Below are 144,179 nucleotides of genomic sequence, written 5' to 3'. Positions count from 1 at the left end.
CCCCCATCGAATTCCCTCCAGACGGTTCCTTCCTCACTGAGAACCCTCCCCCCCCTTCTTTGTAAAATTGCTTGTGGACGATTCACCCTCAAAAATTGCCCTTAGCATTTTTTCATTGGAATAAGACTTTAATCTATAATCGGTTTCTCGGTCACTCCAGAAATGCCCCCTTCCGTTGAAACTTTTTCCCCGACAACAAAACGCGCAGAAAAAATCCCCAGATAATTCCTCTGGAACATCTCCGAATAAAAAATTTGGCAAAGAGAATGTAAGAAAATTAAAAAGAATTTCGTATAGTAATTCTGTCAATAACCCCAGTGTAACATTTCCCCTAGAATATTCACTCATCAGAAATTTCCGTCCCAAAGGAAAATTCTCTCCTTATAAATCCACCCCAAGCACAACCCCCACCCCCTCCCATCCCAAAAAAAGTTTATTTGTTTACTATATGTTACTATATATATATATATATATATATATATATATATATATATATATATATATATATATATATATATATATATGTTGTATGTGTATATGCTTATTTGTTTACATTGTTTACTATATGTAAACAATGGGCAAAGTTAACAACTTGCATCCCTTCTCCTGGGGACTGTGGTGGGTGATTTGACACCTAAATACATAGTTATTAGATTTTTTGACTATGCTGAACAAAATCGCTATCACAATATTTCGATCTGCTGACTTTGGGAAAAAAAGTGAGCGTGAAAGGGGGCCTAGTTACCCTCCGATTTTTTGGTCACTTAAAAAGGGCACAAAAACTTTTGGTTTCCGTTCGAATGAGCCCTATCACAATATTTTAGGACCACTGGGTCGATACGATCACCCCTAGGAAGAAAAAACAAACAAATCAAAACGCATCCGTTATCTTTCTTCTGGCAGAAAAAAAAATACAAAATTCCATATTTTTACATATGGGAGCTTTAAATCTTTACCATAGGGTTATCTGATATGCTGAATCTGATGGTATGATTTTTATTAGGATCCTATGACTTTGAAGGGTGTTTTCCCACTTTTTCAAAAATAAGGCAAATATTCTCAGGCTCGTAACTTTTGATGGGTAACACTAAACTTGATGAAATTTATATATTTGAAATCAGCATAAAAATCGATCAAATTTGAGTGTGCCACCTTTTAATTGGATTCCTTGGATCTTATTGAATGCCACAGCGAATCTATTATCTATTATTTCAACTATTATGCAAGGGATCTGAAACGCCACAGCTATTTCGTTTCTACCATATTTCTACTTCTCTTGATGAATAACGAAGAAAACGAGCGTCCAGCGACTTGCGAAGTTTTTAACTCCTGAATAGGCCCGAATCTTGTAAATTCAAGCTGGGATTTGAGTAAGATTGATGAAAACATTAAGGCTTGCGGTCAACATTGGTCGCACCGGCGGCGCACCGCCGATATCTCATCGCCGGTTTCACGGCAAAATTATTGGCGGCGCGCCGGTGGCGCGCCAGTACTGCTATTTTTGGCCCCGCCACCACCGGTCTTCCCTTATCGGCACCGCGCCGTGGTCTAGTCAAAACTATAAACGCAAAAACTTGCATAATTTATATAGGAATAAAACCGGTTACTAAAAATGCAAAGACAATTGTGTTTTTGTGACTAAAAACAGTTTAGTTTAAAATTGACTATAAAAAGTATATTCAAAATGAGTAAAATAAACTTAGTTCTCTATATCTTCTTCCGGAAGATTAGTTTGAGTAAAAATGTGGTTTTTGTTGGAGATGAACGAGGAAGTCGAGGTACAAGGTGGAAAATTGGCTATAGAAAAGTGAATTTGCCCGATGGCTATGTAGTGCAGTATTGGCAAAACGCAAGGAAATTTTGGAGATATAGGGGACTTTACCCTAATTGAAGATTATTCTTAGACACCTTGTTGGGACATACTCTATTGTGTCCGATAATTCCTTGCAGATTCTACGAAGCCAAGTAGGACAAGCGTGCTCAAGGGTTGGGCGTACGAATGAGAGGAAAACTCGTAAACATTTAAAACATTTCTAAAATAATCTCTAAAACAATTTCAAAATATTTGAAAAATGATTCTTAAATTTTTTAAGGAATTGAAGGAAGGAGAACGGGTATTGGGCCGTTTTAAAATATCATTAATACGGTAATGCCATTTTAAGTCCCTTGAATTAAATTTTAAACGCCCATAAATTCCACAATACTAGTCGATGTTTAAAGGGGAGAGGGCAACTGAAATAAAGGGGATTTCTAAACTTAATTGTGAAAAATCTTGACTCCTAACGATTGTCTGTTATGTTATTAGCAACTACTTCTTCTGATATGAGTGTCAGGATATCTTTTGAGCTAATTATTTTTATTTTATTACACGTCTCGAAGACAGTTAGATCATCGAAAAATTTTCATCTATCCTAGAAATAAATACCAAGGCTGGTTATCGTTGCAAAGAATAAAATTGGGCTTAACTGGGCTCCATAGGTCATACTAGTAAAAATTGGGAAGGGTTAGTATATATATTAAGGCATTTGACTACTTGTGTTCTATTGGCGAGGGATGACGTAATTATTCCTTTTAAATAGGTTTTAGCTTGAACTCTACTGCTATATTGATGAGCCAGGTAATAGGTTTTTTATGTTTGTTACATACCATGTTCAAAAGTTGAGCAAGATAGCGGCCGGTGAAAATGGAACGTAAGTTTCCGAATTGTCTAAGGTCAAAACTTGAGATTGTCTTTACTTTCAACCACTCAACTAAAAAGCTATCATGTGATTTAGATAAAACGAGAGTAGACTAAGTATAACAAGTTGTACTCTTTCATAATCTTGCTTGTTACCTTTCTTTTTCACAGGAGTACTAATAAAACCAAATTTCCAATAATTTGGTAACTTGCCAGTAGAGGTAATGTCATTAAAGAGTAAGGACAAAGGTTTTGAAATATTGTCATTAAAGAGTTCATTAGTTCAATTGGGAAGTAGAGTTGACAGTAGCTGCACCTTTGCATGTTCATAGTTGTTGTCTCCACGTCTAAGGGCAAAATAACAGGAACGTTACAAAGAGTAGCTAGAGAAAGAAGAGAGGGAGGCTTTGTAGTATGGAGGAAAAGAATTTGTTTAGATCATTGACTGTATTTAAGGGCTCTTTTCAGAGATGGAAATCAATATTATTTTTCCAAAAACATTTTTTTTCTGTTACACCATTGTTTTGAAACAAAAAATTGACCTAATATTTGCAATATGAAGAAACGAACTTATTTATTTCTTCATTTTTATCACAGTTTATATAATTATCCGGTAAGTTTACCGCAGATGATTTCTGGCTCTTCATTCTCGGTGCGAACAAAAAGCTCCTCCCACTTATTTCTGCACTTATTGTCCACTTATTGGTTGAGCCGGCCAAGTGGTGTTGTCAGTACTTGTTCCGTAGGTGATTATTCTTTGTCTACCCGTGAAAAGATCTAATGCCGCTTATGTTTATATCTGCATAAACGTTATCTGGAGCACTCGCACCTTGGTCCGGGTTTTTATAATGGGTGAGATAGGGAAAGATCATACTGGATAATTATTTAAACTGTGATTTTTATATAGTCTACGCAGCGTGTTATATTAAGATGTTTTACCATGTTTAAGTAGATTCTTTTCAATTTTAATAAATTTTTTGAATTGACCGTTAATTCAAGGTATGTCATTTGAACAATTTTTTTCACAATACTCAATCATTAATTATAATTAAGCAGTAAGGCTTTTTAGTTAATGTTATTCGTATTAATTGGATTTCAGGGCCTTGGATCAAGACCGGTTTATGTCACCAGACATTGAAAATGTTGCAAAGCTTCTGAAAGAAAATAAAGTTTGGATGGCTGTAAAGGATCTACTTCAAATATCGGAAAAAATCCCAGTAAGTCCTTCTTAGTCACACTGTCTCTTGTTATAGCTTTCTTACTGTCTCCTTAAGTTGAATCAATCTTCAGATTCTACGTTAATGAGATCTTGCCGTATTTGTCCGTCCTAGCCGTCCTAGCCTTTGTCTGTTTGTCTGGGTTGATGTTTGCTTATCCCGTTCCTGTCTTTCTCTGTCTGTATATCTTAATCTATGTACTTTCATGTGTCTCTCACTCCTTTTGATTTTGTGTTTGGGCGGGTGTTTGGTTGTCCCACTGCCTGTCCTTCTCGGTTTGTAGGTCTGAATCTAAGTATTTATATGTGGTTCACAAACCCTTGTCCTGAGTGCTGTAGGGGGATTGTCATCATCAAAGACGTAATTTCCAGAACTTAAAACTACTTTGAATAAAATGGCTATCTCAAAATTTTGATTGGATGTGTTTTTACGGAAAGGGTGGGCGCGAGAGGGGGTTTAGTTGCCCTCCAATCGCTCTCGACTATTACAAAGAGCACTAGTCCTTTCAATTTCTAATCGAATTAGCCCTTTTTGAAGTTTCTACGACAACGCTTTCTATAAAAACTTGATATGCCCCCGGGGCATAACTTACAACCCTTGCCCTGAGGACTCTGGGGGAGTGTCCTCCTCAAAAACATAATTTCTATATGAAAATCAACTACGCTGAACAAAAATGGCTATCTCAAAATTTTGATTGGATGTGTTTTGGGAATTGGTGGGCGTGGAAGGGGTGTTATTTGCCTTCCAATCACTTTCGACTATTGAAAAGGGCACAAGCCACTCCAATTTCCAATTGAATGAGCCCTTTTCGAAGTTTCTACGACAACTTCTTCGATAGGAAATGCCCTGGTGTAAAGGAAAAAAAATAATAAATAATACATTGTGCCAACATCGTTTTATATCCCCCCAGGGCATAACTAAAAACCCTTGCCCTGAGGGCTGTGAGGGAATGTCCTCCTCAAAAACATATTTTATATCTAGAAATCAACTATGCTGAACAAAATGGCTATCTCAAAATTTTTCTTGGATGTGTTTTGGGATTTTTTTTTTAGGGGGGGTGCTAGTTGCCCTCCAATCACTTTCAAATTTTAAAAAGGGCACAAGACACTCTAATTTTCAATCGAATGAGCCCTTTTTGAAGTTTCTACGACAACTTTTTCGATATGAAGTGCCGTGGTATGAAAAAAAAAACAAAAAATGAAAAAAAATAATACATTGTGCCAAAATTGCTCTCTACTTAGGGCAGCGCCATTGCGCTGTCTATGATTAATTTTGTCATAAGCAGTACAGTCACAACTAATTTATGTATGAATAGGCTCATGAGCCATGTAAATTTTTTTCGTTTTCCCTTGTTCTTGCAGTTATCTTTTTAACAGAATAACGGCTTCTTTCGACCTTCTTAGAAGAAAAACTACTTCCAAGTAATACAGACTTCTAGGATACATGTGGCCACAAAATTGTTCTTGCAGATTTGGGGGTGGAAGGGGATAAAGTATAATAACAAATTCACACTTTCAATGGTGTTCCTCAATGGAGTCTTACAAGATTTCACAGTTGCTAGGAATTTTTTATGTAATAGGTGAAGGGGGGGTGACACATTCCTATAGTGGCCTGTAAAAGTGCCCGATATTATGGGTTCATTAAGAGTATATTCTAACGAGCAATGTCTTTTGCAGATGGTTTCAAGGCCAGATTCACCAACTGCTGCATCGCTTCAAGAGCCGATGTCACCTTCTACTGTTGTTGAGAACACAATTCTCTTCAGTCGTCAAGACTCCGATGATTCTGATAATAGTCCCCATAAAAAGAGACATTGCTCCAACCATGGCAAAGACATGTCATCTAACTAACATGTTTTGTTATTATTTTATTTGTATATTTGTTGGTATTGGTGCGTGATAAGGAACGCTTTGATGTATTTTAACCAGTTTAAAATATTAAACAGTGAACCAGTCATTGATAAATTATAATGCAGAAAATTATTTTGCGAAAACATCATTCAAGATTTGAAATAGGATGTTTCCTTAAAGACTGCAAATCTTTAACAGTATTTTTGTTGTTCCTTCAAAGGTTCTCCTAAAAAAAATCATAATTAGAAAAAGTGTTTTTTCTCTTTTTTAATTAACAACAAACTAGGAAATATGAATTTTTTGGAAATCTTTGTCAATTAGTTCTTCATAACCAGCTTCAATCTCATATGTTTTGTAACCAAGTGGAAAATAAAGTATTTTTAACTCACACAATAATATATATGGTAAAAAATTACCATGGGAAATTCAGTTTCCAACAAAAAAGACAGTTATGAAGTTTTTGGTGGTAGCGGGTGCAAAATTAAAAAAAGAAACGTAGGTGAAAAATCCGCGAATAATCATCTAAGTAATAATGACACAAAACAATTTACGAAGGTGTGGCTTTCTTTTAGAGGTTTAGTTGTCTTTGGAAATCGTCACATTGTTAATGTTGGAGTTTCAGCGGTGAGAATCGTTGTAAAACTCAATTTATTAGTTTTACTTATGTATTTTCACATTTCAATGTTGCAATGACCAAAATGTAGCACAGCCCTAAACTACATAACTTTAAAATAAAAAAAAAGGAAATCTTAGAAGTCACGGTTTTCAGGTAAAAATACATCTAAGATAGGCATATGAGCCAAAAAATGTTTTTATTTTGATTTCATGGTGCCTTAGGGCTATACGACGAATTCTCCTTGCCATCTTTGGCTAATTGGGATTACTAACTCATAAGGATTCTCTAGTTTACCAACAATTTTTACTAAAGAGGTATTTTTTGGCTTTAGCAGCTAGCAGTAGACTGAAGGTAAATGACAGAACAATATTTAGAGTAGCAGTGGAACGTTTTGATCAACTCAAAAACTTTGATATCCTCATATTGAAGTATAATGGTGTCTAATTACTTTTAAAGTACGCCTTGGGAGTGCTTGGCGTATTAGATGCCTATTATACCCGCTATCATTTTTCCCATTTTCATAACTAGGTCTTTAATATGTGATCAACCTTCATTTTGATGGAATCAACATACATCATTGATGGAAAAGCTCTCATTCGAAGCTGATTCAGGAGCTTCGGAAAACTTTTGTCACTGTTTCAAAATTACCTAAAAGATTGACCCAAAAACAATTTGATAACATTCTATCTTAGTGAGCTCCTGGAAATTAGGAAGACGTCTAAGAATACTAAAAAAAAAGCCTGTTGACAATCCTGTTACTAGATGCTTTGACCCGAGATGGAATTGCGCTTGAAAAACCAGATATAAATATATATATATATATATATATATATATATATATATATATATATATATATATATATATATATATATATATATATATATATATATATATATATATATATATATATATATATATATATATATATATATATATATATATATATATATATATATATATATATATATATATATATGTGTGTGTGTGTGTGTATATATATATATATATATATATATATATATATATATATATATATATATATATATATATATATATATATATATATATATATATATATATATATATATATATATATATATATATATATATATATATATATATATATATATATATATATATATATATATATATATATATATATATATATATATATATATATATATATATATATATATATATATATATATATATATATATCTTTAAATTGGTAATTGGTTCCAGATACCAATAAAAGATACATCTGGAAATGTCTTCATTTGTTCCAGAATGGTCTCTTTCAGTGACCTCTGGGATTTGATTATGGAAACATTGAAATACTTTTTGTATGTAATTTTTATTAACTTGACTAGTATGCATGTATTTCATAGGTTTGACCTAACATAGGGTTACCATATAGATCTTATGGTAGAGGCGCCACCGTGCTGGGTAAAAAATTTAAAGCCTCGAAACCCGTTAAGGCCGGTGGTATTCTTCTGATGAGTCCTAAATGGAAGGTTTTACTTGGAAATATTTTGCTAGATTTAAGGTGCTTTTGCTGGTAATTTTACAACGACTTACATTTATTGATGACAACTTTGCATGGATTTGGACTTTTCTATTTGGTTGATGGTTTGGGTATACTGTTTGGTCCTAGGTAGTTGGATGGATGTGTAAGGTTAGAGCCTCGTTCAAGTGCACATTTGTCTCAATTGCTGGATTAGGACGACAGTTTTTTTTTGTTTTTTTTTTTTTTTTTTTTTTTTTTTTTGCCAAGTAATTACCTCTTAAACATAATATATATATATATATATATATATATATATATATATATATATATATATATATATATATATGAAACACATTATATAGATCTCTTATATATAGATACTTAAAGAAATATCTAAAGCTCAATCTATCTAAGGCTATTTTCACTTAGGAGTCATTATTATGAGTTTCCACTCCTTCTGGCTAATATCATGGCACTTTTCTTTATTTCATGGCAGTTTCAAATAGTTCATTAGGATCACTTCTATCAAGATGTTACATGCCCTTGAAAGATAAAGTACAGAAAAAGGTTTGGATAATTTAATAAATAAAGAGAAAACCCCAAAGAAAGAAAATAAATTAATCATAGACAATTTCAGTTCAGGGAAAATATTTTAAAGGAGGAGGGAGTAAAAGCCTTAGCTTGTCTAAAAATTAGGAGTTTGTCTTCCTTCTTACTATAGTGATGTAGATGTTATGAGTCAATTGAATTTCTTGTTATTGTTGTGGAGATTGGTTTCGTGCAACAAAGCTAGTTTAAAAATTTAAAGGAGGGAAATGGAACCTCTCTTTATGAGCTACTGGGCTAGGGAAACTAACATCAGAGAATTGACAGGTGTGTTTATTTTCTATATATGATGTGCGGTTATTCGAATTCAATATAATATGGTTTAGTATTGATTTTCACTATTCACTATCGTACAAAAATTAAGATGAAGAAATAAACATCTAATCTGGCATGTTTATAATTGGAAAATGATGAAACGATTGTAATCGTAGATTCTCAGTTTGACTACAGACTTCTTCCTGGAAGTTTCATTTGAGTAGCACCAAGACGTTGAAAGCATAAGCTGTTGGGCCCATGGTCACATATGCTTGTGGACCCTTGCACAGCCTATTTTTCTACTTTAATAATTTGCTGCAGTCAGGATTGCTTGATAAAGGCCTGGCAGTATAAAAAACTGGAATGACGTTCATTGACCATTGAATAGAGTCTCCTTTTAGTTTTACAATTTCAAAATGACAAGTTCTCCAACCCTTCCAAATACGTGTTTGTCTCGAAAGAATTTAAAAAAAAAATTTGTTCTTCTGATTTTAACAAAACTTCAAAATTCTTCACAATAGTTCCACTGGGTGTCAATGTACCAGTGCCAACGTGATTTCTATGATTTATATACTCCTTGGAAGCCAGATTGCCTTAAAAAATGGTTTCAATCTGGCGAACAGGAAAGAACTCTACTGGTGTTAAACTAGGGCTATAGGTTAAGAAGTTTATGGCAAAGCTACAATCCATATCTGGGCCAGATGGTATTTCACACAGAAGGCAATTTAGGTCGAAGTGGTGTTTAGCTGTAGCATACATCGGTCAGTAATCTTTCGTCATCTCTTCTTGACATTTAGGTGCAATCGCGCAAGGACATCTTTGTAGAAAGCAGCTTTGATTGTTTATCCTTGAACCACGAAGTTTCTGTGCACCACCCCAAAGTTGTCAAAACAGACAATGAGCATTATATTCACCTATGGCGTTACCTTTCTTGCCTTTTTGGGGCGTGGAGACTCCTTGACTTGTGGGTGGAATAACCGCATCTAGTACACATAGGACACTTAGACCAATTTATGGCTTGATGGAAATCTAATGGCAACTGAAGCACCGGCGAGGCACAAACACAAAATCCTGCACAGGAAGTTTCCAATATCCGATTACAATAGACAGACTTAGAAACTGGTCCTTGCCCGACATTGACTTGACGTATGTTTTTAACATTTAGGATGAGATACACTGACTATTTTTGCAGCATTTCGGAATTAACTGTTTCAAGCCGTCTTTGTCTCAAGAGGTCAAAATATTTTCCACTACCGCTATGAACAAGAGTGACTTTACTTTTGCGAAGATATTGGTTTTCAGTTTTGAGATTGTCTTAGCAATTTGATCAGCAGTAGCTTATTGGGCACAGAACGAACTTCCATTCTTTCTGATCATGCCATACCTCAATTATTTCACCGGTAAATTCCTTACAGGCATTGTAAATGAAGGATTTTTGATCGACTGAATTTTAAGTTTCCGTAAAGCAGTTTATCTGGACAACTGGATAGGATGGGTGGAGAGCAGGAAAAACTGAAGCTAGATGTCAGGAAGCAGGGCATGTGAACTGTGAGTCTTTGAATCCATCAAGTTTACGCAACTTTTCAGTTATTTTACAAGTCACCGTAGCAGTAATAGTACCAGTGATACTAAAAGTTACACATGGCAAAAAAATAGAAAAATTCCATAATAGCTTTCTTATCTTTGGCCACCGTAATTAGGATTCTATACTTTTCGAATTTATTCTCATCATCAAATGGGAGAGTAGCGGGATTGTTATGCTAAACTCGAAGAATAAAGTCTTTTCTAATGTAATTACCGCATCATAACCGTAGAGTCTGGCTAATAACCGTACAATACTCTCCTCTCGTATTCCAGCTGTCAACTTCCGCAAAATAAAATTTGGAGCAGATTCCTTAATTAGGTTCGGATTGACCACTTCGTAGTGTAATACACAAATGCAGTATCCAGTATTCATGACCACTAAATAGCAAAATAAATACCAATAATTTACCGTCGCCAGCAAATCACGCAAGCAAATCCTAAATCACAGTCGAGGTAAAATTTATATTCTGGCTGATCTAATCTCCGGTTAATATTAGCAACACCACATTATAGCTCTTAAGTCATAATCAGGGCTCGAGTTCAAATGGGCTGCGAGTTCAAATCTCAATGAAACTCTAATTGCTACAAAATATTAACAATGATTTCAAGTAATTCCAGATTTTACTTTTTTACGACTTTACTTCTGCTCATTGTGAGCTTTAATGCTGCCGTTTCCTTTCTTGGATTTTGTTGGAAAGTGTTTCTTAAAACTGTCAGGGGTTAGACGCAAAAAGCCTGTAGTTTGCCGTAAATGTAAAAATGTAAACTGATGAAAAATTATTAATTATTCGGCAAGCTATAATCCTTCAGTCAGAAGAAATCTACACTCACTTGATGCTCAATAATTACTATGATTGTCATATTAGTTTGATTAGTGGAATAGCTCGAAGCAGTTGTTCTTACACAAACTGAAGGAACTCTTTTTTCAGTCTGATACGGGTCCTGTACATGGGCGTAGGGAGGGAGGCAGCTGATCCCCCCCCCTAGACCTTCAAATTTACATTAGATATGGCTGAAAAAGCAGATGGTTGGAAAAGCAGTTGATAAAAGGCCCTCCATCACAGTATCCACTGCCCCCCCCCCTAGATAATATGCTGCCTACGCCCATGGCCCTGTATATATTAGATCCCTTCCAACCTTGGACTCGCCTGACTGTTTGACTGTAGTCAAGTCAACTATGGTCAACTATCATAGTCTGCAGTAATTGTTTGTGCATTTTCGTCCACACAGTTCGTGTCTGTTGTTTTTGGCTAATTTAGAATTGTGGATATAGGCCAAATCTTTTTGTAATAGGGCAGACATGATGAAAAGATAGCAAATTTTAAAATCTTGTCGCATGACTTTTCAGTTTTGGAAATGTCTATGAAAGATCTGGCTGTACAAGCAACAAATGACGACGCTACAATATGCAAAGCCTGTGCAGTGAACCTTGGCTATTGGAAAGATGATTTTCTTCAATACTTTATCAAAGGAAAAGTTAGCCGTAAAAGTCCAGAGATAAATCGAGGCTACTATGCAAGAGTCAGGGCAGTGTACCTTGCTGCCAAGCAGTTTGTAAAGGTGAAAAATTGGTAAATATCTAATGAATTTCAGCCCCCCCCCCTATAGCCTATATGCCAATTTAGGGTAGGCCTATATATTTCTACAACCTAATCTAACCCTGAGTTGGCATATATAGGGGGGGCTGAAATCCATTTCCAATAGAAATGCTAATTATATTTGTGATCAGCATAAAAAAGGCATCAAATAGTGTATTCACTTTAGTCCTAACTCAATAATATGGTTTGGTAAAAATTTACCAAAAATTTAGGGGTAAAATTTCTGGATAAAAGGATTTTTGCTATCTTAAAAAGGAGCTGAGCTAGGTAAACAAAACTTTCCAGGAATGAGTCCAGAGCTGCAGTGATGTCACAGAAGGTCTGAAGTAACTAGGCTACCTTTAACCCTTTTCCCTTCAAATGTCACTGCTTTTACAACTTTGGGTAATAGGTAAATTTAATCATGAGGTAGAAATTCAGTAAAACAAGGAATAAATCATTTGACAACTTATTCAATGATTTTTCATTTGGCTACATAATTGCCACTAGCCTACCCTTATAGTTTAATATTATCCTCCTCTCCCCTGCTAATGAGGCTAGATATTGCCCTAGGGTGTCCATAAAAGTTTCTGGTAAATACAGAATTTTTTTTTTACTCCTTAGCTTGGTAGAATATGAATACTATTCATCTCTTTATGCTCTTCTCAAATAGCCCATTTTAATTACTTCCTTTTTAAATTTTATCTTGACTCCTTAAAGAGACACCCTGTTCATTGGCCAGTAGAAAATGGTTACCAAAACTTCTTCATAACAATCACAAATACTTGCTAGCCTAATAACAATAATGAAAGGGTAAATATTGAGCAGTCTAACCTACAAATATTGTGGATGTATCACTTGATGCTTTTTTATGCTCTGTCTTAATGTAATAAATGTTTTTGGTGCAAATTTTATTTTAAGCCCTTTACAAACCCTCAAAGACAATACCTCTTTTTCTTTTTTAGGTATGCTTTATATACTTCTGTTAGCATCACTCTTTTTAAAACCAGTTTACCTATAAATTGAATCAATAGTGACAAAATCAAGAATCAAAAAACACATAGGGAATGTTGACCCATAATATGGGCTATATGTATTTGAGTAAGCTTAGGTTAAAATTTAATTTGCACCAAAAGAAATTATAATATTCCAGAAAAGCATAAAAAAAGGCATCAAGTATTATATTCACTTTTTTGTAGGTCAGAGATGTGGACTGCTCAAATAATAATAATAATGTGGAATGCTCAATAAAAGTGCATGCCTTTGCTTAACACAATTCCCTCCCCCTGATGTATAAATGTATAGTCCCTATAAATATTCAACTTACTTAAATAGCATGACTTTTCTTCCTGCTTTTTACTTTATTATTTCACTGTGAATGCTAATCCTACAAGATGAAAAGGAGGCCATGCTCAGTCCCTTTAACAAGCCTCATCAGGAAGAGGAAATCAATGGCCCCTCTTCTGCTGGGCTGTCCCAAAAGAGGAAGGCAAAATTCTGAAGGCCATGCTCTGCTGTAAAAGTTGACTCTTTTGCCCATTGGCCTAAAAAAACAACAACTTCAAAACAGGTGCAAAAGTGCCCCATTCATTATGAAAGCCCACTTCAGCTGCACCAAATACAAGGTCCCGTTATACCAGGAGGAAGCCAGAAACTGCTTTGTAAAATTTCACATTCTTAAATAAGAACGTAAAATGATATAAGAATGTATTTAATAAGATAAGAACATATTTGGTAATCTTGGTTTCTCACTGATTTCTATAGATATAACATTTGAATACATAAATAATGTCATTTTGTCCCTAGCCACATACATTCAAAATCAGGCACAACGAGAGATGTAAAAATTCTGAGACAAAATACTGTATCATCTTGGGATGTCAGAAGTCATAAAAACAGTAGTTGCATAATTTTTACCCTCTCCCATAAAATACATGATTGAAAGTGTTATTCCTATAATGCATGTTTTCTCTAGTCCCCTCCTCATCTTTTGTGCAAAACGTTCTCTGATACCCACCCCAGGTTCACATCTGCATAAATCCATAATTTTTATATGTTAAGTGTTATGATATGTATTGTATGTTATATGGTGAGAATTATATGTATTGATACTCATCTCCAAAGATATCTCTACATCATGGATGGGGATAGGGATAAATTCATCCATAAAATCTATCAATACTGGAAAAGTTTTGGCTTGGGGAAATGAGTTAAATTTTGTTTAGACCTCGTTTATAGTCATGTCTATAAAGCTGTATCTTTCATCTGTTATCACAATATGCGCTTCAAGGATAGAATTTTAAAATCCTTGGGCTTGTTATTTTTTTGTAAAAAAAAAAAATGGATGAATCAGATAGGTACGTTTATAAATTTCATGTGATCCTCCAACTAAGGTAGGTTATCTGTTTTGATTTTATTGAGTTTTTTTTCATGCTATTTCAGAAGTTTGAAAAGAAATGCCAAATTGTCAGTTTTGGCTGTGGTTTTGACACACTTTTTTGGAGGCTGAAGAGTGAAGGATGGGAACCAATAAGCTATGTTGAAGTTGATTTTATTGACATTGTAAGGAAAAAGATTTCAGTGCTTAAAAAGTGTCCAGTGTTAATGTCACCGCTTATGGCCTCAGGTACCTCATTTTTATTTTTGTTTTCAAATATTTAGTGTCTTGTATAAATGCACTTAAGCTTTATTTATTGTTAAACATTTGTGCTTGTACTGCAGGCCTTGTAGCTCAATTGACTAGTTGATCATAGATTGCATATGGTTATGGTTGTTATTCTAGTCTTTCTTGGGTTAGGTTAAAAATTTGAGTAACTATGATGCAAAACTGTTTTCATTCCTAATATCATGCAATCTTTGTGATTTCTAGGAAATATCCTGATAAACTAAACTTTTTAACCATGACAATGTGTTACTAGTACTAACAAAGTACCCTTTAAAACATAAATAGAGAAACCATACAACATAACCTTTGATATAAATACTACTAACACTACTACTACTACTAACAACTCACCACAGCACCAAGCCGCCTGAGGCCAACAGAGCTATGCACACTCATTTTCCATCCCAATCTATTCAAAGCCTCCCTCTACATCCTCCCAGGCAGTTCCCATTTCCTTTAAATCTTTTTTTATGACATCCTCCCACCCTAGAGGAGGATGGTCTGCTTTCCATTTAGCCCTAGATGGTTGGCCAAAAAGGACTGTCTTCGACAATCTGTCATTCTTCATCTGCAGAATGTGCTCTAGCCATCTCGCCAACAAAAAGGACATAAAATTTCACTCTTTTCTGAAAATTACACCATCACACCAGAAATTCTTGACAGCTCTTGATGATGGCTGCCCCTGGGAGTTGATTCTGAGGCTTGCAAAATGGTTCTAACCTTCCATATTGCCTTAAGAACAACATACATGAACTTGGCTATGTGCTACTGATATGACTACTACTAACAACTCACCACAGCACCAAACCGCCTGAGGCCAACATAGCTGCGCATGCTCCTCCTCCATCCCAGTCTCTTCAAAGCCTCCCTTTTGAAACCCTCCTAGGAAGTTTTCATTTCCTTTAAATCTTTCTTTATGATGTCCTCCTACCCCAGATGAGTAAATCCTGCTTTCTGTTTAGCCTTAGACGGTTGGCTGAAAAGGGCAATATTTGGCAATCTTTCATCCTTCATCCACACAATATGCCCTAGCCATCTCAACCTTTCTTTCATTATAGCCCTAGAAAGCGGGATTGAACCACATTTTTTGTACAGCCTATTGTTTGAAATAGGTCAGTCAGCTGGGTACCCAGAACAATCTGTAGGCAATTTCTCTGGAAAACATCTAGCAAATCTTCTTCCACTTCTTGGAGCGCCTATGCTTCAGAGCCATATTTGATCACTGTAATCACTGTAGCTTCTAATATCCTAATCTTCGTTTGCAGACTTATCTTCCTATTCTTCTAAACTTTTTTTTAACTGTGAAAAAAACAACCTGAACGATGGCTATTCTACTTTTAAGACCTTCACAGCTCCTACCATCTTTACTAATAATACTACCAAGGTAAGTGAAGCTGCCCTCCTGATCAATCTTTTTGTTACCCAATGTCACCTTTTCATCCTCACTTATTCCTAGCCTTAGTGACTTAGTCTTCTTAACATTAATTTTCAAGCCTATTCTAGAACCCTGAACTCACAAAACCTCTAAAAGTTCATGCATTTTGCTCACACTTTCATCTAGGATGCTTAAATCATCAGCATTATCTAAGTCCAAAAGAGTTTTTCCACCCCATTTGATTCTGTGGTCTCCAATTGCCTTTCCTATGCTGCTTAGGACAAAGTCCATCAAAGTTATTCATATAAATGGGAATAAAATACAACCCTGCTTAACTCCTGATTTAATACAAAACCAGCTGCTAGCCTCATTTCCTATCGTAACTGCAGCAGTGTTATTCTTGCACATAGCACTAATCATTTTAATGTATTTGTCTGGTATACTGTACAAGGATGAGACCTTTGCTAAAGCTCTTCTATCAACAGAATCGAACGCTTACTTATAATTTATAAAACTGTGGACCATAGGTATTTCACAACTCGGGCACTTCACAATTATTAACCTAAGAGTGAAAATTCGGTCGACAGATTCTTTGCTTTTTTTAAAACCACACTGTTCTTCTCTTAAAACTTTGTCTACAGCATCTCTCAGTCTAAAAAGAATCATATTACTAAGTAATTTTCTACCTACAGTGATCTGACTAATACCTCGATAATTACCACACTCACTCTTGTCACCTTTCTTATAAAGTGGCTTAATTAAGGTTTTCCTAAAATCGCTAGGTACTTCCCCTTTTTCAAAAATCATATTCATAATCTTCAGAAACTTATTTCTAGTCACCATATTTAAGAAACTCATTTACCACACTATTAGCACCCTGTGCCTTATTATTTTTTTATTCTTTTAGTTTTGTCACTAGTCCTTCCTCACAAAATACATCTTCCTTCACATCCACGGTGTCACAAACTTTTTCATTTTTTTCTATATCTTTTCCTGCAATTCTATCTTGGTTTAGCAAATTCTCGAAATATTCTGCTCATTGCTCTTTAACTCTTTCTTTATCACTAATTGAGGCCCCATTCCTATCTTTAACTGGAACAAGTTTGGATTGACTACTCCCTCTAAATTTATTCACATGCCAGTGCAATATTTTAATTTTGCTGTCTAGCTGCATCTTCCAGATCCTCGGCAATTCTATCCATGGCCTCCACTTCACACCTCCTTAGTCCATATTTTAATGCTTTCTCCACTTTATTTACATCCCTTTTGTTTTCATATGGTCTTACACTCAGATAAATCTTGTACAAGCCCCTTCTCTTCGCTATTAAGCATAAAGATTTTTGACTAATATTCTTAGCTGTAGTCCTAACTTTCTTCCCTAAGATGCCTTCAGCAACTTCCCAAACTGTTTTTCTAAAATTATTCCAACCACCTCCCCCATGCCACTCAGCTTGTCCCCGAGTGGTGATAGGGGAACGCCCTACAAATATGTAGGGTACCTCTATTGGAGGCACGGACCAAGGCAGGACCTTGTTCCTGGGGGTCCATAATAGAAACTGGGGCACCCTCGCCCGGGGCCATGAATACAGGTGGAGGAGGAAGAAGGCCCCTCAAATGTGCACTCAACAGGGCCCACCGGTGTGTTCACACGTCCCGTGAGTTACAAACCTTCCAGTAGTGGGTTAAATTGCATGGTGATGCAGAACACCATCGTGGGACGATCCTCTATAGGAGGACAACTGCGGCAGGGCGTAAGATCCAGATCTATGGACAACAGCCTCTGCAAAGGGCTGCCTTGGGCCTTTCAGAGTACCTACAGGACTGGGGACCTTGCGGTCCAACTCTATTCCTGGTTGAGGAGTGGCACCCCTCAAGGAAACTATAGCTTAGTAAATGACACAGCATTTGCACATGATTCTGATTAATGAATAATTCTTCTGAGGTTGGTCTGTTTTGACGGGCATTTTTGGGCTGAAAAACCTCTTCCCAGCTGATTTACCTACTATGGGTTGCCTCCCCGTAAGAGTATAGTATTTGTAGGCATGAATGTATAATGAGTCGGGGGAATAGGCTTGAGACTGTCTGTGCAGAGTTTCGACTCTTGTTGATAGAAGAGCCTCGCCAAGGGCTGAAAACCATATTGTGACCAAGATGGGCCCAGGATTGCACAAAGCCTCCATTCATACTGGAGGTCCCAGGGACTTCTTGCTGCCCGGTTCTATGCCGGCTTAAGCGCTTCGGTGTGGACTTGAGAAGATATGTTGGTCCCCGTCCTGCACTGGTATCCGGGGTCATTGCTTTTCCTAAGGCCAAAATAATTTTAATGATTTAAAGAATATGAAAATTGGGACTTGGAATGTTACGACGTTAAAAAATGACTATCGTATCAACATTTTGACTGAAGAATTCAGATGATTTGAACTGGACTTATTAGGAGTTTCATAAACTCATATCCCAGGGGTAGGAAGCATGAAATTAGATGATATAAAATTTGTTTACTCAGGCAGGAAGGATGGGATATATAGGCTGGGAGTAGGGTTCGTAATGAATAAGGAAGCGGCTAAGCCTTGTTTAGGCTGGGAAGGTATTAATAATCGAATAGTGATTGCTCTTTTTATGACTGAAAAGTTCAGGGTATCAGTTATTGTAGTATATGCCCCTGTCAAACCGAATTACGGGGATACTAGTGACTCAGATGAATTTTACTTACAGTTACAGGAACAAATAGACAGGGGTCCCAGTTGGAAATATGGTATTTTTATTAGGAGATTTTAACGCCCAGGTTGGTAGAAATAGGGGTAGATGGTATCCTAGCCTAGGTAAATTTGGTGCAGGAAAAGGAAACAGTAATGGATACAGACTTTTGCAATTTTGTAGGTATAACAATCTAGTTATAACCAATATGGGTGTTTGGTCACAAAATAGCCAATAATTTAACATGGTATTCGCGTGATGGTAAGACAGCAAACCTTATTGATTATTTTATTGTAAACCGAAGACTGGCTGGATCAATGCAAGATACTATGGTATATAGGAGTGCTGTTATTGATGCTAAAATTAAGATCACCATCTAGTAGTGTCTAGGGTTAATTTAAAGCTGAAATTCTGGAAGGGTAGCTACCTCCCGAGAAGTTATAATGTCGGTAGAGTCAAGGATGATAATTTGAGAGAAACTTTCCAGGAACAGTTTAAAATTTGACAATGTGGAAGATGGATGGAATAATTTTAGAAAAACAATTTGTAAAGTTGCTGATGGTGTTTTAGGGAAGAAAGTTATGACTGCAGCTAGGAATATTAGTGAAAAATCTTTATGTTTAATGGAGAGGTAAAGGGGCTTGTACAAGAATTATCTGATTGATAGATCATATGAAAACAAAAGGAATGTAAAGAAAGTGGAGAAAACATTAGAATATGAGCTTAGGAGTTCATATTATTTAGATTCTAAGTGAAAATGACTAATCTTGGAATTTGGATGAAAGATAAGCTTTTTATAATTTAGTGTTGAATTTCATACAGAAAAATCTCAGTGAAGTTCCGCCCAGGCGAGTTGGCATCTATGCCCAACCAAATGGTATTGCCGATATTATTGCAGCTTTTGAAAGATGCGAATTTGAAGATATAGATGTGACGGATTTTGTGATAAGGAACGCGAGTGAAATCTAAGTAATTCCTGCTTCGGCATATTCCATGCTTAGTAATAAGGTAAACGCCTGTTTTAATGACTTATGCGGTTTGTCAGAAAAGCTTCAAACCCAGCCGCCATTCCCCTCTGCCGCTCCCCCTTCAGTTAAAGATAAATCTACGTATGCAGTAATTGTGGGGAACGTTCCTACCGATTTAAGTGATCCCGGTTTGTATACTCAAAAACCTTTTGAATATACATCCGGAAGTGAAAAGATACAAGAACCGTGCAAAGTTTTGGTTGCGACTGTGGAACGCATGCGATCGACCCTCTTCCGGTGCTGCGTTTACAGTCAAGCAAAAACCGAAGAAAGAATACAAATCCTGTTGACGTAATGCAAGACTCAATGCGTCGGACGCTCCAAATAGTAAAATGACCTGGAATAGAGTTATCAATAGCAGTAAGTGTACTCCCCCAGCTCAGTCGAAATTAAACCTTTTGAATTTTGTGTACCATTATATTGACATATTTTCCGTATTCAACCAGTATGTTCAGAAACATTTTTCCAATCTACTTAGTTTGGTCCTGCCAGTCTTTCTTTGTCAACATAGAGCTCTTGTGATAAGTATGAGGGATTTATATCGCGCGCTGAAGAAAGTAAAAAGATCAGATTTTACTGGTTGTGATGGCCTATGTTTTAGGAATTTCGCTTATGATTGCCAATTATGGTTGAACCACCTGCAGTTATTATTTCAGATTTATATAGCTCAATCTCTGTTTCCTGATAGTTTTCTTTCCGGTAGTGTCACGCCTATACTTAAACGAGGTGAAGATCCAGATTCTTGCTCGAATTACAAACCGATTACTGTACCTTGCTTTATGAATAAGATTTTTGAGTATATTCTTTTGCCTGAAATAATTTCTAAGTGCGATTTTTCTTCTTTTCAATCATGGTGTAAAGAAGGGGTTGGCTGCCCCCAAGCACGTCATGTGCTCAGCCAGTCGTCAAAGAGAGGTTTTACTCAAAAGCGTTCATTGTATTGCTGCACAGTAGACATTTCTGGGGCCTTTGATAATGTTCTTCACGCCCAGGCCTTGTACTCCCTTGCCTGTTCCGGAGTTAATTATTTAATTATTTCTATATTGCGATATTGGTATGATAATTCTTATGTGCGTATTAAGTGGATGTCACATATTTCTGATTCAGTAGCTGTAAGGAAAGGCGTTAGACAGGGAGGTGTATTATCTCCTTATATATTTAAATGTGTCTTCGCTACTTTTTTAAAACATATATCTCCTACTGTGTTTTTTCGTGATACCGGTTTAAGTTATATTGTATATGCCGACGATGTCCTTCAAGTTAGGTTTTCTCGTCCAGGGTTGGCTCATAATTTCCATAAGCTGTCTTCTCTACTTAGTGATACTGGCCTATCTGTTAATGTGGTAAAGTGTGAGTTTATGTGCTTTAATAGTAGAACTTCTGTATCTCCACTAAAACTTGGTTCAATTTCATTACCTTGTTTGGATAATATTAAGTGGCTTGGTATATCGTTTTGCCCGTCTATTTCTGAAACTTGCTCCGAGTTGGTTACTAATGCATTAAAAAATATTCGTGTGTCGTGTGATAAGATATCTCCAAACAGAGGGTGCTATAACCGTAAAGGTCTAGCTCGGCTTTATAATAGTTTTTGCTCTCCAGGAGTAAATTTCCTATCTGGATTCCACCACCTGCTGAGAAAAAAAGATATATGGAGCCTTAGAAGTGGTTACTTTTGATACTGTTAATATCTGGTGTATTTACCCGGGCGTTTCAGAAATAGAAATATTGTATCCCGTTATGGTGTCATCGATGCTTGCGCGCAACTGGTCAGTGTGGCTTCTAAATTGATTACGATTACTTGTAATGTTGTTTCTCTCACCGACCCCCTACTTTGCTTTTTTCATCGTCATATCCGTTAAATTGTATTTTGTTGTTTTTCGTTTGTTTTCGTATTGATGTTGTTATTTTTTTCTTTTATATTTACTCCGCAGTGGCACTTCTAATGTTCGTTTGTTGGTTATAAATAAGTTATTATTATTATTATTAATGTGTAATCTCTATTATTTCCAAAAAACTCTCCTGTATATGACTTGTTAGTTGTTATTTGTCTCTTAAATACACATTGACATAATTTCAACTTTAGATGATGAAATATGTTCAGATGGTAAATCGCTCCATTCAGGTTTGTATCATCTAGTAGCTGCCGATCTGCGACACGTTGATCAAGTCTCAAGAGAGATGGCTGGGTGCAAACTTTCCAGCTCACTGCCAACACTGTTCATTGCTGAATGTGTTTTAGTCTATTTAAAACCTGCCGAATCTCTTCCTTTGCTGAAGTTTTTGGCAGGAATGTTTGAAACATGTATGTTTTTAAACTATGAACAAGTAAGTAAAAATTGCTCTTTGAATTTGTCCGAAAGTATTAACCTAAGAGGTTTGGGACCAAAGTGTTTTTGTATACTTATAAGACAGCGTTTCCAAACTTCTTAATGTCTTTTTCACTATACCCGACATATTATTCTGTAAAATCATGATGCCTTCCTGGGATAACGGAAACATTTATCATTCTCAGAATATTAAGGAGATTTAAAACCATAAAGAACCAGTCTATCATGTCCATTATAAACTTTATTAGTTTGTGTGGCCAAACTATTTAGAATTGATTGGGCGATAATGCCATTACCTATAGAGCTTGTATAAGCGATCCGAATAAACGGCAGAAAACTAAAATCTGACATCTACTTTCCCTAAAATCTTAGAAAAACCTTGTAACTTCTCTTGTTTTGTGCTGGAGATAATTATATCTAGTTTTAGGTAAATTTATAGTATTAGAAAGTGTAAATTTAGCTTTTTTCGATCAAACGAAGCAGAATTTTCTTTTTAAAATTCAGGAAAGGGTTGTCCTTAATAACGTTCTAGTATACCGGCTAGGAAAATGCCCAAAATCACCTCCAAAGAAATGCCATTTGATCTATTTGACAGCTCTTCAAATTTTCTGTGGTGCAACCCGCTTCGATTGAAGATTTTGCCAACAGAACTTAATTATCTTTTCAATCAAATTTCATAATCAAATCAGAAATTCTCAATAGGTTTCAATAATAAGTAATCCTATAAGAGAATTTGCTAATGGACTCTTTGCCTTTGAGACAGTCAGCTGACGTTGAGGCTCACAAAATGATATTTAAAGTATCAAATCCTCTTAACAGTTGATCTGGAGGATGCCTAATCGACCAAAAACGTGACGTAATCATCCTTGGATTATCCTTCTGAGAAATCAATTTACCTTTGGGTTTTACCACCTTTGGTATCACCACCACCTTTTACCACATTTGATGGAGTGTTGGAAACCACTGGTCTAACCAGTTGATTTTTAACATTTTAGATATTTTCTTTAAATCTTTGCATTGTTTGGGTCTTCATTTTTAATGAGGTGGCAGGTTGCTTATATTGCAGCAAGTTAAAAATTTAATGCTACTTTCCTTGTTATTATTATACCATCTGTAATTCAATTTGACTATAAACAAAGTACTATACTTACACATAGGAGGTAAGATATAGGCATCGGGCATTACCGAGAAAATTATGAAAATGTTTAACTGCCTAGATTTGGGTTTCAATCCGCCCTGTAGCCATAGTGTGCTCGCATTAAAATTATTCTGAATGGGGAGAGTTTGCATGCATGCACACAATAATTAGTGTGTGTAATAGATTGTTGCTTAGATTTTTCCTGTATGGTTTTGATTGTTCATTGTTTAAATTTAATATTTTCAGATATAAGGTTTTGATTTTCATTATTTAAGTTTAATATGCCATTTATTCAAATAGTCAATTCATTCAATTGCTCAGGTTTTTCCCGTAAGGTTTTGATTGTTCATTGTTTAAGTTCATTATGTTCAGATAATTGAAGCCTATGAATTCTATGTTCTAAATTCTATGTTGAATGACCAAAGAAAAAGTTTCTTCCTCTTCTCTTATTGCAGGCTACATGTTTAAATTTGCCTGCTGATAAGGAGAGAAGCACAGACAACATACTCTTATTTTTTATCAAACCTTCATCTTTGTTTATTTATTTTGTATTTTCTTTTTGTATATGACGTTTATTATGGCTGATACTCTTCTAGAGTCAAGAAATCAAGTTCTCATTGGATGCCATGTATTTATGATACACAATTTCCCAAAGATATCTTATTGAAATATTTATTTCTAAAAATCTTTAGCTTAAATTTCATTAAAGACAGAATTGATTTTAACTTTCTGCAAAGTTATTAGCAATAGAGCCACAATTAAGTGTGCTTGTCATGTAGTCTGTCACACTTTAACTCCTCATTCATCTTGTTCTCTTATAAATAACTATCTTCATAATGGAATAATTAAGAAGCAAATGCAACGTTTACTTGTTAAAAAAATGATTTTCGCTTCTTTATTTTTAGACAAGCTAAAATATTTGTTGAAATCCAGATGATAAAAACGATAAAATTCGGCTTTATGCCAATGTAGTATGAATTGATAAAAAGAATGTCTTTTAATCCTCCAAATAAAAGGAATTCGGTTTTTACAATAATTTTACCTTCAATCTTCAAAATAGCAGGTGAGAAACTTTCAATAAATCATTTCATTCATACTAAACTTCAAAAACTTACTTTCGTAAATATGGGTTCTTATTCTCCTGTTTATATATTCTCTCTTTCTGTATATCCCTCTGCCTCTCTCTATCTCTCCCCATTTTACTTCTCCACTAAAGCTGTTTTATAAAGACTCTGTTTTGCTTTGTATTTGTTGAACAAAGGTTTAAGCTCTGAATTGGACTCGAATTATTCAGATTTGAAGCTTGCAAGTTCAAACTTTTTTGGTAATTCAATTCTAATTGTTTTCAAGATACATACTTAAAAAACTAATATAATAAATGACATAAAAAGAAAGAAAGAACAAATGAATTCTAAACCTAATGCAAATGTTAAAAAAATCTATTTACCACTGAAAAACCAAAAGAGCAAAAAAGGGAAATAATTTGTCATTTTCTTTATAAATATAGTCTGAGAAACCATCTACTAGATCATATGCAGTTGGTTTTGTCAGTCATAATTATTTTGTAGAAAAGGGTAAAAATGATTGTAGAGAGGTGCTAAAATAACTTTCTTGGGACAAACTCTGCTGGGAATTCGTTTCATATGGAAACTAATCGGCGAGAAAAATATAGGTCTTCTGTAGTTGCATTATGGTCGGAACCAACTTTTTTTTTATATCAACGTCTCTATTATGACTGGCACCACCGCTGGCACCACTATTACGACATGGTTAGCTCGTGAGCCACCACTGTTTGTACTGGATTCCTTGGGGCTACCAGCTATCTGATCTCTAATGCCACAGTGCTACCACTGCCGATGTCGCTAGAATATAGTAACGCGATCGAGCGGTTAAAAAGTTTCTACAATTTTTTTTACACACTGGGTTGCAACCAGTATTTGTGGGAAACGTGTACTGTCTTCTCGAGGGCCAAACTATTGGGCCCAGGGTTCCACATTCTGTGTCATATCTGGAAACTCCCTAACTATCTCTTTAGACGGTAAACGGACCCTCCTGGCGATATATTAACGATGACACTTCTCGAAAACTCTTTTCCTACCCTGCCTGGGTTCGGAGAAAAATAATCTCACACGGTTGGTGAAAATAAAGCACTTTTATTCCTCTAAGTGTAAACTACCGACAAAATATGAAACTCTGAATTCTATAACGTAGACTTCACAGTCTAGAAACGAACTAACTCAAAATCATTATATTTACACAAAGAATCCTGGTGTAGGGGTGGACCCTAAATTGACCCAGGCCAATCCTATAAATCAGAGCTTCAAAACCAAAACTTACAGTTATCTATAAATGGCCAAGCCCAGACAGACAGGAATACATTTTAACCCGAAAGTTTACTTATTGTGACACCTCTGACTTAGCAATGCGAATTTAGCTTGTCCTTTGAAATTATGCTTTAAGCAAATGTAATTAAAAAAAGGAAATCGAGTGATTTATCTGAAAAATAAAAGAAAAGAGAAATGGGGGTAAAACCCCAACAGTCCAACAATTTTCAAGTGATAACCATGAGTGTCTTATTAGAAATTTGACTATATATTTTTATCTTCTTTCTTATTAGATTAATATGGGTGATCGATTCGGCCAGGTTATGCTTGAAAATTTAGAGGTAAGGGGATGTCCACTTGCTGGAGTAGAAGCATGCATGACAAAAGAAACCCACAAAAGAAGGTAAATTTGCTTCTATTTCCTCTCGATTGTCTTATCTAAGTGAATTTAAAACAAGACGTTATAAAAAACGATATTGAATCTTTTAAAGTTGATTTTGTCGTTTAAAGCAATGTGTAATGGAACTATACTGTATGTAAAATTATGTTTGAAATCAAGAGCATTATGCCTCCCATATATTATCACTTGTTTGTGGCCACTTCCTATGTAAGCCGAGATCGTAGAAACTACAATTCCTAGTGACCTTTTTACGGGCTGAAAGTAGTTGGAGGGCGACCAGTCCCCCTTACTTGTCCTTTTTTTTAAAACTGCGATCACTTTCGTAACCCCCATGATATTGGATCAAAATCTGAGATAGCCATTTTGTTCAGAATTTTCAAAAGGTCTAAAAAATGTGTTTCTAGGGTCGACATGACTCTCCGCAGCCCTAGTGGCAGTGACCCTAAATTATTTAACTTAAAAATAGTTCACAGAGAAGTTGGCCAAGATTTCTCGTTGTTACCCACAAGTATACTTCCGAAACGACACATGCACTTGAGTAATGCAAAAGTCGTTATGGGCACCTGAGTTTTCAAAATATATTATTTGACTTGACAGACTTGACACTTTAAAATCTTGGGTGGGGACCAAGCAAACCTGGAATTCGACTTTGGGGAGATGGTTGATGTAAATCGAAAGACGCTGTGTGTATCCAATTTACCAAAGTAGAGTATCTGAATATCTATGGAATGGCTTTGGAGACTCTTTCAGGGAATGTTGAGCAAGGGGGGGGGGGTCAAGCTTTGTACCGGGGGAGTGAGGCTGCTTACAAAGTTTAGTCTTCGATCCGCCTAAACATTTTTGCGCTGTATATTCCTGTGGGACTGGGAACTTATTCACGGTTTCTTAGCGAGGTAAATCGAAGAACTGTGTTTCGTAAGGTTATGAAAGGATTGTAACCGAAATATCTCAGAAGCGGCTTGGGGCTTTGAGTTTAAACTTTCTCGGATGGGGGACCTTCAGTTTTTGGGTATAGGGAAATCTATTCAAGATGAAGTAGTGAGGTAATTTGAAAACCAGTTATCAAAATAGAATTCCCGGAATATCTTGTGAACAGCTTGGGGTTTTAATCTGGAGTTTTTAGGGGATGTTTATGAACCAAGTGGACCTCGGATTTTGACACAGGGGAGGGAGCAGAGATAAAAAAAAGACACTATGAGTACAGCTTCTCAAAATAGCACATTTCTAATGTCTCGAAACAGCCAATGGGATCGAAATGAAACTTTCAGATTGTTAGGAGGAGGGGTTGCATGACTACATATTTTGTATTTAGGGGAAGGAGATGAAGGGACAAAATACTTTTTTCCGGTCCTCCTTAAAGCTTTTGCAGTGTAAGCCCACGAGGAACTTGGAATATATCCATGGTACAAAAGTAATTAAAGTTGCGAGCTGAATCACGAGACACTGTGTGTAACCGGGTTATCAAAATAGTATATTTGCAATATTTCGGGTTAGGACTAAATTTAAAACTTCTAGGCAGTGTTTGGCCGGCAATTAAACCCCGAATTTTGTCCTGGAAAGGGGTTGAGGGGGGGGGGAGTAGGATTGTTTTGTTTCCAATTTATCTTAGAATTCTTTGCACTAAATCCCCCCTATAGAACTTATCTAATTTTTATTGCTTTTATACATAAAAAGATGGCATGTATATCCAAGCTATCAAAATTTCGTCTGTGCAATATCTCCTGAGCGGCAAGAGGGGTCTATTTGAAAATTTCAGGGAGTGTTGAAGAGGCAAAATGGACCACGAATTTTAATTTACAGGATGGACAGACAGATTAGGAAGAGAGCTAACAATTTTGTTTTTCCAATTCCTCTACACTGTTTTTGCTAGGAGGCCCTGTGGAACTTAGTATAAAGTCGCCGGGTAAATCAAAAGACCCTACATGAGGCTAGTTTATTGATTGAGTGTATCAATAATACCTTGAGAACAGCTAGGGGAACTAAGTTGAAACTTTAAGGGAGTTTTAGGGTGGGATAAGGGGACTTAGAATTTTATAAAAATTATATCTTACCCGAAAATGGGCACAAAACCTTTTTAATGATCGACTCGTGTGTTTTTTTTTTTTAGCCTAGACTAAAATACGTTGTTGGATTAAGATAATTTTGATGATCCGTTGCCAAAAGATCAAAAGATTTGTGACGCCATAAAGAGGACCATAAATTTAATTTCTTCGCTTGGCTCGAAAGTTATATTCTCAAGTTCTTAGGTTAGGTGGGCCATGCAGGAGAAAAAATTGAAAATGACTATGTTGCTCTTCACTTTTCTTTCAATATTTTTTGAACTTTTTAAAGTAATTAACACCATTCAAATAGTCTCAACGACTTCATTGACAAGCATCAATTAAAATTGCAGTTTTCTATAAATTTTGATGTATTGTTAGCGTGGATTAAGTATTGTTCTTCCGGCTGTTCATTATTTTACTCTTTTAACATTCGTTCAGGTTTTCAAATAGTAAGAATGACCTAGTTGAACACCTGACATAGTTGAATAAATAAATCTTAAAATGAATCAATATTAAATTGGATATTCTTGTCAAACTTAGAAATTAATTTCTGTTCGTTTTTGATTGCCATAGTTTTTTATTGGTTAATATATTGAATATTTTTTCAATTTTCACGTTTTTGGCTCAAGAATTAAGATATTCGATTCTAATTTGTTAGTTCTAACTAGCGTCTTCAATATTCCTTCAATATCTTCTATTCTAACTACAATATTCCCCTCAACATTCCCTGAAAGTTTCAAATAAATGCCATTAGCTGTTCTCGAGATATTGCAGATACACCCTTCTGATAGAGTGTAACACCTACCTCAATAATACCTGGAAGTTTCAGGTTAATATCCTTAATAAACAGCTCCTGAGGTATTTCACCTATTGCACACATCATTTTATATAGATGGAAGTACATAGTATCTTTTGATTTAGTTCAGCATCCCCTTAAAGTGTTAACTAAATACTATTAGGTGATCCTGATGCATTGCACCTACGCCCTTTTGAGCACCGGGATGCCCACAGTTTCTTATTCATTAAGTTCAATATTTTCCTTAAAATTTTAAGAATGTTTTAACTTAATACCCTTCACACTTCCTGAGATATTGCAGAAGTGTTGTTTACAAGCCTTTTCGTCAACATTTGGCAAATTGCCTAATTCACAATCTATACGTCGAAAGCAGTAGGAAGCTTGGTATCTACGGAGGTATAGTTAGTACATCTTTTGACTATATTGAACATTTGCTTCTTTTTTTGCAATTTTCGCTTGGTGCTGGCACGGGGGCATCTAAATACGGTAAGTGGGGTAGAGGGTTGCTACCCTCCGGTCACTTTTGAACATTTCCTTGAGCATGTCCTGAAAGTTTCGGATTAATGCACTGACCTATCCCTGAGATGCTGCTGATACCACCTTTTGACAACCAGTGTGCAGGTATTGTTTTGATTTTGTTTAATACCCTCTCAGAAATTCATGCAAGTAATCGCAAGTAAAAGTAGTCACAGTCAAAGGAGTTGCAGTCACTGTCTCGAGTAGTCGCAGTCTTATTTGTAATCGCAGAAGCAGTTACCCTGAAAGTTTCAAATTAATACCCTTACCCTAAGATATTGTAGGTTCGCCTTTTTGGTGACTTGGATGCAAGTAGTGTCTTTTGACTTAGCTCAACTGACCCTTCAACATTCATTGAAAATTCACCTTAATACCCTTAGCTTTTTTGGAAATACCCAAGATCCAACTGTTTCCTCCTTTCCCAATGATAATCCTACATGTAAAAAATGGACGAATTGAAACATCTAAGTTCTTTGCCCGGGGGCTATGGGGTGTGGCATCCCTGGAGGCATAATTGTTAGACCTAGTGACTGTTTTGAATAAAATAACTTTTTAAAATCTCTATCAGTGTTAAGGGCGCATCTAAAAGGGCAAGGGGGGGGGGGGGGCCGGGTTGCTCCTTGGTCATGTTTCAACATTTACATTAATATGCCTTTACAAGTTTCAACTTTATATCTTTAGGCGTTCCTTAGATATTGCTGTTGCATCCTTTTGACAGCCCTCCTGCATATAGTGTTTTGATATTGTTCGACCTCCCCCTCAATCTTTTCTGAAAGTTTTGCCTTAGCACCCATAGCCTTTTTGGAGACTCGGGATCCAATATGCTCCCTTTTCCCAATAATCAACTTAATATATAAACAACTGGCAACTTAAATTACTTACAACACTGACCCCAGGAGATGAAGAGGGGGGGGGGAGGTCGTCATCCGCATACGCACACTTATTTGAGTTTTGACTGTTTTGAAAAAGATGGCTATTCAAATTTTGGATCAGGTCTTGTTTGGGGGGCGGGCAGCTAAAAAGGGTCTGGGAGAAGTGGTTGCCCTCCGACCACTTTTCAACACCCCCTTCAATATGCCTTGAAAGTTTAAACTTACTACCCTCAGCCGTTCTTGAGATACTGCAGATATACCTTTTCTATAAACAGGATACATGTAGTGTTTTTTGGTTTAGTTTTACATGCCCCTCAATATTCCCTGAAGTTTCATTTTAGTGCCCTTAGCCTTTTCAAACACACCCAGAATCAAATATTCCCCCTTTTCTTAATGATAAATCCTGCACGTAAAGAAGGGCTAATTGCATAATTTACAATCCTTATCCTGGAGCTATGGAGGTCATTGCATTCTCGGAAGCATAGCTACTAGACCCTTTGACTATTTTGAACACAATCGCTTTTTCAAAATTTTCACCAATGTTTAGGCGGGGGGGGGGCATCTAGAAAGGACAATGAGAAGGGGGGCTGGTTACCGTTCAATCACTCTTCAACATCCTTCTCAACATACCCTAAAAGTTTCAACATAATACCCTCGGCCTTTTCTTAGATATTGCTGATACTTCCGTTTAACAACCAGGATGCACACATTGTGTTTTGATTGTGTTCAGCATCCCTCTCAAACGTTATGGGGGTTTAAGGTCATCCCCGTGGGCATAGCTATTTGACCTTTAGACTATTTTGAACAAGGTAGGTATTTCAAAAATTTGGTGGAATGTTTTGGAGGGGGGAAGCTAATAAGGGTTTGAGAGGGGTGTTGGCAGCTCTTCAACCACTTTCCAACATCTTCATCAACATGTTCTGACAGTTTCAACTTTATACACACAGCTGTTCCTAAGATATTGCAAATCCACCTTTTGATAAACTGGATGCATGCAGCGCCTTTTGGTTTGTTTAACATACCCCTCAACGTTCTCCAAAGTTTCACCTTAATACCCGTAGCCTTTTCGGATACACCCAGTTTCAAATATTTCACCTTTTCCTAACGTTCAATTCTACATGAAAACAACGGACAAATTGCATAATTTACAGTCCTTGCCCCGTTGCTGTAGGAGACATGGCATCCCTGGAGGCATAGTTATTAGTCCTTGACTCGTTTAAACAAAATGACGACTTCAAAATTTTGATCAGTGATGCGTAGAAACCTAAAAAGGGCAAGGATGAAAGGCTGGTTTCCTTCCAATTACTCTTCAACATCCCCTCAACATACCTGGAAAGTTTGAACTTGATACCCTCAATCGTTTCTTAGATATTACTGAAAATCCATTTTGACAACCAGCAAGTACAAAGTGTCTTGATTATGTTTGACATCTCTCTCAACATTTCCTTAAAGTTCCACCTTAATACCCTAAGCCTTTTTTTAGATCCAGGATCAAATTTGCCCTATATTCCCAATAAAAAACTTTATGTATTAACGATGGACAAAATGCATAATTTTCAGCCCTTGCCCCGAGGGCTATGGGAATTTTTGTCAACCCCGGAGTTATGGTTATTGGTTCTCTGGACTATTTTGAACAAAATGGGAAACTCAAAATTTTGATCGGATGTATCTGATCGGATTTTGATCGGATGTAGTCTTATAAACCTTTGAGTAGAAAGAAAAGATATTTTACAACGACTTTTTTTCTGGAGTAAGAATTGCGTGTAAAGTAAGCATTCCATGTAAAGTAAGCATTTCGTGGCACCTGTTTTCACATCTTGTGTTGGTGGGGGTGCAGATTGTTTGGAAGGTTATAATCACAATTTTTGTATCAATTTTTCATAAAAATTTTGTATTATAAAATTAGGAGTGTTTTGACACGTAATCAATAAGAATTCCAAATAGGGATAGGTCCTTTTATTAGACAGTGAAACGAAAATATAAAACAATGACTCTAAATATTTAGATGTCACAGTCGGTCATCATAATCAGTAGAGTAACTCTACTGATGATGATGACCGGCTGTTTTATATTTTCGTTTCACTATCTAATAAAAGGACTTATCCCTATTTGGAATTCTTACTGATTTCGTCATAGAAAAGGCAGTGTGGTCATGGAGAATAATAGTGACACGTAATAAGCTGAAATAGTTAGACATGGTTACATTTTTTGTCACATACTGAATATGACATGAAGCTTACATTGTGTGCCTCTAAAATTCACTTTTGGTAAAAATTTACTTTACCAATTGAGCTCGCTGCAGTTGCGATCTGTAGTTCGTAGTTTTACTATAAACAAGTGTTTTGCACATCTGGATTCGTAATTTCTGTAATCTCCCGAGTTGGTAGTTAGACACAATATGCGACAGGTAATATCTATGGAAAAGGCTTCTTCGGAAATTTTTTATTATGTAATTTTATTTTGAGTGACATGTTCAAACTTCATAAAACGTCTTGATTTGAAGTCAGTGTAAAAAAATGAAGCTTTATGACTATTTAGGGAAGAAGTACATTTCACTGTTGGGCCAAAAGAAATTCGATAGCATATGGACTGAATAACTTCTTTACTGAATAACTTCTTGAAATAGCTTATTTTTTTACAGCCTTGGGAGCATAGATCTACGGAGTCTAAAACTGTAACTGTATCAATATACATAGCTTACTGTAAACGGTTAGGGACTAATTATAACTACAATCGTGTCACTTATGTGAGAGTTTAACATTCATTTAACTCTGAACATTTTGTAGTGGTGCCAATAAAAGTCCCTAGCTCTTTCATCAAATGAATAACAGAATAAAATAATAAGAAAAACTAAACTATTTAAAGGTGTTTATTTTTAAGTTTTAAAGCAGACTCTATCTACAATTAACTACATTAGTAAGATTCCTTTTGCTATTCTTAAGTAAAATTATTAGTTTAAACAAAAATACCAATTAAAGATACAAACCAAGATACATCACGTTAGGCCCCTGGCCCTAATGGTTTATCAGATAATGTAGTCAGTAGATATGACCCTAAAGCTAGTGTCACCCACCCCTGCTGCCACCTACAACTTTTTTACATAATTTATGTCTGTTTGTTGTCAGTGAGAATGAAAAAACAGGAATTTCGTCACATTTATGGATGTTTTCTTGGATGGTTATGTGTGTGGGTCAATTTATTTGATGTTTTTCATGGATGTCAACAGCAGTTTATGTCTTTTTTATGGTTTTTGTCAGTGAGAATGAAAAAACGGGAACTCTCTAACATTGATCGACGTTTTCATGGATCGTTATGTGTATTTGTCAAGTTATTTGATGTTTTCAGGTATGTCAACAGCAATTTATGTCTGTTTTATGTTTTTTTTAAGTGAGACTGAAAAAAAAGTAACCTTGTCACATTTATGTATGTTTTTATGGTTTTTGTCAGTGAGAATGAAAAAACAGGAACTTTCTCAGATTTATGTCTGTTTGTTGTCAGTGAGAATGAAAAAACAGGAACTTTCTCCCATTTATGTCTGTTTGTTGTCAGTGACAATGAAAAAACAGGAATTTTCTCACATTGATGGATGTTTTCTTGGATGGTTATGTATGGTGGACAATTTACTTGATGTTTTTCAAAGATGTCAACAGTAATTTATGTCTGTTTTACGGTGTTTGTCATCGAGAATTTGAAAAAAAGGAATTATCTCACTTTTATGGATGTTTTTATGGTTTTTGTCAGTGAGAATGAAAAGACAGTAACTTTCTCACATTTATGTCTGTTTTATGGTTTTTGTCAGTGAGAATGGAAAAACAGGAACTTTCTCACTTTGATGGATTATTGAGTCTAATGGGGACAGGTCAATGACACTTCCTTCAAGGTCTCTTTCTCCAGGTGTGTTTTTGGCCAAGTGCCCGCTAGGGGAGAATGTTATGATCCAGAAATAGGAAATAGATTGTTTCTGGGGAAGCTAATTAATTTCTGACAGATGACGTCAAGTTAATTAATGTCTTTGGAGTTCGACCAGAATTGTTTACGAGGCAAAGTTTAGATCACACATGACAGATGATGTCCTGATTGATTGATTGACATGAAAGGGGAATTAATTTGTTGTTTCTAAGGGGAATTGTTTCCGAGCGAATGTTTTGATCTTAGCGATGAAGTGATTAGCGCGCGAAAGGGTTTCTTTGTAATTTCAATTGTGAAAGCACAGGGATGCCAAAACAAAAGGAACTCGCTGAAATTACGTTTAGGGATTATTTGGGCGATACCGTTTTAGCCATTTTAGGGAATTATTTCGGCGAAACAGTTAGAGACATTTTAAAAGATGATTTTAGAAAAGGTTTTAGAAGAAAATTTGAGGGTAAAACTCTGTGGTCGTTATAATACACAAGTTGTATTTTAACAGTGTCGTGAGGTCCCCTACCCCAACCCCAACGGGTTCCGATCCCCCTACCCCAACCCCAAAGGGTTTCAATCCCCCTACCCCAATCCCGAAGGAAACTCCCCAGTCCGCAATCCTATCTCCAGCTCGCCAAGGGCCCCTGGAACCCCCAAGGCCCTCCCCCCGTCCCCAAACGTCCCTCGGACCCCCAAAGGCCCTCCTACGGTCCTCAAAGGTCTCCCACGCTCCCAGTGGGCCCCTCGACCCCCACAGGCCATCCCCGGGCCCCAAAGGCCCTCCCCGCCTTCCCACAGGTCCCTCGGGCTCCAAAGGGACCCCCCCACCCTCAAGAGCCCCCCGATCCCCCAAACCCCGCTCGGGTCCCCAAAGAGTCTCAATCCCCATTTTGTTAATACTTTTTTGTGCATTTGAGACACAGAAGGGTCCCCACATTTCAAAAAGGCTTTATTATATTTTTTCAGAACAAGTTTTTTTCTTAATGTCCTTCCTAAACCAATTTTACAAGTTGAAGTACTCATCTTTTCCCCCACAACTTTACTATAATGCTTTTTGAATTATCCAATAACAAACAATACTTTTCAAAGGCATTTCAGAACAAGTTTTTTTCTTAAGGTCCTACCTAAACCCCATTTTACAAGTTTAATTAGTTATCTTTTCCCTGCAACTTTACTTTACGACTCTTTTGCACACCCAAACATCAAGTAATACTTTCCAAAAGGCTTTATTATATCTTTTCAGTACAAGTTATTTTCTTAATAACCTTCTTAAACCAATTTTACAAATTATAAATTTTTCCTTAGTAGAAGAAAAAGCTATATCATAGTTGCGAATATTTTCTCGGAAGATAAGCAGTTCTATTTCAATTTTAAATTTTATCAATGAAGTTAAGAAAAGTTAAAGTTCTCTTCTGAATTTTCTCAATGAAAAAGAAATTAGTTATTAATCAATTCTATTTTTTCCAAATAATATAAAAATTTTTCACTTCGGATCAAATTTTTCTCAAAGAGATGAAAAAAATTTAAATACTGTTCCTAATTTTTCACGGAAGATATAAAAGTTCAAGTTCTCTTCTGAATTTTACCAAAGAACACACTCCAATTGTAATTTCTCCAGAGAAAATAAAAATCTTCCACTTCATTTTTAAGTTCACCAAAGACATAAAGAAATTTAAATTTCTATTCTAAATTTTTCTGTAGTAAGGAGAAAAAGCTCGAGCATATTTGTGAATGTTTTCCCGGAAAAAAAAAAGTTCTAGTTCAATTTCTAATTTTATCAAGGATGTGAAGAAAAGATCAAGTTCTATTCTGAATTTTTTTAATGAAAAAGAAATTAGTTATTGATCATTTCTATTTTTACAAATAATATAAATATTTTCCAACTTTAAAATGGGCACACAAAAAAAAACTTAAACACACACACACACAAAAACTCACACACACACACACACACACACACACAAACAAAATTACACACACACACACACAAACTAACACACACACACACACACACAAAAACTAACACACACACACAAAAACTTACACGCACACAAAAACTTACACACACACACACAAAAACTTACACACACACAAAAAAACTTACACAAAAAAAAACTTACACACACACAAAAACTTACACACACAAAAACTTATCATGAGCGCTCATGATAAGCCAACGTAATCTAACCTAACTTAAACGTGGAGAAACCTAACTTCTAACCTAACCTGACCTAGCCTAACCTATGGTTTTGGTATTTCTTTGCAATATTGTGTAATTTTGTGGTCATGCTAGTTTAGACTAAACTTCAACTTTAGGGGGGATTTCAAGAGCAAGGGTTGAGGCGGTGGGCAGCCCCACTCCTAAAGACTTTTCTTTCTAGTCTTGCATATCATAGTTAAAAACCATAGTTTTCACGCCCCCTCCTGTGAATTGGTCACTATCCACTTTAATTTCCAATCAAATGAGCCCTTTTCAAAGTTTCTGTGACGACTCCTTCTATACGAAGTGCCCTGGCTATGAAGAAAAAACCAAAAACAACATATTGTGCCCACATCGTTCTTTACTTAGGTAGCACTAGCGCTTCGGCATGCAGGTTTTCAAACGAAAATATTTAAATATGATGAAAATACGTTCCTAGAAATTTCGTGTTTGGGGGGGGGGATTTTAAAATCCTCTGGAAAATTTGAGTTTGGGGGCAGGGGGTGTGGGGATTTCAAACGCGAGGGTTGAGGCGGAAGGGGAGGGGGCAACTCCTAAAGACTTTTCTTTCTAGTCTTGCATATCATAGTTAAGAACAAGGATCTTCACGCCCCCTCGTGTGAATTTCCCACTATATACTTTAATTTTCAATAAAATGAGCCCTTTTTAAAGTTTTTGTGATAAGTCTTTGACTACACTGTTCCCTGACTATGAAGAAAAAACAAAAAACAATATATTCTGTGCACATAGTTCTTTACTTAGGTAGCACTAGTGCTTCGGCAGGCATGTTTTCCAACTAAAATATTTACATCTGATGAAGATCCGTTCCGAGAAATATGGTGTTGGGGGGGAGGGATTTTAAAATCCTCTGGAAAATTTGAGTTTTGGGGGCAGGAGGTGTGTTGATTTCAAAGGCGAGGGTTGAGGCGGAAGGGGAGGGGCAACTCCTAAAGACTTTTCTTTCTAGTCTTGCATATCATAGTTAAAAACCATAGTTTTCATGCCCCCTCCTGTGAATTGGACATTAGCCACTTTAATTTCCAATCAAATTAGCCCTTTTCAAAGTTTCTGTGACGAGTCCTTCTATACGAAGTGCCCTGGCTATGAAGAAAAAACCAAAAACAACATATTGTGCCCACATCGTTCTTTAATTAAGTAGCACTAGCGCTTCGGCATATGATTGGTTGCAATTCCCTTTTTTTCTTATTTTTATGTGTTTCTGTTCTATTCTGGTTTTAATCTGCATTGAACGTGCCTCGTTTGTCGCAATTAGACTATATGATGTAAGAAATATTGTTTTGAATCCGTTCCCCGTGAGTGATGTGGTAATTCCCGCGAGTGTTAAGTGATAGATAGAAAGGCAATTATTGTTCTAAGAGCGTGACCTAGTACGATTTTCGCAAATAGATAACCGTTAGGTCAGTATATTTCAGGGTTTTGTAGTTTTAGAAATCAGTATAAGCTGAAATATAGAACAATATATAAAAATAATGGATAGTTCTTCAAACGTACGCTCTCCAATGTTTGATGTAAGTTTAAATAATATGACCTATTAGTGTGTTTTCCAACCAGAAATATGTAAAATTCGAAGAACTATGTTCCCTTGAATAGGAAGGATTGGCTAAAAGGGAATTGTCAGTGAAAACTCACAAATTTATCCCTTAATATGACTTTTCGGTGTTTTTTCCAAAGGAAAATAGTCAAAATACGATTAAAATATGTCCCCCCCAGAAATTTTGAGTTTGGGGGGGGGGGATTTTAAATTGCTATTATATTGCTTTTTTTTGTGTGCATGTTGTGTCTCTAAAATGTGAATTCAGCCCTTCTGGGTCTGTGGTATCTAGTACGTCCACACAGAATTTGCTTTTTATTCCAATGCAACATCAACGGTTAGCTGTACGAGAAAGTTTTTGAAGGAAAAGACCACCGGTCCTACAAATTACATATCATAATCAAGTTTATTATGCTTGAAAAGTCTAAAGACTAGAAAGAATGTTTGCTGTTCGAATCGATCCGGTACTCGAAACGAGTTAAACTGATAAGTGAGGGTCTATTCAAACGGATATTTATGGCATGATTTGAAAAAATGGTAAAACATAAAATTAAAAAATAATTTTTCAGTTGTAAGTAAGATGCAACACTAAAACTTCTCGCTCTTTGAGCATAAGTTTGACTTTTATTCCCAATCCAATGTGAACGACTCCTCACTCCTGAAAATGTAAGATTGTTCACTTAGAATAAAACCTTGAAAATATGTTCGCCCAGAAATTTTTGAGTTTGGGGGGGGGTGGATTTTAAACGACTATTATATTTGCTTTTTTTTCTTTGCGCACTTTTTAACTCTAAAATGTGAATTCTTTCATTTGTTTAATTTAGTGCTAAATATCAAATCTCTCCAAGGCTGAGTTGATTATGTTTCAAGTATGTATGCAAGGAATTGTTAAAATTAGAAATGATTATCAAGTTATCATGTTTCAGAGGTAGTTGCAATGTAGTAAATGGCGAACAGTAGTTCATCTGCGTTTGAGCTTTTGGTTTTCAATAGTTATTAGTGAAGGGTTGCAATGTCATATTCTAGTTTCTTAGGCTAAATATCTTCGCAGTTGACCTTTACCCCCTATTTTCCGAGGGGTGTTGACAAACTGACGGCATTGTGACACTTTGTTGATGGTTAATCGGTGTTCTCGTTGACAGTTTTCGGTTGATTATCATCATTTTCATTAATACCACTTAATGATTTTTTGTGTTCTCGCAAGAAAAATACCTCGCCTTTTTAAGATACTTAGCCGTAGTTAGTTGAAACTGTGCATAAATATCGTAATTTTTGTCTAATTGTGTGTGTGTGTTTGTAATTTTTTGTGTGTGTGTTATTTTTTGTGTGTGTGTAAATTTTTGTGTGTGTGTAAGTTTTTGTGTGTGTATGTTTTTTTTTGTGTGTGTGTGTGTGTGTGTGTGTGTGTGTGTGTGAGTTTTTGTGTGTGTGTGTAAGTTTTTGTGTGTGTGTAAGTTTTTGTGTGTGTGGGTAAATTTTTGTGTGTGTCTGTAAATTTTTGTGTGTGTGTAAGTTTTTGTGTGTGTGTAAGTTTTTTTGTGTGTGTAAGTTTTTGTGTGTGTGTGTTCTGATTTTTGTGTTCTCGCGAGAAAATGGCTCGCCTTTAACATACTTAGCCGTAGTTAGTTGAAACTGCGCATAAATATCATAATTTTTAGTCTAATTGCGTGGCTACTAAAGGAACAATGAGCAATTTTTTCTGTAGGCTAAATATCTTCGCAGTTGACCTTTACCCCCCTATTTTCAGAGGGGTGTTGACACACTGACGGCATTGTGACACTTTGGTGATGGTTAATCGGAGTTCACGTTGAGGGTTTTTGGTTGATGTATCATCATTTTAATTAATACCGCTGAATGATTTGTTTGTGTTCTCGCTAGAAAAATACCTCGCCTTTTAAGAAACTAGTTAGTTGAAAGAGTGCATAAATTTCGTAATTTTTAGTCTAATTGTGTGGCTACTAAAGGAACAATGAGCATTTTTTCTGATTTTTTTTATTTTCGCAAGAAAATAGCTAGCCTTTAACATACTTAGCCGTTGTGTGTGTAAGTTTTTGTTTGTGTGTAAATTTGTGTGTGTGTGTGTGTGTGTAAGTTTTTGTGTTTGTGTGTGTGTGTAAGTTTGTTGTGTGTGTGGGTAAGTTTGTGTGTGTGTGTAAGTTTTTGTGTGTGTGCGTAAGTGTTTCTGTGTTTGTAATTTTTTTGTGTGTGTGTGTAAGTTTTTGTGTGTGTGTAAGTTTTTGTGTGTGTGTGTAAATTTTTTTGTGTGTGTAAGTTTTTGTGTGAGTGTAAGTTTTGTGTGTGTGTAAGTTTTTGTGTGTGTGTGTTCTGATTTTTGTGTTCTCGCAAGAAAATGGCTCGCCTTTAACATACTTAGCCGTAGTTAGTTGAATCTGTGCATAAATATCGTAATTTTAGTCTAAGTGTGTGGCTACAATAGGAACACTGAGCATTTTTTTCTGATTTTTTGTGTTTTCGCTAGAAAATAGTTAGCCTTTAACATGCTTAGCAGTCATTTGTATATGTTTTTGTTTGTGTGTAAGTTTTTTTTTGTGAGTGTGTGTGTAAATTTGTGTGTGTGTGTGTGTGTGTAAGTTTTTGTGTGTGTGTGTAATTTTGTGTGTGTGTGTTATTTTTTTTGTGTGTGTAATTTTATTTGTGTGTGTGCTTATTTTATGTGGTTTTTAGTTTTTGTGTGTGTGTGTAAGTTTTTGTGTGTGGGTGTAAGTTTTTGTGTGTATTAAATTTTTTGTTTTTGTGTAAGTTTTTGTGTGTGTGTGTAAGTTTTTGTGTGTGTGTAAGTTTTTGTGTGTATGTTAGTTTTTGTGTGTGGGTGTTAGTTTTTTTGTGTGTGTGTAAGTTTTTGTGTTTGTGTTAGTTTTTGCGTGTGTGTGTTAGTTTTTGTGTGTGTGTGTATTTTTTTTTGTGTGTGTTTAAGTTTTTGTGTGTGTGTGTAAGTTTTTGTGTGTGTGTAAGTTTTTGTGTGTGTGTATGTGTGTGTGTGTAAGTTTTTTTTTGTGGGTGTAAGTTTTTGTGTGTGTGTGTAATTTTTTTGTGTGTGTTAGTTTTTTTGTCTGTGTAAGTTTTTGTGTGTGTAAATTTTTGTGTGTGTGTGTGTAAGTTTTTTTTTGCGTGTGTAAGTTTTTATGTGTGTAAGTTTTTTTTTGTGTTTAAGTTCTTTTTTGTGTAAGTTTTTTTTTGTTTGTTTTATTTTTTGTGTGTGTGTGTAAGTTTTTGTGTGTGTGTAAGTTTTTGCGTGTGTGTGTAAGTTTTTTTTTTTGTGTGTGTGTGTGTGTGTGTGTGAGTTTTTGTGTGTGTGTGTGTGTAAGTTTGTGTGTGTGTGTGTGTGTGTGTAAGTTTGTGTGTGTGTGTGTGTTTAATTTTTTGTGTGTGCCAATTTTAAAGTTGGAAAATATTTATATTATTTGGAAAAATAAAAATGATCAATAACTAATTTCTTTTTCATTGAAAAAATTCAGAATATAAGTTGAACTTTTCTTCACTTCGTTGAGAAAATTAAAAATTGAAGTAGAACTTTTTATCTTCTCGGAAAATATTCACAAGTATGCTATAGCTTTTTCTATCTACTACGGAAAAATTTAGAATAGAACTTTAAATTTCTGTATGTCTTTGGTGAACTTAAAACTGAAGTTTAAGATTTTTATTTTCTCTGGAGAAATTACAATTGGAGTGTGTTCTTTGGTAAAATTCAGAAGAGAACTTAAACTTTTCTATCTTCCGTGAAAAATTAGGAACAGTATTTAAATTTTTTTCATCTCTGAGAAAAATTTGATCCGAAGTGAAAAATTTTTATATTATTCGGAAAAAATAGAATTGATTAATAACTAATTTCTTTTTCATTGAGAAAATTCAGAAGAGAACTTTAACTTTTCTTAACTTCATTGATAAAATTTCAAATTGAAATAGAACTACTTATCTTCCGAGAAAATATTCGCAACTATGATATAGCTTTTTCTTCTACTAAGGAAAAATTTAGAATTAGTAAAATTGGTTTAAGAAGGATATTAAGAAAAGAACTTGTACTGAAAAGATATAATAAAGCCTTTTGGAAAGTATTGCTTGATGTTTGGGTGTGTAAAAAAGTCGTAAAGTAAAGTTGTGGGGAAAAGATAAGTACTTCAACTTGTAAAATGGGCTTAGGAAGGAGCTTAAGAAAAAAACTTGTTCTGAAATGCCTTTGAAAAGTATTGTATGTTATTGGGTAATTCAAAAAGCCTTATAGTAAAGTTGTGGGGGAAAAGATAACTACTTCAAGTTGTAAAATTGGTTTATGAAGGACATTAAGAAAAAAACTTGTCCTGAAAAAATATAATAGAGCCTTTTGAAATGTGGGGACCCTTCTGTGTCTCAAATGCACAAAAAAAGTATTAACAAAATGGGGATTGGGGCTCTTTGGGGACCTGAGAGGGCTTTTGGGGATCCGGGGGCCGTTGAGGGCTGGGTGGTCCTTTGGGCGCCGGGGGGACATTTGGGTACGGGGGGAGGGCCTTGGCCCGGGGCGGGCGGTTGGGGGTCCGGGGGCCCATTGGGAGCCTGGGGGACCTTTGAGGACCGGAGGCGGGCCTTTGGGGGTCAGGTGGACCTTTGGGGACCGAGTGAGGGCCTTTGGGGGTCCGGTGGACCTTTGGGAGCTTGGGGGACCTTTGAGGACCGGGGGCTTCCTTCGGGGTTGTGGTAGGGGGATTGGCACCCTTTGGGGTTGGGGTAGGGGGATCGCAACCCTTTGGGGTTGGGGTAGGGGACCTCACGACACTGTTAAAATACAACTTGTGTATTATAACGACCACAGAGTTTTGCCCTCAAATTTTCTTCTAAAACCTTTTCTAAAATCATCTTTTAAAATGTCTCTAACTGTTTCGCCGAAATAATTCCCTAAAATGGCTAAAACGGTATCGCCCAAATAATCCCTAAACGTAATTTCAGCGAGTTCCTTTTGTTTTGGCATCCCTGTGCTTTCACATTTGGAATTACAAAGAAACCCTTTCGCGCGCTAATCACTTCATCGCTAAGATCAAAACATTCGCTCGGAAACAATTCCCCTTAGAAACAACTAATTAATTCCCCTTTCTTGTCAGTCAATCAATCATGACATCATCTGTCATGTGTGATCTAAACTTTGCCTCGGAAACAATTCTGGTCGAACTCAAAAGACATTAATTAACTTGACGTCATCTGTCAGACATTAATTAGCTTCCCCGGAAACAATCTATTTCCTATTGCTGGATCATAACATTCTCCCCTAGCGGGCACTTGGCCAAAAACACACCTGGAGAAAGAGACCTTGAAGGAAGTGTCATTGACCTGTCCCCATTAAACTCAATAATCCATCAAAGTGAGAAAATTCCTGTTTTTTCATTCTCACTGACAAAAACCATAAAACAGAAATAAATGTGAGAAAGTTCCTGTCTTTTCATTCTCACTGACGAAAACCATAAAAACATTCATAAAAGTGAGAAAGTTCCTGTTTTCAAATTCTCACTGACAAACACCATAAAACAGACATAAATTACTGTTGACATCCATGAAAAACATCAAATAAATTGTCCAACACACATAACCATCCAAGAAAACATCCATCAATGTGAGAAAATTCCTGTTTTTCCATTGTCACTGACAACAAACAGACATAAATGGGAGAAAGTTCCTGTTTCTTCATTCTCACTGACAACAAACAGACATAAATCTGAGAAAGTTCCTGTTTTTTCATTCTCACTGACAAAAACCATAAAAACATCCATAAAAGTGAGAAAGTTCCTGTTTTTTCATTCTCACTGACAACAAACAGACATAAATTACTGTTGACATCCATGAAAAACATCAAATAAATTGACCCACACAAAACCATCCAAGAAAACATTCATCAAAGTAACAAAATTCCTATTTTTCTATTCTCACTGACAACAACCATAAAACAGACATGAATTACTGTTGACATTCATGAAAACATAAAATAAATTGACCCACACACAAACCCATCCATGAAAACATCCATCAATGTGAGGAAGTTCCTGTTTTTTCATTCTCACTGACAACAAACAGACATAAATTATGTAAAAAAGTTGTAGGTGGCAGCAGGGGTGGGTGACACGAGCTTTAGGGTCATCTCTACTGTAGTCAAATAGATGTCATTTAAAATGTCGGTGAACGCTCTTTAAGCTCGTTTCTTTTCTTTTTCCTTTGCTCCGCGGGAATCTTTTTTTCTTATTGTTTCGAATAAGCTACTTAATAAAGGTGCAAAGAATTCACACCCCGACTGTGTCTCATCCGTAGTCCAGACAGCTTTTTCTTGTCTTTTGGATGATGTTATAATGACAGATTCATTTATTGAAGTCAGCTGTTTACCGCATGTCATGATGGGCCCTGGATTAGTGAGAATGTCAAAGGTCACAGCTATCTTAGAGGTTAGCAAGATCTTTTCCTCTTTTTTTCAGTTTATTTTGTACTTTTGAAGAAATAGTAAGTCTTTCCAGATTTATTGCGTCCATACATTTTTCCTAGCCTAGGCCCAGGTTATGTGAGTTTTAATTGCAATTTTGTTGTGGAAGGATTGATCTCCTAAATTGAGAAGGTTAGTTCTTATTCAGAGGGGATATCTCGAAGTACAGCTTTATAGGTCAAGCCGACTTTGAGCAAATAGAAATTCCCGTTTGGTTGTACCTATAAGGTACCTCGTCCCCAACCAAGCCCCAAGTGTGGCAGCCTGAAATGGCGATTGAGCAAGATTCCATGGATGAGGTTTTGCCGCCAAAGTTTATTTTTTTTTTGGGGGGGGGGATAAGGAAATAACCCACGTGTCGTAATCGGTATAGGTTATTTCTCATTATGAGTGGAGTGTAAGCCCCAGCAATACAGTTGCCCCCTCCAACTTTTTAACACATCATGTAATCTGAAGTTAGATTTAAAAAAAAACTTGTAAGAAGTTTTGGAAATGGGAATCTTACTCAGCCTGAATGTGCACATTCAATAGCTAAACAATAATTAACTTCCCTTCTGTCAAAAGCCGTACGATAATAGCCTCATTTCAAAAACAAAGTTTAAAAAATTCACAAGAAACGACGGGTTGAACCCGGTCTATTTCGTTCTTATTCTTATCGCTAAATGTATAAATAAGGCAGTAAAGTTAATCCTTTTTAAACCTGACATCTATTTGAACCCAAATGAAGTTTGTATTACAAACTGACGAACTAAAATTATGAAAGATCACAAATATCGCAACCTGAATTGGGCTGTGAACCAGTGAAGACTTCGTGGTAAGCTTATTTACTCCGCAATAGAGAATTCTTTTTCATCACCGCATGAGTCGTCTGGCCATTTGTCGGAATTGTGGTTATTTGGTGATTAAATGGTAGTCAATAACCAAAACTAAAATGGATGGATTTATGTAGCAAAAATAACATAGGAATAACCTTGTTTGCACGAGTTGCACAATTACTGGAAAGGAATAAGAAGTAACGACTATATTGTTTCCATGGGCGCCCATTAGCTGAATTCCATGGGGGACTTACCTGGTCTAATTGGTACTTTTAATGCTATATAATAGAAATCTCAGAACAAAAATAAAAAAATAAGGCAGCATCATTCAGCCAGGAGGGGCGCCCCCTCCTGCCCCCCCCCCCTTATGGGTGCCCATGATTGTGTCACCTTAGCTTATACACGGAATAAATGGCATCGTTTTTTAAGTAGGGACGATTAAGTTTTAGAAAGTTTTTACTTGTCTTTTTTTACGTTTGTCTGAATAAGGATTACGCCTAATGGTGAATTCCTTTATTAATCACTGCAGACAGTTCTGAGAATTTTACATTTTATAGTATCAAATGCTGCACTAATCTTAGTTTTGCATTATTTTTCAAAAATTATTAGTAGAGGAATACACCACTAGGCTGACATCTACTTGTAGATTTGGATTGAAAAACTACACATGGAAATTGAAATATTTTTAGGTTTGAAGAAGCTGAATGGGATAAAGCCAATGTATGGACAATGGATGAGGTGTACCATTTATTCGCCACCTCTGAACGCCGTGAAATGGAAAAGATCGAATTTTTTGATGAAATTGAACTCCTTACTCAATTGCTCGAGCATTATTGCATTACAATTGCTTGGAAAGATCCCAGAAATATTGGACTAGAAAACTTAGTTCAGTTTTGTGCATCAATATAATGTTTCGATTTTCATTTTATTTTTTTCTTTGTTTCTGAATAGACTCCGATAAATGTTTTAAACACTTAGTTGTTCATTTTATGGCCTTTATACTTATATCTGCTCCCATGAGGAGGGGGGATTGAGGTAAATCCTTTGGATAAAAGTTAATTCCCTGAAAATTAGGGCCTAAAACACTGTTGTTCATGTTTTTGACCCCCCTTCCGCTTTTCCTGATAAAATGACAGAGCAAGGGGTGTAATGCCTGGGCGGGTTTTGTGGAAATGGTATCTAACCAACCGGTAACACAATCACCTATGTTTATTCAGGCACATACGCGTAATTTATTTTCTTTTTACAGCCTATATAAACGACTGTCTTATCTAACAAGTTTGTGTGCAGTCGCTTAAAAAGTCTTATTTTTTCTAGCTTAATCCAAAAAGGTAAAAAAAATTTATTTTAGTTCTGCGTTCATTACATAATGCTTTTTTACACTTTGATTTATCTTTTATCTTTGGAAACAAAAGTTAGGTATTAATGCTTTTATTAATTTACGACTGTATTGTAATGATGTTAGTCTTAATCTTAATATAGTCTTTTCCCAAGTTTAAGTTAAAGTTTTGGATGTTGTAAGGAAAATGATATCTGTTTCTATGCTTCTTTAAATTCAATTTAATTACTATGTTAAAATTTGAACAATTCTAGAGGGTTTTTGGAACAATGCTGGCTTCAAACATAGGCGTAATTTCTGCATTTCGATTGGGTGGCGGGGGGGGGAGGGTGTTAAGAGGGGACCTATGTCTGGGGGCAACCCTCCAGGGGAAAAGAGAGTTTTCGGGGGAGGGCCTCAGGAAATCTTTTGAAAATCACAAGCCTGTTGTCTGAAAACATGTTTTGGGAAATTATTTCATGACGGGTATCGAACACCGCACAGAGAAGGTGGCAACCGCTCTGTCAACCTATCTTTTGACAGATGCTGGCTAACACGCGGAAGGGGTACCGTCTAGGATTGAGGACCAGACGGTTAAACATGTTCACGTGAATTGTAGGGAAATTGATGACAATAGTAATGGAAATCTTTCATCTACGCCATCCGTGGCAAGCAATGCACTGGAGGCTCAGGTGACCCCGGTGAAAAGTCAGTAAGCCAGTCCGCTATTTGAACGACACCAATCCCCCAGTATGGGGTGCTGGAAATTTTGCTCAACGAAGTTATTAACAACAATAGCATTTGTTGCTGGAGAGTCCAAGCGTCACGACACATGGCCTATCTAAAATGAGAGCATATGAAACTGTCAAAAATGAACTTGTCTTTACCCCTGATGGACAGGATCTCTTTCACTTCCCTAATCCCGGTTCAGACGATGGTGTGGGTCAACCTTGTGTAGGACTGCTCCTGAATAGCAGAAACACAATCAACTTCCTAGAATGGCAAACTATCTGCTCGTGATTGGGTGTTGCCTGTTTTAAGAGCAAATTATTCAACATCACTATTATTGTCACATATGCTCCCACGACAATCCCTGAAGGATTCGTAATAGACGAGCTCTTTGATAAGCCAACAGATCTGTTTATATCCATACCAAGGCGTGACCTTTTGATCATTGAAGGCGTTTTCAACGGCTACGTCGATAGCCGTGAAGCCAACAGTGAAGGACTTGTAGGCAAATTTAAGCCCAATAATAAATACTAGCGAGGGAGAATTAGTTTGCGAAATAGTTTGCTCAACTTCACAACCTAATCAGTCAATAACCTGTTCAAGCACTGCGCGAAATTACCTGGAAGTTCAGAGAGGGAAGAAACACAGTCTCAAATCGACTTTATTCCAACATTTTAATATATGGGCGTTACAGAAGCTCTATAATGAATCGTAGAACCTTTAGAGGCGCTAACATTTGCTCCGAAATTGGGTCCGACCACTCACTAGTGATGTCTATCCTAGCCCTCAAACTAGCAGCTTGAATAAGAGTTACTCCCTCCCAAAAGTATAATGTAGGACGCCTCGAAGATAAAAAAAAAAATCCTGCAATGATTCCGCTTAAAGCTTTTTAATCGGCTCAGCATCCTGACTCTTACTCCTGGCTCTGGGTCAGTGAGGAATAGTCGAAATAAAGGAAAAAGATGTGTTGCAGGTTATTCCCAGAACTGGCAAAGCAGTCAGGATCGGAAGCTCACATTCTTACAAGGTTTACTTCGATACCCGCGCTGATTTAGACTCCTTGCTCAAACACGGAGCCAACATTGATATCGAAGAACTTCCTGTTGACGAATACCAGTTCTTTCCAAGAAGATGCTCCTCTTGTCACGCTGAAGGCCATCATGCGGCCAATTGTAATAACGTCGCCATTTGTGGTCGCTTTGGAGCAACTGACCATGCGTCCAGCAAATTCAATTCATGCACCGGTGCTATTTTTCGTGTTGTATGTAAGAAAAATGGTCACACATGCTACAATGCAAATTGTCCCGCCGCTAAACAAAGCTGATCTCTGCTAGGCCTTCACTTAGACCGAGCAACCCCCGACATAACTTAGTCTGATATCTTGGAATATCAATGGGAACTTTATAAACCGCTCCACATTCCTCCTTGATTTTCTTCGCGAGTTTGACATAATATGCCTGCAAGAGCATTTTACTATGGATCTAGGCGTAGAGTTGTTGAATCTTTTACCTTGTCATAATGTATATTCTATGCCTGCGAAGCAAACAAAAGATTGTTGTCGTCCTCCAGGAGGATTAATAATGTACGTTTGATCAAACTAGGCTCTGATTCTTGGATTCCGAGGATTACTACCTCACTGTTAGAGTCAACAACATGGCCATAAATAAATGTCTTTCTTCTCACTGATTACCGGGTCGACAAATCGGAAAGTTGCTTAGCAATTAGAGTCTCTAAACTTTCTAAATGCTAGGGAAAAGCTCGTCTGGGCAAGCTTAATTGTATTAAAGTAGGTTACTCCAACTGCGACCTGGAATGCGACGACCGCGTAGCGCCAAGTCGTAGAAGCGTTTGATTCGCTTTTAAGGGTGAGGATCTATGCGTGAGAGCAAAAAATGATAAATATTCGTACATTCATAACTCTGGAAGCACGTCCAACTTGGACCATGTTGTAGCAAGCCAATTTGTCGAAATTTCTTTTGTGCTTGATATAAAAATAATAATAATATACTACAATAAAAAGCCTTTCGCCTCTAAAAGTTTACATTAACTAAAAAAGTTGTCAATACGACTCTTGAAAGAGTTGGTAGAGTCAGCCATAACACTTTCTTGGGGGAGGTTGTTCCATTCCTTGACTACTCAGTTTGAGAAGGCCCATCTTCCAACTTCTTTATTGAAAGTGTTCTGTTTTAGCTTAAAGTTGTGTCCTCGTAATTTATTAGTGTTAAAGAAGAATATTTCCTCTGGTCCAATGTTATTGTAGTATTTGTGACATATCTTGAAAGTTTCAATAAGATCCCATCGGAGGAGTCTATAGGAGGTGGAAGGAAGTGACAGCTTTTCCAATTGATCACAGTAATAGAGGTCTCTTAGTTTTGTTGTAAGTTGTGTTGCTCTTCGCTGAATCTTCTCAAGTGCATCAATGGTTTTTAAGGTGTCGTGTGACCATATTTTATGTGACCATTTTTTTTATTTATTTTTTTTTTCAGGGAAGATTTTATTTTCCCTGAATTTTATACCGGGGGAATTTGCCAGAATTCTTATAGAAAATTCTTCTTATATCTTGTTTTTTCTTTGCCAACTCAATTTTATAGATAAGTTTATTGTCTTTATATGAGGAGGGAGCCCCCCTCATATGAGTAGTAATTTCTGTTTGTTTTAAGTTTTGATTCTACTCCTTACTTTCGCGTTTTACGAGCATTAAATAAAAAAAACAAGTTTTTTTAACTGAAAGTAAGGAGCGACATTAAAACTTAAAACGAACAGAAATTATTCCGTATATGAAAGGGGCTGTCCCCTCCTCAACGCCTCGCTCTTTACGCTAAAGTTTTTTATTGTTTTAAAAAATAGAGTTGTGAGAAAGAGGCTTGCCTGCCAGAAAACTCGTGATCCAGCCAAGAGCTTTGCCCGCAATCCAAGGTTTCTCAACTTATGAAGGAGCTTTGAATGAAAAACTTTATCGAAGGCTTTACTAAGATCAAGGCATATTGTGTCGACTTTTGTGTCTTTTTCGAGGTTTAGTCTCTTTTAGTCTCCAGGTGTCTGTAACTAGAAGTAGTTAGGATTCAGCTGACCTATGTCTTAAGAATCCAAACTGCCTTTTGTTGATTAACTTTTCGGTTAGAAGGTATTCTAGTAATATGTCTGCTATGATAGACTCGAGGATTTTTCAAGTGATGCACGTAAGACTTATGGGCCTGTAGTAGATTGGGTTTTGTTTTTTACCTTTCTTGAAGATTGGGGTTTTAATTGCTGTTTTTCAGATAATGGGAAGTTTTCACGTATAGATGTCATAAAGATGGATAAGGGTCTTGTGACTTGTGCTGCGAGTTCTTTAAGAATGCGAGGGGTTATGCCGTCTGGGCCTTCAGATTTATTTGTGTTTAGCTTTTTGAGTTTTTGGTTGATGGACTCTTCATCGAAATCTACCACTGAGAAGCCAATATTTTTTTCATCTATTTGTGCTGCATCACTTCTATCCTCAGATTGTGGTGTGAAAACTAATGCTAAATGGTACTTAAATAGATTGGCTTTTTAAATGGGGTCCAATGTTTTTCCAAATAAAGGATCTATTAGAGCTGGGATGCTAGGTCGGTCATGTCGCTTGGAACTTACATAATCCAGAAACCGTGGGATTTTCTTTGTATTTTTGGTGACTTGTTTTCCTCTTTGAGCTTGAAAATAACGTGTTAGTTTTCTTACTTTATTTTTGAAGTGTCAGAATAGTTTATAGTCTTCGTCGGCATGAGTTGTGACGAACTTATAGATAATAATTTTACGTCCAACCATTTCCCACTCAAGTTTAAAGCGTATATCCCGCAGACTCTGTTACCACAAGGTACGGACGGTGCCCAGTCGTGTAAAATGTGGATAAGTTAGCGGATTGGGGTTAACGTTCAAGAATTTAATGAGTCGTGTCATGTAATCTTGGATAAAATCCGTGTGCCCTATGATCTACTTTGTAAGTTTGCTTGTGCAGACTCAGTTGATAAGCGAGTGAAGCTAAATGTATATTTAGCCGAGTTGATCCATTCCTTGTGTATTGCCAAATTTGTGGCTGTTCCTATTAAGTGTATTAAAAGTGGGACGGAAATTATCGGATTGTCAAAGAACCCAGCACTTTGCGAAGCACGTGAAAAGGCAAAATTTTGGTTGAAAATTTGGACAGACTGTGGTTCTCCTAGGTCTGGTATTGTGAATCAGATAAGACTGCAGACTAAAAAACAGTTCGCGAAGGAGCTTGCCAATCATAGGAGCTCCATTCAGTCAGTTTATTCCGATAAAGTTCTTAGTAATCCCAATGAGCTTTAGAACGGTGGTAAAATCACAGTGTAATAGCCTTGTTAATATACCGGATTGTGACATCGCTGAATCAACTTGGGTCGAATATAATGAGAACTTGTTCTCAGCCCCTGAAAAGTGCCTAGCGGATTGTTATAAGTTTGAGTTAGATTCTTATTTAGCTAATTCGTCTGATTCGGATGCTGTGGTTTCTATAGAGTGTGTAATGAATGTTATTAATCACCTTAAGAAAAAGAAATCCAGATTTTCAGATAATATTTCCACGAGACAAGATTTCCGCGTCAAAAAACGTCTATCACAAGCCCCGGAGGACCGAATTCGGAATTCGGAGTGATAAAACCAAAAAATGAAAAATAATAAAAAAAGCACAACAACTAAAAAAAACTGGCAAACCAATGCCAAAAATGACAATATCAAAAAGGCAAAACCATTCATTAGTAAAAACAATTAGGCGGCAAAATGTCAGAAACTGAAAAAGGTAAAAACTAAAACAGAGTGAAATAAAATTAGCGTTAAAAGGTTTAAAAGATAACATATAAAAAGGGGGAGGAAATAAAAAAAATTGAACGAAACATAAAACTTGGGTATCACCAGTACCACAAAAAGAAAAAGAAAAAAAAAGGGAAACTAGCGGTTTATTTTATCATAATGAAGGGTACAAAGGTTTTTTCATACCTGGAGCAACGAATAGGGGACAAGATAGGAACGGGTTCAGAAACAGCACGTGGCAGGCGGTGTCTGGATGGGGAGTGTCTTCTGGGGAAAATATTTTCCGTGCGAGGGTTTATTATTGCATTTCTTATTTTGCAAAACGGAGGCACAACGTTCCTCTGCTCAAGCGTTTCCAGCTTGGCTTTTTTTCAGAAGGAGCGAGTATGGTACCTTCTTTAAAAATTATTCTCATGGCTCTTTTTTGAATGGATTCAATTTTTCTGATTCATCACGGGAGATGCCATGATGCCAAACTGGACAACCATATTCAAGATGTGAGCGGACAAAGGAAGTATAGATCCTTATGGAATGGGATGGGGGGACATTAAATTTATTCAAGAGCCTAAGGAGAGACTATGGACAATATCTTTAACGTGAATATCCCACCCTTAATTAGAGGAAATTGTTACTCCAAGTAATTTAAAAGAAGACACAGAATTATCAGGGGGTATAGGGTTGAGGAAAAGGGGTGAGGTTTTGAGAAAACATATTGGCATTATCATAGATTTAGAGGGGTTTACTCTCATGTCTAAGTCTGCAGCTTCATCTGTAACATCATTGAGGATGCTCAAGGGGTGGCTTGCTAAGTTTCTGTAGCAGGTTTCAGCAACCGTTAGGTCATCCACAAATTTCCATCTGTCGGGAAATTCCTTATTGAGGCTATTTATCATAACAGAAAACAGGAGGGGACCTAGGAGAGTATCTTGGGGTACTCCATTGTGGACAGGGAGGGGACTGGAATAATGATTCCCATATTTGACTACTTGTGATCTATTTGATAAAAAGGAGGCAACATGGGCGTAGGGAAGGGGGGGGGGCCGGGGAGGGTGGCTGCCCCCCTAGAACTGCACATTTACGCTAGACATTAACGAGAACTTTTCGTATGTTGAAATTTTTGTTGGATGTTACCTGGTAGATGGTAATAAAAGCTGGAAACAGACAGAAATTTCCAAATATCGTTCGTGATATCAACATTTACGTTTCGATCTTCAATATTGATTTTCGGCCCGATATATAGATAGGAGACCGGCCCACGATCGGCTGATTTTGACTTGTTTAATTCTCTATGAGTTGATTCAAGCGATAAGAAGTTGCTGAGCATGCCAAAGCAAAAGTAACTCATTCAATACCATCCTTGAAAAAGACAATTAGAAATACTCCGCCATTTTTCCACCTGGATGCCTCTCTATCCAGGTGGTCAAGAATGCCAAACCTGGGCCACCCTGGTACTGGTTCGGCCGTCTCTGGCTTATGTTCGGCCACCTGACAAAAGAACAGAAAAGTGGTCAGGGGAACATTAAAACTTGTTTTTCGGCTTTAAAATTAAGAAAGAATATGGTCAGTATAAAAAACTACAATATGAATTTCAGTAAGGCTTAAAAAAAACTAAGAGTATTAATTCCTAATTATACATTGACTGATCAACACCAAAAGTAAGTCGCTCCACTAATTTTGGTGTTCTACCTGTCAGTGGTGGTAGTCTTATTTCAACTTCTTTCTTTAAGACAATATCCATCTCGTCAGTTAGCGCAAAGTCTCTTGCTCCAGTCTCTTTCCAAAAGTGGACCTTAAGTTCTCCAGTTGCTACTTTTTGAAATGTCTTGTTTCAAATGTCTTGCCGTCTGAACATCTGTTTATATAGGCCTCTCTCCAGGTGGTTAAAGAAAGCTCCTACACTGTGACGGTTGAAAGCACTTAGGTCTAGACTTTTTAGAGGGATATTCAGCTTCTTAACTTTTTTTATGTAGTCTTGCAGCATTCCTTTATGGACAGCCATGGCATTTCTAGATAATCCAACTGACTTCTTGTGGAATAAGACAGAAAAAACTGCTGTTTTATTTTATTCTGGATCACAGTCACCTTCCTTTCTTTTCTCTTCTGTTTTACTTTTAACCATTTTATCTTGAATGAAATTTAATAGGAAAGAATAGAACTTCAGTTTACCTACTGTTCTGACAGGATTAATCAACGCCAGAATTAACACAGTTTTGGGTTTTAAGCTTGCCTTCAACCTTTAAATATGCTGTTTACACAGCCTTTACAAGCATAGCCAACTTTTGGACACCTTGGTACGGCTTGCGGAATTTACCCCAGGTATTGTGGCCGAACATGGGAGTTTGCTATCCCGCAGGATGAAAAAATACTAACAGCAAACTGGTGAAGATGGCACGTCTCGGAAGCTGCCAAAAACAGGCAAATGGTAAGAGAATACAATGTGACTTTACAATGCGAGTTTTCTAGTATTCGTAATCAGGCGTAGGCTTTCAGACAAAATTGAACAAGATTCCAGAATTAATCACCTTAAAACCTGATCCAATCTGATATTTTTGGTAAAAGTATTAATTAAGGTCAGACATTTTAAAAACATACGCTGCCATCTGTCAGATCTTTTATAATACACCAGAAGCCCCATAGGTTCTTATATTGAACTGTTTGCTTCGGCTAAGCGTGGGCCAGCCTCCCCTATACCAATTTTGATATTTAATTTTGCCCAACTGTAAACTTTTGAATTGAATTCTTAGAAGAAGGTGTTATCTAACCATAATGTGATTTGTATCAAATCGCTTTTGTGGTGATTATGTTTTCTGGAAATTGGAAGTTGGATAGTGGGTCTCTTATATTATACTGTTGCAGGAAATGGAAAATGTTAAAGGCCGAGTTTTAGCGAAATATAGAATGACTAGTTTCTAAAGAACTATATTCAAAGGACCTCGGGAAGTATTAGTAAGACCCCTCTCCCCTCCATCACCAAAGCGGCTGCCTCCCTCTAAACAAGATGCTGCCTACGTCCATGGGAGGCAACCATTTTAACCAGGAAAGAATCAATATTAAAATCAGTTATAATTTCCTCAACTAAAATATTGTGGTTAACAAGGTCAAAAGCTTTTTGAAGGTCAATGGAAATTAAATTTAGACAGCAATTAGGGTTTTCGAGAATTTTCCCAATTGAGCCAATAAGAACAACAATGTAATGGGAAGAAGTGGATTTGATGTTCCCGAATTGTCTCAGGTCAATGAGGGGTAGGAGTTTTTCCTGTAGCCAGTCTGCAAGGAATTCTTGATATAGTTTAGACGATATAGGGGTGAGTGAAATAGGACGAACACCTTCAAAAGTAGGTTTTCCGTCTTTCTTTTTCAAGGGGGTTATGAAACCTTGTTTCCAAATTTGTGGATATTGGCCAGACTCAATAATTTCATTGAAAATAACAGGCAAGGGCTTTGAAAGGAAATCACTGTAAGCACTAATTAGAGGAAAAGGGATATCTAAAGGGCAGCCACTTGTTTTTCATAGTTTCTCGATTATTCTTTCGATCTCAGATGGAGATATGGAGGGGGAAAGTAGGTTCATCAGTAGGTAATTGATAAGACAATACCGGAAGGCTCTGGACGATGGAAGTAAGGAGCTTGTTAAATTAGCAGTATCTTCTGGGGATTCAGATAGGTTGAAATCAAGCTGGTCTGGACTCCTACCTCACAACTTCTTTGTCTCACAATACCACTTTTTTGGTTTATTGGTAAACAATTCTTTGGCCTTATTCTTGTAGTGGGATCGGGCAGATTTATGTATTTCCTTTTTAATTGCTTTTCTTAATATATTTGCTTCACCCAGTTTACCATTTCTAAAAAGATTAGATTTTTTTCTAATTAGTGCTTTTATGGGTTGATTGATGAATGGTTCGTTACTGGAGCACTTTTTAAATATTTTTTATGAGAAAGAAAGTAGATATTTATTGTTTAGCTTTTTGTGAAAGGAAGTGATTTTTTGATCCAGATCATACAAATTATAAATATCAGACCAATCCTCAGCACTCAGCCACGTTTCAAAAGAAAGAAGGCCAGCATTTTGAAGGGAGTGGTAAGAGCCATAGTTTACTTAGAATGAGTGCTTAAAATTAGAATAGGGGGCAGGAGGAGGGAAAAATGATAACTCCCACCCGATGGGGTAAAGTGGAGGGGAGACTGTAAAAATTATTCAGATTAATTAGAACGACATCAAGAGAGTTATTTCCCCTAATTGTTAGTATTTCAACTATTTGTTTAACCCTTAGGGAGGACCAAATTGAATTCATCTTAAGTTCATTGGCCTCACTAACCAGAAAAAGTCCGGCATTTGGGTACCTAGAGATAACAAAGTCAGCGCTGGTATGTAACTGCTGGAGAAATTTGCGTTTTGCATCAATGTTTTGGTTTGGCGAGTAATAAAATACAGCTATTGCAATGATATTATAGGGACGGGGAAGTACTTTAGGTCTAATACTTAGCCAAAGGATTTCATCATACTCGGATAAATTAGGAACAGGAATAAGTTTTGGGAAAAGAATGCATTTAGTAAAAAACATGACATTACCTCCCTTTTCCCAAGTGGGTGATCCAAAGGACGGAGCTTAATAAATTCTGAAAAATTTGACAAAGGAAAAATTTGAAAAGGACCTTTGGTCTTGAGACTGAACTTCTGTAACAGCTATAACGTCAATTTGATTTAATTCTTATAGCACCTTGAGTTTGTCAAAATTAAGGCTTTCGACGTTAGTGAATAAAAACTTTCGAAATTTAAAGCGACTGGGGAAACGTGAATGTCATTGAGTTTCAGTCATTCTTGGGGTGGGTTTTAATTTTGGGCTGTGAGATGATGCGGATAATGATACGGATTTTTGTGAGATGATGCGGATTTTTTGGGGAAGACTATTTATTACAGGAAAATTTTCGCATGCAGGATCATTCAATCTAGAGTCACATTTTTTGGGTACCCACGGGGAATAAAGTGCGAGGGATGGGGGAAACAAGGCCGTATCCAGGGGGGGGGGGGGTTACCCGGTTTGAACCCCATCCCGAAATTCTTGACCGAGTTCAAAATTAGTCGAAAATCAGTAAAAATTACTAAAATTAGTCGAAAACCGAGTAAAAAATTAGTAACCCCCCCCCCTCCGAACCAAAATCCTGGATCCGCTCTTTCTGGGGAAAGGTTTCCTGGTTATAGGAGAAGAAGTCCAATTGGGAGTGTTCTTTATAGGGGGGTACGGTAAGGCAAGATGATGCTGGGAAAGGGGAGTAAGGTGGAGGGTGTCTGAGAGGGGAGGGGTCAGGTTTATCTCGGCACATGACGGAAGGAAGCCAGAACCTGTTATCAAATTCTTGGACGCACGGAGAGGATTTATGTCTGTGGGGTGCGGATTTTTGGGAGGGATGTGAGTAAGGGGAGATTTGGGGATAGTCCGAATTGCGTAACTTGACCTGAAGGGTTGGATCGGCCGGGCAGTGTACGTACCTGGGACGGAGGAAACTTTCGAAGGATGGATTCCTGGAGTCTATTGCTCTGCATTGGGTATGCAGGGGGTAAGACTGGAAGTCGACTGGAAAATGACCCAGGGGAGGAGGGGTTGCGAATGTTTTTGGTGTTGCCCTAGAAAAGGTTGGATTTTAAACTTACCCTCTGAGACTGGTGATACATGAGCAAAACGACACGATTTGTAAATACAAGCTAAAGCAGGACAAAGCTTAACATGATCAAAGCTGCACTTATCGGACATACAAATACCTAAAATAAAATTACGACAAATATGTAAAAACTTGCACTGTTTGCGAAGCTTACAACGACCATGATTAAAATGGTTACATATCACATGTTTTTCCCTGCTTATTCTTGCGTTTTTCTTTCATTTCACTTTTTACAAATTTCTCAAAAACAATTACTATGTCATCATCATCATATGAATTAGCATGAACTTTGTTATTCCTTAAAATAACAGTGTTGTCATCACCTTTTAATTTTTTCATACAGCCGGAAGCCATCGTATATTCAGGAACTTGTTCCGTTCCCATAGTAATTGAAGGTAAGTCGAAAATTGAAGGATTATTCCAATGACAAATATGTAGTCAATTATTCCCTCATCATATTACGCTCTTATTTCAAATGATTTTCCTCACCGAAATAGTTCCGTCATCTTTTTGCATTGGTGTTTTAACCACGGTCCCTAAGAAAGGTAAACCTCCCGGGGGATGTTTGTCTTTTTGGCCGATCACGGTTTCAACAACTTTCTGTAAAATATTTGAGCTTTTGATAGTTAATGAGGTCTGAAATAAGTGTTATAGTCCGGACTCACAGCTTGGATTCCAGCCGCGTCTAGGTTGTCGCCATGTGTTGTCCGCCGTAGTATCTGTTCTCATTAATGCTGAGAAAACTGAAGAGTCTTTCTCTCGTGGCGTACGATGTTCAATGTGCCTTCGACTCTTTGATTCATGATGTGTTGATGTTGGATACGAGAAAGCGTGGTGTAAAAAAGGAACCCTTCTTCCTTTAAAGGATATGTATGTAAAGCTGAAAGCCGGCCTTAAGCTCCTGCATCAGCATTCGGGAATTGAAATAAAAATAATCCTTTTGTCCTGGTTAAAAAAGAACTCGTCAAGGGGCTATAACTTCACCTACCGCTTTTAATAACACTATAATCCGAGGGCAAGAGGGATGTAAAACAACTGGTGTCCTGCAATGATGTTTCGTTAATATAATTTGCAGACGATATATTTAATTAAGTCGCACGGTTTTGGGTATAGAGGAAAACTTTATTGTCTTCCAGAATTTTTATAAGCATCTCGGATTAGAGTTTAACGCAGAAAAATCAGAAATCCTGCTTTTTAATTGAGAATCAGTCCCCGATGGTTCCACGATTGCTCTTGGAAATGCCAACGTTAAGCCAGTCCATTTCATTACATATTTTGGCCTTCCTATCGGTTCGACTCTAAAAACAACCCGCCGATTGTTTATCACGCATCTACCGAAGCGGATTGGTTTTGCATGTAGTAAAATTGTTTCAAATAAGTTTAGGTTCAACAGACAAGCTTTAACTCGTCTTTCTAATGGAATTATCCTCCCTCATTTTTTGTATTTGATTCCTTTTTGGAGAATTAATCCCGAATGCGATTAACATAAACTTCGATCTGTTTTCTTTAGTTACGCTAAATTTCTGCTTCGTCTCCAACTTTGGCCCCGAAATTCTTTTCTTATTAAGAAACATAATATAACAGACCCAACTTTAGCCATCCTTAATCAGATTTCAAAGTTTAATAATACTATTAAAAGCCATCCGTGGTTTGAAATCCTCCGCCAGCAGAACTCGGTGTGTTTGTGTTTTCGCCATAGTTTAACCAGTCTTTTCGTGCTTGTAAATATTGATTACGGATACTTTGTGTCTAGACCTACACTTCTTTTTCTTGTATTTTAATGTAATCCGTCTCTTTTGTTTGCTTTTGACGGGTAATAAAATAATATTATATTATTATTATTATTATTACTATTATTATTATTATTATTATTATTATTATTATTATTTTTATTATTATTATTATTATTTTATTATTATTATTATTATTATTATTATTATTATTATTATTATTATTATTATTATTATTATTATTATTATTATTATTATTATATGAGAGTGTACACCTAATAGTAAGCAAGATGAAAGTATATAGTTGAACGTATCCTTATTTATGTTGCGAATTTCCTAGAAGAAAACATGAAACAGTCTTTTCAAAACTTATCAGAAACCTGACGATTTGTTTTTGGAGTTAAAAAAAAAAAAATAAAATTAAAGAAACAAGCAAAACTCTTAACAATTATTAAAATTGTCTTTTGTAAAAAATGCATTTTTGAGTCATTCGGGATAATTTTCGGTTTTAATGTTTCGTTTTCTAAGCATTTGTAAATCGAAAAGAAAGACAGCTTTTCCTAGAACGTAGAACTGGGAAATAAGGCTGAAATTAGTTTAGGCTTATCTGACCCTAATAGATTTTGGTGGATGGTATTAGTTCAGTTTGGTAAAAAGAACTTTTATTGATTGGCGAAATTCTTTGGTGTCAGAAAAGTCGAAATCGAGCCCTATAGCTGAGCTGGACATTGAAAGTGGATCGAAACTCAGCACCAATGGGCAAATTGATGGTCAACCGAAGCATGATACATTTTTAAAAATAGTTTTCCCAGTGTAACAGCCTTTTCAATAAAATTTTGGTGCGCAAGAAGTCTCTCCTGAAATTTCTTGTGTTTGTGGCCAATATCAAGTTTGCCACAAGATCAAGAAGTGCTGTACATTTCGCCCCTAAGTCTTGTAATGTCCTATCTTATCAAGAGTTTAGGAAATATATTAAAATCTGTTGTAATTAGTGTTTCGTCAAAGTGTTTTTTTTTTCAGTTTTCGGTGATTAAGTAACGAAGTAACATCGAGTAAGGAGCGATATTTTCAACAGAAACCATAACTCTAAAAATAGGAATTTGACAACAATGGATACATCAAGATCATCTGCTTTTCATGCTGACTGCAAATACTTAAAATTCGTCAAGCAAAAACCCATCAAAAGCCATTAGCACCAGAGCATTCGAATGATTTCATAAATAGGGAGAAAAACCACATCATGCGAGGTGGGGGTTCAACTGAAACTATGGCAATAAATTCAACATGCCTGAGAACTCTGTACCAGATTTTTCATCCCTCTATGCCCGAAATCTTTAATTTTCCCCAACAAAGATGCGTGTTTATTTATTATTATTATTATGTTTTGTAGTACTTCTTTCTTCGCCATGTGTATTGGAAAAATAGCCCAGGCTTATCTTGTAGGCCTTGAACCATATCATGTTGAAAAAAGAGCTAGTTTTTCAAATGAAAGAAAAGAGCAATATTAAAAGTTCAAACTAACATAAATTATTCTTTGTATAAGCAGAGCCCTTATATCCCTAGCGGCCTAGTCCCTTAATGGATATAAATAAAAACAACTTCCAAGCTTAGTTTAGGATCACTATTTATTCATTAGTTGTGGTTTCATTTAAAGAGAATAAGAACAGTGGCAAAATGAGAAGAAGAGGTGCAAGAGGCGAAGAGGTGCATTTAAATTAGTTCAGAATGACTGCAAATACGACTGAGGTCGTTTTAGATCGAGTGCGAAAAATCAATCTCTGAATAATTTTTCCCGGTTTTTAAATGTTTTTGCCAAATATAAGCTTTATTTATTTGAGTTGCGTAAATACCCTTGATAGGAAGTATTACTCTGAACATCAGGAACAAGTACTGATGTTCCTAAACAAGAGATAAGATATTCAGGTACTTTAATCTTAAAATTTTAATAGTAAACAAAAGAAGATAAGAAGAGAAATAATTTGATTCAGATCTACAAAATTAGTTTTAAATCTCATTAACATGATAAAGGTTTCATTTATACTTGTGTGGTACCTCAGGTTGGTCCACTGTCAATACTTGATAAATGTCTCAAACATGAATGACAATTTTTATGATGAATCCGAGTCATTTGTTAATATATCTGTTTCTATTAACGACACTGCACTGCTGCCTGTCCCGTCGATGTTCACTTTGAACATAAGAAGCAGCAATCAAATCGTGTTCGAAGTTTTAAATGAAACAATTGAGTACGACCACAATGACATTAAATACGAATATTCTAAATTAGTGAAAGTTGCAACGAGTGTGATAGGTATATCAGATACAGAGTTTGTCTTGCTAAATGAGGATTCCCTGGTCCTAGCAAAAGAGTCTTTGGTGATAACTGTGGTGAGAAAAAGTGTTACAATAGATGTTGCATTTACATCTATTTTAGCCCTTTTAATCTTCATTGCAACCACATTTATGGGTTGTGGGCTTGACCTAAAGATTGTCAAATTGAATTTAATCCGCCCTTTGGGACCTGCTGTTGGCTTTATCTGCCAATTCCTGTTCATGCCATTGGTAAGATTCCTTTTATTTCTTATTATATCTTAGTATCACCAAGAAATTCTTCGAACAAAATACATCGACACAACGGTGGGTGAACTGTAATACATAAATGTGAGTTTACATTCTTCTAATCGTCGCAGGGTTATATCAGCTGTCCAAGAAAAAAGTTCATAGTCCCGAATGAAGGTGAACCCATGTCGATGCAAGTCAAGTCCAATGGCAAGCTTTGATAGTAATCGTAGTTGAATAAATTAAAAGGAGTAGTGACTTTGAAATTCTGTATATTGATATCATTAATAAGCATGGGCACTGTTTTCTGTTTTTGTTCTGTTTTCAAATTACCCGTTTCTGTTCTGTTCATACAGAAAAAGCAGAAACAGATGAACTGTTTTTATTTACTTGTTCTGTTCTGTTTTTATAATAGCTCTTTTGTCCTTTTTCTGTTTTTTTTTTTGTCTACCTGTTTTTCCTTTGTTCTCGATTTTACTTTAGTGATACGAGAATGAGATATTCAGAAATTTCGAGCTTAAGAAATAGTGTTTTAAATCATAGTTTGAAATTTCTGAAGAAACGTGATAACGCCCCATACAGCTTTTGGAATTGAAGTGTCAATATAAAGTAGAAGTAAGTAAAATGATGGCACTCAGTGTGTCTAACATATCAGATAGTGCTGCTAGATTGTTTCAGCTAGGCAAAATTAGGGCCTAGGAGTAAGTGAGAGTAGGTATGTGTTTAAATGGGAGAACGGTAAAGTTGGAGTTTAGTTCGACTAAAACAATTTATTTCTTACTGTACATTATTCAGTCAATTGAGCAGCGAAGCTGGTCAACAAAGAATCACCTAGTTCTATCGGTAGGGCATCTGCATCCTGCATTATATGGGAAGTAATCTTCAGCTTTGACCGGGAGTACTTTAACTGTTTTTATGGAATTTATGCTACTAGATAACAGTGACTTGTTCTGATTACCATACTGACTTATACATGATAAATACTGATTATTAATTGTAAATTTTCTTTAATGTGTCTTGTCCAGTAGAAACATATGTTTTTGCTGGCACGCTGTATTGCATCAACATAACAAAAAATACTTTTTCAAGATGCCAAATGTACTTTTTCTCATGTTACTAAAACCATCTAAATAAAATCAATGGAAACTCTTTCAAGGAAAAGCCTAAAGTTGAATCAGTGGCCTAAATAGCTTATTCTGGCGTAACGGGGCAAAGTGTTATAAGATGCTGATGCACTTTTCTGATTCAGTAGGGTACCAATCTTCAGGTGAACACGGTATTTTTTCCATACAGCACAAAAAATTATAGAAATTATGACTAAACAGTATATTATTTCTTATATCTGCCTCTTAAATACTTGTTATATACAAGCAAATTCCTGTAAAAATAAATATTGGGCTGCAAATGGTCTAAGTTTTTAGGAAACCATAATTGGGAACTGTCATTTTGCTTTTGTTTGCTGACAGATTTTCTTGCCTCATTGTACCAACGAAACCACTCAGGGGACAATTGGCCCCTTTCCCTTTAGTTACGAAACTGAGGTGAAAGAGGTCAAGCATTTGGGTGGAGGTACAATTTTAAATATGGTAGGCTAATGGAAGGTGCTTCTGATTTGTGAAGAATCTTAAAATTAACCTTTGCTTTAAGAAAAGCATGATGTCATTTTCTGATGGCCACTTGGATGTTGCAAGCAAAACTTCTAGGCCATCTTTCTGGGTAACCTACAGAAAAAAGGAAGCAAATAAAGTTTCAGGTGCAACTTCTGCAAAGCGTGGCGAAGGGCTAAGGGAGTCTCTGCCTCGACATTTATATACTATCTTAAAAAGATTACAATTGATTTGCACAAAGATAAAGTAAATACGACTGTTGCAGCAAATAACAAACCCAGACCAACTTAAAAAATTTATCAAGTCAGGCTGCTTCCCTTAAGAAAGCTCCAGATAGCAAAGCGATCGACACAGATGGCCATGGCCTAGTGAAAAATGGAATAAGAAGTGAGGACATACGACCATTCTTCATTTCTAATCGATCAAAACAAGCCTCTCTGTGGAAGCTCTGCTGCAAAACCCTGTTTAAAGGCAAACTGCCACTTTCTGTGTTTAGCCACTTTCCACTTTCAGATTATTTAAAATACAACATTGGGGCTTGAAAGCACCATCCGGGGGGAGCCAGCCATCGTCACATAGGTGCAGCTGCCAGAAAAAAATAGGTTCAGAAGACTACCTTAAGTTCTGCCACTCAGACTAGCTTGACTTTTCACTGCTGGTCTGCAAAAGGATCTGGCTTCATAGATGTCATTGCCTATTACCCCAGGAAGATGAAAATGAGCAGAGGTTGTACCATTGTGATTCACATTTCAAGAGGCTTAAGTATTCTCATACAACTACTAACATCCTTTTAGTAATCCAAATTGCAATCAGGAACTGTTCACTGACAGATAAGATGCTCCGCGTTGTGACTGATTCCGAGAACAATGTCACCAAAGTCTCTAGGCTGTGAGCACTTTCCTGAACTTCATGTTTTGAACGTTGTCTTCATTCATCTGTCAGACAAGCTCTTGGATCTTGGTCCACTCGAAACTTAGCCAATGACATGCCTGAAAAAAAGATACATTGGAATCCTTGATAAAATCGAAGATTTCGATCTAACTGGTGAAAATGATTAAGACGGTCATTCTGTTCCTTTTTCTCAAAACTCAGGAAGTGAAGATACGTTTGCAGTAGAATCTGATGAAACTGATGTAATGTCTACGAAACAGAGTGGCGAAAGTAATGCAGGAGAAGAGTGGGGAGCTGAGAGTCTTTCAGAAAACTGGGTTGCAGCACAGGCTATCCGAAGACACATTACATTTGCTCAAACATCGACAGTCGAGTGTATCACCACCCCTTTTCCTTTGGGAATGGACCTTGAAAACGTGCCTACATGATCAAAATCATGTTCACTCGTATTCTTAAAACAAAAGCTTGAAGTAGTAATTTCCATAATAGAGCGCGTATATGGGTTGGAATAAGTACTTTACTTCAACCATATATTACTGGAGTTTAGTATTATGCAGCAAAATGTCTAAGTTTTTTTGAAATTCAGAACAAATAAACATTCAAATGGGGATAAATTCGTTTATTTAGACAGTGAAAACAGGTACAAAAGTCTAGATATTTCGGTCACATATACTGCGAAAGTCTTCAGTAGAAATACTAAAGTATTAAAATTAAAAATAACATATTTATACAAAATAAAATAAATAACTTTGGGGTCATTCACAAAACAATGAAATTCTTGGTTTAAGGCGCGAGGCAACGAAAATTTTTTGCTTGGCAGTAAGAAACGTCATTTTCCCGTGCATTTTGCTTCTTTCCTACTTTTGTTTAAGATGGCTTCCGAACATGAGGAGGCAGAGCCGACCATTGGCTGAATTTTATTGGGGGGGGGGAGCTTAACTGGTCTAATCGGCACTTCCATTGATGTATGATTGAAATCTCAAGATAAAATACTGCCTAAGTATAGAGAGATGTGGGCAATATTATTTGTTTTCATTTTTTTTAGACCAGAGCACTTCTTACAGACAGAAATGTCATAGAAACTTCAAAAAGAGCTCGTATAGGGCAACCAGCCCCCCTTCCATTTGAATCACTTCCCCAAACAATCGAATCAAAATTTTTAGATAGCCATTTGACCGGAAATTATGACTTTGAGGATGACACCCCCCTCACAACCTTTCAGGGCAAGGGTTGTAAGTTATGCCGTGGGGGGGGGATATAAGGTTTTTTATAGAAAATAAGGTCGTATAAACCTCAGACGGGACTCATTTGATTGGTAATCAGAAGTTCTACTGACGTTTTAACAGTCCAAATTGATTCTAGGTCAACCAGTCCCCCCCCCCCCTACAGCAATAATTTCACCAAACACATCCAATCAGAATTTTTAAGATTGCCTTTTTGTTTCAGTGTAGTTGAAATGTCCCTAAATTATGTCTTTGAGGATGACCCACCCCCCATAGCCCCCAGGGCAAGGGTTGTTAAGTTACGCCCTCGGGCGTATAAATGGTGATTGTACAAACTTCGGAGAGGGCTCATTGGATTGGTAATCAGAAGTTATGGTGCTCATTTTAAGAGTCAAAATGGTCAGCGGGCAAATACACCCCCCCCCGCCCACACGCACACACGTCATATTCTCCCGAAATGCATCCCGGAAATTTTAAGATGATGATTTGTTGTCGTAGAAACTTCGAAAAGGGCTCATTCGATTTGAAATTGAAAATGCTAGTTCCGTCTTTAATTGTCATAACTGATTGGAGGGCAACTACCCCCCCACGCCCATCATTTCCCCAAACACTTCCAATCAAAATTTCGAGATAGTTATTTTGTTTGACATAGTTTAAAAGTCCAGAAATTATGTCTTTGAGGATGAGACCAGCCCCCCCCCCAGTTCTCAGGACAAGGGTTGTAAGTTATTGGAAATCGGAAGTTTAAGTGCCATTTTTAATAGTCAATATTATTGGAGGGAAGCTATACCCTTCCCCCCTTCATATTTTCCCAAACGCATCCGATAGAAATTTTGAGATGACCATTTGTTCAAAAATAGTCCAAAGATCTCATAACACAGCCTTTGAGGTTGACACCCCCCCCAAAGAGTATGGGGTAAGGGTTGTAAGCTATGCACCGTGGGCATGTAAGGTTTTTATGAAGGGGGGGTCTTGTGAACTTTAGAGGATGCTCATTTGATTTGAAATTTATAGTTCTAGTTCCATTTTAAGAGTCCGGCGTGATGGAGAGAAAATAGCCCCCCCCCCTCCCGATATCCTCTTGTCCCCAAACACGTTCAATCGAAATTGTGAGATAGACATGTTGTAATCAATAGTCCAAAGAGAATATAACAATGGCTTCAGTAATCAAATATAAGAAATATTTAGGTGGACAAATATAATTAGTTGAACTAAATCAAAACAAACAATGAGCAAGTGGACTTTCAAAAAGGTGACAAAGCAATATCTCAAGAACAACTTATGTTCTTCAGTTAGACCTTTAAGAGTAAGTTGTGGGGGATTTTGAACTAGCCAGAAGGCACTATGTGTATTCTTTTAATACTATCACTACAGTTACTGTAACTAATGACACTAAGAGTATCAGGGTGAAACTTTTAGGAAGCGCTTAGGGGGAGATCTAATTAAACGAAAAAATTGTATGCATGCAGATTTTCAAGAATGCATGTATCTTAGGCAACACCACTCTATAATAGCTAGAAGTATCATTAAAACTTTTAAAGGAGCTAATTCGATTCCAAATTAAAAGTTCTAGTGTTATTTCTAAGAGTAAAAAGATATTGGAGAGTAATCAACCACTCTCTCGAGGCGATTTGTTTCCCAAACACATCCGGTCAAAATTTTGAGGCAACTATTTTATTCAGCGTAGTAAAAAAAAATAGCAACTATGTCTTTAGGTATATTGGGCATGTCAACCCCCCCAATTATGCAATTGGCCCATTATGCTATGTAACTAAATGCTACTTTAAAACTTAGTCAAAAGGCATTGTGTTTGTGGTTGCCAATAAGACACCTCAGCAATATATCGAGAACAACTGAGGGTATTAAGTTGATGCTTTCGGGGTTATTACTAGTACTACTTCTGCTCTTAAAGTTTAAATAAATAAATTGAGTTTAAGTGTATCGAGGTTGTCAAAGAGCATATATAGGATCTTCTAAGAATAATATTAAGTTTTATTTTTTCAGGTACACTTGAGAAGGTATAAAATTAAATTAAAAAATACTATTTGTGTCAGGTTTAAAAATTATTGAAAAAGTTTCTCCCAGCATACAAATAGCAAGACAAACTATGGAATCTTATAAAAATAACCGAAAAGATATAAAATATTTTTTTTCATGAAAATGACTATGTCAATAAAAAAGGAACATAGATTATTTAAAAAAAGCTTTTCCCACAAAATTGGTTTTTGAAAGAAAAGTAAAGAGCTCCATTAAGCCAAAAAGGAGCAGAAAAGAATTCAAGTAATCGTCCAAGTGTAAAACTACCACAAATCACTATCAACAAATAAATGAAACTAAAAACGAAAAGAAATTTGAATAAACAGCGGAGCCAAAATCGAAACGACCAAAAATTAACAATAGCAGGGATGGTAACCCCCATGCCTTCTCAAGACCAGAACATAATTTGCGCATTACTGAAAACAAAATACGTTTAAATTTTTTAACTTTTTTTACTTAAATAAATACAAAATAATTAAGACTTTTAGGAGTTAATACCAGTATGGTATTAATATCAGTATGTTAAACTGACAATCCACGGTCATTCGTTTGTTTTCTTTCAGTAAAACCTAAATTATGTTCTGGTCTTGAGAAGTCGTGGGGGTTGTCAGCCCTTGTATTGTTGATTTTTGCTCGTTTTGAGTTTTACCCTGCTATTTATTCTAATTTCTGTTCGTTTTGAGATTCATAAAGTATGGTCTGAAAGGGGACTGATCCCTGCCAAAGCAACTATGGGAATCTGTTTAAACACTAATGACGTTGAGCTTACTGCGCAATTTGATGTCGAAAATTATTTTCTTTTTAAAATGTCTCAAAATAACTAGTATTCATTTTCGGAAAGTTTGAGATGCTGTATAAACATAAAAGCGTATTTTTGGGGGGAAAGTACGGGAAAATGGAAGTAAATAACCCTAAGAAAAAGGATGGCGATATTTGTGTGCATAGACAGTTTTTTGCCTCTTTAGTGAAAAATAATTCTTTTTTTGCGGAAAAAAGGCTGCAATAATACTACATTTTCTGAAAAGCATTATCGCCAGTTTTACCTTAGGTCGCAATTCTGACGAGAAGTTAATGAGAGACTAAAAAGTTAATGTTTTTAGATTCTCCGATCATTTTCTGAACTCAAAACGAAGAAATCCTTCCGTAGCTGCCAGAAATCGCACTAAATTTTAGAGCGTTCTCTTTAAATTTTAGTGCACTCTAAATTTTAGAGTGCACTATAGCATACCTAAAGTGGCTCGAACGAACAAGCATTTTTGATCGCCAATTATTTTACATGAAAGTAGTATGCTCGGACAATGTCCACACGCTGGAAAAGCACACATTTTAAATGGCAAGCTTGAAGGCCTGAACAACTAATTCTATTATTAACTTTTTGATAATAAGCCAAAACTTACCATTTAAAATTTTTTCTTCTTTAAACTTTGGGTGTTCAAAAGCAGCTGTTTAAACAGGTATTTTTTTCGAAAACAGCTGTTTTATGTTTTTACAAAAAAAAACAGAAACAGAAACATGTCTTCTGTATTTTTTGACTTGCTCTGTTTTTTTTTTGTGTTTCTTCAGAAAAATAGAGCATTTCCCATGCTTATTCATGAACCCGTGTGTCAGACGACACAGGTACATGGAAAGAATTCAGTTGATTAGAAGCAGGGACTTAGTTGTTAGAGCAATAGCAGTCTGTAAACCAGTAACTAAAACGAATAAATTATATTTTAATTAATACACAATTCGTCACTGTTGCCAAGAAGACTTGAACTTTGTTGCTCTTTAGCTTCATGCTAAAAAAGAGTTGTTCTTGCTTAATGTATATACGTTTTGGTATCATATCTTATTAATCTAATATAGGCATTAGTAAAATATCAAGATAGTAAAATATTGGACTTCTTATTAAATAATAGAAAATTCAATTAAAGTATAAAGCGAGGTTTTGAAACGAAAAGTAAATCGTGCTTAGGATGCGGTGACAAGGACTGTATATAGGGGGGACTACCTGGTTTGAACCCCCCCCCCGCTGCCCCAACACGAACAAAATTTTTCAGTATCCCTTATCCTAGCAGAAAAGTTTTCAGTGCCCTCCTCCTCCTGAAAAAAAACGTTTTCGGTACCCCTCCCTCTGAACAAAATCCCAGATTTGGTCCTGGGTTTCCCCCACGACCGAATCGCAAATATCCCGCTTCATGCGCATAATTTTTCTTGTGGTTTATAATGAGAGTAGGAACCTTCAGAAATTCTCTAATTTCTGAAGGGACTCCATATATGGGCATAGAAGAGATTTAATGTCCTTGGTAAAAGCCTGGAAGAGATTTAATATCCTTGGAAAAACTTGGGAAGAAATTTAATGTCCTTGGTAAAAACTTGGGACGAGATGACCTACTTAGAGAGAGGACTAGTTTGTGGATTTTATTGTTCTTTGTATTGGTGTTATATTTGATGTTTTATTGTATGGAAGTCTGATTGTTATTGCAGGGATGGTTTTAATATATGGTTAATATGTGTGTTACTTTATGGTTGATGTTTTATTTAATATTTTTTTGTATGGATGTTTTATGTTTATGGATGTAAGGAATTTTATTGTTCACAATACAAGCGGGCTATCATTCCATGTTTTATTTGATGTTTTTTTTTGTATGGATGTTTTATGTTTATGGATGTAAGGTTTTTTATTTTTCACCATATAAGTGAGCTATCATTCCATGTTTTATTTGATGTTTTTTTTTTATCGATGTTTTATGTTTATGGATGTAAGGTTTTTTATTGTTCACCATACAATCGGGATATTACTCCATGTTTTAATTAATGATATTTTTTTGTATGGATGTTTTATGTTAATGGATGTACGGATTTTTATTGTTCACCATACAAGCGTGCCTGGCCCCCCTCCCCCCAAATTTTTGGTCCCCCAATTTCTTAATACTTTTTTGCGCGCTTAATAACCAGAAGGGCCCCCTACCCCCAGCTGTTAGGCCCCCCACATTTTTTAATACTTTTTTCCTGCGCGCTAGAGACACAGAAGGGCTCCCCCTCCCCCCAACTCCCCCCCGTTTTTACACTTTTTTTCGCACTTGAGGCACAGAAGGGCCCCCTCCCCCAACTTTTTGCTCCCCCCCCTATATATCATTTCAGATCAAGTTTTCTTCTTAGTATTCCTCCTAAACTTATTTTACAAGTTGAAGTACTCATCTTTTCTCACACCCAACAATACTTTACGACTTTTTTGCATACACCAACACCAAGCAATTCTTTTCAAAAGGCTATATTTTATTATTTCAGAACAAGCTCTTTTCTTAATATCCCTCCTAAAGTTATTTTATAAGTTGAAGTACTCATCTTTGTTCACTCCCAACAATACTTTACGACTTTTTGAATACCCCAAACACCATGCAATACTTTTCAAAAGGCTTTATTATATTATTTCAGAACAAGGTGTTTTCTTAATATCCCTCCTAAGTCCATTTTATAAGTTGAAGTGCTCATCCTTTTCACCCCCAACATTACTTTACGACTTTTTGCATACCCCAACATCAAGCACTACTTTTCAAAAGGCTTTATTATATTATTTCAGCACAAAGCCTTTTCTTAATGTGCCTCATAAACCCATTTTACAAGTTGAAGTACTCATCTTTTTCACTTCCAAAATTACTTTTACGACTTTTTGCACACACCAACACCAAGCAATACTTTTCAAAAGGCTTTATTATATCTTTTCAGAACAATGTCTTTTCATAATATCCCTCCTAAACCCATTTTACAAGTTGAAGTACTCATCCTTTTCACCCACAACTTTACTTTACGACTTTTTGCATACCCCAATATCGAGCAATACTTTTCAAAAGGCTTTATTATATTATTTCAGAACAAGGTCTTTCTTAATATCCCTCATAAACCCATTTTACAAGTTGAAGTACTCATATTTTTCACTCCCAACATTACTTTACGACTTTTTGCATAACCCAACATCAAGCAATACTTTTCAAAAGGCTTTATTATATTATTTCAGAACAAGGTCTTTCTTAATATCCTTCCTAAGCCCGTTTTACAAGTTGAAGTACTCCTTTTTTTACTCCCGACATTACATTACGACTTTTTTGCATACCACAACATCAAGCAAGGTTCCACTTCAATTCAGATTTTTCCCCAGAGACATAAATTTTAAGTTCTCCTCCAATTTTTTGGTAGAAGATAGAAAAAGTTATACATTGATCGTGAATATTTCACCATGAAGATAAGGAGCTCCACTTGAGTTCTGATTTTTCTGAGTTACCTTCTCAGCAGGGGCCTCCCCCAGGCCACTCAGCGCGTCCCCAGGTGGCAGATAGGGGAACTTCCTACAGATATGTAGGATACCTCCATGGAGAGAGGAGGCGCGGACCAGGGGGGACCCAGTCTCTGGGGGCCTTGAAATATAACTGGAACACCCTTACCTGGGGGACATAAATACAGGTGGAGGAGGAGGATGGCCCCTCTGATGTGCACTGGGCTGGGCCCACTTGTGCGTGGACACGTCCCGCAAGTCACAATCCACTCCCCCAGCAATAGGTAAATTTTTGGTGATGCAGGATGCCATAAGGGTGCATTATCGGTAGGAGATATAGTCAGCCCCTGCTAGGGACAGAGAGGAGTGGCTTGCCGCTGTCCTGACGCCAGCCAAGAAACCCCTTTTTTCACTTTTATGATGATAATGAGCAAACAAATGAATGTGAGAACCAGTGCTACCTTGTCCGGCGAAACCGACGAAGGCCATGCGTTTAGATCTACCGCGTCCAGGGCAGCCGACGATACGACGACCGCTAATCGCGCGAATACCTCAACCTTGACAACTCCATCTCTGGAGTCCATTATATCACCTAAATCGACTTTATCAATTGCTACCCTTAATATCAGAACGCTTGCAAAACAAGGAAAAAAGGAACTCCTCCTGAGAGAGATAAACCGTTACAATTGGGACGTAGTCGGCCTATCCGAAACCCACCTCCCAGTCACCGGTGAAGAAAAACTTGATGAAGCTACTCTTGTACTATCAAGACGTATTGATGGGAAACGCCGACAGGGAGTGGGCTTCTTTCTCTTCAGTAAGGCTAGGAGGGAGATCACTAATCGCAGCAACACCCGTCTCAGAACGTCTGATCATGATCCGCCTGAAAGGCTCACCTGCGAATCTTACAATCATCCAAGTATCTCCATCATCAGTGTCTAGTGGACTCCGTACCAAAAAAAAATATAGTATTTGTCATCGGGAACTTCAACGCCATTGTCGGTGACGACCCATCTGGCGACGAGGACATGATGGGCAAATTTGGCCATGGACAGCTGAACAAGAGAGGTGAGCACCAAATGAAATTTTGCCGAGATAGTGATCTTGTTATCACTATCACATTCTTCAAACACAGAGCCAGACGTAAAAGAATCCGGACATCCCCAGATACAAGGACTCAGAATCTAAAAGATTTTATCCTCGTATCTAGACGCTGGAAATCTTCCATCACAAACGCAGTCACTTTGGCTGGCGGTGACTTCGATAGCGACCACTCGCTTGTTATGACTTCCTTTAAAATGCGTCTAAAAGTGGCCGTGAAACTCTCCAGAAAGCCTCCCAGATTCAGAGTAGACCTCTTAAAAGATCAAACTACTCGACAAAATTACACCGCTACTCTTTCCGAAAGAATTTCTGAACTCCTCTCTACATCCCCGCTAACTCTATCAAAAGATGACATTGACAATCTTGTGAAGATTAGCTCGCAGGTTATATGCGATGTCACCCAGTCGACCCTGGGAGTCCAAAAGGCGGACCAAAAACCTTGGATCACGGATGAGATAATCTCATTATGTGAGGAAAAACGCAACCACACTAACAAACTAGATAGAGACAGTCGGTATATTGTACAAACGATTGAAACGCGTGGTAGAGAAAGCCACTCGCCGTGCTCATCGCTCCTATATAAGGGAACAATGTGAGGAATGCGAAATGGCATTCAAGAAAGGTGACTCTCACTTCATGTGCAGGCGAGTGAGGGAACTAGCCAAAAAAAAGTGACTGAAAGCCTGTACCCTCCTTGATGAAGATGGTAACCAGATCCAAACTACAGACGGGATCTGAACCAGATGGAAAGAACACTTTGAGAGCAGGTTAAACTCAACGATCCTCTCAGACCCATCGGTGCTTAACAGCTTCCCCGCAATCGCCGCAGACCCAAGCCCACTCCCACTTTGATCTGAGATAGAATCGGCTATCAAGGGTTTAAGGACAAACAAAGCTGCAGGCCCAGATGGAATCCAACCGGAATTACTAAAAGTAAATTGCGACCCCCTTGTTGACTTATGCCTAAAAATTGCTACTGCTGCTTGGGAAGAAGGTCACTTCCCCTCCTCATGGTGTGAAGCCATGATAGTTCCAATCCATAAGAAAGGCTCGAAAGCAATCTGTGATAACTACAGGCCTATAAGCCTTACGAGCCATGCCACTAAAATACTCACTAGAGTAATGCTGTGGCGTATAAGAGCTATATCTTCAACTGTGATTCCAGAATATCAGGCCGGTTTCCGCCCAAACAGGTCAACGATTGATCAGATATTTACGGTACGTCAGACTATGGAAAAATATCTTGAACTCGGACCTAGTATTTTCCACCTTTTCATTGACTTTAAGCAGGCTTTTGACCTCATATGGAGAGTAGGTCTATGGCAAATTCTGCTCCATTTTGGTATACCACAGAACTTAGTATCATTGATCAGAGATATGTACTCAAAATCCAGAAGCCGCGTCATGACGGGAGAAGGCCTTTCCGATAGCTTTGAAACATCGACTGGTGTGCTGCAGGGTCGCTTGCTTTCACCGGAACTGTTTAACCTGTTCCTTAACACTGTCTTCTCACTCCTTGACAACTCGTCAGGTGGCCACATTGGGGGAATATCGATTGATAAATTAGCTTATGCAGACGACAGACCAAGTAGCTGAGAACCTTGGGGATCTTCAGTCCCAGGCCGACAATATCCAATGAACCACCAGCTCCTTTGGAATGAGCATCAATTCCTCAAAGACGAAAGCCATGCTCTGCTCGCGAACGTCAGAAAACCAATAAACCTCTAGCTTCCGGCTCGGTGGTGACAACATACAGTGGGTCGCAGATTTCACCCATCTTGGTAGCCTTATAATGTCCGGTAACAACCACTCAAAAGATATTAAGAGGCGCCTGGCGCTTACAAACTCTAGCTTTAAAGCCTTGATGCCAATCTGGAGGAACAAGAATTTGTCGCCACTGCTGAAAACAAGACTCTTTAACCCACTGATTATCCCCATTGCCATGTACGCCTTTGAATCGTGGACCCTTAAAACAGATGACCAACGTCGCCTAGCCGCATTTGAAACAAAGTCACTCCACCGTATTGCTGGCATTACGTACCTGGACAGGATCTCTAATATTAGGTTGTTTGAAAGCCTCAAGATCAAACACACCATACTTGATAAAATAAAACTGCAACAACTTAGGTGGCTAGGCCACATCAAGCGTATGGAAAATTCTCGTCTGCTGAAAATAGTCTTCGATGGTCGCGTGCATGGTTCTCGCCCCAGAGGTCGGCCCCCTAAGAGATGGAAAGACAACTTCTCTACACTCAACCTGCCGCAACTTCTACGCCTGACTGAAGATAGATGCTCATGCAGACGCCACATCAATAACATTGTGAATGAAGAGGCCCCAAAACGACCTTCGAGGGCGGATGGGACTTAAGTAAGTAAGTAAGTAAGTCTAAATTTTAGCATAGAAGATAGGAAAAGTTATACTATGATTGTGAATATTTTCCATGAAGATAAAAAGTTCCATTTTAATTCTAATTTTCTCAATGAAATGAAGAAAAGTTCAAGGTCCCTTCTGAATTTTCTCTATGAAATAAACAAGTTACAGATCAATTCTATTTTTCCAGAGAAAATAAAAAGATTCCACTTGGGTTCAGATTTTTCCCCAAAGACATAAATTTAAAGATCTCTTCCAAATTTTTTGTAGAAGAGAGAAAAAGTTATACGTTGATCGTGAATATTTCGCCATGAAGATAAGGAGCTCCTCTTTAGTTCTGAGATTTTTCACAAAAACATAAAAAAATTTTAAAGTTCTATTCTAAATTTTTCCGTAGAAGATAGAAAAAGTTATACCATAGTTGTGAATATTTTCCACGAAGATAAAAGCTCCACATTAATTCTTATTTTCTCAATGAAGTGAAGAAGAGTTCAAGTTCTCTTCTGAATTTTCTCAATGAAAAAGAAATTAGTTACAGATCAATTCTATTTTTTACAAAGAATGTTCTAAATTTTAGCGTAGAAGATAGGAAAAGTTATACTATGATTGTGAATATTTTCCATGAAGATAAAAAGTTCCATTTTAATTCTAATTTTCTCAATGAAGTGAAGAAAAGTTCAAGTTCACTTCTGAATTTTGTCTATGAAAAGAAATAAGTTACAGATCAATTCCATTTTTTCCAGAGAAAATAAAAATTTTCCCTTTTCAGTTCAGATTTTTCTCAAAGAGATTAAAAATTTAAAGTACTGTTCCAAAATTTTCATTAAAGATAGAAATATTTATACTTTAATCTTGAAAAGTTAGCTCAATTCTGAATTTAACAAAGAACTTACAGTTCAATTCTAATTTCTCCAGAGAAAATAAAATACTTCCACTTCAGTTCCCAATTTCCCAAAGACATAAAAAATTTTAAGTTCTATTCTAAATTTTTCCGTAGAAGATAGAAAAAGTTATACCATAGCGGTGAAAATTTTCCATGAAGATAAAAAGTTCTACTTTGATTCCAAATTTTTTCAACAAAGTGAAGAAAAGTTCAAGTTCTCTTCTGAATTTTCTTAATGAAAAAGAAATTAGTTACAGATCAATCTATTTTTTCCAAATAATATAAAAAGGTTCAGTTTCAGTTGTGATTTTTCTCAAAGAGATGAAAAATTTAAAGTTCTGTTCGAAATTTTTCATAAAAAATGGAAAAAAGTTATACATTGATGGTGAAAAGTTAGTTCAATTCCGAATTTTACCAAAGAACTTACGGATAAATTCTAATTTTTTTATGTCTTTTGGGAAAAATCAGAACTGAAGTGGAACCTTTTTATTTCTTGAAAATAAAAATTAGAATTGATCTGTAACTTATTTCCTTTTCATTGAGAAAATTCATAAGAGAACTTGAACATTTCTTCACATCGTTGAGAAAATTTAGAATTAAAGTGGAACTTTGTATCTTCATTGGAAAATATTCACAATCATGGTATAACTTTTCCTGTCTTTTACGGAAAAATTTAGATTAGAGCTTTAAATTTTTTTAATGTCTTTAGGAAAAAATCTGAACTCAAGTAGAACCTTTTTATTTCTTGAAAAAATTAGAATTGATCGGTAACTAATTTTTTTTCATTGAGAAAATTCAGAAGAGAACTTGAACTTTTCTTCACTTCGTTGAGAAAATTTAGAATTAAAGTGGAACTTTTTATCTTCATGGAAAATATTCACGATCAATGTATAACTTTTCCCATCTTCTACGGAAATATTTAGAAGAGAACTTTAATTATTTTTTATGTCTTTTGGGAAACTGAAGTGGAATCTGTTTGTTTCTTGAAAATAAAAATTAGAATTTATCTTTAACTAACTTCCTTTTCATTGAAAACATTCACAAGAGAAATTGAACTTTTCTTCACATCGTTGAGAAAATATAGAATTGAAGTGGAACTTTTTATCTTCATGGAAAATATTCATAATCGTAGCATAACTTTTCCTGTCTTCTACGGAAAAATTTAGAATAGAGCCTTAATTTTTTTTATATCTTTGGGAAAAATCAAAATTAAAGTGGAACCTTTTTATTTCTTGAAAAAAATTAGAATTGATCTATAAGTTCTTTGGTAAAATTCAGAATTGAGCTAACTTCTCACAATCAATGTATAACTTTTTTCTATCTTCTATGAAAGATTTGGAACGGAAATTTAAATTTTTTATCTCTTTGAGACAAATCAGAACTGAAGCTGAACCTTTTTATAGTCTTTGGAAAAAATAGAATTGATCTGTAACTAATTTCTTTTTCATTGAGAAAATTCATGTCTTTTGGAAATTAAGAACTGAAGTGGAAGCTTTTTATTTTCTCTGGAGAAATTAGAATTAAACTGTAAGTTCTTTGGTAAAATTCAGAATTGAGCTAACTTTTCACGATTCAAGTATAACTTTTTCTATCTTCTATGAAAAATTTGGAACAGTACTTTAAATTTTTTCATCTCTTTGAGAAAAATCTGAACTGAAGTGGAAATTTTTTATTTTCTCTGGAAAAATAGAATTGATCTGTAACTTATTTCTTTTCATAGAAAAAATTCAGAAGAGAACTGTAACTTTTCTTCACTTCTTTGAGAAAATTAAAATGGAAATGGAAATTTTTATCTTCATGGAAAATATTCACAATCATAGTATAACTTTTCCTATATTCTACTGAAAAATTTAGAATAGTACTTTAAATTTTTTTTATGTCTTTTGGGAAAAATCAGAACTGAAGTGGAACCTTTTCATTTCTTGAAAAAATTAGAACTGATATGTAAGTTCTTTGATAAAATTCAGAATTGAGCTAACTTTTCACAATCAATGTATAACTTTTTTCTATCTTCTATGAAAAATTTCGAACAGAACTTTAAATTTTTCATCTCTTTGAGAAAAATCTGAACTGAAGTGGAAAATTTTGATATTCCTTAAAAAAATAGAATTGATCTGTAACTAATTTCTTTTTCATTGAGAAAATTCAGAAGAGAACTTGAACTTTTCTTCACTTCATTGAAAAAATTTAGAATTAAAGTGGAACTTTTTATCTTCATGGAAAATATTCACAACTATGGTATAACTTTTTCTATCTTCTACAGAATTATTTAGAATAGAGCTTTAAATTTTTTTATGTCTTTGTGAAAAATCTCATAACTAAAGTGGAGCTCCTTATCTTCATGGCAAAATATTCACAATCAAAGTGTAACTTTTTCTATCTTCTACAAAAAATTGGAGGAGAACTTTAAATTTATGTCTTTGGAAAAAAATCAGAACTTAAATGGAACCTTTTTATTTTCTCTGGAAAAAGTAAAATTGATCTTTAACTTATTTATTTTTCATAGAGAAAATTCAGAAGAGAACTTGAACTTTTCTTCACTTCGTTGAGAAAATTCACAATCAGATTGGACCTTTTTATATCCATGTAAAATATTCACGATCAATGTATAACTTTTCCCATCTTCTACGGAAATATTTAGAAGAGAACTTTAATTTTTTCATGTCTTTTGGGAAAATTCAGAACTGAGGTTGAACCTTTTTATTTCTTGAAAAAAAAAATTAGAATTGATCTGTAACTAATTTCCTTTTCATTGAAAAAATTCACAAGAGAACTTGAACTTTTCTTCACATCGTTGAGGAAATTTAGAATTAAAGTGGAACTTTTTATCTTCATGGAAAATATTCACAATCGTAGTATAACTGTTGCTGTCTTCAACGGAAAAATTTAGAATAGAGCTTTAAACTTTTTTATATCTTTGGGAAAAATCAGAATTAAAGTGCAACCTTTTTATTTCTTGAAAACAATTAGAATTGATCTGTAAGTTATTTGGTAAAATTAAGAATTGAGCTAACTATTCACATTCAATGTATAACTTTTTTCGATCTTCTATGAAAAATTTGGAACAGAACTTTAAATTTTTTATCTCTTTCAGAAACATCAGAACTGAAGCTGAACCTTTTTATATTCTTTGGAAAAAATAGAATTGATCTGTAACTAATTTCTTTTTCATTGAGAAAATTCAGGTTTTTTGCAAATTAAGAACTGAAGTGGAAGTTTTTTATTTTCTCCGAAGAAATTAGAATTTAACTGTAACCTCTTTGGTAAAATTCAGAATTGAGCTAAAATTAAGAATTTAAAATATTCACAATCATAGTATAACTTTTCCTATCTTCTACGCTAAAATTTAGAACATTCTTTGGAAAAAATAGAATTGATCTGTAACTAATTTCTTTTTCATTGAGAAAATTCAGAAGAGAACTTGAACCTTTTTTCACTTCTTTGAGATAATTAGAATTAAAGTAGAGCTTTTTATCATCGTGGAAAATATTCACAACTATGGTGTAACTTGTTCTATCTTCTACGGAAAAATTTAGAATAGAACTTTTTGTTTTGTGTCTTTTGGAAAAGTCTCAGAATTAAAGTGGATTTCCTTATATTCATGGTGAAATATTCAAGATCAATGTATAACTTTTCTATCTTCTACAAAAACTTGGAAGATAATTTTGAATTTATGTCTTTGGGAAAAAATCTGAACTGAAGTAGAATCTTTTTGTTGTCTATGGAAAAAATATAGAAACGATCAGTAACTTATTTCTTTTCATAGAGAAAATTCAGAAGAGAACTTGAACTTTTCTTCACTTTGTTGAGAAAATTACTATTAAAATGAAAATTTTTATCTTCATGGAAAATATTCGCAATCATAGTATAACTTTTCATATCTTCTACGCTAAAATTTAGAACATAGCTTTAAATTTTTTTATGTCTTTGGGAAAAATCAGAACTCAATTGGAGCCCCTTATCTTCATGGTGAAATGTCCACGATTGATGTACAACTTTTTCTATCTTCTACAAAAAATTTTAAGGGGAACTTTAAATTTATGTCTTTGGGGAAAAATCTGAACTGAAGTGGAACCTTGCTTGATGTTGTGGTATGCAAAAAAGTCGTAATGTAATGTTGGGAGTGAACAGGATGAGTACTTCAACTTTTAAAATGGGTTTAGCAAGGATATTAAGAAAAGACCTTGTTCTGAAATAATATAATAAAGCATTTTGACAAGTATTGCTTAATTTTGGGGTATGCAAAAAATCTTAAAGTAATGTCAGGAGTAAAAAAGATGAGTACTTCAACATGTAAAATGGGTTTATGAGGGATATTAAGAAAAGACCTTGTTCTAAAATAATATAATAAAGCCTTTTGAAAAGTATTTCTTGATGTTGGGGTATGCAAAAAGTCGTAAAGTAAAGTTGTGGGTGAAAAGGATGAGCTTTCACCTTTTAAAATGGGTTTAGGACGGATATCACGAAAAGACCTTGTTCTTAAAAGATATAATAAAGTCATTTGAAAAGTATTGCTTGGTGTTGGGGCATTCAAAAAGTCATAAAGTAAAGTTGTGGGTGAAAAAGATGAGTACTTCAACTTGTAAAATGGGGTTAGGAGGAATATTAAGAAGAGAACTTGTTCTGAAAAGATATAATAAAGCCTAATGAAAAGTATGGCCTGGTGTTGGGGAGGTATGAAAAAAGTCGTAAAGTCTTGTTGGGAGTGAAAAAAGATGAGTACTTCAACTTATGAAATAAGTTTAGGAGGAATATTAAGAAGAGAACTTGATCTGAAACGATATATTGGAGGGAGGCCCTTCTGTTTTTCAAGCGTGCAAAAAAACTGTAAAAAATAGGGGGGGCAAAAAGTTGGGTGGAGTGGGGGGGTGGGACTTTTTATCTTCATGGAAAATATTCACAATCATAGTATAACTTTTTCTATCTTCTACGCTAAAATTTAGGACAGAGCTTTAAATTTTTTTATGTCTTTGGGAAAAATCTTAATTATTTGGGAAGAATTAAAGTGGAGCTCCTTATCTTTATGGTGAAATATTCACGATCAATTTATAACTTTTTCTATCTTCTAAAACAAATTTGGAGGATAACTTCAAATTTATTTCTTTGAGGAAAAATCTGAATTGAAGTGGAACCTTGCTTGATGCTATGGTATGCAAAAAAGTCGTAAAGTAATGCTATGAGTGAAAAAGACGAGTACTTCAACTTGTAAAATGGGTTTATGAGGGATTTTAAGAAAAGGCCTTGTGCTGAAATAATATAATAAAGCCTTTTGAAAAGTATTGCATGATATTGGGGTATAAAAAAGTCGTAAAGTAAAGTTGTGGGTGAAAATGATGAGTACTTCAACTAGTAAAATGGGTTTAGGAGGGATATTATGAAAAGACCTTGTTCTGAAAAGATATAATAAAGCCTTTTGAAAAGTATTGCTTGGTGTTGGGATGTGCAAATAAGTCGTAAAGTAGTGTTTGGGGTGAAAAGGATGAGTACTTCAACTTTTAAAATAGGTTTAGGAGGGATATTAAAAAAAGAACTTGTTCTGAAATAGTATAATAAAGCCTTCTGAAAAGTATTGCATGGTGTTGGGGTGTTCAAAAAGTCGTAAAGTATTGTTGGGAGTGAAAAAAGATGAGTACTTCAAGTTATAAAATAAGTTTAGGAGGAATATTAAGCAGAGAACTTGATCTGAAATGATATATTGGAGGGGGGCCCTTCTTTGTTTCAGGCGCGCAAAAAAAGTAAAAAAAAATGGGGGGGGGGGTAAAAAGTTGGATGGAGTGGGGGGAGGGACTTTTTATTTTAATAGAAAATATTCACAATCATAGTATAACTTTTCCTATCATCTACGCTAAAATTTAGAACAGAGCTTTAAGTTTTTTTATGTCTTTGGGAAAATCAGAACTCAAGTGGAGCTCCTTATCGTCATGGTGAAATATTCACTAGCAATGTATAACTTTTTATATCTTCTATAAAAAATTTGTAGGAGAACTTTAAATTTATGTCTTTGGGGAGAAATCTGAACTGAAGTGGAACCTTGCTTGATGTTGTGATATGCAAAAAAGTCGTAAAGTAATGCTGTGAGTGAAAAAATGAGTACTTCAACTTGTAAACTGGGTTTATGAGGAATATTAAGAAAATGCCTTGTGCTGAAATAATATAATAAAGCCTTTTGAAAAGCATTGCTTGAATTTGGGGCATGCAAAAAGTCGTAAAGTAAAGTTGTGGGTGAAAATGATGAGTACTTCACCTGGTAAAATGGGTTTAGGAGGGATAATACGAAAAGACCTTGGTCTGAAAAGATATAATGAAGCCTTTTGAAAACTATTGCTTTGTGTTGGGGCATGCAAAAAGTCGTAAAGTAATGTTGGGAGTGAAAAGATGAGTACTTCAACTTGTAAAATGGGTTTAGGAGGGATATTACGAAAAGACCTTGTTCTTAAATAATATAATAAAGCCTTTTAAAAAGTATTACTTGGTGTTTGGGTATGCAAAAAAGTCATAAAGTAATGTTGGGGTTGAAAAGGATGAGTACTTCAACTTGTAAAATGGGTTCAGGAGGGATATTAAGAAAAGACCTTGTTCTGAAATAATATAATAAAGCCTTTTGAAAAGTATTGCATGGTGTTAGGAGTGAAAAAAGATAGTATTTCAACTTATAAAATAAGTTTAGGAGGAATACTAAGAAGAGAACTAGATCTGAAATGATATATTGGGGGGGGGGGGGGCAAAAAGTTTGGGGAGGGGGGGGGCCCTTCTGTGTCTAAAGCGCAAAAACAAAGTGTAGAAAAATGGTGGTGGGCAAAAAAGTTGGGGAAGGGGAGCCCTTCTGTGTCTCAAGTGCGCCAAAAAAATATTAAAAAAGTGGGGGGGGGGGCGGGGGGCAAAAAGTTGTGGGGGGGGGGGCCAAAAATTTTGGGGGAGGTGGCCCTTCAAGCGCGCAAAAAGTATTAAAAAAAGGGAGGGGGCCAAAAATTTGGGGGAGGGGGGCCATGCCCGCTTGTATGGTGAACAATAAAGATTCTTACATCCATAAACATAAAACATCCATACAAAAAAAATCAAATAAAACATGGAATGATAGCCCGCTTGTATGGTGAACAATAAAAATCATTATATCAATAAACATAAAACAGCCATACAGAAAACAACATTAAACAAAACACGGAATGATAGCCCGATTCTATGTTTAACAATTAAAATTCTAACATCAATAAACATAAGACATCCATACAAAAAAACATCATTAAACAAAACATGAAATGATAGCCCAAATATATTGTGAACAAAAAAAAATCCTAACATCCATAAACATAAAACATTCATACAAAAAAAACATCATTAAATAAAACATGGAATGATAGCCCGCTTGTACGATGAACAATAAAAATCCTCACATTCATAAACATAAAACATCCATACAAAAAACATCAAATACAACATGGAATGATAGCCCGATTGTATGGTGAACAATAAAAATCCTTACATCCATAAACATAAAATATCCATACAAAAAAAACATCAAATAAAACATGGAATGATAGCCCGCTCGTATGGTGAACAATAAAAATCCTTACATCCATAAACATAAGCATCCATACAAAGAAACATCAAATAAAACATGAAATGACAGCCCGCTTGTATGGTGAACAATAATTATCCTTACATCCATAAACATAAAACATCCATAACAAAAAAACATCAAATAAAACATGAAATGATAGCCCGCTTGTATGGTGAACAATAAAAATCATTACATCCATAAACATAAAAAATTCATACAAAAAAAACATAAAATACAAAATGGAATGATAGCCCACATGTATGGTGAACAATAAAAATCCTTACAGCCATAAATATAAAACATCCATACAAAAAAAAAGATCAAATAAAACATGGAATTATAGCCCGCTTGTATGGTGAACAATAAAAATCCTTACATCCATAAACATAAAATATCCATACAAAAAAAAACATCAAGTAAAAGATGGACTGACAGCCCACTCGTATGTTGAACAATAAAAATCCTTACATTCATAAACATAAGCATGCATACAAAAAAACATCATATAAAACATGGACTGACAGCCCGATTTTATGGTGAACAATAAAAATCCTTACATCCATAAACAGAAAACATCCATACAAAAAAAAAATCAAATAAACATGAAATGATATCCTGCTTATATGGTGAACAACAAAAATCCTTACATCCATAAACATGAAATATCCATACAAAAAAAAACATCAAATAAAACATGGAATGATAGCCCGCTTGTATGGCGAACAATAAAAATCCTTACATTTATAAACATAAGCATCCATACAAAAAAACATCAAATAAAACATGGAATGATAGCCCGCTCGTTTTATAAACCATAAAAATAATTACATAAGTATACAAAAAACCTCCATACAAAAAAAACATTACATAAAACATGGAATGATAGCCCACTTGTATGGTGAACAACAAAAATCCTTACATTAATAAACATAAGACATCCATACAAAAAAACATTAAATAAAACACCAGTCATACAAAAAAATGTCTACCAGGAATGATAGCCCTCTTGTATGGTGAACAATAAAAATACTTACATCCATACACATAAAACATCCATACAAAAAAAAACATTAAATAAAACATGGAATTATAGCCCGCTTGTATGGCGAACAATAAAAATCCTTACATCCATAAACATAAAACATCCATAGAAAAAAACATTAAATAAAACATCAACCATAAAGTAACACACATATTAACCATATATTAAAACCATCCCTGCAATAACAATCAGACTTCCATACAATAAAACATCAAATATAACACCAATACAAAGAACAATAAAATCCATAAACTAGTCCTCTCTCTAAGTAGGTCATCTCTTCCCAAGTTTTTACCAAGGACTTTAAATCTCTTCCCAAGTTTTTCCAAGGGCATTAAATCTCTTCCAGGCTTTTACCAAGGACATTAAATATCTTCTATGCCCATAGATAGAGTCCCTTCAGAAATTAGAGAAGGGTTCCTACTAATTAGTATGTTTACTTTTCATTTCATGCTGAAACTGTATTCTCTTCCCCTGCTGCTTAATTTTTGAAAAACACTCCTTCGAGGCTGATAATATCAGCTGAAAGTACACTTAAAGTATTTATTTACCTCGAACTATTTCATGGATTTAGGGGCTGAAATAACAATGATGAAGTTTCACGGCTTTAACTCTGAAATTTTTCAACGGTGCTCATTTGGAAAAATCTTGTTTTTCTCCAGCTTTCTCTTGGAAAGGTAAGCATAGGAATGTAATTTTTCTGCCTTGCATTTGAAATATTTTAAAAACAAAAGCGGAGTAGTTCCAATGTTTCGGACTTAGTTTTAACATTCCCTTCTGAATAAAGGAGTTTGAGGGAGTAAGGGGGTAAATGGTGACTTCAGTATAGAGTGTAACGACCTCTCAATAAATATCATAAAATTTAGGCCTAAAAATGTCTTTTTTATCAGCAGCCGCCTAAGAACTGCAAAAGATTGACCGATCTTCCTCTTAATGGCTATATTTCAACTAAATAATCTACGGTATCTCCGATTGTAGCACCTTAAATCAGGGAGTTCCGTAGGGGTTTGGCCTTGAAATCTACCCTCCCTCTTGAAAGCATAAAATTTTTCCAAAATTCTGGGCTCAATTTATGGCAATTTCAAATAAAATTGTTTGTTTTACTTATTGTCCCCCTCCCTCCTTCAACAAAAAACATGGGTACGTGCCCACCTCAGATGAATCGAATCAGAATAATTGAAGCGTAAAAATAGTTGACTCGAATAATCGTTTATTTCTTATTAACTGCCTAAATGTTCCTAAATTGATTATCTTAGAACCTTCCCTAGACAGAATCTCGACACTTTTGACCAAAATTATTTTGTTTATTTCCACTACGACATTTTTAAAACCTTGCTAAGGGGATGTGTGCTCAAACCCTTTCCAGTGTAGGGACTTCAAACCACTGTTTTCCTTTGTTAATTTTTGCCTAAAAACAGTATTATTGGACTTCGTAGGAAAAATATGTACAATGATCTATGCAAGGCTCATTTCTTACGGGAAAGCCCGCAGTTTCATAGCCCTTTTAAATTTCCTGAAGCAATAGGAAGTTTTTATAAATTTCCTCTGCTTTCCCTATCTATAAATCAAAGACAATAAGTAAACAAGTCTATATTTCATAATACTGTTATTAATACTTAATTGGCCCACAAGGAAGAATATCTCAAAATGACTACAGCTCTAATCTAATTCCAAGAAAACGCCATTAAGTTCATTGAATAATTTAAAGGTAGAAGATTTCTGATACGAAGGTAAAAGGGCCTTGATCAAAGAAAATATATTTGCCCTCATATATCCCATCAGCTGTGCTGTCATAATAAAAGTGCATTTTCCGTAATTTTCAAAAGTCATATAATCATAGCATTTTATAACTGTTCTGTGTAGACATAAAAAGAAAATTACATAACGTGAATATGCCTCTTGTATCTGAGTAATGATGAGAGATATGAACAATTTTTTTGTATTTACCAATTTTCTGTGCTCATTTTACCAATGCACAACTGTGTATGTAACCAGTGTTTCCATTTTTTCGAATAAGTCCATAAAATCTTGGCAATTTTCTGGTAGATTGGTTTCGAAATCCGGAAGAAGTTTTGGCAGAACCGTTTTTATTTTACGTTTTGTTTTGCAGCAATTTGTGAATAAATAAGAACATTCTCAAAATTCACAGAACAGATCTACACGAGCCCGAAATGACTTGGAAAAAAAAGCAGGCTTTTGTTGATTAATTTTTGTAGAAGTTGACTTAGTTTCTAATGAAATTTCGAAACCAACTATAATCTTGAATACTAATAAAATGACCTTAATGTTGAGACTATATGCAGTCGTATTCCCTTCGCAATTTGAAAGCTACTTTGACTTAAGACATTTTGTTTCATCAAACCTTACTTTCTCCCACCCTTTCAGGCTCCACATTACTCCCGCCTGAGTCTGGGATCCTAATAGAAAAATCAGAAGGAATTCCAGGAACCAGGTCTTTAAACATTTGTTTTTAGTTACACCACTACGCTTTTTTGTAATGCCATCTTCAATCAGTTATTAACGAGCAATAAAGTGAAAATAGATAATAGCTCATTAATTTACATATAACTGGAGGAGAATATAACAATTGACACAACTTCCAAACACTTCATTTCACATATCAAAACCAATGAAATATACCTGCCGTCCTCTCCCGATGCTGTTAAAACACCGAAAAAATAGTTCAAAGGGACATAAACAAAATTGTTGATGTGTCAAGATTCTTATGATTTCTTTTATTATCTGTATGTGATTAACAGATTTGGGTTATTTTGATGAATCACCCTCCCCACACAAATGAACTCTTGCTTGTATGCCTTATTTATCAATCTGTTTTATGTCTCAGAATAACAGAACAATGTTAGGTGCGAAATAAAATTAGCAAGTTTTTGTGTGCAAGCTTGTTCTCAGGAATGAACTTAAAAACAATGTTTTCTTTAGCTGGGCTTTCTGTGTTCTATGTTAAAATTCAGATAAAGAATAAATTTGAATTTTTCCTCATTCTCTTGAAATTACCTCAAATTTAAAGGTCTAAACCTCAATTAAAAAAGTCTAGCTGTAAAGGTCTAAACCTCAATTTTAATTTGGACAGATCGATCTAAACCAATTCTCTCTTTCCAGAATTAAATAAAAAACGACAAGTTTTATTTAACTGAAAGTAAGGAGCGACATTAAAACTTAAAACGAACAAACATTCTTCCGTATATGAAAGGGGCTTTCCCCTCCTTCAACACCCCGCTCTTTACGGTAAAGTTTTTTATTGTTATAAAAAGTAGAGTTGTGAGAAAGAGTTAAGCTTTAGCGTAAAGAGTGGGGCGCTGAGGAGGGGACAGCCCCTTTCATGTAACGAATAATTTCTGTTCATTTTAAGTTTTTATTTTGCTCCTTACTTTCAGTTTAAAAACTTGTTTTTTTAAAATTTAATTTCTGATTGTTTTTGAATTAGTGTCTCATGGGGCTCGCAAGCTGCGCTTTGAACCTTCCAGATGCAAATTTTACCAAGTTAGTAGGAATTAGAAAAGAAGTTGAAATTTTGAATTTAAGCATCACCGAGGCAATCATTTATCATAGGCAGCGCAATAGCGCTTCCTAAGTAAAGAACGATGTTGGCAGAATGTTTTTATTGATTTCTTTTTTTTTTGGTTTCCATACCGGGGCACTTCATATCGAAGGAGCTGTCGTAGAAACTTCGAATAGGGCTCACTCGATTGAAAATTAGAATGGCTTGTGCCCTTTTTAATATTCTAACGTGATTGGAAGGCAACTAACACCTCTTCCACGCCCACTATTTCCCCAGACACATCCAATCAAAATTTTGAGATAGCCATTTTGTTCAGCGTAGTTGATTTCTAGATAGAAATTATGTTTTTGAGGAGGACACTCCCCAACAGCCCTCAGGGCAAAGGTCTTAAGCTATGCCCTGGGGGTATATAAGAACAATGTTGGCACAATGAATTATATATTATTTTTTCCTTTACACCAGGGTACTTTGTATCGAAGAATTTGTCGTAGAAACTTCGAAAAGAGCTCATTCAATTGGAAATTTGAATGGATTGTGCCCTTTTTAATAGTCGAAAGTGATTGGAAGGCAACTAACACCCCTTCCAAGCCCACCATTTCCCGAAACACACCCAATAAAAATTTTGAGATATTCATTTTGTTCAGCGTAGTTGATTTCCAGATAGAAATTATGTGGTTGAGGAGGATACTCCCCCACAGCCCTCAGGGAGAGGGTTGTAAGTTTTGCCCTTGGGGGATATAATTTTTTTATAGAAGGCGTTGTCGTAGATTCCAAAAAGGCTCATTCAATTGGAAATTCAAAGGGCTAGTGCCCTTTTTAATAGTCGAAAGTGATTGGAGGACAACTAATCCCCTTCTCACACCCTCCTTTTCCCCAAACACATCCAATCAAAATTTTTAGATTGCCATTTTGTTCAAGGCTCATTTGACTGGAAATTGAAAGGGCTAGTGCCTTTTTAACAGTCGAAAGTAATTGAAAGGCAACTAACCCCCCTCTCACACCCACCATCTCCCCAAACACATCCAATCAACATTTTGAGATAAGAGTTTTGTTTAACGTAGTTGAAAGTTCTGGAAATTAAGTCTTTGAGGATGACAACCACCTCACAGCCCTCAGGACAGGGGTTATAAGTTATGCACTGGGGGCATATGAGGTGTTTATAGAAAGCGGTGTCGTAGAAACTCAAAAAGAGCTCATTTGATTGTAAATTCAAAGGGCTAGCGCCCCTTTTAATTGTCGAAAGTGATTGGAAGGCTTGGTATTTTTACAGTAAAGATAGATCTGGGCACAATTTATTATTATTTTTTTTTCTTAGACCAGGGCACTCCGTATCAAAGGAGTTGCCGTAGAAACTTCAAAAATGGCTCATTCTATTGAAAATAGAAAGGACTAATGCCATTTTTAATAGTCGAAAGTGATTGGAGGGCAACAAGTCCCCCTCCCACGCCCACCCTCCCATTTTCTCATTATGTATAAAACTAAATGTTGCATTAAGATTAAATCAAAATGCACTGTGCTAATTCCCAATAAGGCATCTCAACAGTATCCCAAGAACGACTGAGGACATTGTCTTCAAACTTTCGGGGCTACTTCATTTCTTAAAATTTAACCAAATCAAAATAGCGTAAATGTATCCAAGCTATCAAAGAAAGTAAAGAGATTTTTTTGCGAATGGTATCAAGTTTTCTATTTCAGGTTAACTAGAGGAGGTATGAAATTAAATGAAACACTACTATTTGTGTCCAGATTTTTAAAAGGGTGTATGTTGTTAAAAATTGCTGAAAATTTTTTTCCAGCATACAATTAGCAGGACAAACTAAAAAGTCTTAAAAAAGAAAAGATTTAAAGTATTATTTTCTTTTTCTATGAAAAGACTATGTCAATATAAAACAAACAAAAATTAATTAAAATAACTTTTTTCACAAAATAAGTTTTTCAAAGAAAAGTAAAGAATTCCATTAAACCAAAAAAGAGCAAAAATAAAATCAAATAATCCACCAGGCTTGAAACCATGACAAATGAGCATCGGTAAATAAATGAAACCCAAAAAGAACCGAAATTACAATAAATAACCGAGTCAAACTCAAAACGAGCAGAAATTAACATGAGTAGGGCTCAAAGCCCCAATGCCTTCCCAAGGCCAAAATATAATTTGCACTTTACTAAAAAAATACAAATGAATGGGAATTGTCAGTTTAATATACATATACTGATATTTAGTAATCAAAATGTTAATATTATTTGATTCATTAAAGTTATGAGTAGTATGTGCCTTTCCATATTGCGTGCTGCTATACACGTTTGCTAGGGAGTCCGAAGTCCCTGAGCCCTGAGGTCAAGGTTAGGGGGAAAACCCAGAAATGTTTTTGTCAACTGAGACCTTGGGAAAACCCCTAGTTACATAACATGTTTGTGAACAATTTTGGGAAAACCTAATTAGTTTCTCAACAAGGGAAGACCTTGGGGAAAAATATACCTTCAATATGGGGTCACCACTGAAGTACTATGTAACATGGGGAAAACCCAATTACTTAACTTGTTTAAACCCATGACCTTCTGAAACGTACATATAAGGTGAGAAATCAATGATAATATTAGCATTAGTTTGACAATACTCCACTGGTGCAGAATATTTAAGTGATTAAATTATGTCTGAGAAAAGAAATTTGGATTATAGTGATTCTATGGAGAGAGTAAGTTTTTCTTTATTTTTAGTATGCTTAGTGAATATAAGTGGAAGAGAGATAGTTATATTAATATACATATTTATAAATTTCATAGCTATTGAATTATCAAGTAAATATCTAGTGGGGCTATATAATTTATAAACAAATTATATATATATATATATATATATATATATATATATATATATATATATATATATATATATATATATATATATATATATATATATATATATATGTGTACTTCTTACCATTTTCGTAATAAATTGTTCCAAGTATATATTAGAATGAACATCAAATCCCATTTCATGTCACACCTTTAAGCAACATTTCTTCAATAAAATTCCATTTTAACATGCTAACACTTTAACAAACTAAACGCTGGATCCCGAGGAATGTTAGCGACTTGCAGCATCAAGACGTAAGTAATACGTTTTGAAGACTAAGGGACGTTCAAAGATTTACTTTCACTTGAGACCAATATAAGATGGCGTATTTAACACTATTGAAAAGAAAAGATATTTTTTTTAGGACGAGAGGAGGGAAGGATTGAAAAGAAGTAGTCAAGTATTTTTTTTTTAAGAAATGTAGTTATTTTATTTTATTGAGTTTAATATTAGAAATGGAATTATAGTCATTTGAGTTAAAACTTAAGGCATATCAATGAGCTTTTTTTGAAGTAGTATGAAAATACTAGATCTCGTTATTTGAGATCAAATTTATACCACGTCAATGATTTTTCTTTCTGAAGAGCCCTGTTCGTTCTAATTGAAGACTTTTTTATATACACCAATTTAAATTCATTAAGAACAACCGAGGTCAATAAAACATAGAAAATTAATCGTATATTATTAACAGAGAAGAAAAATTGAGTGAATTTTGTACTAGGGGAGGGAAGGGGAATTCAGAAGATTTTCCAGTCTAAAACACCTTCAAGGTTTCTCTTTTTTTAATTTCATTTAAATAAAATGGAACCAAACTCTAAATTAGAACCAGGCGCCCCCCCCCCCAAAAAAAAATGTAAAATAAATGAGGAAAATTAGTGGAGACTCACTAGATTCCACAAGACCCATAGGGGGGGGGGGGACATACTATTGGGAGGGAGGGGGGGGGTCTTTTTTTAACTTCATTTAAATAACATGGAGCCAAACTCAAAATTATAACCATGTAGATTTAAAATGAACTTCTTTATTTCGAAGAGACCTGAAAAATATTTTTTTTAGCTTTGTGTCCTACTCTGCTATAATAACTCAGCCTCAGGCCCACAAAAATGTAAAATAAATAAAGAAAAGTAGTGAGAGTCCACGGGACCCATAGGGGGCTCTTTCTTTACTTATGCAAATATTTTCTTCAAGCTTTCTTTGGCACTGAAGGCTTTTTTTTAAGTAACTGGATATACCCTATTTTATGCATATATAATGTATTACCAGACATCCACAATGTATTTTGAGCAATTCTGCAAAACAAATTGTTGAGAAATAACCGAAAAAACGAAAAACAGGTTGTCCCCAGATGGAATGGGAAGATTCATAAGGAAATATTTAAGAGAAAGGGGAAGTTTATGGGAGGGGGTAAAGGGTGAGGCTTTAAATAGATTGGGATTGAGGAGAAGCTTACATGAATGAATCTTAAAATGAACAAAGCTTTAATTAAATATGTCAACCAAGATTGAAAAACAATTTCACTATTTAGATTTTATTTATTATAAAAAAGAATTTTACTTTGTCAATCGTATTTATATAGATATCCAAATAAATGGTTCTACAAAAAATAGGATTCATTTCCACTTTCTAGGACTATAACGAGAGAAAGGTTGAGATGCCTAGGATACGTTCTTCAGACGAAGAATGCATTCTGTCACCCGTCATTTGTCTGTGTGACTATAAAACTGGCCTTCTTAGATCTTAAATTTAGCAAACTTCTCGAGTGTGTACTGGACAATATGGAAGTACTGTCTACGGCACTGAAGGTTTTTTTTTTAGTAACTTGATATACCCTATTTTATGCATAAATAATGTATTACCAGACATCTAAAATGTGTTTTGAGCAATTCTGCAAAACAAATTGTTGAGAAATAAAGGGAAAAAACGAAAAACAGGTTGTCCCCAGATGGAATGGTAAGATTCATAAGGAAATATTTAAGAGAAGGGGGAACTTTATTGGAGGGGGTAAAGGGTGAGGCATTAAATATATTGGGATGGTGGAGAAGCTTACATGAATGAATCTTAAAACTAACAAAGCTTTAATTAAATATGTGAATCAAGATTGAAAAAAATTTCACTATTTAAATATTATTTATTATAAAAAAGAATTTTACTTTGTCAATCTTATTTATTTAGATATCCAAATAGAAGGTTTTACAAAAAATAGGATTCAATTCCACTTTATAAGACCATAATGAGAGAAAGGCTGAGATGGCTAGGGTACGTTCTTCAGACGAAGAATGTCAGATTACCAATGCATTCTGTCACCCGTCATTAGTCTTTGTGACTATGAATCTGGATTTCTTAGATCTTAAATTTAGCAAACTTCTCGAGTATGTACTGGATAATACGGAAGTACCGTCTACGGCACTGAAGGTTTTTTTTAAGTAACAGGATATACCCTATTTTATGCATAAATAATGTATCACCAGACATCCAAAATGTATTTTAAGCAATTCTGCAAAACAAATTGTTGAGAAATACCGAGAAAAAACGAAAAACAGGTTGTACCAAGATGGAATGGGAAGATTCATAAGGAAATATTTGAAAGAAAGGGGAACTTTATGGGAGGGGGTAAAGGGTGAGGCTTTAAATACGTTGGGATGGAGGAGAAGCGTACATGAATGAATCTTAAAACGAACAAAGCTTTAATTAAATATGCGAATCAAGATTGAAAAAAAAAATTACTTTAAATTTTATTTATAGTAAAAAAAATTTTTACTTTGTCAAGCTTATTTATTTGGACATCCAAATAGAAGGTTTTACAAAAAATAGGATTCAATTCCACTTTCTAGGACCATAATGAGAGAAAGGTTGAGATGGCTAGGATACGTTCTGCAGACGAAGAATGTCAGATTACCAAATATTGTCCTTGTCGTCCAACTGTCTAGAGTCAAACGAAAAACAGATCGTCCCCGATTGGGATGGGAGGATGAAAAATATAAAATAAATAAGGAAAAGTAGTAGAGGCCCACTAGATTCCACAAGACCCGTTTACTGAAAATGAATTACATTACAAATATTTTTTTTACATACTTATTAGAACATTGAAGATAAAAAATTAAATTAATGTAAAATTTAATTTTGAAATGATATGCTTTTTCAGCAGCTCATATCATTATATCCCTAATATTTAGTTTAATCTTATTTTCTTCCCAAAACCATTCACGACAAATTTAGTTGTACTATAAACAAGAATTTAGGTAATGTCTCCTTCCATAATTGTAAAAATGTAAAGCCTACCAACTCATTGGCGAACTACATTAAAAATATTCTCTTTTACAGTTATTCTTTTCCCTGTATTTACATGAAAATAAAAATTAAAATATTCAAATTTTATTTATTATGAAAAAAAAGGAATTTAATTTTTCAATTTAATACACTTAGATTAAACCACACCTTTAACATATTAAATGAGTTAAATATCTTGTAGCATTAACATATTTTTACTTTTTATATAAAATATTATCTTCAGATAACTACTGATATACTGATTTTAGCCTATTTTGGCACTACAGCCTTGAGTGATTTTAGCAGATAACAATCTGAAAAAGATCCATGAAATACGATTCCACCTATGTTTTTAGTCTGTTGGAAAAAAATAGGTTGTGTCTATAACCAATCTGAAGTTTCTTTTCAATATTTCTAACTCTCTTCTACTTTTTCAGAGTCAAACTTCTTCAAAGAAAATAAATTTACAAGACAAGGATAACCTACTGGAAGACCTAAAGGCAGCCAGAGAAAATCCTAAAACGAACTTTCAACTCAAATGTCGTGAAGTAATTAAATTAAAAGAGGAACTTGATCACTTTCAACAAATTCTAGAAATACCCAAAAGAAAAACTCCTGAAGAAACTCAAATTTCTTTAATCAGATTTGAAAAGCTACTTGCAACTACTATATCTGAAAATTCTTTATTGAAAAAAGAAATTACTAAGTTAAAAATTGAAAACAGTTTATTTGTAAGTGAAAATGAAAGACTTGACTCAAGAAAAATTTATTGGAAATCTCACTTAGCACAAGCCTTATTATATATATCTTGCCTTTTCAACTCAAAAAAGTCTTTAAAAGAGAAAATTACTAAGTTGAATATGGAATACAATCAAATTTTAAAAGAGAAAGAAGAATCTGCTGTAAAAGATGAAGAAGAAATTTCCTGCCTCAAGTCTTTTGTAGATTATCTCCAAATAAAAACCAGGACATTAGAAACAGGTTCAGAACGTCTTGAACAAGAAGTCAGAGAGAAAACCAGTTTGATGAACGCTTTAGAAAGTATGATTATTCATTTGAAGGACAGAGAAAAAGAATTCTTTCATGCAATGGATTTTTGTTATCGCGACTTGTTTTAACGCAATTAACTAATTTTGGTTTTTATTTATTTAATATTTTAAGTCTCTTCGTGATTTATGAATAAAAATTCAATTTACAATATATTTTTGTAATCAATGCAAACCTTATTGATTATGTTATAGTAAACCGAAGACTGGCAGGATCAATACAAGATACTAGGGTGTATAGGAGTGCTGTTATTGATGTTAAAAGTAAAGATCACCATCTAGTAGTGTCTAGGGTTAATTTAAAGCTGAAATATCGGAAGGGTAATTACCTCCCGGTAAGTTATGATGTTAGTAGACTCCAGGATGAGAATTTGAGAGAAACTTTCCAGGAACAGTTGAATACTAAACTTGAGAGTTTCAAATTTGATAATGTGGAAGATGGTTGGAATAATTTTAGAAAAATAATTTTTAAAGTTGCTGAAGGTGTATTAGGGAAGAAAGCTAGAACTGCAGCTAAGAATATTAGTGAAAAAGCTTTATGTTTAATGGAAAGGAGAAAGGACTTGTACAAGAATTATCTGAGTGATAGATCGCATGAAAACAAAATAAATGTAAAGAAAGTGGAGAAAGCATTGAAATATGAACTAAGGAGGTGTGAAGTGGAGGCCATGGATAAAATTGCCGAGGATTTAGAAGATGCAGCTAGATGGCATAATAGTAAAATACTGTACTGGCACGTTAACAAATTGAGAAGTAGTAGTCAATCCGGACTTGTCCCAGTTAAAGATAGGACTGGGGGGGGGCAATTAGCAATAAGGAAAAAGCTAAAGCGAGATGGGCCGAACATTTTGAGAACTTGCTTAACCGAGATAGAGCTGCAGGAAAAGATATAGAGGAAATGAAAAAGTTTGTGATACCTTGGATGTGAAGGAAGATTTGCTTTGTGAGGAAGAATGAGCAATAGTACTAAAGGAACTAAAAAATAATAAGGTTCCAGGTGCTGATAGGGTAGTAATTGAGTTCCTTAAATATGGTAGCTCTAAAGTCAAAAATCAGTTACTGGAGATTATGAATATGACTTTTGAAAAAGGGACAGCACCTAACGATTTCAGGAAAACTTTAATTAAGTCACTTTATAATAAAAGTGAGTGTGGTAATTATCGAGGCATTAGTCTGGTCTCTGTAGGTAGCAAATCGCTTAGTAATATGATACTTTTCAGACTAAGAGATGCCGTAGAAAAAGTTTTAAGAGAAGAGCAGTGCGGTTTTAGAAAAGGTAGAGGATGGGTTGATCAAACTTTCACTCTTAGGTTAAAAATTGAGAAGTGCCTAAGTTTTCATACACCTTTGGTCCTCAGTTTTATAGATTATGAGCAAGCGTTCGATTCTGTTGATAGAGGAGCTTTAGTAAAGGTTTTGTCCTTGTATGGTATACCAGATAAATACATTAAAGTGATTAGTGCTATGTACGAGAAAAAACGCTGCTGCGGCTAAGGTAGGAAATAAGGTTAGCAGCTGGTTTGTATATTAAATCAGGAGTTAAGCAGAGTTGTGTTCTATCCCCCTTTTGATGGATTATTTAGATCGATTTTGTTTTAAGGAGCACAGAAAAGGAAATGGGAGACCACGGAATCAAATGGGGAGGAAAAAGTCTCCTGGACTTGGATTATGCTGATGATTTAAGCATCCTGGATGATAGTTTGAGCAAAATGAATGAAGTTTTAGAGGTTTTGCGAGTTCAGGGTGCTAGTATTGGTTTGAAAATTAATGTTAGGAAGACTAAGTCACTAAGGCTAGGAATATGTGAAGATGAAAAGGTGACTTTGGGTAATGAAAAGATTGATCAGGTGGGCAGCTTCACTTACCTTGGTAGTATTATTAGTAAATATGGTTGGAGAAGTGAAGATTTTAAAAATAGAATAGCCAAGGCTCAGGGTGTTTTTTTTCACAGTTAAAAAAAGTCTGGAAGAATAGGAAGATAAATCTGCAAACCAAGACTAGAATATTAGAAGCTACAGTGATGATAGTGGTCAAATATGGCTCTGAAGCATGGGCGCCCCGAAAAGCGGATAAAAATTGGCTTGGTGATTTCCAGAGAAATTGCTTAAGGATTGTTCTGGGTACCCGGCTGACTGACCGTATTTCAAACAATAGGCTATACGAAAAATGTGGTTCAATACCGCTTTCTAGGTCTATAATGAAAAAAAAAGTTGAGGTGGTTAGGGCACGTTGTGCGGATGAAGGATGACAGATTGCCGAAGATTGTTCTTTTAGGCCAACCGTCTAGGGCTAAGCGGAAAGCAGGTCGTCCCCGTCTTGGGTGGGAGGACGTCATAAAGAAAGATTTAAAGGAAATGGGAACTTCGTGGGCGGGTGTAAAAAGGGAAGCTTTGAATATATTGGGGTGGAGGAGGAGCGTGCGTAGCTGCTTTGGCCCCAGGCGGCTTGGTGCTGCGATGAGTTGTTAGTAGTAGTAGTAATGTTTATACTGACCCTGTAACAAATACTCTCTAGAACATCCTCTCAATTTGAATTTTATTTAACTATTTTTTATATTTTTGGAATAAGAAATGAAAATGATAAGGATGATAAGAAATGAAAAGGATGCAAACTTTGATTTTTTGTGTGGTTGTAGTTAAACATGAAAAGAATTTTTCAGTGTTAGTTTCTTTGTAAAAAGCAGCACAATAGTTAGTTTAAAGTTAATGAATCGAAAAAAAACACCTTTTCAAAGAGTGACTACCCCCTTCACTAACCAAGATCAATCCCTAAAGCACTTGAAGTAGCAAAAAACTCTTACGTAAACGATTAGTCTAATCTTGAACGTTAGTTGCACAATAATTTACCCCAAGGACAGTCTTGAGACTTGATGAACTCTAAACAGACTTGCCAATGATGATTCTTTAAGGCACTTGAAGGACCAATAAAATATTGAACAAGCAATTTCTCCAAACTGGACTGCTAGTTACATATGCATATATATATATATATATATATATATATATATATATATATATATATATATATATATAGCAGCAAATACGTCTTTTATTTTTATTACACTACTGCTGCCAACTATTCTATTATAGTTATAGATGGCTACATAACTGACTATTCTGCCATCTATTCTGATTCATTTATAGATGGCAGCACAGATGATTTTTTTAACTAGGTGACACTATGATAACGGATGTTAAGTTAGGTTCGTTTGGGTTCAGTAAGAGCGCGCGCGCACTTACTGAACCCAAAAATCATCTGTGCTGCCATCTATAAATGAATCAGAATAGAAAGCAGAATAGTCAGTTATGTAGCCATCTATAACTATAATAGAATAGATGGCAGCAGTAGTGTAATAAAAATAAAAGACATATTTGCTGTTAAGATCAAAAAGAATATGCCATTGAAAGATTAGAACATTTTTATATTTTCTGCAATTTAATTGTCTATTATTATATTGTTTTTACACAGGTAACAGTTTCGACGTGCAGATAAAATATAGCCTACGCAACAATTCAGAATAGAAGTTGAGATTTTCCCTCTTTTGTGGAAAAATTAAGAATGGGGGGGGGGAAAACCCTTTTTTTTCAGTGATGTGGAATATTTCCACATCACTAATATTCCATCCATCGACTAGAATCTAAACTAGTTATATTCTTTCTGGAGTTTCTAATGGATACCTTTCCATTAATGTCTATTTTGTTATTAATCATCCATTGCATTGAATTTTTATTCATAAATAACGAAGGGATTTAAAATATTAAATAAATAAAAACCAAAATTAGTTAATAGCGTTAAAACAAGTCGCGATAACAAAAATCCATTTCATGAAATAATTTTTTTTTCTCTGTATTTCAATTCTCTCTGACTTCTTGTTCAAGACGTTCTGAACCTGTTTCTAATATCCTGGTTTTTATTTGGAGATATGCTACAAAAGACCTGAGGCAGGAAATTTCTTCTTCGTCTTTTACAGCAGATTCTTCTTTCTCTTTTAAAATTTGATTTTATTCCATATTCAACTTAGCAATTTTCTCTTTTAAAGACTTTTTTGAGCTTAAAAGGCAAGATATATATAATAAGGCTTGTGCTAAGTGAGATTTCCAATAAATTTTTCTTGAGTCAAGTCTTTCATTTTCACTTACAAATGTACTGTTTTCAATTTTTAACTTAGTAATTTCTTTTTTTCAATAGTGAAATTTCAGACAGAGTAGTTGCAAGTAACTTTTCAACTCTGATTAAAGAAACTTGGGTTTCTTCCAGATTTTTTCTTCTGGTTATCTCTGAAACTTGTTTAATTTTATCAAACTACTCTTTTAATTTAATTAATTCTCGACAGTTGAGTATAAAGTTCGTATTAAGATTTTATCTAGCTGCTCTCAGGTCTTCCAGTAGGTTGTCATAGTCCTGTAAATTTATTTTCTTCGAAGAAGGTTGAATCTGAAAACGTATAAGATAATTAGAAATATTGAAAAGAAACTTCAGATTGGTTATAGACACAACCTATTTTTTCCTAACAGACTAAAAACATAGGTGGAATCGTATTTCATGGATCTTTTTCAGATTGTTATCTGTTAAAACCACTCAAGGTTGTAGTGCCAAAATAGGCTAAAATCAGTCTATCAGTAGGGATCTGAAGGTAATATTTTACAGAACAAGGAAAAACATCTAATTGCTACAAGCTATTGAACACATTTAATATGTTAAAGGTTTGGTTCTATTTAAATGGATTAAATTGAAAAATTAAAATTCCTTTTTTTTCATAATAAATAAAATTTGAATAGTGTAATTTTTATTTTCATTTCAATACATGGAAAAGAATAACTGGAAAAGAGAATATTTGTAATGTAGTTCGCCAATGACGGGGTAGGCTTTACATTTTTACAAATATGGAAGGAGACATTACCTAAATTCTTGTTTATAGTACAACTAAATTTGTCGTGAATGGTTTTGGGAAGAAAATAAGATTAAACTAAATATTTGGTATATACTGATATGAGCTGCTGAAAAAGCACACAATTTCAAAATTTAATTTTACTGTAATTTCAATTTTATTTTCAATGTTCTAATAAGTATGTAAGAAAAATATTTGTAATGTAATTCATTTTCAGTAAACGGATTTTGTGGAATCTGGTGGGCCTCCACTACTTTTCCGTATTTATTTTACATTTTATATCCTCCCATCCCAATCGGGGACGATCTGTTTTTCGTTTGACTCTAGACAGTTGGACGACAAGGACAATATTTGGTAATCTGACATTCTTCGTCTGCAGAACGTATCCTAGCCATCTCAACCTTTCTCTCATTATGGTCCTAGAAAGTGGAATTGAATCCTATTTTTTGTAAAACCTTCTATTTGGATATCTAAATATATATAAGCTTGACAAAGTAAATTTTTTTTTTATTATAAATAAAATTTAAATAGTAATTTTTTTTTCAATCTTGATTCGCATATTTAATTAAGGCTTTGGTCGTTTTAAGATTCATTCATGTACGCTTCTCCTCTTCCCATTCCATCTGGGGACAACCTGTTTTTCGTTTTTTCCCGGTATTTCTCAACAATTTGTTTTGCAGAATTAAACAAAATACATTGTGGATATCTGGTAATACATTATTTATGAATAAAATAGGGTATATCCAGTTACTTAAAAAAAAACCTTCAGTTCCGTAGACGGTACTTCCGTATTATCCAGTACACACTCGATAAGTTTGCTAAATTTAAGATCTAAGAAAGCCAGTTTCATAGTAACAAAGACAAATGACGGGTGACAGAATGCATTGGTAATCTGACATTCTTCATCTGAAGAACGTACCCTAGTCATCTCAACCTTTCTTTCATTATGGTCCTAGAAAGTAGAAATGAATCCTATTTTATGTAGAACCTTCTATTTGGATACTTATATAAATAAGCTTGACGAAGTAAAATTCTTTTTTATAATAAATAAAATCTAAATAGTGAATTTTTTTTCAATCTTGGTTGGCATATTTAATTAAAGCTTTGTTCGTTTTAAGATTAATTCATGTAGGCTTCTCCTCCACCCCAATCTATTTAAAGCCTCACCCTTTACCCCCTCCAATAAAGTTCCCCTTTCTCTTAAATATTTTTTTATGAATCTTCACATTCCATCTGGGGACAACCTGTTTTTCGTTTTTCCCGTTATTTCTCAACAATTTGTTTTGCAGAATTGCTCAAATTACAGTTTGGATGTCTGGTAATACATTATTTATGCATGAAATAAGGTATATCCAGTTACTTAAAAAAAACCTTTAGTATCGTAGACGGTACTTCCGTATTGTCCAGTAGACACTCGAGAAGTTTGCTAAATTTAAGATTTAAGAAGGACAGTTTTATATTCACACAGACATATGAAGGGTGACAGAATGCATTCTTCGTCTGAAAAACGTACCCTAGCCATCTCAACCTTTCTCTCATTATGGTCTTAGAAAGTGGAATTGATTCCTATTTTTTGTAGAACCTTTTATTTGGATATCTATATAAATAAGATTGACAAAGTAAAATTCTTTTTATAATAAATAAAATCTAAATAGTGAATATTTTTTCAATCTTGATTAACATATTTAATTAAAGCTTTGTTCGTTTTAAGATTCATTCATGTACGCTTCTCCTCCATCCCAAACTATTTAATGCCTCACCTTTTACCCCCTCCCATAAAGTTCCCTTTTCTCTGAAATATTTCCTTATGAATCTTCCCATTCCATCTGGGGACACCCTGTTTTTCGTTTTTTTTCTGTATTTCTCAACGATTTGTTTTGCAGAATTGCTCAAAATATATTTTGGATGTCTGGTAATACATTATATATGCATAAAATAGGGTATATCCAGTTACTTAAAAAAAACCTTCAGTGCCGAAGAAATCTTGAAGAAAATATTTGCATAAGTAAAGAAACAGCCCCCTATGGGCTTCGTGGACCCTCACTACTTTTCCTTATTTATTTTACATTACTGTGGGCCTGAGGTTTAGTTATTATAGCAGAGTAGGACACAAAGCTAAAAAAATAAATATTTTTCTTGTCTCTTCGAAATAAAGAAGTCCATTTTATATCTACATGGTTATAATTTAGAGTTTGGCTCCATATTATTTAAATGAAGTTAAAAAAAGACCCCCCCCCTCCCCCCTACTATAGTGTTGTACAAGACTCAGGTACGTGTAATAGTCTTTAGGGACTAGTAGTTCCAATAGTATGCCCCCCCCCTCTATGGGTCTTGTGGAATTTATTGAGTGTCAACTACTTTTCCTAATTTACTGTACATTTATGGGGGCGCCTGGTTCTAATTTAGAGTTTGGTTCCATGTTATTTAATTGAAATTAAAAAAAAGAGAAACTCTGAAGGTATTTCAGACCAGAAAATCTTCTGAAATCCCCTTCCCTCCCCTAGTACAAAAATCACTCACTTTTTCTTCTCTGTTAATAATATACGATTAATTTTCTATGTTTTATTGACCTCAGTGGTTTTTAATGAATTTACATTGGAATATAAAAAAAGTCTTCAAACAGAATGAACAGGGCTCTTCAGAAAGAAAAATCATTGACGTGGTATAAATTTGATCTCAAATAACGAGAACTAGTATTTTCATACTACTTCAAGAAAAGCTCATTGATATGCCTTAAGTTTTAACTCAAATGACTATAATTCTATTTCTAATATTAAACTCAATAGAATAGAATAACTACTTTTCCTAAAAAAAAATACATGACTATTTCTTTTCAATCCTTCCCTCCCCTCGTCCTAAAAAAATATCATTTCTTTTCAATAATGTTAAATACGCCATCTTATATTGGTCTCAAGTGAAAGTAAATCTTTGAACGCCCATAGTCTTCAAAACGTATTACTTACGTCGTGATGTTGCAAGTCGCTAACATTCCTCGGGATCCAGCGTTTAGTTTGTTAAAGTGTTAGCATGTTAAAATGGAATTTTATTGAAGAAATGTTGCTTAAAAGTGTGACATGAAATGGGATTCGATGTTCATTCTAATATATACTTGGAACAATTTATTACGAAAATGGTAAGAAGTATATATATATATATATATATATATATATATATATATATATATATATATATATATATATATATATATATATATATATATATATATATATATATATATATATATATATATATATATATATATATATATATATATATATATATATATATATATATATATATATACATATATATATTTGTTTATAAATTATATAGCCCCACTAGATATTTACTTGATAATTCAATAGCTATGAAATTTATAAATATGTATTTTAATATGACTATCTCTCTTCCACTTATATTCACTAAGCATACTAAAAATAAAGAAAAACTTACTCTCTCCACAGAATCACTATAATCCAAATTGCTTTTCTCAGACATAATTTATTCACTTAAATATTCTGCACCAGTCGAGTATTGTTAAACTAATGCTAATATTATTATTGATTTCTCACCTTATATTTACGTTTCAGAAGGTCATGGGTTTAAACAAGTTAAGTAATTGGGTTTTCCCCATGTTACATAGTACTTCAGTGGTGACCCCATATTGAAGGTATATTTTTCCCCAAGGTCGTCTCCTGTTGAGAAACTAATTAGGTTTTCCCAAAATTGTTCACAAACATGATATGTATCTAGGGTTTTTCCCAAGGTCTCTGTTGACAAAAACATTTCTGGGTTTTCCCCCGTGACCTTGACCTCAGGGCTCAGGGACTTCGGACTCCCTAGCAAACGTGTATAGCAGCACGCAATATGAAAAGGCACACACTACTGTTATGAAAGTGAAAACATTTATATTTTGAAAAAAAGGCGAAAAGCCCCTTAAAAGTCATGGAACCTCACTGAAAATTACACCATTAGATTCAGCGTATCAAAGAACTCTAATGTAGAGGTTTCATGCTCATATCTGCAAAAATGTGGAATCTTGTAATTTTTGCCAGAAGAAAGGTCACGGATGTGTGTTTATTTGTTTTTTTGTTTGTTTTCTTCCTCAGGGATGATCATATCGACCCACTGGTCCTAAAATATCACGGGAGGGCTCATTAAAATTGAAATGAATAGTTTTAGTGCCCCTTTTAAGTTTCCAAAAAATTGAGGGCAACTAGGCCCCCTCCCACACTTAGTTTTTCCCAAAGTCACCCGATTAAAATTTGGGACAGCCATTTTCTTCAGAATGATCGAAAATATATAATAACTATGTCTTTGAGGATGACTTAATCCCCCATTTTCCCGAGGCAAGAGCTGCAAGTTAGGAACTTTTTCCAATGTTTACATATAGTATTGGTTATTGGGAAGTATACAGATGTTTTCAGGGGGATTTTATCCGGTAGTGGGGGAGGGGTCAGGGGTTACGTGGGAGGACATTCCATGGAGGAAGTTCTTATTGGGGAAGAGACACTGCTATGAAGAGGACGCCGGATTTCCGCGCATTATTTAAAAAAAAGATCAGAAAGTAAATAAGAAAAAACAAATTTTTAACTGAAAAACTTTTCAACTGAAAACTTTTCAACATTAAAACATAAAACAAACAGAAACTGTTACGCATAAGATTGGGTATGCCACCTAGTCAATACCTCAGTCTTTACGCTAAAGCTTTTTTTTAGTACTACATAAGAGCTAAGTAGAGTCCTAGGTCATACTTCTACCGCGGCCATAGGAATCAGTGAACCGTATCAAGGCCAAGCGCTTTTGAGGTTCAGTGATCTGCATCAAAGTCGTTCCCGTTTAGGTACCAGATAACTCTATCAAGGCCAGGCGCTCTTGAGAATCTATGAACCGTATCAAGGTCAGACCGCAATAAATTTTGAGAGTTCTACGACTCCTTCCCACAATGAAGTCTACAGGTGTCGTGCATTATTGCTTTGTATAGATAAGACCGGTGTCATTCATCAATTCAATGGAGTCAATGAATTCTTACACAATCAATTTTTTATTTGACAAACTAATAAAGTCGTGTATATTTTAGGCAATGATACGACAGCCCTTAGTCAGTCATGACCCCAAAACCCAAGGGCCCCAATGCCGCTTTCCCTTTTTTGGACTTAGAACTTTTGGACTAAGAATTTTTGGACTTCGAATTTTTTGGACTTAGGAGTTTTTGGATTTAGAATTTTTTAGGACTCAGAATTTTTTGGGCTTACAATTTTTGGACTCGGGCTTACAATTTTTTGGGCTTACAATTTAGAAATCAACATCCTTTGTAGGATACGTCGAATAATATTCACAAAATCTAAGTATCAGAGTGAATCAATTCTTTATTAACATCTTTAGTCACATACGTCAAGTAACATTGACAAAATCTAAGTATGAGAGTGAATAAATTCTTTATCAATATTCTTTATCAACATCATTTGTCGAATACGTCGGATCACTGTTCGGAGGCCCATTTGACCAAGTCCAAAGAAACAATAAACCTAAAATATTCAAAAAAACTTTGGAGAGTCTACTGGGCTTTTGAAAAATGTTAGTATGATCATAGAAAAGTTGACATCAATAAATCTGATTTTGCATACACTGTTCAGAGGCCCATTTGACAAAGTCAAGTAAAACAATCAACGAAAATCTTTATGTACATCTTTTGGCAGAAACGTCGGATAACATTGATAAAATCTAAGTATCAGAGTGAATAAATTTTTTATCAATATTCTTTATCAACATCATTTGTCGGATACGTCGGATCACTGTTCAGAAGCCTATTTGACCGAGTCCAATGAAACAATCCAGCTAACAGATAAAAATAAATTTGGAGAATCTACAGGGTTTTTCGAAAATGTTAGTATGATCATAGTAAAGTTGACTTCAAAAAATCTTTTACTTATAGTATTCACAGCCCCTGTTGATCCAGTCCACCGAAAAAGTCGACCGAAAAAATTACAAACGAAGTTTAAGGCCCTACTTGGGATTTGCAAAATATTAGTATGATTATAGTAAACCTGACTTCAATATATCTAATTTTGCATACACTGTTCAGAGACCAATTTGACCAAGTCCAATGAAACAATCCACCGAAATTTTGTCGAAATTATTGGAGTATATATAGGGTTTTTGGAAAATGTTAGTAGGATCATAGTAACGTTAACTTCAATAAATCTGACTTTGCATACACCGTTCAGAGGCCCATTTGACCAAGTCCAATTAAACAATCAACCAAACAAATAAAAAATTTTTTTTGAGATTCTACTGTTTTTTTTGGAAATTGTTAGTATGATCGTAGTAAAGTTGACTGCAATAAATCTTATTTTTTATTCACTCTTAAGAGGTTCATTTGACCCAGTCCAGTGAAACATTCAACTGAAAAAATTAAAAAGAAATTTGGAGAATCTACTGGGTTTCCGGAAAATGTTAGTATGATCACAGTAAAGTTGACTTCAAAAAATTGGATTTTGTATACACTTTTCAGAGGCCCATTCGACCAAGTCCAATGAAACTATCAACAAAAAAGATTAAAAAAAAATTTCAAGAATCCACTGGGTGTTTGGAAAGTGATCATAATAAAGTAGACAACAATAAATCTGATATTGCTTACACTGTTCGGAGGCCCATTTAACTAAGTCCAACGAAACTATCAACCGAAACGATTAAAAAAAAATTTGTAGAATCTACTGGGTTTTTGAAAATGTTAGTATGATTAAAGTAAAGTTGCCTCAGTAAATCTGATTTTGCAGACACTGTTCAGATCCCCATTTGACAAAGTCCAATGAAACACTCAACCAAAAAGATTAACAAGAAATTTGGAGAACCTACTGGGTTTTTCGAAAATAGTAATATGATCACAGTAAAGTTGATTTCAATAAATCTGATTTTGCATATATTGTTCAGAGACCCATTTGACCAAGTCCAATGAAACCATTAGCCGAAAAGATTAAAAAAGAAATTTGGTGAATGGACTGGGCTTTTGGAAAATGTTAGTATGATCATAATAAAGTTGACTTCAATAAATCTGATTTTGCATATACTGTTCAGAGGCCCATTGACCAAGTCAAATGAATCAATAATCCGAAAAGATTAAAAAAGAAATTTGGGGACTCAACTGTTTTTTTCGAAACTTTTGGCATGATCATAGTAAAGTTGACTTCAATAAATCTGATTTTGCATACACTGTTCAGAGACCCATATTTTGCATACTCTGTTGAGACGCCCAATTGACCAAGTCCAATGAAACAATCAACCGAAAAGATTAAAAAAAACTATAAATAATCCATTCAGTTTTTGGAAAATGTTAGGTATGATCATAGTAAAGTTGATTTCAATAAATCTGATTTTGCTTACACTATTCAGAGCGCCCTTTTGACCCAGTCTAATGAAACAATCAACCTAAAGGATTAAAAAGAAATTTGGAGAATGTACTGGGTTTTTGGAAAATGTTAGTATAATCACAGTAAATTAGATTCGATAAATCTGATTTCGCATACACTGTTCAGTGGCCCTTTTGACCAAGACCAATGAAACAATCAACCGAAAAGATTGAAAAGATATCTGGAAAATATACTGGGGTTTTAGAAAACGTTACTATCATCATAGTAGAATTGAGTTAAATAAATCTGATTTTTATACACTGTTCAGCGGCCCATTTGACCAAATCCAATGAACTAATCAATCGAAAAGATTAAAAGGAAACGTGAAAATCTACAGGGCATTTGGAAAATGTTAGTAGGATTATGGTAAAGTTGACTTCAATGAATTTCATTTTGCATACACTGTTCAGAGGCCGCTGGACCTAGTCCAATGAAAAAATCAAATTAAAAGATTAAAAAGAAATTTGGAGAATCTACTGGGTTTTTAAAAAATGTTAGCAAGATCATAGTAAAGTTGACTTCAATAAATCTGATTTTGAATGCGCTATTCAGAGCCCCATTTTACCAAGTCCTATGAAACAATCAACCGAGAAGATTGAAAAGTAATTCGGAGATTCTACTGGGTTTTTGGAAAATGTTAGTATGATAATAGTAAAGTTGATTTCGATAAATCTAATTTTGTATACACTGTTCAGAGGCTCATTTGACCAAGTCCAATGAAACAATCAACCAAAAAGATTTAAAAAAAATCTCGAGAATCTACTTGGTTTTTGGAAAATGTTAGTATGATCTTAGTAAAATTGACGTCAATAAATCTGATTTTGCATACACTGTGCAGGTCCCCATTTGACCATGTCCAATGAAACAATCAACCAAAAAGATTAAAAAGAAATTTGGAGAATCTACTGGCATTTTGGAAAATGGTAGTATGATCATAGTAAAGTTGATTTCAATAAATCTGATTTTGCATACACTGTTCAGAGGTCCATTTGACCAAATCCAATGACACAATTAACAGAAAAAATTGAAAAGATACTTGGGGAATCTACTGGGTTTTCGGAAAATATTAGTATGATCGTAGTAAAGTCTACTTAAATAAATCTGATTTTGCATACACTGTTTTGAGTCCCATTTGACAAAGTCCAATGAAACAATCACCGAAAAGATTAAAAAGAAATTTGGAAAATTTACTAGGTTTTTGGAAAACGTTCTTATGATCACGGTAAATTTGACTTCAATAAATCTGATTTTGCATACAGTGTTCAGAGCTCCATTTGACCAAGTCAAATGAAACAATTAACCGAAAGGATTAAAAAGAAATTTTGTGAATGTACTGGGTTTTTTGAAAATGTTAGTATGATCATGGTAAAGTTGACTTCAAGAAATATGATTTTTCACAGACTGTTCAGAGACCCATTTGACCAAGTCAAATGAGACAACAATCGCAGGCATACAAGCAGACAAAAAACCACCCAGTCAATTTCTACATAAGACCGGGTACATGCACCCAAACTAAAACCCCCACTTTTTTCATATAACTTAATTTAATTTTGGTTCATTTAGGTTCATTTAGCGTGGCATGCAACGCTAAGTGACCCTAAATGAACCTACCTTTACTAAAATTTCCCAAAACCCAGAATATTCTATAAATTTCTTTTTAATCTTTTCGGTTGATTGTTTCATTGGGCGTGGTCAACTGGGGCTCTGGACAGTGTGTGAAAAATCAGAATTATTGAAGCCAACTTTACTATGATTCAAATCAATTTAATTAAAACTTTATATTTCCTCCGAATACGAAGAGTAAAAATTAAAAAAAAATAACCGCCAATCAACAGGCCATAAAATTCCTTTAAACTAAATAACAGCAAGTGCGCAAAGGCCTTCAATCAAACTTACCACACAAATTAACACTTCATTCAATAAATAATAAAATAACACTTAAAATTAACACTTCACAAATTAACACTTCATTCAATAATTAGTAAAAAAAATAAAATAAAATTAATTAAGCTTCGTGTGCAGCTTTATATAAATTATGAGAAAATAGAGGTAATTTGGATAAAAATTTCTTTTGCTTTTTCTCCGAAACATCAACAGGGTTTTTAATTGTATATGTATTCTTTAAAAAATTATTTGATGCAGATTTATAAAAATGGCAAAGGAACTTAGCAAAATTTAAAAATGTGGTTTTTACATGCGCAATATTACTAATTCTTAAAAAATGGGAGAAGCGATGAAAAAACTAAAATCTGAGGCAAAGCGACTGTATTATATACCTGAGCCAGTGATTTCCGAGAAAGAAGATCACGAAGAAAAATTACTACCCCGAAACTAGACGCTATTCTACTTTTAACTGCTTTAGAAATAGAAGCACGGCATAGAGCTAAAGTTGGTCCATAAGGCACACCAAGATATAAAAAAGATTCCAAAGGTTTTAAAATACTAGCATAAATATGAACAGAAACTTCTGAATTAACGAGATCATTATCCTTAGGACCGAGAATTATAAACTGACATTTTTCAGGGCAAAAACGAAGTCCATGCTCATTAAAAACTTTTGTTAAAAAGTCTACATTTTGTTGAAGTGACTGAAGGGATCGGCTCAAAAGGAGTAAATCATCTGCGTAAGCAATGCACGGCAGAACATAACCTTTACCATAAATAAAAGTCAACTGAATTTGATCAAATAACCCCAAAACAGTAATATTGAAAATCAAAGGAGAAATGATGCTTCCTTGCCTCAGCCCCCTACATAACTTAACATTATAATCACTAAACTGATTCTTCCACTTAATACGAATACGAGAGGAGTCATACCACTTTTTTAAAACCAAAACTACTGGTAGTGGGACATTATTCTTCAGAAGCGCAGTCAAAACCCAAGAATGGATATTTGAATCATACGCCACCGCAAAATCTAACGCAAGTGTATAAACTCTATCCCATTGCTTACAAAATGATATTATTCTTGAAAGGAGGGTATGAGCAGCAACCATGCTTAGATCCTTGCGGAACCAAATTTGATTTAGGCCTTGGTTACAAGACTCCAGATACTTTAATAAAACTAACTCAAAAACTTTGCTAATCTGGCAAGAAACAGTAATCGGCCTGTAATCAGAACTTTGATTCGTATTCCCCCCTGTTTTTGAAAGGGGTGAAGTGGTATCACGAGAAAAGTTAGCTGGAAGAATTCCAGAAGAAAGAATAGTAGTAGAAAGAGTAGCGATGAGAAGGATTGCTTTGGGAATGCCCATTTTATATGGTTTGAATGTATACTATCATGATCAAAAGAATGCTTACTTTTTAGAGCTTTAATTGCTACCGTTACATTTTCAACATAAATGGATATTTTACTATTTGGGTGGGGCTTTGAAATTTCTTCCGATAATAAAGAGTCAAACCAGGATTCAACTACCGCATCACCGGATGAAAAAACATAATTATTACGAGTTATCCAATCATCTAGTTTCAGAGAACTATTAGAATCTGGTGAAAAATTATTATTACGACGTCTAGAATTAACCAAACTCCAAAGCTCATTCTTATCACTAGTAATCCTTGAACCAATTTCATCTTTTATAATTTCATTATGCAAACGCAACTCAGCCCGAAAAACGCGTTTAGTTAATTTCATATCATCATAAAATGGTCCATATCACGGTTTTTCCGCGCAATTCTAAATGTAACAAGCTTGAGATGCATTCTTTTGGCTTTGCTTTAAAATTGGGTTAAGGTTCCAACCTAAAAAACGAGATCCACGACGGAAAGAATCAATCGTAAATGCTTTATTAGCCCCGACTTTTAGACTATGAACAATTTCAAGATAAAATAGATTAATATCAATTTGATCAACATCCTTAGAATAATTTACAATTATTTTAGCTAAAAGAGCATTTTTTCCCGGTCCCAGATCATTTAATTTACAATTTGACTAGAACCATGGATAATTGTAAAAGATGGAATGGGAATGTTTAAATGAATAAAAAGGTAAAAATGGTCACTAATAGGCATATCAAATCCAACATGAACAGGCTGTGGCAATAACGCTGCATTTGAAACAAGCACATGGTCTAGATTAGAGCAAGAACCAAAATTATGGACATACGTAAAATCCGCATCTTTTTAAACTATAGTAAAAAACCGAAAACAAAGATAAAAGAGTGGAGGAGCGGACATCAGAGATAGGAATGTTGCACTTAAAATCCCCGCAAATAAGCTACTGGAAATCTGATGGAACTTTCGCCAAAAATCGCGATAATTCTAAACAAGCAAAATGGAAATAAAAATGCGAATCAATAGTATGATAATCTGTTGGTAAAGGGCACTAGAAAACGATAATCCCTGGGATTCGAACATCAACAAAATAACGATTAACGGCAAACACTGAAACTGGAATATTCTCTCAAATAAAAATGCAAACGCCTCCAGATGGGTGTCCACCTGTAGGTGTAGATGGAGATATAAAACACTTAAACTGCTGCGACAGGCTTGAAAGAAGACTAGTAGAGTGGTCCAGATGGTGATGCTCTTGCAGACACAAAATATCCAGATCGCGCAGCATAGACTGCAATACATGTTGTTTATCACCAAATCCATTCAGATTCAGAGATATAATCTTTGCACTAATCATTTTTTATTCTTTGCAACTTTTTTGGTTAACCGTTTGCAGTCAAAGCTAAATCCAGTATGCTAATGAGATCCACAATGAAATCAACATTGTTTATTCTGGCAAGGGTTGTTCCTAGAATGAGAGTGTCCACTACCAAGACACTTGAGACAACATTCCACGCTAGAGCAGCCCGACGATATATGGTCTAGCGACCCGCATTTGTAGCACATTCGCGGTAAAACCTTATAATCAGTAAGCCGGAAATGTTCGTTGCTAATGTGAATCCCATGACACATATAATGAGACTTAGCCGTCGCCGAACGGAAGTATACACGATACGATTTCTAAACCAACATTTTCCAAAAGCCCAGTAGATTCCCTAATTTCTTTTTAATCTTTTCGGTCGATTGTTTCATTGGAATTAATCGAATGGGCCTCTGAATAGTGTATACAAAATCAGATTTATTGAAGTCAGTTTCACTGGACTTGGTTAAATGGGCCTCTGAACAGTTATACAAAATTAGATTTATTAAAGTCTACTTTACTTTAATCATACTAATATTTTCCGAGAATCAAGTATATTGTCCAAATACCTTTTTAATCTTTTAGGTTGATTGTTTCATTGGACTTGGTCTAATGGGCTGTGAACAGTATATGCAAAATCAGATTTATTGGAGTCAACTCAACTACGATCATACTAAAATTTCCAAAAACCCAGTAGAGTCTCCAAATCTCTTTTTCTTTTGTCGTATCTGACAAAAGATGTTGATAAAAAATTTATTCACTCACCTACTTAGATTTTGTGTTTCCGACGTATAAAAAAAAGACGTTGATTTCTAAGTCCAAAAAATCATATCAGTCCCCAAAAAATTCTGAGTCCAAAAAAGTCTATATTCAAAAAATTGTAAGTCCAAACATTTGAGCTCCAAAAGGCTGAGTCTAAAAAATTCTAAGTCCCAAAAAATTTTGAGTCCTGAAAATTCTGAGTTCTGAAAAAATTCTGAGTTCTTATTAAAATTGTAGAGTTCTGAGTCTAAAAAATTCTAAGTCCCAAAAAAATTTTGAGTCCCAAAAATTCTTAGTCCAAAAATTCTTAGTCCAAAAGTTCTAAGTCCAAAAAATTCTGTGTCCAAAAAATTCTGAGTCCAAAATATTATAAGTTCAAAATTGTAAGTCAAAAAAATATTTGATTTCCAAAAGTTCTGAGTCTAAGAAATTCTACTTGACTTCTGTTAACTTCTGAGTCCAAAAATTGTAAGTCCAAAAAATTCTGAGTCCAAAAATGCTAAGTTCAAAAAATTCCATGTCTAAACAATTCTGAGTAAAAAAAGACGATATAGAGGCATTGGGGCCCTTGGGGTTGGGGCTATTTCTGACTAAGGGCTGTCGTATAATTGCCTAAAATGTATACGACTTCATTAGTTCGTCAAATAAAAAATTGATATAAGAATTTGTTGACTCCAATGCATTGATGCATGACACCGGTCTTATCCATACGACGCAATGATGCACGACACCTGTAGAATTTATTGCGGGAAGGAGAACTCTCAGAATCTATTGCGGTCTGACCTTGATTCGGTTCATAGATCCTCAAGAGTTTCTGGCCTTGATAGATTTCACTGACGCTTAAAAGGAAATGACTTTGGTACAGATCACTGAACTTCAAAAGTGCTTGGCCTTGATATGGTTCACTGATTCCTATGGCCGCGGTAGAAGTATAACCTAGGACTCTATTGGGCTTTTTATTCTAATTAACGGCCTTTGCGATTAAGGGATCATTCATAAAGAATTTGGAAAGTTTCGAACTTTAGCGTAAAGAGCGAGATATTGACTAGGGGTGAACCCCATAATATACGTAATAAAAGTATACGAATATATAAGTTCGTTACGTAAGTTAATTCGTAAGTTACGTTTATTTATTACTAATAAAAACTTTCGTAAATAAACTAAAAAACTTTCGAGAAAGTCATTTAGCCAAAAAAAAGTAAAATTAATATGCCAATTTCGTTTCAATTATTTATGTACTGTGAGCCAAAGCCTGCATTAATTCAAAACATTCGGAAATTAAATAAAAAAAACAATGTTTTTTTAACTGAAAGTAAGGAGCGGCATTAAAACTTAAGAAAACAGAAATTACTCCGTATATGAAAGGGGATGTCCCCTCCTCAACGCCTCGCTCTTTACGCGAAAGTTTGACTCTTTCTCACAACTCTATTTTTTAAAACAATAAAAAACTTTAGTGTAAAGAGCGAGGCGTTGAAGAGATGACATCCCCTTTCAAATACGGAATAAGTTTTGTTCGTTTTAAGTTTTAATGTCGCTCCTTACTTTCAGTTAAAGAACTAGTTTTTTTTAATTTAATTCTTTCATAAGATGAAATAGTGAGTTTCTGCTTGGAACGTCGTGTTGAACTCCCAATATTAATAGCCCAAGAATATAGTCCGTCAATAACATCACTGCTTTCACAAGCGTATTTTTTAATGCATTCAACACAAGTTCATTTCCATGCGTGGTGTCCTAAAATGCCAAATTCCCGAAACAAAGCTTCAGGGGCTTCCATAACGTAAGAATTCGGCTATACACGCGTGATTAGTAAGCCTACTTGTTTGTCCAGGTGCAAGGATTTTGGGCCACTTCATATTGCAGAAGTCCTGGAACTCTCCAATTAAATTTTCCAGAGTTTTCGGACATGCATAAAATGCCACTGGATGGATCTAATGACAGCTTCAGTTCAAAACAGTAATTCATTGGTAATATTCATTTTTAAGTGAAGAAACAGAGTGATGGGCCCCCATCATGAAACTTGCAGTGTCGCTGAAGAAGCCAATCCGATTGGTCAGTGGAGCCTCATATTTCTCCAGGCTCTGCAGATAATCTCTGAATTTTGAAAAGAGCATTTCTGCAGTTCCACTGGGATATTCCAAAAGGTCAATTATTTCTACCTTTGTTTCCAGATTCTTGTTGGAGAAGCTAATAAAGATGGTCGACTGTTTGGCAGTTGCAACTTCACTCGTCTTGTCAATTGCGATTGAAAAAGGGTTTGCTTGTATATACTCCACCTGCGCGTTCTTGCAATATTTTGAGAGTTCTATGACGTACTAGGTTTGTCAATTTCTCCCTTCCCAATTTTACTTAATGTGTAATATTCTTACACGGCATGTATTTAAGGAATGGGACAAACTTATCAACCACCGCAAATGGCAAATTGTTTTCAGCAAAAGATTCTGCAATTTTCCCCTTTGTCTTTTGTACTGTATCACTTGATGCACATTCCAGAAACTGAGTTACTGGCTTGGGAACTGGATTTGAAGCTTCCAGGTTTTTCTTGTGTTTCTCAGACTGGGAATGTTTTCTCGGAGCTATCTTTCCTTTATAATATGAAAATGGGACCGAGCATACCAAGCACTGTCCTAATTCTTCATTAGGTTTCTTTGTTTCTTTCTCGTTTTCCAATTCTCTAACATATTTCTGCTTGTATTTCTTTAACCCTTTCGCAGTGTCATCTATTGAACCTCTTGTTCTTATTTCACGTGCCTCATTTGAATCTGGAAATCTTATTTTAAGTCTATAATATACAAAACCTAAAAAAGGGTAATAGTGAGAAAGAGAATTATGTGAAAACTAATTAGATTGTAATTATAACCTTTTTAATTAGGAGCTTTGTTTTCAGCAATTTTAAAAGGCTGTATTTAAAACTTAAACATTGCCTATAATTTATTTCTATCTCAGAGAACCCTATTTTAGAGGCCATGATGCTGCAGCCGAGTAGAAGATATAAGAGTCACACAGAATTTTCATCCGTATTAAAATAAAACCTCTCTCCGTCCAACCGAAAACTCTGTAATAAAAATATTATTGAGAACTGATTCAACAAAACTACTGTTCATCGAAGTTTTTAACTAAATCTTCAAATTTCTCCAAAGTTTAAGTTTAAATCCAACGCACTAGTTTTTAAGATGAAATACGGAAAAAGTGGGACACTGCCAATCAATTTACAGATAATGATATATACAGTTTAACAACCAGAAATCGGCGATTTATAGGGCCGGTTATATTTTGGTTAGGCACGGCCATGATTTGAAAAAGAATCCGAAATTAAATGAAAAAAAAACAACAGAAAGTAATGAGCAGCATCAATAATTAAAACGGACAGAAATTATTCCGTATAAAAAGGCAGCTACCTCTCCTCAACCCCTCGCTCTTTATACTAAAGCTTGCAGTTTTGCTCCAATTCTCTAAGAATGACTGCTAAAACGAAAGAGCCGTTGAATTAAGAAGCATTTTTCAAGCACGAAAATTTTAACATAACGAGCAGGGGACTTAGGAGGAAGCAGCCCGCCTGATATACAGAATTATTTCTGTTCCCTCAAATTATTAATGTCTCTTAACCCTAAAATTTTTATAAGATTTTACCCTAACATTATTAATGATTAAGCAAACACTAAAAAGGAAACTTTAAAGGAAAACAAACATTTTACAAATATCTAGTCCCAATCGTTCAAACTCCAAATTAACAACGAATCTAGAGTCAGCACAATAAGAGAGCCTGTCATTGTTTGACCATACATTTTTAAAAGACTAAATACAAGCCATTTTAAACTTATTTACTGTATCAGTATATCCATCAAGACACTAATAATCAGCTTTTTTTGCAGGACTACAAAAGGATAAAATAAGAGAAAAAACTCTTCATATTTGAAAACAATAAGATTACTTTTGTCTTGTCTGTTTTTGTTCGCCTGTTTCAACCAAACCAAGATACTTAAAGAATTGTTACTAAGTAATTACGAGTGTAGGAAAATTCAAATGTATTTTCAAATTCAGCTTACAAAACTGTTCATTCATTCAATTTGGAGGGTGCACGTGATGAATTGTTTCTCTAGGCAGAAAACAGCAAACTGGTAATGACACAGATGTGTTTGATGAAATTAATATCATTCTGGTATTTTATTTAGAAAAATTTAAATTGTTTTGTCTTAAGCAATATGAACACATACAGTTTTATCAGTTTTAATGGCACTTGTTTTACTATTGGAAAACTTACTATTTTACTAGTATTTACAATAATGGAACTACTTTTAATATCCTTCTGGCTGATCTGCTGACTTCAACAAACGATTTATGATATAATGCTACTACCATATCTGTGATTACGGACTGTGCATATATAGTTTGTAAAAATTATTATATTTTAACTCTTTTTATTGACTCACCGTCTTCTTTTAGATTTCACTTGGCCTTGGATATGCATTCTATGACAGTAATTTGTTAAGACTAGGACTCTTTATCATTGGCTGCTCACCAGGTGGCTCTTCTTCGAATTTTTGGACTATTTTGTTTGACGGTGATGTAAATTTAAGCATAACTATGACGTTCGTCTCATCGATAGCTGCGATTGGTAGGCTTCGCCTTTTTCTTCGTTTTTTTTCGTATATATATATATATATATATATATATATATATATATATATATATATATATATATATATATATATATATATATATATATATATATATATATATATATATATATATATATATATATATATTTTTTTTTTTATATATATATATATATATATATATATATATATATATATATATATATATATATATATATATATTATATATATCACTATATATATATATATATATATATATATATATATATATATATATATATATATATATATATATATATATATATATATATATATATATATATATATATATATATATATATATATATATATATATATATATATATATATATATATATATATATATATATATATATATATATATATATATATATATATATATATATATATATATATATATATATATATATATATATATATATATATATATATATATATATATATATATATATATATATATATATATATATATATATATATATATATATATATATATATATATATATATATATATATATATATATACATATATATATATATATATATATATTGTTTTTATAAGTGAGCAATAATTGATTATATATTTATGTATGTATGTATGTTTTCTCGATATTTTTCCGGGAAGATTAGTATCTTAAGATATTCTCGCATAAAAAAACGATCTAGATAGGTCAAAAGTCTGAGAAAATTCGTTAAGAGCCTTAATTATGGTTTTTCCAAATGACGTCATGTCTTATATTAGTACATCCTATAGGCTAAGCATTTCTTATGACATCATATATGGTACCATATAAGTATCTTCTGATAAATTTATTAACAATGAGACGATTGCCGAAGATGAAAATTAATTTTGCTTAAAAATTCCCTTCAACGTGTCGACAAGCATAAGCCCTACCGTGAAACACCGGTCAAAGTAAATGTCATTAATCAATCTCAAAGTTCTTATCGTCACTGCCGCTGCCGAAGCAGGAAGAAGAAGATTTATTTAAAGCCTTATGAATTGTTGTAGACCTAATGCCTCATTCGTGTTCCGAGCAAAGTAAAAGACTCGCGCTGAAAATGAACATCTACAAATGGATGAACAAATGAGGGAAGTTATAACCAACGGCAAGAGTTACAATTTAATTGGTTTGGTATCAGATTTAATTACAAATCGTAGAAGACTTGAATCATTTGATTCAATAAACATATTTTAAAACCATTAAGAGAATATGGAGAAATATCAAAAGATGTTTTTAAATCGTAAAAACATCACAATAGTCCGTACAAGTATATTTTACTTGCGATCAGTTCCTAGAGCCCTTGCATCTATCTTTGAACAAGATTCGTAAAGCAAAATTCAAACAGATCGGGGAAATTAATTATTTAATCCACATGTAAAAAGGTTTTACTGAAATATAATAGACAACTCTATCATGGGCATAGTCCAATAAAGGTTGCATTTGCTGAACGATTGATAAGAACAATTCGACCTTTAATCTCGAGATATTGTACATTGAAAAATACTGCTGCTTTTGTCTAAGATTTAGATAAAATCATGTTGATCTATAATCAACGCCCTAGTCGATCCTCGTCCGATCATAGTCCTCTTGAAGTTCATCACAGTAACAACACCCTTGACATTTTTATTGAACAATATTCCAGTGAAAACGTTGTTAAAAATAAGAAATTTAATGCTGGTGATACAGCTCGAATCAATCAAACACGTAATATTTTTAAAGAGGGAATATACTTGTGGTCCACTGAATTTTTTAGAGTGTCAAAAGTCTTAGACACTAAACCTGTAACGTATCGTCTACTTGATATGAAAGATGAAGAGGTTCCTGGCAGTTTTTACGAGTACCAATTGCAAAATGTTAAAAACAATGGAATGTATCAAATTGAAAAGATATTAAAGACTCGTACTCATAGGGGCAAGAGACAGTTGCTTGTTCGTTTGCTAGGATACAACTCTAATTTTGGTTCTTGGATTGCCGCTGAAGACGTTCACAATGCCTAATGATTTCTATTTGACATTCATGTCTGATGTATCTGACCCACTCTATGATGATTAGAATAATACAAGCGATTTTTAGACAAAACTCTCCCCCACCATCAAATTTGATGGAAAGTATGAAGCTGATTTTGTTGATTGTATTCTTAAAAATACATATGATATAATTATATAAAAGTTAGACGTGATCGGCCACTCGCTACCGAGGAACGAATAGATTCAATTAATTCGGCTCAATATCCATTCATCGCATTACCGACAAAGGAATATAGTGGTATGATTTATTTGTGTCGTGCTATCAATAGAAGAATCTCCGCTGTAAATATGGTGCATTCCACTTCAACTGTTAAATGGAACAGGGCAAGATCTATATTAGTTCCTCCATTTACAATGAGAAGGTTATTCTCATTGATAATCTGAGAGATGTTCTCGGTTTTAAACAATATATAATAAATGGTAGAACTGCTTGTACCACCAGCAGCATGGATAGTGTTATTTTTGCAGACTATCCACCCGTTGCCGCATAAGAAAATTGTATATTTCTTTATGCATCCCTTGTAGAGACATCGAGAGCTGGTATAACCAATGTCCCCCTCCTAGGTGTTCTTGAACGAAAAACCCCTAACGAACCTATTCACCACTACAATATAAATCACCTTCAATATATTCCAGTCAACACTTCATATTTGGAACTCTGTCAATTAACATTAACAAGTGAATTGGGTGATCCTCTAGCAATAACAAAAGGTTTGGCTGTGATTACATGTCATTTTCGACACTTTTAGTGAGATGGCTAACAAAAAAAATACTTTTGTTTGTCCTGATATTGACTGCTCCTTTGCTACTCTTAGACCACGACAATTGGGTCATGGAATGGACTATTACAGGGGTCGTTAGTCAATGTCACGTTACGGGCTCTGCAATTGGTTTGCTAAGTTGTTTCGCTCTGCACTACCTATGGCTAAAAAATATATTGCACTGGTTGCCACGGATTTCGGGTCCTCTAAACTATATGATTGGGGCTCTGGGAAGGATATTCAAGAGAGTGTTTCACAAAATCTCAGGTCCGGCGCTAGATTCCTCGGTGAGCGATTTAAATCACAAGAAAGCGGAAAAGGTTTTAAAAGGGCAAGAAACACCTCATCACTCATCATATCTCAACTCAGGTAAGAACGAAAAACATAACCCTTTTAAAAGAACAAAAAAAAACAAGAGTAAAAATTGTTAGATCGGAAAACGATTTCTTCTCCTAGAAATGGTATTTCTATCAAACAAAGAATCTCGTCCTTCAGTCACCTTATCTCTAAATCTTTTCAATGCAGAAGATGTTGATGTGAGTGTAAAAAATGATTACTATGAACAATTTTACCCGCGAAAACCGCTATCTGAATATGTTCATTTTCAAGTTTATACCAGTGAAGACTATTTCATAGATTTGACTTCCACATTTATAGATTTACATGTGATTGTCAAAAAATCTTAGAATAAAAAACCAAGTGCCGCCTATGAAAATTGTACACTACACAAGTTGTTTAGTCAAATTAGTGTCCACATTTGAGCACAAGCAATAATGTTTCAAATTATGCAATCTACATACAATTCACGTTCATGACTCCAATGTTCTATAAGCTACTGAGAGGCATGGCTATTGGATATGAATATAAAATTGATATTGACACTAGCAGTATCCTTTGAGATGTGACAATTAAGGATTTACACTTGGTTGGGAAAATAAATCATGAGATATTCTATATACCTCAATGGTTGCCTCCGAAAATAGCGACGAAGACCACACTGCCTTTCCATAACAAACAACAAAAGTACGAAGAACAATAGGGAAATCTTTTTGCAAGACAGTGGAGATAATTTGAATGAATATTTTGGCCCTATGTCCAAGAGCCGTCCTCAGCAAGACAAAAATATATGAAAGAAAAAAGACTCACAACAACATGCGAACAATAAAACCCAAAATTAAAAAAAAATTTCAAAGCAGTCCTAGCATCCTTACTTCAGCGGAGTTCAACCAGGACTGATAAAAAGTAAGGTAAAACAAGGCGATTCAATGAGATGAAAGAAAAATGAATTTATTTTTCTTTCATCTCATTGAATAGCCTTGTTTTACCTTAGTTTTTATCAGTCCTGGTTGAACTTCGCTGAAGTAAGGATGCTAGGACTGCTTTGAAAAAAAAAATTTACTTTTTGGTTTTATTGGTTGCATGTTATTGTGAGTTTTCTTTTTCTTCATATATTTTTGTCTTGCTGAGGACGGCCCTTGGACATAGGGCCGAAATATTCATTCAAATTATCTCCACTGTCTTGCAAAAAGATTTCCCTATTGTTCTTCATACTTTTGTTGTTTGTTATGGTTGCCTCCCAATGTTAAGATTGATATAAAGCTACAACTTGCTCCATCCAGTTTTATTTTGCGAAAAGTAGCTGCCGCTGCACTTGATGTAACAGTCTCTCTCACCTCTGCAATAGTTCATGTACGAAAACAATAGGTTATGAGTTCTGTTGCTTTGGCAATTGAGAAATTGAGAGCTAGTGGAAACAATATCAAACTGTTCGTTTCGAATATAATCACGAATCAACAACATATTGCTAAGGGTTCACGTACCCACACCGATTCGTCATTTATCAATGGCAAAATTCCTTCAAAACCTGTTTTGGCTTTTGTAAAAGTGCTAATGCCATAGAATCATGGACAAATTCTCCACATAAATTGGAAATGCTTGGACTATCATCTCTTGTATGTAAATTAAATGGAATTTACTCTATAATTTATGCTTTGATAAATCCTACAGTACCCTCTATGAATTGACAATGCACTCCCTAGATCAAGATTGACAACTACTTGAAAATGGTATAACCAATGAAATTTTTGCTAAACTCTTGGTATCATTGTATTGGGTTTGTCCGATTATCAAGATATGAGTATTGTCCGAACGGATACAGTACGTTTAGAGCTGACCTTTGCCGAACCATTGGAGTAGAGTATAGCAATAATCCTGCTAAATCAGTTTGAAACCTATTCGGAAATTACCCCTTATGGCAGTGTTCTATTAGACTTGGCATCATGAACACAAATAAAAAAATCAATGTATTCAATTTCGACCCCTACATGTCTAAATACAAATCCTTTTGCATACCCTTGGATACCCTTGACCATATTCAAAATGTCATTGTTAATAGTAGTCCATCAATTGTAAAGACGGGGCATTGGCTGTGCATCTTACAAACAGTGAAGAAAATCGAATTTTTTGATCCTCTTGACTTACCGTATGCATCATACACGCCTCATATCCAAAACTTTCTTGGGAAAAGCTGAGAATCTATTATTCACAATTGGAAGCGAGTACAAGTTTTATCGACCAAAAGCTGTGATTTTCATGCACTATTATATTATATTTTTTAATTTTGCGAATGTACTTACTCTAAATTTCTCAGAATTTATGTTGACACTCCTCGATTGAATGACTTTCTATTTGAAAATACACTTTCTTACCTGTACAATATAAATTAAAGTTCCATAAGAGTGAAATGCTTTAAAAATGTTTGTGAATTTGTTTATTAACAAACTTGTATGTACAAAACTCGCCAGCTCGTCAGGATTCAATATGTATTCATCTTGCCATGCAAAGTCAGGGTCACATTTTCTACAATATAATGTAACTTCAGTTTTATTATATCTCTTCGTAAAGCCAATAATGCTATTTTGATTCATGATATAAAATTCACGTGTTTCAAATTGCTTATTTGAAGCAATGTCACATACGATATTCTCATATGAAGAATCACTTTCTGTAAGAGCTAAACAAAAACAGATTTACAATCATAGTAGCCAGTATCTCCACAGCGATGTCGTAAAAAGCAGAATTTCTTATTATTCCAGCAATTGAAACGTAGACCAGGTTCTTCCTCCCAAAACAATACTAAACCACAGAAATACCAGTCTTTTAAAAATAAACTGAAATCACGTTTTGGGTTTTTTGCAATCATACCAGGGTAAGTATTTTTTCATTGATCAAATCTATCATAGGAACAATTGGACCAGAGGAAACCTCTAGTGTGAGAGTCACAAATATGTTCAAGGCATGAGTTACAGTCTTTAATTTGCACAGCATATCATCTATGTAATTTACATGGATTGCATAATCTACACTTTTCATTACAGTCATCAATAATAGTACAATTATCACAGGTTGACCAGCTGCTCAATGTATTGACATATAATGGAAGTGTGTAAAATATTTTTAAATGTTGACTTCCTAACTACCAAAAAGAAACTGACTCTCGATTGATAAAAGGAATGTCTTTTAGTAGAAGGAGCCATCGAGTAACTTCACAAAACCTGTTTAGACAGGACTGTTTAAATGTCGACTTTTTTCTTCGTTCCTTATAAAATGGCCGTCTTAAACGAATTTCTAGGTAGTGGTTAAAAGCAAAACCACAATATTGATTTGTTTTGTTTCTATTAATATGTTAATAAACTGAGTAAATGCATCTGGACCACGACGTAAAAGTTTCATGCAATAGTCCAATGACGAGGAATCATTTCTCATTATATCATTAAGCATTCTTTAAGAAAATATTTTACTTTGAAGAGAAAACTCTAGAAAATCATCATCTTGAGTTAAAAGTTTTACGAAGTCAATAGATTCCATATGATTTTGTTTCCGAAATCCAGTTATTTTTAATCTAGACGCTCGCACTACCTATTATAGACTATTAATGGACGAAGATTCTTTCTCGCTAGTAACAAGGTTACTCCTTTTTTATACATTGATTCAGATCATTGTCTTCAATATATTTCACTAATGCATTTAATCCGTCTTGTAATCTTTGAATATGCATTATATTCAATTTTGCTGCAAAGCATAACTGTTCTTCCGACTTGAATTTGCTCGGTGTTATTACACATCGTGAAAATATCTCGTCCCATTCTAGGGTTAGCCGGCAATCCCTTGTAATTTATGCTGCTACGTTAGGCACTCTAGGTTTCGTTTCCCCATTGCTAGTGCCTTCAATATCCAAAAGAGTAAAAGCATCTACTATTAAAGAATATTATCCTCGATGTTGGCACACTGAAATCTTTTTCAATACTGAGGTGAGTGAACCCTAAGATTTAGCATTTTACGCGTCGTTGACCTTCAAAACCATTTTTTGCCAGATTACAAAGGTCTACCGAAACCAAAATGGGTCACACAAGATTGTGCCATCTTCACCTGTAAATACTGGACCCTGATAATTTTTTTTTTACAACTGGGACTTCCCCGCCTGACTAGCGGACTTGTATCCCTTAGAAAACATTACCTATTATGTAACAGACAGGTATACTATACCGTTACAGGCGCACTAAAATAATGCGCAAACCCATGTACGCGTAATAGCGTCTTGAGGGGTTAGTAGCTTCAATAGTATGCCTCCTATGGCTGCACTTAAATCCATCTTTGGGGTACTACTCTCATCTGTTATTTTTCTTCTAATATTATTTGGAGTAATAAAACAAAAGATGGTCTTTCGAAGAGAAAACACAATTTTCTCTTTTCTTTTAGTGTTGGTTTGAAGTTTCGTCAGTGGGCTCATTGATAAGCTGAATTTGATAATGCAGTGCTTTATATAATCAACTCTTGAATTTATGATCTCCCCTTATTTTCCTAATATTGCGAAAGCTTATGTATACCTTAACTTTAAACCCATTGCTTTAAAATATATAAACACTTCCTATGCAAACTTGGCATAAACAGCAATTATTATTTTTTGCTTTTATTATTCACAGAATATTGTTTTTTATTTAAATCTTTTGTATCTTTCAAGGTATGATGCCATTGTGGGTGTATCTTGTTACACCGGCCATGGAATTGAAGAATGGAGTACATATACCCTACTTAAATCTAGTCATTTCAGTGGTGGCTCTTACCATTCCTTTGGGAATCGGTCTTCTAACGAGGAGGTACAAAAGAAGTTGGGCGGACTTCGCAGCCAATAAACTCGTGAAGCCAACTTCATTTGTGATAATTGTTTTTGTGTTATCGGTACGTTTAGAAAATTTTCTTTTCTGTTTGATAGCTTTTTATAGCACCCAAGAAAGTTCTCAAAATTCATCGTTAAGCAAAAACCTCATTTCTTGGTGAACATGAAACGTTTGGAGTTTAGTTAGACATTTATTTTATTAGCATAATAATGACCTTGGCATTTTTGACAAATATTTTGAATGGTCTCCCCACACCTCTCGAAGTCAATTTTACATCTAGCTACATTTAGCCAGTTAAGGCTTCTACTTTTAAAGTGCTTAGCATAGCCCTGAATTCTGTAGAATAGTGGCCGAAATTAGACAAATGTGTAGTTAAATAGATGTTAAGCATAATTCTAACCATAGCCCTGAATTCTGTAGACTACTGTTTGAATATGGGCTGGGCCATAGAGATTTAAAGTTTAAGTGAGTGCAGAATCAATTCCTGAGTAATTTCCAGGGGATATTTTTCGTCCGTAAAGTTGCCTCAGTGTTCCCTTAATCCTAGAAAATTGCCTCAGTGTTGAATTTAAAATTGAATAATACTTGAAATATATATTTTTTTTAAAGAAAGAAGGAAACTACACATAACAATTAATATCATATTTCTCTTTTAGTTTGGAACTTTAAACGGTATGTACCTATTCAAGATCTGGACATGGCAAATAGCATTAGGTGGATTATTTCTTGCATGGGCAGGCTTTATTTTTGGAGCTTTCTTTGCGTGGATTATGCGTCTTGATAAACAACAAGTCATCGCCATCTCTCTGGAAACAGCTTTACAAAATGGAGGCATAGGCTACCTTGTTTTGAAAGCTTCCCTGCCTTCCCCATACTCAGACATGGCTGCAATGCCTGCAATATCGGCCTTAATGATGACTGGATTTACTCTATACTTTGCTTATGGTTTTTATTTCGCTTTTAGAAGAATTAGATACTGCTGTGACAGGAAAAAAGCTAAGAATAAGATAAGGCTAGATAAGCCTGAAGAAAATCTGCGGCTTCCTCTGAAAGCAGCTTTCCTCAGCGGACCAGTAGGAATCCCGGGAGGGATGCCTCTTCCTGGTGACATATCATCTCCTGAAATGTTTCCTTGAGCCTTTAAATGCTAGTTACTTTTATATATGTTTATATTCTTCAAAATTAAATGAAATTATACCATGAAATAGTTTTAGGCATAGCTGAAAATTTTTATTTTTCTATAGTGAGAAGCTAAAATTTAGTTTAGATATTAACCAAGTTTGTAGTTAAGTGATAATACTTGCTATATTCAGAAATTAACCAAACACAAAAAAAAAACACCGACCAACCAAAGACAAGGATTTTTAAGATTAGATTTTCTTCGGAAACATTGTATTTACTTTCACAATTTGCAAAGATTATGAATTAATGTGATTTGGGTCTTCTCGCAAGAGACGGGGGTGCTCAAATTTACTTTTGTCTTTTGTATAAGACATTTTCCTTAATAGTCTTTAAAAGTGAAAAGCTTGTTCAGGGTTGTTTAGTTGTAAACTAAAGTTTAGCTAGCGCTAATTTGAGCAAATTAGATTTTCACAGATTTTTTCAATGGTTGAAAAGTTCATTTAAATTCTGATTTGGTCCAACCAGCACCGGTTGAATCTTGGTGGTGGCCGGTGTTCCCACCCCCCCCCCCAGAAAATGCACCCCGGAAAATACCGCCTCGGAAAAAAAACAGGGGTAAAAAACCCAGGGAAAAAAAACTACGAAAAATATCCCCCGGAGAATGCACCCCCCCCCCAGAAAAAAACCCTCCCCCCTCCGCGAGGAAAATACCCCCTGTGGAAAATACTCCTCCCCCGTCGGAAAATAACCTCCGGAAAATACATGCCCGTAGAAAATATCCATCCACCACGAAAAATATCCCCTGGTAATTACCCCCCCCCCCCGTAAATTCCCCCCATTCTCGTGGAAAATGAGGTTTTCCAAATTTTAGAATTTTATTCGAGATATAAAAATTCTGGTACTTGTATATTATACGCCACTCACTCAAGTTTACGCCGTGTAAAATTCGAGAACAAACCGGTTTCTTAGTTAGTTTGTTTCAGCTTAGCGTGAGACAAGACAATGACAAGTGACAGAATAGATGAGAAATATATAATTTGGCTATATATTTGCACATGAGGGGAGGGGTAAAGTATTTGGACAGTTTGAAGTCAGAAAACAGTTCTTACTTCACAATATGCAGAATAATTGTATCTAACACATTTTGCATGAAGACCCGCTATAATTTACCCCCCCGCCCTAATATGCAAATACATAGCTCAAATTTGTTTATAAAGTAACGAAGAAACCAGTTTGTTTTCGAGTTTTGCACAGCGTAAACTTGAGTGAGTGGCGTACAATACACAAGTACAAGAATTTTTCATGGAGAAAGAGCCGGATTTCCCGGTATTATTTAAAAACGATCAGAAATTAAATGAAAAAAAAAATCAACAGAAAGTGAGGAGCAACATCAAAACTAAAACGAACAGAAATTATTACTTTAATGAAAGGAGTTGCCCCTTCCACAAGACCTTGCTCTTTACGCTAAAGTTTTGACTTTTTGTCGGAACTCATTAAGAACGATTCCTTGAACAGAATGGCCGTTTAAATAGAATAATATTTTTTTTCTAATAGCTTAAAAAAAGCTTAGCGTAAAGAGCGAGGTCTTGAGGAGGATGCAACTCCTTTCATATACGTAATAATTTCTGTTCGTTTTCAGGTTTATGTTGCTCCTTACTTTCAGTTGAAAAACTTGTTTTTTTTTAATTTAATTACTTACAGATAGTATTTGCTAACGGGAAACATACGCAACAAGTTTTTTCTTTTGTTTTAAGAGCCTCATTAAACCAAAACTGAGCAGAAATAAAGTGAAATAATCTTCAAAGTAAGAAGTATGGAGTCTAATAGAAAAAAATACATAAAACATTTTTTTTTCTATGAAGAAGACTATGTCAATAAGAAATGAACGGAAGATAGTTTATAAGACTTTTTCCACAAAACAAATTTGTCAAAGAATACTAGAGAACCTCATCAAGCCAAAAAATGAGTAAAAATAAATTCATATAATTTTCCAAGCGTAAAACTACCACAAATCACCATCAATAAATGAATTAAGCAAAAAACGAAGATAAATTACAATAAATAACCGATTCAAACTCAAAACGAGCAAGAATTAACATGAGTAGGAATGACAAAACCCACACCTTCTCAATACCAAAACATAATTTGCACTTTGCTGAAAACAAAATATATTTTAAACGTTTTCACTTTTTTGGCCTTAATAAATAAAGAATTATTAAGACTATAAGGAATAAATATCAGAATATGTATTTTAAACTGACAATTAATGATTTTTTTTTTTTTTTTTTTTAGTTAAGTGCAAATAATTTTTATGTCTTGAGAAGACAATGGTGCTGTCACCCCTACTCCTTTTAATTTTTGCTCTTTTGAGTTTGACTAGGTTATCCATTGTAATTTCTGTTTGTTTTGGGTTTTATTTATTTATTAATGGTTGTTTGTGGTAATTTTACGCTTGGAAGATAAGAAAAACAAACCCGTAGAATTTGACAACGCTTTCATCCGTAAAAACTTAAACAAGAAGAATCTGTTGGTTCCCAAAGCCAACTATCCTTTCAAAGGAAAGCTAAACCTTGTTAAAACTTTTGGTGTCATATGTTTTTAGCTTAATTTTTATGATTGTTCGCCTTCAAAGAGGTTTTTACCCCGTTTATAATCCAAAGTAAATATCCCTTTACTTACAAAAATGGAAAATACTTTGCTTCATTCACAAAGAGGGTTTTGGGACACTGAGCACTGTTCCTTGTCTAAAGGACACACTAGACGGTCAATCATTTTGATCAAAAGCTCCCGTCAATCAACTGATTAAAGCATGATTGATCATCAAGGAACCGGTTTGACGTTTGAGTCAAGCGCTGACGGTGATTGATAGAAACTCAATCGATTCCTAGACGGCCAATCATGCTTTAATCAATTGATTGACGGAAGCTTTTGAACAAAATGATTGACCGTCTAGTGTCCTTAATTGAAACGATTTAGCCAGGATATAGTGAATTCTTTGTGACGATCCGAACGCAAAATGACTCATAACTATATCAACTGACAGGCAGTTCTATTTTAACTTCAGGAAAAGTTCAAGTAGCACATAATTTTAAGGTTTCCCATTACTTTCTAAGAATCTATTACTATTTTCTTATTAAAAGCGAGGTCTTGTGTAAAAACAAGCATTCAGAAAGAGTACATAAAACGTGTATTCAAAAAAGAGGTGAATTTTCAGGCTTCATGGAATATTCATATTCGACTAAATTTATTTATTAAATTTGTTTTATAATTTTGGTAAACCAGTTCCCACATTTGTTGATATGATCAGCATTTTTGAATTTATAGTTTGTCTTTTCCACTTATTATAAAAAAAGAGGTTGTTTAGTCCACGAAAATAAGAATAAAATCATTTTATTTGAACATACCTTGTGCATAAATGTATTTGAGATGTGCTGAAATCGCCAAGTGATATCTCTCCCTCCCTCTGATAATAGTTGTATAGGTTTCTATGTGTAAGAGGCAGTGTCGTGAAATAGCAGGGGGGGGCTGAACTTTGCCCCTTTTTAGCTTATGCAAAATTCCGATTTGGGGGTATTTTCACTGAAAAATGTCCGTTTTCGGTGACTCATTAAAAAATTGAACACGATAAGTTTTTATAACTATATGTATAGAAAAATAAACGCCCCTCCCCCAACAAATTCTCGTGAATTAACGCCCCTAGTAAGTGAGCAAGTTTATCCAAACGATCTGATAATATCTATCGCTGGTTTAAATTGCAAAAATACCGAGGTTGTACTAGCTAGTCTTCAGTTTCTCATAATAAGTTTGTTTATTTTATAAAAAAAAATTATTGTGTTCTCTCGCGCTCTGTTCCTGATTTTTTTTTTTTTTTTACCTCTCAACAAAATACTGTGTTTTCTCAAGGTAATAAACATGTTTCAAAAATAGTAGAAGAGTCTCAGTTTCAAGAAACCTTGCTACTTTATAGTCAGGCTTAAAGCTACCAATAATTGCATTCACATTTTGTCGAAATATTCCTGTTTACAGTTGCCATGACCTAGCTTCGCAAACTTGTTCATAAATAGCAGTTAAATCTTTGGAACTGTCATTAGATGTCTTTTCCAGTACTATTATTGACACTATTTGAGTAACATCTGGTATAGATGCGTTAGGTGGAATAGGTTCATTTCCTTATTCTAAACGTTTCAATATTGGAATAAGCAAGGTTTCAAAGTTGAAGGCTAAACCAGTTTTACGTCTTCGCAGCATTTCCTGCATGCTCTTAAAGCTGATATTCTGAAAAAAATTATTAACGGTGTCAAAGTTGTTTTATATTAGAAATAAAGATATCCTTGAAAGATCTGTTAGAAGATATCCTTCTAACATAAATATGACAAAACTTGGTCAAATATTAAAACCACTAAATAGGTTTCAAAATTCATTGTCAGTTTTAAGTAAAATAACCCATAACGGGTTAACCAGGACTATGAAAATAGGCGAATAATATAATTTCTTCACTTCTTTTCCTTGTACTTTTAGATATTCTCAAAATCCAATTTTTCCTAGCATCAGACCTTATAGTTTGTACAAAAAAGTATTCTTGAATTTATTTTCTTATAAAAATCAATACAAATTTACTTTTCTGACGCTGAGTTTCCTAGCATTGCTAAAGAAGCTTTAAATCAACAGCCAAAGGATGTCACCATGGTTGCACCTGCCAAGTAAATAGTAAACAACGGCCAATAGTGGCCGAAATAAAAAAAATGTGAAGTTAAATAGATGTTAAATAACAAATGTCAACTCCATTTTTAGAAAATTAATTTAAATTAATATTCAATTGAACGAGGAGAAATTTGAGAGAAATGGGAAAAAGACCCTGATCCCCCCCTGAATGAAGTTCTGAATGACGTTGAATGACATTGTCAAGAGAGTTCTGAATGACATTGTCAAGAACTTTCTGCTAGAGCTTTAGGATACATTAGATTGGGTCGGTCGAAAACAGGATCAGCCGCTTTGTGGCATGTTTGAAACAGGTTTTTGTGTGGCATGGCCGCATAGAAACAAAAATGAATTCTTGTCGAAAAGGGGCATGTTTAAGAGCTGACGTCACAAGACTTGTTTTGTTTCTTAAGCTAATACGAAGGTGATGACATGCCAATTCTAAACCAAACACGACTCTATCAAAATGTGGCACGTATAGGCATCATGTCAAAAAACTGGTTTTTGTTCTATAAGCTAATATGAAACCAATGGCAAAAGTTCATTTGCATTGAACAATTAAGGGTTTGCTGGAATTCAGTGGTAGAGTAAGTACTTTGAAATAAAGATGGCAGTGAGAGATAAACCCCTTTTTAAAAAATGGATGTCTTTTCAACTTAGGATTTATAAATACCTACTTCTAAGGTGTAGAATGTACAAAAATAAAAGTAGACATTTTATTTGTAAATATATTTGTTTCCTTTATGTATAATTTATATTTTTTGGAAGGAGATTGTATAAAACATTTAGTTAAAAATTTTTGATGGTTTTCGTTCAAATAAGAAATTTTGTTTATCACTGGTTTCATATCAAGTGGGACTCTTGTTAAAACGGATTTAAATGGCCATGTTCACTGGAAAAGGGCGATTCTAACCCTCTAAATAGCTCCCTCTGGAGCTATTGTTTTATCCTTATATCCTTTCACTCTATACCTTCAACTCTGTTTCTACTTAGCCTTTTGTGTCATTCCTATCTAGTATTCATTCATATAGAAAAAAAATTACAAGAAACATTGAATCGATAAATACTTTATTTTAAATAAGAGATTATCTTATAAAATACATGGTTGTTTCTTCTTCCACTGTCAAATCCATAGACACTTTGAGTGTTTGTTTTGTCATTGTCGGGTAAACTTCGAAAGGTTAAATTTTCATTTCTTTTTTTTCTTGTTTCTTTTTTGATTATCACTGAGGGCAACTTGAGGGAGGTCCTTGTAGAAATATTTGCGTGTTTCTTCTTCATCATGGTTTGCCACTTGCTGACAAAATCCTTATTTTCTCACCTGTTTTTATTTTATTTTTCATTTTATTATTTTCTGATTAGAGAGCCTAAGTGTAGAAGTTTTAACTCCTATTTTCTATCTAAAATCTTGAATTTTGTACTTTTTACTTGAAGAGATACGGTTTTATATGTTTCGTTCCCCATGCCCAATTGTAGCAAACCAAACCTAGAAGATTAGAAGAGTGCTTATTTGATCGTGAATCACAAATATTACTGACCTTTTAGAATAACCAAAGATTGGAGGGTAGCTAGCAATTGTTCCACGCCTCTTTTTACCCATATAATGACATATCAAAATTTGGCATTATTAATTTGATTTAAACAGTAGGAAGGTCCAATAATTTATCTTTGGGGAGGAAATGATCCCTTATAGTCCAAGAAGAAGGAACTACAAGTTACGCAGTTTGCCCACCGTTCACATATAGTATTTCTCATTGCTGAATAGGAAAAAAATTATAATGGGAAGTGGTATTTTTTGGTAGGAAGGGGGTCCTTGAGTGGTATAAAGCCCTTCCGGGGGAATAATTTTTCATGGTAAAATTCAGAGAAATTTCTGAGCCAAATTTTACACAGAAAGCAGGAAAGCATTTCTTGTCAAAATTTGAAAAACAATCAGAAATTCCATTTATAAAACCAAGTTTTAAGGTTAAGAGAAACAAGAGCCATTTTAAATATGGGTGGAGCTGCTTCTTTCTCAACCCTTGCTCTTTAGGCTAGTCATTTTTTGTTATCGTTCTATGACTCGTTTCCGTAGTATGGAGTCGTAGAACATAAGGGCTGTTTAATATTAAGTATTTTTAAATAACTTGATTTTCAATCTGTTCGTAGTAACGAACTGTCAGTAAGGAGCGACCCGGCACAATGCTAACCGAAACTCTAAAAAACGGAATTTGGTACCAATAGATACATCAAAAGAATCAGATTTTCATTCTGATTTCAAATATATAAGTTTCATCAAGTTTAATATTACTCATCAAAAGTTACGCGCCTGAGAAAATTTGGCTGATTTTCGAAAAAAGGGGGAAAGACCCCCTAAAAGTAACTGAACCTTAATGAAATTCACACCATCATATTTAGCGTATCAGAAAACCCTACTGTAGAGGTTTCAAGATCCTATCTACAAAAATGTGGAATTTTGCATTTTTTGCCAGAAGAAAGATCACGGGTGCGTGTTTATTTGTTTTTTTTCCCAGGGGTAATCATATTGACCCAGTGGTCCTAGAATATCGTAAGAGGGCTCATTGGAATGGAAATTAAAAGTTCTAGTCCCCTTTTTAAGTGACAAAAAAAAACGGGAGGGCAGTTAGGCCCCCTCCCACGCTCATTTTTTTTTCTCAAAGTCACCCAATTAAAATTTTGAGATGGCCATTTTGTCCCGCATAGTCGAAAATCAAATAAATATGTCTTTTACGATGACTTAATCCCCCACAGTTCCCAAGGGAAGGGCTGCAAGTTATGAACTTTGCCCATTGCTTACATATTGTTTTGGTTATTGGGAAGTATACAGAAATTTTCAGGACGAATTTTTTTCTGGTGGGGGGGGGCTGGAGGAGGGGCTATCTCGTATAATTAAACGGCCTTTGTGATTCAGGGGTTTGTGAATTAAAAAATTTTTAACTTTTAACGTAAAGAGCTTGGTATTGACTAAGGGGAGAACCCCATCATATACTTAATAAAAAAAAAAAAACAATAAAAAAAACAAGCGATACAGCTCAATATTAATCGAAACTTTTAAAAACGGAACTTTGATGTCAATAAATGTATCAAAAGGATGGGCTTATAATGCTGATTCTAAATATATGAATTTTATTAAGTTTAGTATTACTCATCAAAGGCTACGAGCCTGAGAAAATTTACCTGATTTTTTAAAGAGGGGGGAAACATCCCCTAAAAGTGAAAAAAATTTAATCAAAATCACACCGTTAGATTCAGCGTATCAGAAAACCCTATAACATAGGTTTCAAGGTCATATCTGCAAAAATCTGCAACTGTGTATTTTTTGCCAGAAGAAAAATATACGAATATAGAAGTTCGTTACGTAAATTAATTTGTAAATTACGTCAGAACCAAATTTAGAGAGTCATTTAGCAAAAGAAAAGTAAATTTTTTATGCAAATTTTGCTTACTTATTCAATGCCGGCGAGCCAAAATAAAAGCTGCATTAACTAAAAAACGATCAGAAATTAAATAAAAAAAACAAGTTTTTTAAACTGAAAGTAAGGAGCGACATTAAAACTTAAAACGCACAGAAATTAGTCCGTATATGAAAGGGGCTGTGCCCTCCTCACCGCCTCGCTCTTTACGCTAAAGTTTTTATTGTTTAAAAAAAAGAGTTGTGAGAAAGACAAACTTTAGCGTAAAGAGCGAGGCGTTGAGGAGGGCATAGCCCCTTTCATATACGGAATAATTTCTGTTCGTTTTAAGTTTTAATGTCGCTCCTTACTTTCAGTTTAAAAAACTTGTTTTTTTTATTTAATTAGAGTAAAGAGCGAGGATTGAGAATAAGACTGTAATGGAAAAACTTCTGATCATTTTAAGTTTAAACCTTGCTCTTTACTTTCAGTTGAAAAAAGTTGTCTTTTCATTTGATGAAAAGACATTTGTTTCATTTGTTGACGAACAGAAATTATCCCGTATATGAAAGGGGCTGTGCCCTCCTCAACGCCTCGCTCTTTACGCTAAAGTTTTTATTGTTTAAAAAAAGAGTTGTGAGAACGTCAAACCTTAGCGTAAAAAGCGAGGCGTTGAGGAGGGCACAGCCCCTTTCATATACGGAATAATTTCTGTTCGTTTTAAGATTTAATGTCGCTCCTTATTTTCAGTTTAAAAAACTTTTTTTTATTTAAATTCTGTGAAAGCGGAGGGTTTGGGGGGCGGCAGCCCCCAACTGTGCCTCCTAATCCCTGTACGTTTTAAGGTTCAACCTTGTAACTCAGCCTCTTTAACTCTTTAGAAAACGTAGTTTTTTCCAAATAATTAAATTATATAAAAGGGGAAAACTGAGTTTTTTAAGTGGAAGTAATAAGCTTCTTTAAAACCAAAATATTTGTCATCGTAAGTTTGAATAAAGTAAAAAAAACCTAAATATAATATAAGGTAAAAGTCTGAATAGAATATAACGAAGTGTATTTTTGAATGAAATAAACAACGGTTATCAAAACATAAATGAACCGGAACTGTCCAGCAAATGAAAAGGGTCATAGTTACAAACCTCTAAGTTTTTTATGCTAGTTTATTTTTTCCATTAAGACTTTTTGTTATTCGTATCGGTTTTAAACAATAAAATTCGTGGTTTGTTAAGAGGAGAATCAATTATCAGAACATTTGTAATCGTAATTATTCTCAAATTCTCAACGTTACAACTATAATCTTCTCAACACATTTTTGGCATTTAATATCTTAGATGGTTTTCAATTGTTGAAGTTCTTGCACTAGCTTAGTTAAAGAAGTTTCGCTCTGTTATTCTGAGAGTTAATAAAATGGAAAAATCATTTTTAAAATAAAAACGAGTCATTTATAAATTTTAATTGTGAAGCTAAAACCTCGCTTATCCTTTGCCACAGCTGTTTTAAAGCTATCTTTAGCAATTTGGTATTTTATAAGATAAAAACAGTAGGTTCGAATCATTATGCTGTTTTAGCTGATTTATAGCTAATTGTTGCTGTTATCAACTAGTTTCTAAAGTTAATTTCATCCAAAGAGCATGTCCTTGCTTGTTCATTTTCTTCATAAACAATTTATTTATTTAATACAAAAATATAGAAAAATTGTGTGGAGAATATTTGTAAGTCGGAAAATATCGATTGGAGTAGTAATATTACGATAAAATTTGTGTCTACTTTGCCTAATAAGTCACAACTATGTATTTTTAATTTAAAGTAATAATATTAAGAGAAATTAAGTAAGTGAAAAAAAAAAATATTCTGTTTTTTTTTTTTGTAAAACCAATTTTCGAAAATTTAATTTGGCATCCAAAGGCATAACCTTATAAAAAGGCTATTTCTAGTGAATTCAACAAATTTTTTGTCAGATTTAAATTTTATTAAATACTGGGGATATACAAAAATATATTTTCTTTTTAATTCCCACAATGTGACAAGAATTAAAACGCAAAAATATGGACTAAATTTCTTTGCTTCAAACTATGATTCGTAATCTTAATGTGTTCAAAAAAAGTATTTATATTTGAAAAATAACCCTTATAGATGGCATATTTTAAAAATCATGAAACCAACATATTAAATTGAACTAATTTAATTTTATTAATATGAAAAATATATTTATTTTGAACCTATAATTACCTAATTTGATTGTCCGTTTTGAAAGTTCATCTTTAACCTAATAAGTCAAAACTAAAATAGAGATTTACACATAATAAAAAGGCCAAAAAAACGCCACAGCTTCTTTAAAGTCCTTTGCTAAGCAAAGGACATTATTAAAAAAATGTGCAACTTATAAAATTTCACTACAATCCTTCAAAACCTTCATCCATTATTATGCATTATTTCGTTCTTCATTCATTCTTTCCAGTAATCTTCTATGATCTTTCTGAATCCCTATGTCCTTAAAATATTGTTATTAATTAATTAATCGCTTCAATAGTATAAGAAACTAAATATAGCATAAGGTAAAAGTCTGAATGCAACATAACGGAGTGGATTTTTGAATGAAATAAACGACGGTCATCAAAACATAAATGAACTGGGATTGTCCTGTAAATGAAAAGGGTCATGGTTACAAAGCTCTAACCTAATTATGGTAGTTTGTTTTTTCCAATAGAACTTTTTGCTATTCGAATCTGTTTTAAACAATACAATTTGTGGTTCGTTTTGAAGGAGACTCAATTACCAGAACATTTTTAATCATAATTATTTTCAAATTTTCTATTGCTCTTTATCCTAAGCAACGAATCTATAACTATATCAAAAAAATTAACTAATGATGTTTTCATATACTTTTACTTAGGCAAAGACGGGAGCTTTAATGGAAACCAAAACCCTCTCTCCCCAAAATATACATTTTATTTTGCAGAATGTTTCTGAAGTAACCCATAGACAACAAAGACTAAATAGTAAAGTGGCGAACTAAAAGTGTTTTGTTTATTGTTTTTTTTACTACTAAGATGTATTTTGGCAGAAGCGCGTATAGACAGAAATTTTCATAATCCAGATTATTATTTTATTTCTTTTTAATGTAAAATAAAACTTATTTGAAATTTTAGAAATTAAAATCTAGGAGAAGCAGCAAAAACTGTCGCATTCTGAGATGATATAATGTCATAAAAAAATTAAATACTCTAACTAATGAGCAAAATAAAACATTTTTTTCTTATCGCTATTTATTTCTATCTTTCTATCGAAGTTCCTAATTCAAAAATGTTTTAATACTGCGTCATATGTTTCCATAATATTATAAGGATTTTATTGAGTGGGATAACGCAAAAGTACACTGAGGTCTTGTGCCATTGACAGGGAAAGTTAGAGTAACTCAATAACCGTTTTGTAGCCGCTTCTCTCTGTTGTAAAATTATGTTTAATCTCATTGCCTCTGTTTCACATTTTCATGCCAAAAAAATGTATTCCTTAATGTTTAACATTATAAGAGTGTGGATGACTATGTCTGAACCAAAGGGCTATATCTGATCTAATCTTAAAGTACGAAGGACATCAAACTTAAAGCTTTTTTTCCTCCCCGGTTCCATCTTAGGTCTAATCAGTGGTTTCCTTGGGCGGTTCCTTGGGTCTTAGGCAGCTTCCTTGGATGTATTATAATTTTTTCTACGGTTTGCTTTGGGTTGTTATAACATTCTCAAGGTTTGAATCCCTGCTTAAAGCTTCACCAAACAAAGTTTTTTTAAGTAAATTAAGTCTTTTTAAAATTAAAGCAATCTTAGGACATTTTTTCTAGGGGACTCATCCACAAATCGTTTAAGCGAGTATTTTCATACAGGTTATAAGGAGCTGGAGGGACTTGTACGGGTGGGGGGTGGTATTTTACCTGAGATAACATTTAAAGAACAATTTTCCCGTGAATGAAGTAAAATTTTCATGAAGAGAAAACCAGATTTAACGGCATTATTTGAAAAATGATCAGAAACTTAATAAAAAAAAAGTAAGGAGTAGCCCTAAACTGAAAACAACGGGAAATTATTTCATATATAAGTGAGTTTGACTATTTGTCCCAACTTTTTAAGAGCGACTCCTGAAACCCAAAGGGTAACGTAAATTAAGATAAAGGATGCTGCACTAGATCCTTAAGGTCCATCCCGGCGGTACTGATCTCCGTCTCAAGGCCTTTCAGCCAGAAAGTGCAAGGGGGGATGAAAGCCAGCCACCCTAGGCTTTCGCACACCTTTCCTGTTTACCTTCCCCAGATTTCTCCAGGTACCCATTTGGAGCTTGGTAAACTCTGACTGAGCTTACTGAATCACGCCACACTAAACCCCGTCCCAAACCAAATAATTGGATACACTAGGATTCGAACCCTCACCCTTTCGGACAAGGGATCCTAAAAATAGCGCACCAATCAACTCGACAAGGAACCCAAAGTGTATGTAATTCGTATAAAAAGATATTTTAAAAGCACCAAAAACAACTATCCTAACTACGAAGGTTGCGTGTATAAATTTAAATTTAACATTTTCACCCCCCCCCCCTTCGTCATCGAATAATTCCTGCTGTTTTTTTTTTTTAATCCTGGTCCTAACTTTCAATTTAAAAAACTTTTTTTTTAATTTAATTTACACAAAAAAGAATGGACAGTTCATAGAATAAAAATAAGCACAAACTAGAAATTGAATCTTTGAATATGGTCATGTATTGTACTTGTTTGACAGACAACTTTTAGAACTAGGGCAATTATGTGAACAATTTAGAGAGCATTAACTTGAATAAGTAAGTATCCTTACAGCTAGTATTGAATCTGAATGAGTTCTTGACATATCAGATAAATTTGGCAGAGAATAACTCGTATTTATAAGAGTCCCAAAGTTAACTTTAGCTTTGTTTTGGGGACGGGGCGAATTCAAAATTATAATTGCTGAAAATGTTAACCATAATTGAATATGCCTTGCAATACATTTAGGCTGTATTTTTTTACGTCAATAAGCCACTTACTGTTGACCTACTACAACACATTTATACAATATTGTTTTTTGACTCTTTTAAAGACGATAACAGTTGACAAAGTAGATGGCTCTCATAGAATTGCTATATAATCAATAGAAAATTCGTGAATCTATAAAAAGGCAATTTTCCTATGCCAGCAGATGCTTTCATCAACATTAATTAAATCTAATGAAATTGGGCTGAGTTTCTCGCTTTATTTACCATATCTTATGGCAAAGATAAAGGAATAGTATTACTAGCATTACAACTACCTCTTGGTACGTTATAATTCCTTTATTTACAAAGAAATTGAAGCTTAAAGAGTAATAAAACAGTGGAACTTAAACAGTAAAGAAATTGGAGCGAAGAAACAGCAATATTATAAAGTTGATATGTATTTATTATAGTCAAATTTTATAGAAGATAAAACCTACGCATTTTTAAATGTTAATAAATAACTCTTAATGTGGCAACATTAATTGAATCTGCTTATTCCAAAAATTTCATTAAGTGGACACACGCTTTTGAAAGCATCGCGGGATCTATTATTTCATTGCTGTAGTTAATTATGGAGAAAAGAACTGGATAAATAATGCTTAAAGTAAGCTCCTTAGAATATATTACTTATTAAAATATAATCCTGACACGGGAAAAAAATGAAAAAAGATAGGACTAAGCCTGAAAACAAACAAAAATAAGATGTACACGTTTTTTTACCTTAGAATTGATAGTAGAAAGTTAAGATGACATCAACTCATTGAGCTGGAAATGTGAAGGATTTTCTATATTTAGGACTTAAGAAAAAATTGTTCCCTGGTATCGGAGGATTAACATACGGGGGTTACCAATTTTAAAGGCAAATCTAGCGCGACGGGGTTACTTTGCCAGTTACTGGAGGGGGAGATCTCTCGTCTGCCGAAAATAGTGGGATTTCCGTGATTACTTCAACGGTTCCATACATACTAGCGTGATCGGAAGGTCTAGGGCCACTTTTAAAAGCCAAGGTTTACCGATAAGATTTCTAACGATCTCTTTAGACCCAACCTAGGCTGAAAAGTTAAAAGAGTACATAGTTTAAAAAAAGGTCTTACTGTATTCACTTCACGCTGTATAAGAACTGATTTAAAAAAATACTCTTTCTCCCAGCCCACTCCGCTAGCCGCGTGACTGTAACATGGAGTACGGGGTCGTAAATTAATTCTTCCAGCCAATCCTAGGTCTTTGCCAAGAATGGCAAAGATTTGCAACTTATCTCACAGTCAGTCACTTAATTGAGGTTAGTAATGAACCAGGAGAAACCAAAAATATTCTCAAGAAGAAAGCTATCACCAAACTCATAGGTGATGACATCTTGCAAACAGCTATAACTCAATTATCTTCGATCAAAAAGGACATAGGTTCCAAATAGAAGATTTTTAAGCCTTTTGACTCAACTGATAATCACATTGACGCCTTCGCCCAAGTAAAAGGCAATAAATTTAAGAAAAAAATGGCAAACTATCCATCCCAGTCCAAAATGACCTCAAATTATAAGTCGTTAGCTGAAGAAGAATTTCAGTATTCAAATCAAGCACATAATGAAACTTCGACCACAATGGATCTTTAAATGTATACTTTGTAAGATTTTACATTTCTCATAAAATTATCACTGTGCAATAATATTGTTTTTAACTATTACGATGACCAAAATAATTTGCGCAACCACGCCTTAGCTAGCCCTGATAGCCCCTTAAGCCGTTTTAACTGTCAATATCTCGACACTAGATTTTGTAAAAAAATGTAAAACCTAAGCTAATAGAAGAGACAAAACTTAATATAATCTGCTTTAACATTAGAAGCATACGAGATTAGTGGACTAATTCTAAAGATTTAATTTTAATTAACGGTTACTGCCCTTTCGACGTAATTGGAATAACGGAGACGTGCTTTTTAGAAATTGATGATACTAATGAATTTTCCCTCCCTGACTTTCAATCTATTCATATTGAAAAAAAATTAACGAAGTCCTCTTTTGGCATTTCTCTTTACATCCAGTCAAGTCTAAAATATACCAGGATCTTACACTGTGAATCCTTATTATCGCAACCTATTAATAATAGATGGATGTATTCAATAATTGTTGATATAAGTGTTGACGACAATTCTTTTATTTTTTCATTGTTTTATAAACCACCCTCATTTCCGACACCTTTCTTTTGTAATCTTTTTGATGACTTTTCTAGTTTTATTAATTTACCACAAAAGAAGGCAATAGTTTTTGAGGACTTCAATTGTAATTTACTAAATGTTAGCAGTAATAATGATTGTGATACTTTCTTTGAAACATTTACCTCAAGTGGTATTCTTCCGACAATGCTTTTTCCCACTAGAGTTGATCCTATGAGGTCTACCATTACTGTAATTGATAACAATTTTGTAGCCACTTCCTTGGGAAACCACCTGTCCTCCAAAGTAATATTCTCTGACGTGTCAGACCACTTTCTAATCTATTTCTACCTACCTTTCCAACCAACTATTAAACACACTAGAACTAAGATCCCTACGTCTAATAGAATATATAACATTGTGAATATGAACCGGTTCACGGATCGTTTGAAATAATTTGACTGGTCAAAGGTTTTGGATTGTCAGGATGTTAATTCAGCCACAAATGGTTTTACACAGGGACTGAGTCATCTTATCAGTTCAACCTTTCCAGTTTGTAAATCAAACCGAAAAACTACCTATATATCCCCCTGGATGTCCAATTGCCTGATAATCTATTCATATTTTAAAAATGAGCTATACAAGTTGGCTTGCCAAACCAGTAGCGTTATTGACCTAACTAATTATAAAACCTAAAAAAACTACACACAAAATTCATTTGTGAAGCAAAAAAAAAAATATTATTATTCAAAAATCACTCACTGCAAAGGGAACTTGCAAGGAAAATTACACCATCATATTCAGCATATTTGATAACCCTATTTTATAAGTTTCAAGTCCCTATACACCATAATACGGAATTTTACATTTTTACCACAAGAAAGATCTCGAATGCATGTTACTTTGTTTCTTTAATTTCTTCCCCAAGGGTGACCAAATGGAAACAGTGATCCTATAAGTTCAGAAGACGGTTCATATACCATCAATGCAAAACAAAATTTGGCGCGATATAATCAACTTCGTGACAAAGCTGTTTTAGAGTATAAGAAAGGTGGATTTGCCTTTATCGAAACTAGAATACTTTTTAAACTTCATTTGAAAGGCCATTTCTTGGCCAAACATCAACATTTTGACACTACTGACAAGCCAAATTTGTCTTCAAATCTTGCTTCAAATTTGACATCTTTCAATGCAAAGCAGCTAGTTGCTCTTCCCTTTCTCGAACAGCAACAAGTTCATGAAAATGAATAAGGTCAGTTTCCTTATAATTTTTTGATACGATAAAATAATGCTATTGGGCATTACGTGCTACCTAATAATCGAGCTACCACTAGTGCTACCTGGGTTTTGTTGGGATGATCTGAGAAAATGGGCTAAAATTTACCGACAACTAAATAATCCCGCCTTTCATTTGCGGTTTTTTGCATACTGTCAGTGAGAACTGCTTCCTAGAGAATATTTATGGCGCTTGGGTCGGTTGCAACTTGACCAAGATGTATCTTTTTGCTCTGTTGTTCTGTATTAGTATTGTGTTTGAAAAAGTATGAGATGCGTGCAAACAATTTTTGCACAGAGCAGGAAAGACCCTTCCTTGGCCCACTAGTGCTAACTTGGTTTTGTTTGGGTGATATGAGAACATGGGCTAAAATTTACCGACAACTAAATAATCGAGCATTTCATTTGAGTTTTTTTGCAAACTGTCAGTGAGAACTGCGTCCTAGAGAATATTTATGGTGCTTGGGTCGGTTGCAACTTGACCAAGAGGTATCTTATTGCTCTGTTCTTGGGTATTATTATTGTTTTTGAAAAATTATGTGATGCGTGCAAACAATTTTTGCACAGAGCAGGAAAGACCCTTCCTTGGCCCACTAGTGCTACCTGGGTTTTGTTGGGGTGATATGAGAAAATGGGATAAAATTTACCGACAACTAAATAATCCAGCATTTCATCTGCGGTTATTTGCACACTGTCAGAGAGAACTGCGTCCTAGAGAATCTTTATGTTTCTTGGGTCGGTTGCAACTTGACCAAGAGGTATCTTTTTGCTCTGGTC

The 144,179-nt window shown here is 34.8% G+C and overlaps 3 protein-coding genes across 3 annotated transcripts in view; all 3 read left to right on the top strand.

Annotated features, from left to right (window-relative positions):
* LOC148941365 (histidine ammonia-lyase-like) overlaps positions 1–5,848 on the top strand; it is an 86,002-nt gene extending 80,154 nt beyond the window's left edge. Inside the window, exons 10-11 of the mRNA XM_089104549.1 lie at positions 3,777–3,894; positions 5,571–5,848. Coding sequence (XP_088960675.1) covers positions 3,777–3,894; positions 5,571–5,744 — 292 coding nt within the window. The 3' untranslated portion in view covers positions 5,745–5,848. The remainder of the gene's footprint in view (positions 1–3,776; positions 3,895–5,570) is intronic.
* Positions 5,849–11,653: 5,805 nt separating this feature from the next.
* On the top strand, positions 11,654–46,156 carry LOC148941364 (leucine carboxyl methyltransferase 1-like). Its single transcript, XM_089104638.1, has 5 exons — positions 11,654–11,873; positions 14,333–14,516; positions 21,736–21,977; positions 25,735–25,844; positions 45,678–46,156. The coding sequence occupies exons 1-5, from the start codon at positions 11,670–11,672 to the stop codon at positions 45,895–45,897; spliced, it is 960 nt and encodes a 319-aa protein (XP_088960764.1). The 5' UTR covers positions 11,654–11,669; the 3' UTR covers positions 45,898–46,156.
* A 15,074-nt stretch (positions 46,157–61,230) lies between these two features.
* Positions 61,231–126,935, top strand: LOC148941363 (ileal sodium/bile acid cotransporter-like). The gene is made up of 4 exons (XM_089104047.1): positions 61,231–61,773; positions 117,558–117,729; positions 125,580–125,797; positions 126,393–126,935. The coding sequence occupies exons 1-4, from the start codon at positions 61,231–61,233 to the stop codon at positions 126,870–126,872; spliced, it is 1,413 nt and encodes a 470-aa protein (XP_088960173.1). The 3' UTR covers positions 126,873–126,935.
* The last annotated feature ends 17,244 nt before the right edge of the window (positions 126,936–144,179 follow it).

This window comes from Artemia sp. Qi Xiang Cuo, chromosome 18 (genome assembly GCF_049724085.1).
Source record: "Artemia sp. Qi Xiang Cuo chromosome 18, ASM4972408v1, whole genome shotgun sequence".
NCBI lineage: Eukaryota > Metazoa > Arthropoda > Branchiopoda > Anostraca > Artemiidae > Artemia > Artemia sp. Qi Xiang Cuo.
Note: the sequence above shows the minus strand (reverse complement) of the source record. Positions and strands in the feature narration are given on the sequence as shown.

What these genes read in the sequence shown, in the direction of transcription:
- LOC148941364 (XM_089104638.1), top strand. Translation starts at nt 11,670, where the DNA reads ATGTCTATGAAAGATCTGGCTGTACAAGCAACAAATGACGACGCTACA. An exon ending in CTGCCAAGCAGTTTGTAAAG is followed by an intron (nt 11,874 to 14,332) that starts GTGAAAAATTGG and finishes ATGCTATTTCAG; the next exon opens with AAGTTTGAAAAGAAATGCCA. An exon ending in TGTTTTTAAACTATGAACAA is followed by an intron (nt 21,978 to 25,734) that starts GTAAGTAAAAAT and finishes CTTTCTTATTAG; the next exon opens with ATTAATATGGGTGATCGATT.
- LOC148941363 (XM_089104047.1), top strand. Translation starts at nt 61,231, where the DNA reads ATGATAAAGGTTTCATTTATACTTGTGTGGTACCTCAGGTTGGTCCAC. An exon ending in AATTCCTGTTCATGCCATTG is followed by an intron (nt 61,774 to 117,557) that starts GTAAGATTCCTT and finishes GTCTTCTTTTAG; the next exon opens with ATTTCACTTGGCCTTGGATA. An exon ending in CTCATCGATAGCTGCGATTG is followed by an intron (nt 117,730 to 125,579) that starts GTAGGCTTCGCC and finishes GTATCTTTCAAG; the next exon opens with GTATGATGCCATTGTGGGTG.